This window comes from Xiphias gladius, chromosome 1, assembly GCF_016859285.1.
Source record: "Xiphias gladius isolate SHS-SW01 ecotype Sanya breed wild chromosome 1, ASM1685928v1, whole genome shotgun sequence".
In the NCBI taxonomy this organism is placed as follows: domain Eukaryota; kingdom Metazoa; phylum Chordata; class Actinopteri; order Istiophoriformes; family Xiphiidae; genus Xiphias; species Xiphias gladius.
The window spans coordinates 21,714,285-21,848,000 of record NC_053400.1 but is presented as its reverse complement, the minus strand read 5'-3'; the positions used below and the strand labels follow the sequence as shown (position 1 = coordinate 21,848,000).

The following is a 133,716-nucleotide window of genomic DNA, read 5'->3' as shown; positions in this document are numbered from 1 at the left end:
GCTGTGTCCCGCTCAAATTGGTCCCCTGGGTCAAGAGGACCTGAGGCCCATCAGATGGGGACACAGTTATTAGAGACTTACAAGTGTTTTATCATTCTGTCAGATTAAAGCAGATTTCATTTTTAGGTGGAATGAGCTGTGTTCGTGTAATTGAATATTTTTAGTGTGTGCTGCTGTTAGCCAGATATGTGCATGTATCCGTCTTCTGTTCAGGTTTCAAATGCTTTCTAGTTGCCTCATAGAAAAATGTCTCTCAGTGCACATGTTGACTTTCATACAGTACATTAATATTTCTTCATGCGGACTTTGCATTCAGTTCAGATGTGTATACTTTAGTGCAAAACTGCCCCCCCCCCCATATGTGAACATCATACATTTTCACCTGATGATTCTTGTTTTATATTTAGATTTGAAGGGGAATTCCACCAATTTTTTGCACATGAAAGGCGGGCTTATTTGCCACAGAGAGCGCTACTCAGCCTGCGAAAACAGATTTATATTGTCTTCTGGCTCTGGGGGAAATGTCATCAGGGTTATTTACAGTAAGCACAGGCTGGGAGACGACAATTTGACAGTGAATGAATGGCCTGTGTCACAAACAAGAGGCATGGAGTTTAAAACACGAGGGTATTTACCAGGCAGGGAGCGTGTAATGAAAAAATACTACCAATTGCTTTATGGGAAATGTAGGATCGAGTGTATTTGGAGCTTGACCCATAGTAGTGACCAATATTCATGATATCTTTTCTTTTTGCTAGTTTCTCTTCTGAGTCCCCCAACTTAATGGAAATGCTAAAATACTAAACTTTAGACAATAGCCATTTTTACCTTATTGTGATAATCAGACTGGATTGCCATTTTGTTAGACTTCATTTATTCTGTTTACTTGAACATCGCTTCTATGTAAAGAGCTGAACATATCCGAGATGTACATGGCAATTTAATGTTATTGAACCAGACTATTTTCTACTTGGCACTTAAAAATTTGTATGTTACTAAAAATCTCTGGAAAACACAATGACTTTCAAATCACTTTTTTTTTTAATACAAAACATTAAAATTGTTGTTTTTATTAACTTGTAAATGCCACCAGCATCAGTCTTTCAAGACTCTCTGTCTAACATAAAGTGCTTTTTCTGAGTTCCTTGAAATCTCTATGTAGTGTGTATCTCAGGAAATGTGCTGTCGTCGTCGTATTATGCATTGTGAGGAAAATACTCCACTCTGCCCCTTTTCCATCTCAGAGGAGTTTACTGAGATTAAGCTAAATCATGTCGTTGCATCCTCTTAATTTCTGCTGATTATCTCTACAAATATTAAAACTGTCACACTGTCACAGCCTGTCGATGGGTGTGTGGCTGTGAGGCATTCATATAAATGACTAATAAATAATATGTCAGCCAATCCCGCACATGACAAATGAATGCAGGTTACTTCGGCGCAGGCTGGCAGGCCAGGGGGTCAGTAGCCGTGGGGCAGACCTTTACTTTAATTAAACTACCTGTCACACTGAGCGTCTAAGTGTGGAGCCAGCCTGGAATCACTGCCAGGAAATTACTGTACTCTACCTTTGAGTCTACAACATGAGAGGGAAAATAAAGACACCGGAAAACAGATTTATTCATGCTAATGTTAAGCATGTTTTTGCACTTCTCTACACTGTATAAAACAATCCAAGATGCAATATCCTGATACAGCAAAATGGCTTTCTATGGAGTGTCAACGGATGGCCACCAGGGGGCGGCATATCTACTTAATCACAAGCCACTGATGGTAGACTGAAAGGGAAAAAGGGGAGCCAGCTTTAGTTTTAATGCAGTGGGATGCAGCCATCGCAGTGATTTCATGTAATTTTTTTTAAGAAAAAGAAGAAGAAGAAGAAGAAGAAGAAGAAGAAGAAGAAAAAAAAAAAAAGAAGAAAACCAGTCCAACATTGTGCAGGTTCTTCAATTCCTCCTAAAACTGCAAACAGCAAATGGACAGATCCTTGATGGAAATCAAAGGGGAATACCTGCATTTAAAAGTGCATTTCACTACTTGTATGCCTATGCAGCTCCATGGTTACCTGACAAAAGCTTTATGCTCTTCAAAACCTTCAGCCAGATGCTCCACGGGCGGCTGCCTCACTGTCATTCGTCTCTCTGTCGCTGTGATTCCAATCACTGGGATTTTAACAAGATTATCAGGAGCGAGTGGAAGCAATGGAGTACCAGTGTAATGTAATTATCAAGTGATGGAGTGCTTGAAACGGGTGTATTATCACTGGCAAGTCGCTTAACCCTGTCAACACGTGAAGGATCACAGCCTCACTCCCTGTGTGAAGATGAACAAAGGCTTATCAGCATATAGGAGCAAAATCGTGGGTTATTGTTTTCATTTGACATTTTTGTAAACACAAACAGCACATGGGCGGATGCCTGTCTCTATGTCTGTTTATTTTTCTATATTGTTTTGTGTGATATAATTAGCTGAAGTACAATTACAGCAGTAGCTTTAGTTGGAAAAAAAAATGAAATATAGATGTACTTCAGCGTGTAGAAAAACCAAAGACCTGAACCTTGAGTCCCCGCACACACACACATATGCACACATACTCTGCAGGCTCGTTCTTTCAGCCTCAACCTCATGGTCCTAGAGTCTCAATCCCAGTCTCCATAGCAACTCATCTCAGTTTTAGAAACATGGACAAAAGACACATGAAAAAAAGGACATACACAAATAACAAACGTAGACACACATTAATCAATAGAACATGCGCACAACTCCGCACACAGTATCACACACATACGTGTACCCAGAGGTGTGCATAAGCAGAAATGCAGAGCCACACAAGTATCACTACCTCAGCTACACACCTTTCACCGTTGAGAAATTAAAAAAAACAGCAACTGTGTTTTGGATTTGGATAAGATGATTTAAAGCTGCTCAAAAATCCTGCATTTTCTGTGTGATACTGAAAAAATAATGTTTCACTACATATTGTCATGTTATCAGTTCTAATTTCTAAGTCACAGAGGGATGTGATATCAACATCAACGAGACATTTGTTTGTCACAATGACTTCACTCCTGCCTGAAAACACTGTGTCATATCAACCGTTCAACATCTCTCTTTGTTAATGCCTGTAAATGCATCCAAGATGAGTCCCTGATGAAATTTATATCGACTTCTAGCGAATCATTTCTTTGTCTGGCTTTCAACTTAACTCTTTCAGATGGTTTGTGATCAAACGTCGCGAATGTGAACAAACTATGAACCTTTAAGATCTCTTTCACCTTCCATCTTTAAAAAAACAAAACAAAAGCGGTGTAGCAGAACCAGAGGTATCGTCTTTTTTACTCCACTTACACTTGTCAAAACCTGATGCATAAGTTACCCATAATGCAACTCAACAGTTTGGTTGGGAACTCGGGCGTTTGATGGTAGTAGCTGTCCGTGTAGCCTTGAGCTGCTAGCCTCATGTAGGGATGAGGAGCAGGCTACAGAGGTCTGGTAAACTCACTTCTTTCTACTTTCTCACCTTTCAGATTTATTTAATTTTCAAACTCATTGTTTTCACACCCAACCGACGCTGACTCAGGTGACGTCACTTGAGGCTATTTATTAGATTTTGCGCAGCTCCCTTTGAAGCCACAAAATATTGTGTTACTCAAGTAAAAGTACAGGAGTAGTGGCAAAAAAATTGCACTTAAAGTTTCCAAATTGAAAGTACTGCTTATGTGGAATGCTCTCTGGCATGTTGTGTGTTCAGTACCTATGTACAGTATTTGAGTAAATATACGTAGTTACTTCCATTGCAAGGAGTAATGTAAGTCAAGACTTTGCATGTGTATATATTTGTGGGTGTGTTTGCATGTGTGTGTTTGTGTGTGTGTGTGTGTGTGTGTGTGTGTGTGTGTGTGTGTGTGTGTGTGTGTGTGTGTGTGTGTGTGTGTGTGTGTGTGTGTGTGTGTGTGTGTGTGTGTTCGCATTAAGGCAGAGTGTAGGGTGGGTAAGTGGTTTAAAACCTTCAGCACCAAGTCAAGGAGTTGACTCTCTGTTTGAGGGGAGAAATACTGACAGATGGACATAGAGAGCGAGGGAATGAACAAAAATCTTGCCCCTCTGTGGAGCATTGGATTGACAGACTTTCTGTGTGTGTACACATTTCTTGTGTGGCAGCGGTCAGGGTGGTGTGAAGGGAACACCATTAAAATTGGCTTGTTTGTTTAGTCAGGGGCGTAGGTGCAGAGTAGAGCCTGAAAGTACGTGTTTGATACATCGATCATGGCAGCTCACAGTCTGTAGAGCCAAGGCCAAATCTGCCAGAGTCTGAGTGGATATAAACATGAACAGTCTTTCGGAGGTTACGGCCTGCCAATGTGTGCTTGTGCGGTGTTTGTGAACTTGTACGAGCAGAAAAAAAAAAAAAAAAAACTTTTCAGAGATGGACAGTGTCCGATCTGTGTGTGACTCACCCGATATGTCATTCAGATGTGGCATCTCTGCAGTGTCTGAGTCACCATGCAGTGGTGACAGAGTGGGGGAGAGCACAGGGGAGCGAGAGAGAGAGAGCAAAAGGGAGAGAGCAGATAACAAAGGAGGCTGATAGGATGAAAGAAAGATCATGACATTATCTTATCTTTTTCATCTGACTCTTTCCTGCATCCTTCACTTAGCTTACTTTAGTCTGTCAGAGGCGTAAGCTAGTTGTATGATTGACAGTGTGTCAGTCTAGAGCTCATAGGTGGTTCAGCCTTTATGATGTTTTAAAATTTAATAGAGTGTCTGTCTTAAATGATAGTGTCTACATTTGCCCAATAGTCAATAATATCTGATGCTGAAAGCAGGTGTTTCTTTAGCATTTCTCTGAAATATTTACAGAATATTTCTGATTATGTGGAGAAAATGAGACAAATGAAGAGTGTAGGACACAGTTAAATATTTCTGTGGGGAGTGTAATACCAAAAATGCAAAGAAAAACAAATATTAAATATGCAACTACAGGTTTTTTTTTTTTTTCATTTGTTTGTTTTTCTTTGGCTGAGGAGTATTTTACAAGTTTTTATGATTTACATGAGTTAATTTTCTGGGAATCCCTGCTCATAACTCTATAATTCAATCACTCAAAAAAAAAAATGCAATCCAAATTAACAATAAAAAATAACCAGTCTTGTAATTTGGTGTAATCTGGTGTAATTTCACCAGTTATGATATAAAACCAATGGGACTTGTAGCTTTAGCTCTCCGTTTTCATATGAAATATCAAGCTGCCCATTTTCCCTTCATCGTTCCAAAGCAAATGTCAGAGGCAGTGCCTCCTGTGTGTTTTGTCCTATTTGTTTATTGTCTGTCCCTTTTCTCCCACACACTCGTCCCAAGGTGTCTGCTCTCACAGGCTCAGCTCTTAAAGGCACCATGCATCAATATTCTATCGCCGCAATGACACAAAACAAAATCCATTAGATGAATGCAAATGTGTGCTGTTAAGTTCTCATTGAGGATGGCTGCATGAAGTCAATAACGAGGAGTGAAATGAAGGACTGTTTGAAAAATCTTTTTTTCAATTTAGGAACAAGTGGCATGGTTACTGCCGTGGAAAAAAAGTAATTGCCTGCCATTGCAAAGCATTTTCTAACTCTAATGGGTAAATTGCAGGATTTAAAAGGGGGCTTGGTGTTGTGCCTTTCATACCAGCAATTACAGCAAATGGGTTAACATGAGGCAATGAAAGACCCCGTTTTTAAGATTAAAGGTGTTTGATAATAATGATATTGCACGATAATGCATGTTTTTGTCAGGGTTGTCAATATTTAACACAGTTGTAGAGAATGGATTCATCACAGTCAGCTCTTGCAGTCATGACTGTGTACTGAGTCATCTCTCTAAACGCGGAACAATAGCGTCGCAGTATCACTCCGCTTGGAGACCTCTCGATCAGACGAGTCACGTCACTGTAACTAATGAAATCAGATGGATAAGTATTGGTTACCGCTTGAAATCAGTAAAGCATCTAAGGAAGTGTGTGTCTGTAAGCATTTGGAATTTACCTCGATAGTATGAGTCTATGTTGAGATGTTTAGTTTTCCTTCATTTATTAATATAAATGCCATTTTGTAACTGTAACTGTTGTCAAGGCAACAATTAAAATCAATTAAAAAATGTGAATGAAGTCATATTATAAGACAACATTGCTTTCACCAAGTTATTATATGTTTCATGCTTTCCCATTAGACGATGAAAGCCCTCCCCCCATCTCTCACTCTTTAATGAGATTTGGAGTGTGTGTGTCACCCCACTGTGAAGCCATCGGTGACAGGCAAGAGGACAAAAGGAGGCCTGATGCTTGGGTTTTGGGAAATACCCCCCTCCTAACCAGGCACACACACACACACACACACACACACACACACTTTCATAAACACACACATCTATTGCTAGCTCCCATCTGGTTATAGGGCATTAAGAGAGAAGCCTGAATAAAGACTACTGACGAACACGCATGAATGTCCACACACACACACACACACACACACACACACACACACACACACACACACACACACACACACACACACACACACACTTCAATTCAGGTGCTTTAGCTGCATTAATTGAGAAAAAAAAGGCCTCTCTCCCCTTCCTCTTCATGTTCCCAATGTTTTCATTCTGTATTCAGCATCATCTTGCACTGCAAACAGGGCTCTGCCTTTATCAGCACAAAAGAGAAAGTAAAGCAACAAGTAATTTTGTGTATGTGTGTGTCTGTACCTGTGTGTGTTTGTGTGTCTGTGTGTGTGTGTGTGTGTGTGTGTGTGTGTGTGTGTGTGTGTGTGTGTGTGTGTGTTTGTGTGTGTGTGTCTGTGTGTGTGAGATCTTGAAGGAGGCCTGATGAAGGAGAGTCTCTGACTTCCTAATATCAGAGTGCCTCGCCCCAGAGGCTCCCCCCTTCACAAGCCTATGACGCACTTCCTGACAAGGTGGTAGCTACGTATGAAGAGAGTAGAAGGTGGTGGTGGTGGTGGGGGGGGGGGGGGCTGGCAGCTAAATATATACCAGCTGTGCTGATCATGCTGAAGGCTGGCATGTGCAACCAATCATTGTCTCTGACTTGTCCAGGAGGAGGTTCCTGCTGCTGTTTTCCAAGCCAATCGGCACCAGTCCAGAGCCTGTTGTGTGTTTGTGTGTTTGTGTGTGTGTGTGTGTGTGTGTGTGTATGGGGGTGTGGGGGTGGGGGGTGGGGTGTGTGTGTGTGGGGGGGGGGGTTATTACCCGGCATTCATATAGGAGTGCAACATATAGAACATAGAGCATCATTTAAGGTCTTGAATATCATGATCCTTGGCTGTGTTTTATCTGCATTTTACACATCTATGTACAGCTCAGCGAACACACTGTGCTCAGTGTTACGCAGTGATCCTTCACTGAGCACGATGGACAGCTCACGTGTGGATGTGCGTGACCACAGAAGAGACTGCACAAAGTTAAAGCTATTTATCAACCCCGAAACAAAGCGATTTCTCTGTTTGCAGTTGCAATTAAAGAGTGATTCTGAAAGTTTTTAATTATTCATGAGGTTTGGAAAAAGGCTGGTTAGTTCTTTGTTTGTGATGCTTTGGGGATAATTATTCCTATCATTGAATCATTCATACCTAAACTGATCTTCATGCGTCCATCTCAGTCCTAAATCGACATCCTTTCTAAAGACGTACTTTCTCATCATCCTGTGACCAACTCAGAGGTGCTGGAGGCACATTGTGCAAATCAGGAGCTTATTTATGAGCCACATAGGATCTCAGGGGTCCAAGCACAACATGAGCACAGCCCCCTAGTCATTAAAGAGTGATTTTGGCATCTACTTCCACCCTCCCATCCCCTTCAGCTCCCTCGAGGCTGTAGCAGCACCTGCCCCCCACCCACATTTGAACAGCCATTTAAGATGCTGAACATATGCGCACGCATTCTCTCAATTTAGCAGCCATGCTGTCAGACGAGCACGCCCACACGCTGTTTATATACGTGATGCAAATGAAAACAGTAAAACTCAAGAGAACATTGAAAGAGCTGCTTGATGAAATTTTTCTGTACAAAGACTTGCATCAGTCCGACGGTAGAAAGGATCTTTTTTTTTTTTTTTTTTTACCTTTTTGGTGGGGAAAAGCAGTGGCAAGTTTTGCATAATTGGTGGATTGATGGCCATAAAGGGTTATGGGTCACCTCCCTCACTTGCACCGAGACAGGCTGACGGTTCTGGCTGGTTGACTCTGAGAAAATACCATTCAGGGGTGGCGGGTGACACGTTTATTGAGCCTGTCAAATTAACAAAAGCAATGAGCTGAGCCAAGACAAGAATCACAATAAAACACACACACACACGGACAGAGGATGAGGCACACAGAGCATGTTTTTTAATATCACCTGATGCAGAAGTTGTGCATCAATCAAACACTGATCTCGGTGTCACCTTGGGCTTTTCAGAGCTCCCGCAGAGTTGTCTGACGTCAGTGATGTTAGGAAAGAGAACGTGGTCAGAATTTTAGTTCACACTGCTCTACACAGTGCAGGAATCCATACAGAATGACTTTAAAAAGAGATATCAAGGTTCAAATACACAGGTAAGAGATCAGTTGTCTACTGTGTGTTAGACTACTTGATACTTATCTTATGCACTTGTTCTTCCTAAATTAATATTGATGAGTTATATATATCTATAGCTGTTATTCTCAGACATGTTTTAATACATATAAAAATACTCTGCTTGAAATAGCAATTTGTGTCTCGTTCGATTTTTCTGCAAAAATTCTAAATTACTAATAGAAACAAGATGTCTCCTTTATGACTGACAAGGCCATTCCCAGTGTGTGCGCACTGGAGGTTTCAGGTTTCCACATCACGCTTGTGTAAGTTGCAGCTTAGACCACAATCGGCGGTTTCTAAACTGGTTGTGACCTCAAAAGATCCTGCTGGAACGTACACATATTAAACTCAGTTTTTAGTGGAGCACAGAGAAACTTTCCCCCCTCAGAAGATGAAAGTGAAATCAGCCTTTCGAGTGTCAAACTCTGCACAGACATCAGTCTGCACAGTGAGGGTCAAACATCCAAGTGAGGTAACAATTAGCCAAACACATAAAATCTTTCTTTTTATTTTACATATTGCACTTTAAAAACTCTATCACGTCAGTGGAGAAATATTCATGCAGATTGTTGAAAGTCTACTTTTACCATAACTGGACATCGCTACCATTTGTAAGATGCTCATAATTTTTTTTTTAAACTGCGTGGTCAGCTAAAAATGATTGTTGTTATTGCCTAAAGGAACTACGAAATGCCAAAAAAAAATGTTTTTTCTTGTCATTTTCATTTACCTGAGAGAAAAAAAAAAAATCATTTAGCTCTACCAAGGCTCAGGTGCACTGTTTTGTGTGGCTGTACCTCCTGATCATCTGCGACAACTGTGCGCCGAAGCTTTGTTGGTGGAGGTAGGGGTCGGCTCCTAAATCGAAGTAACACCTACAAATAGCTCAGTAAGTGCTCCTCCTCCCTCTCATCTCCATTAAGAGGTTAGAACAGTCAATAGGTCCAGTCGAACACTGGGGACTGACCCTATTGATTTCACCGACAGGGAAGGAGGGCAGCCATTAACTGTGCACTTCCTGTGGCCTTGGTGGAACAGCTAAAACTCACTCTGCGGAAAACCCCGCTGTAATGATATTACACACTGATCCCATGTTTTTTTTTTTTAAAGTAAACTAAATCGATATTGTATGTTTTGAATTTTGCCAACATGCTCTGTCACAGTATATAATAGAGAAAAAAACAATCACATAGAGCAACAAAGCTCTAACACAATGAGTGCTTTGGCAATCAGGTCTCATAAATGAAAATTGCTACATCCTGCTACAAAGTGCAAGGTAATATTGTTTTGTCCGAACTTTATCCTCTAATAAAGAAACCTATAATACACTTATGAGAACATGAATGTTGCAGTGGAGTAAGTTGTTAAATTAAACCACCTAAGGATTCGCAAAACCAAATCAATTACAATGTTCTTTTATTCCGTTCTGATTGTCAGAATTTAGCACAGGTGGGGAAAAGTGCACAGATGTTTAACTGTATCGTCTTCAGCGTGCATTAGTTCTTCAGTTTCACCGTTGAGTCCTTTTAACTTTTCACAAACAAGGAGTGTCAGTCAGGTTATTACCAAGCGGCTAGCCCTGGTTAGAGGCGTCTTCAGACCTGCCTCACTGTAAAAATCACAGGACCCTTTCCCGTCATTAATTCCCATAAGTCAATCACAATAAAACAAATCTATACATACAGCCACAAAATTATAAATAGATGATCTCCCTCCCGTCCGGGAAAGTGAGTGGACAAACGTTAGTTGACTGTAGACAATGCATTTTTGGCCTAGTGTCTCAGTATCTTCTGTAGATGGTTTTTGGCACCAACAATATTATCAACAACCATAAATGTTTGATCTGTATGAGCATTTGATAAACTGTCTTTTTTAGGTGCCACATCAACTGTTTTTATTTTGTTTGAAAATTAAAAAAAAGTGGCAAAATGCCACAGTGTTACCACCTCCACTGTAAATACACTCTCATTTTCTTTATAGTAAATAGTTTTTATTTTCAAACTACTTTTCTTGTCACACTTAGAGTGCAAGACATAATTAAATCAAATTTCTCAAGCTTCTGTTTTCCTAAAACAATTCAATTTTCCTAACATTTGCCCATAATGTCATCTCATTCTATGGCTGTAGGTTTTTACTGAGTCACTGATAATGATTGTGTAGTATTCTATAACTCCACTTTGATTTGTGGTCAATTTGTTTTTACTAATCACATCTGTAAAGGACAGACTGTAGAGGTTGTCTGCTGGCCTGCTAATGAGTATTATTACACTGCAACACAACACCTTCAGTACTAAGGAAAGTAAATGACACAATACACATTAGCTACACAGAGCAGCAAGGATGTCCTGAAGGTGACAACGGTGGCATGGTCCAAAAAATTTTTCAGATTTTTCTAATAACAATGCATCCAATGACAATGTGAAAACAATGTGCTACTGTGAAAGGAGTCGCTCTTAGTGATGAACCTACATAGAATTATCACCTGGATCTGCAGGTCCTCTCAACTGTACAGAACTTTATAGTGAGTTTCGCTTCTTTCGGTCGCTCTCAAGCTGCTACGTTACTGTTTTGGTTCACTCCCGCAGCTCCCACAACGTGGTTTTAGGACACAGCAGGCGGCTGTTTTCAGCAAACAAGCTCTAAAAACCCTCTAAGTGCACAGCACCCACAACAGACAGACACAGTTGGAGAACAACAGGTGAACATAGTGGAGCATTTAGCAGCTTAAGAGCCAGATATTTCCCTGAGGATTTGGTAGAGACCAAAAACTGCTAAAAGAGAGTGAATATTGGACTTGGCCAGATGGCCAGAAACACGACTCCAAATAGATGATAATGTTGATAATGTAACTGCTGGATGTGTAAACAACTATTTGCTTCACCATATCAACTTAAAAGGTGATGATACATCAGTGTCGTGTTCGCAACTGGATTCCACTGCGCTGAAGTGACCATGAAATCAGTTATTTATGTAGTTTTAACATAAACTGGTGTTAGTAGCAACATTGAGTGAAAAGTCTAACAATGGTCAAGTACTAGTTCCTAAGAAATTGCAAAGTTGACAAAACACTGTATGTTATGTTCTTCAGTATTGTCTGACTCGCTCCATTATTTGTTGCCAATACAAATACTCAGGACACGCACAGATTTGTTTGCTTTTTTTTTTATAAAAGGATCTAGAGTATTTCATTTTGACATCAACAAACCTCTCGATTTACACAGCAACAGAATCCATAGAATCACACTGTAACTTCAGAGGCACAAAAACAGGAAACTTTTAACTACTTCAGGTTGCACATTTGTCATTTTCGAAAATGTAGATTCGCTTGGTTACGTTTCATCCTCAATGTCAATGAATATCGTGACAATGAAATTAGGGTTGTACAGGGGAAGGAGGAGGTACATGTGGTTAAGTCGGGCAATGGGGGGGGTCCAGCCACTGAATGATAAACATTAATCAAACTAAAACCTGAGGAAAGAGAGAGAGAGAGAGAGAAAGAGAGAGAGAGGGGGAGGAAACAACAGCACAAAGTCAATATGGACTACACCAAAACAAAAACAGAAACATGAAGAAGACGAGCGTCTGCCTCTCAGACGGAGCTCGTTTTATCATTCTAATCTGGTGAGCAGCCCCGTCACAAACTCCTTGCACTTTCTTGTTGTCAAAGATGTTTGTGTTGGACTCTAGTACTATATTTTCATACATACATAATATTTCTACGTTTTTTCTTCGCTTATTTGTTTATTTTCTACATTTGTTATCACAAAAAACAAGACTTTTAAACAAATGCATAAAAAACAGTTACATAATGATTGTTCATGATGCTTGACCAGAACTGTTACTATGGATTTATTGCTTTGTACACTGAGTAATGTTTGGTGCCACCTGCACACTGGGGGTCCATAGGCTGAAACCTCGCTGCTGATGGTCTGTACTCCCTTAAAAAACATTGACTTCCAGCTAAAACCCAGCTCTGCTCTTCACCTTTGGTTTATTGTGCAAAGAAATTGAAGCATCAGTAACAGTTTCTGAGACAAAGACAAATAAGTTTGATAGAAAAGGAAAAAAAAACAAAAGGACACACTTCAAATTTCACTTTGTTCCATGCATAAATACACATCCACACACATCTATATTGTGAAGCGCTGACTTAAGGTCTCCACAGACGAGTGACAAATGAAACTAAATTGGCCCATTCAGACATTGTCAGTCAGTGTAAGTGCAGACTGAGGACAAAACAGATCCCAGAGAAGTGGTGTGCTCGCTTGTTCGTCCTATTCAGGAGCTTAAAACAAGTTTCATTACCAGACTCCCATAGGTAAAGGTCATTACATTGTACATTAATTCCTAAAAAGTCTCATATCACTTCCATTCTGCAATGGAAATGGACAAATGGCAGTTTTTCCAAATTGCACACACATTTATGATTGCCTCTCCTACTGTATCTTCTCTATAACTGTAAATAGAAATCTCCTGTTTTGGTGAACTTCATGCAAAGTACAGATTATATGTAAACATTCAAATACTTGTTTGGGAATGTTCACTTTAATTTCTATTACTCATCTCTTCTTCGGCTTTAAAGGCCCTGAAAACATATTTTCTCAGTCGGGTTCTCACTATAACTGGCGGGATCCCACATGAACCGTTTTGGGTATTTCATTTTTTCATTAAGTCGTCGTTTGTTCTTGTCACTGCTTTGTAGTGGGCGGGGCTCGGTTGAAAAAGGTGATTATGTGTGTCTGCGCAGAGTTTAGCAACACTTGAATCAGAATCTGATGATGGTTGACGTGTTGTTTTGTTGCTGTCAGTCAAATTTGATCAAACAGAACCCACACAATCCTGATGAAGCAGACTGAGCAGAGAGTTTTTGTGTGCCCCTTTTTTAGACTTAAATATTTGATGTTATAGAGAAATACATGTCTTCAGGGGCTTTAACATGTGCGTTAAAAATTACTCACCTATCCCTTTGATCATGTAAAATCTATTTCACACAGTTTTAAATATTCACCCTTTCATTAAACATTATTAGGTTTGTTGCTCTAACGTAGTACGACTCTCAAACTGACTTTGGCTGGTTTGTACTTTCCCAGAGTCTTTGCATTGCACCAACTCTTCATAAGGTCTTGTATGACCATGAATCTCTAACAATGTCTGAATTTAATCTATTAACTCTTATACATCTTTACTCTGTGCACTTCTAGTTATCTCTGTCATATATGTTTTATTTAAGACAAATCTTTCCACAATGCATCGGTACAACTATACTTTTTTGTGGCTTGACAGCAATGTAGAGCATAATAATGAGAATGGCTTTACTCCTGCACTACACTGCTGAGATGTGACGGGTCACAATGCTAAACTCAAACCCTCAACTTCAGAGGTACCGATTTATAAAATGGATCACATGTAGCAAACATTTAAAAGACTTTTTCAGCTTTTATGCAAGTGTAACCGAACTTGTCATCACAAGTCATTGCGCCACTCGTCAAGTCTCTACAGCAGGTCACTTACACGATAAGGACTTAGATATACACACACAGAAGCCATGGATAAGAAAACAAAAATCATAATATTGTGCATTAAAAGGACACACTACTCTGAGTGCATTCAGGAGAGAAACAGCACAATCTATTTCAACAGAGTGTCGAGTTTCTGTTTACGATGCTGTGCAGTGACGTATTTATACACTGTAATGGCTGGCTTGTAGGACGTTGTACTGTAACAGTTAATTTGATAAATAAGGGCTCGGTTCTGATGGGCAGCTTCCATGTAACCCTACAGGCTTCAGTGTGGTCAGGAAGCCTCGGCTGATGGGATGAAAATGTTCACGTTTACACACAATTGCACTCCAGATGAATATATCTATTATCAATATGCATAATAATACATTTACAGACTGCCAATTTGATATGTGTTACACCTCTATTAATCAAATATCTTTAAATTTTGTATATATTTTACTAATTTTACATTAAGTTGATAAATTTTGAGATTTTTTTTTTTTAGAATTTGTGCAAACAATACAACAATGGATTGTAGTTTTTCTTGTTTCTCATTTCTTGATATTTTTTATGACTAAACTGATGCACATTCAGGAAAGTAAGTCTACTCATGTGTCAGTGAATGCATGTTTGGTCTAGGAGTATCCTTCATCCTGCCTGTATCCAGAGCCTCCTTCCTGTGCTTCTTCTTGGACGTACTCCTCCGTCTTCTCCCAGCCGGCAGCCCAGCCTCCATTCACCTGTGTGGTCGCACCGTACGTCTTAGCTGGACCTCCAAAAGCACCGTAACTCTGAGAAATGTCGCCTGTCTCTTCTGCCAGCTCGTCCTCGTCGATGAAGCCACACTTCTCCTCACTGGTCAGCTCTGGGTCGGCCCACGGCTGTTTTTCTCCCGAGGCAAAAAGCCCATAGAAGACTACGCCCCCATAATGCACCATGGAGGCAATCAGGAACACATATTGCCACTCTTCTCGAGTCTGAAGAGGAAAGGAAGACAAAATGTCTTTTTAAATCCCTGATTTTTCTTAATGTCAACAAAACCCATGAAAAGAACTAAAACCAATAATGAACGGATCCTTCTAACAAGTATTATCTGTGCGCTATAGACAGTGTTATTCAAAAACCATCTAAGCTACATCAGTGAGCCATGCCATTGCAATGGGTGACATGTTCCTTCATTACCATGAGCATATACTGTCCTGGTGCCGCAAATACTCACTAGTGCACCAAATGTGTATTAATAGTGTGTAATTAACAGCCGAAAATAGTCCCCAACAAATGCACATTTTACTCCTGTTTGAGTCACATTTGCTCGAAACTACAGTTCCCAGCTGTTTTAGGAAATTATTTAGCCATTTTCTTTGTTTGTTTGTTTTGTTTTGTTTAGTTTTTTTGTTTATTTGATAAATTAAATTACATATTTGTGACCCCATAGAACCTTATAGCTGAATTTGGGGGAAATGTGTATTATGTGACTCTATAATATTTCCATTTAATGGAGTGGTGCAGCCAAAACATGAATTTTTGGGTTTGAGTATTTGACACAATGTAAATATAATATAGCTTCAATGAAGAGTTGGAACAAGCTGATACAGAATATATGCGATACCATCACGCTTCATAAGAGTAAACAAAAGTGGAAACCATATGTTTAGGGATTGAATTCATCTATAATTCATTGGCTAAAGAAACATTGCATGTAAATATTTTCATATTTTTACTGTCAAAGTGCACTAATGTAAGCTTATAAACCTCTAAGTCAAGTTTAACACATGTAGTACTAAAGAAATGCCTATATAACCTATTCAACCTGTTCAACACTGAATGAGTATCCATTAATCAGACAGATGAAAGTGTTGCTGAAAACAAAAAATGCATTTATTCATGAGCCTTTTTGGTAACACTTTAAAGCAAGACTAAGTAACTTTTGCTGAGCAGCAGCAACAGCGGCGTCTGCAGCCACAAGTTGTAATTACAGGAGGCTGGCTGTGCATTAAATTCTCTTGGGCTCCGAGTCTGAGCGGTTAAGGGTACTGGAAGCAGCGTACCCCTAGAATCTAACAGAGCTTAGAAGCTAAAACCCTATCAGTCGCTCAGTCAACAAACACAAAATCATCATCTCAGTAGAAACCAGCAGTCACGCTGTCCACTCATGTCAAGTCAGCATTCGGCTAATCTGACTGACCACAAACATCGGAACCCACAGCAGTTGTGATCTAAAATGTAGACGCTAGGAGCTAGTCTCTCTTCGCCTCTGCCATTACTGAGAATATCGAGCTAGCTTCTTCTTATAGCTAGCTGAAGACCTACAGTTCGTGGTGTGTGACATAGTGTGGTCTTCGTTACGCACTTCTCGCGGGAGTTATACAGTACAAGAGCAGGGCGTTCGGGGCGCGGAGGGTTGCCTACTTATTTAGATCTCCGTTAAGACTTACTGCCCACATATGAAATGAGAGAATCTTTACTACTGTAATGTTTGGTGCCTGAGGGGGAAAAGCCCTTACCTTGTTCTTTGTCATAGCACCAACAATCAGTGGGCACACCATCCCAGACAGGGTACCCACACCATTAGAGATGCCCATTAGGATACTGGCGTAACGTGGAGCAATATCCAGGTGATTGACGTTAAAACCTGACGGAGTAAAAAACATGTAAAATGAAAATGTTATTGATAAATTATAAACTTGTGAATTATGAAAACTCCAGGCAACCAGATTTAAACGTCAAATGGAGGAAAACACTGCCACCATATGTCTCAAGTATCGGAAGCAACAGATTCACAACACAGTTGTAGACAAAAGCAGCACAAACGGTGACCGTGTTGCAGAAATAGGCAGCAACTCGCCACACATCCTCCTCCTCCCCCACTCTGACTGGCTGAATGAGTAAGTGTCCTCGCACGCTGCTGGCTGCCTGGCTAATCCCTCGAGACAGCTAGCACTGAATTATTAAACACTCCAGGAGAAAGCTCAAGAACAACAGGCAAGAAACTGATTTTGCACTCAGCCACAGACCTCTGCATTCTAGGCATAAAACATGAAAGGAACTGTTGAATGAATGGCTGAGGAAAGCTGGAAGGCTCATTTTGCCAGCAAGTGAAAATAATGTCTGAAACCTAACATCCTAAAGATGTCTGTAGCTACACGGCTAATTTTGATTAAGCTCATTGTCTGTATTGTTTGAACTTTGTAAATACTTTTTCGAAAAAGACTGCTCAATACTAGATGCATCTGCAACATCACATTATCAAGTAACAGCAAACAAACCGCTGCTTGGGACGTTAACAAAATTGTACCTAATTTCAAATACATTTCAGCAATGCTTGTTGTAATATTTTATAATCCCCACACTCATAGCTGCCTTTCAAAGAGAATGATCAGACAATACAAGCCAACTATCCAATCTCATCATCAAAAGAAGTTTAGGTCTAGTGTTAACCACTTCTGCATACTCCCAGTTTGTATGGAAACACAAACAACACAACACAATTCTGGTTCTCATCCAAATTTATAAACGAAGAACAACTACAATGACAGAGCTTCTCCTTTTATAGACTGATACTGGTAATAGAAAACTTCATTAGCTCTTTAGCAAAATTATATAAAAAGTTAAAAAAAAAAAATCTCCCAGTTTCTGTTAAACTGGCACAGATTTACTGCAAGTTTACACTGGAATTATAGGCTGCTATCAACTACTAAATTAAAGGAATAGTTTGACATTTTGAGAAACATGTTTGTAACTTGGCTTAGCATAAAAACAGGGAGCTGCTAGCGACGACAAAAGTCGTCTTCGAAGTCACTGCAAGAAATATTCCAGCACGTAAAACCCCATAATTCCACAACATTGGTGTTTTGTATGGATTAAACCAACAAGATATAATGTATCAATTACATTGAAGCTATGCTAACCGAGAGAGCTGTTGTTTTGAAAGGTATTCTGCATATTCACATATATATCCCATTCAAATGTGGCTCATTAGCCTTCTCTTTCAGACTCCACAAATCCACTGGCCTTTCTGTTTTTGAAAACTATACAAAGGCACACTACATTAGATCCAGTAAAACTACTCCCCAACAGTGATCACATATTTTCAGCCACAGTACATTATATCCTAAATTGTACTTAAACTACTGTGTATTCTGAATGAGCCCAAAGACTGTTTCTTGTACTAACCTGATATAGCAAATCCACTGAAGCCGACTGCCAGCACCAGGAAGGAGATGGCCACCCCTTTGCTGTGGGAATATCCTACCACCAGCAGCAATGTGGCCTCCATGCCAAATCCTAACAGAGAGAGACAGCGGGTCACACACACAGAAAACACATGAAGCCCACGGGCTGGTGGTCACCGCGGTGCCAATTGAATTAAGCATGATACATGGTCTGCACTCAATTACGTAAGTGACAGATGTGAAGTCAATGCACAGTCACAATCAGCAACTCAACTTGTGTACAAGAATTGAACGGATGGATTTTTACAAAAATGTAAACACAACCGCCTTTTAAACTCATCTGGCAATGAGGAGCAACTGAAAAAAGAACAGTATGGATCAAACACCATGAATATAACACCCTGTGGCAGTGCAGAGAGAAGGTGTGGAAACTGATATTTCATTCTCAGTTCAGACTTCTCACCTCCACAGTTCATGATTTTCCTGACAGTGGTAGTTGTCAGGATGTTCTTGCTGCGCAGATAGTCGGCCAGCTGGCCGCCAATGGGCACAATGATGGTCATCACCAAATGGGGGAGGGCAGACAGTATGCCGACCTGCAGCCACATACAGAGAGTCAACCAAATAAGATGCAGCACAATAGATTTATTTATAGAAAACACAGCACAAAATGTTTTTTTTGCTGTGTTTGAGTTATTTAAATGGAGAGATTGCTGTATTTGTATTTTTCTCTATGCTCTTCTCACTGGTTTGAATTGGTCAGGAATCAGAAGGAGTGTTAAAGAGTGTTTAGAGTGTTTAAGTCTTCATTAACACTAACTAATGATGATTTTCTCGAACTTTAACTTTGATTGTTGCTTATGTGGTCATGGTCGTTTACTGTATGTTATAAATTCTTAAGATATGAAACCAAGTTTTAAGAGGCTTTGAGGGATTGTGTACAATATTAAACAGAATTGTTGCCATTTGATGTGTTGTAATATAGTTGGCATAGAGTTCATTTAAACCCGGTGTTATTTGATTCACTTGCTCTGTCATTACTGATCTACCTAACCTGTTATAGGAAACACGGGACATTGTTGCTGGAAAAAACAAATCAATTCCTTTGTGAACTGATTTTGCCTTGTTATGTAATGTATCAGCTGATGAGGAAGAACCTCAGGCCACCAGTTGCAATGACATTGATTTTGAAGTGTCACGTACTCAGCTCTTAAACACAACACTGCTTTTTTTCCCCCATGCCATTTGAATCTATTTTTTATTGGTCACACAACTCACGCTCCATGTTTGTCACTTGTTCACAGACCTGTATCGTACGCTCACCTTGCTTATCTCAAAGCCAAACACTTCCTCAAAATATGCAGGTTGGCTGATCAGCAGCAGGTAAAAGGTCCAGCTCCTGCAGAAGTTGGCCACGATGATTGCATAGACAGGCATAGAGGTGAAGAACTTCTTCCATGGGGTCTTGAATTTCTGGAATAGATCATCACAGAGGATTGGATTTTACATATAAATCTACATTACCTGTTGTCTCTCTCTGATAAAAGACAGAAGGTGACGGAAATGGCTGATGGAAGTGTAACTTGGTATTGTGTTGGTACTTCTGGCAACCTTTACAACACAAAGGATAGACAAATACATATATTTATTGTCTTTCTTAAGTCTAGCTTGTTATCTTGTTATCTTGTTATCCCCCACCTCGGCAGGGCCCATTAGCTTGGCACTCTCTCCAATGCTCTCCTCAATGTAGCAGCGCTCCTCGTCAGTGATGGACGGATGTTCAGCAGGGCTCTCATAAGACACAAGGATCCAGAACATATACCAGAAGATGCCGAAGCATCCTGCATGTCACAGACAGATTACATGTCAGAACTTTTGACCTCATCAGTAACTGCACACACACACACACACACACACACACACACACACACACACACACACACACACACACACACACACACACACACACACACACACACACACACACACACACACACACACACACACACACACACAGAGTGTTTGGTAGCTTGAAGTTTCCAAAAAGCCTGCAAGAATAAATCCCAGACAGGAAAGCTAACTGTTTGCAGTCCAGATAGAAAGATTGGGGGTTATTTATTGACACACCAAAACATTGGAGGGAGGAAATCAATGCACAGGCTGCCTAGATAAATCCATTTGACTTTCACTGGACTCTGTCACTGTCAAACTCTTGAGGTATCAACCAAGATTAAAAACACTTCAGCTAAACATTTTTTGACATATGTACATATATACTATATATACGTTTTTTGTTATCATTTCACCACAGAATTATACCTCGTTTCCCATTCCTCTGTGCAATAATACACATGTGTATCACATTCAAGCCCTCATTGATTAGTCTTACCGTAGACATAGAACACTGAGGACCAGCCCGAATACTGAACCAGGATCCCAGCCAGAGGCATCGCTATTACAGCACCAGCATAAGAGCCTGACAGACAGAAAGATGAGGGAGTCAGAGCTTGGAAGCTCAAACTTCTCGACCAATATATTAACATGCAACACATCAATTCTGAACGCGATTTATAAATGCCAACAGGAGAAACTGAGATATAAGTATTTACCACAGAATGATATGGTGGCCAGACGACTCCTCTCCAGCGGAGGAGCCCATTTACTCCAGATGCCATGACATGCCGGGTAGGTGACTCCCTGAACACACCACAAGAGTCCGCATTAATTCATGGTAAAGAAACACGCACAAACAGTTAGCAAGAGACTGGAACACCACATTCTTTAGCCTATTATTTTGAGCACTCAGTCTTTCTGATATGAACAGTTTGTTTTCGGAAACATGTGAATTCCGACACAGTATTGTCCCAGTAAATATTGGCCTCAAAATACATATAAAAACTGAACAAAAATTAACATTTTCACCCTTGTAATTAACATGAACAACTTGCACAGCACCATGAGCAAAGAGGACCTCACAAGCTGTTCATGGAGCAAAGCAGCCCTGCAGCTATTAAATGTTCATCAGTCGCTAATTCGAACAAACTGTGCTGGTGTAAAACACAATCTGCATGGACCCTCTTAGTAGAGTAGTATCGTGCCACCAGTCTTTGAGAGATGAAATATTAGATCAGAATATTGGATTTTTTTTTTTTTATTCTCCACAAGACATATGAAAACTATCATTTCGCCTCCAATTAAAACATGCTGCAACTTTACGATTCATGACTGAGTGTTTGATACCAGCCAGACGTTCCCTTGTCCTAAAAAATGATCTTCTAAATAATGCCAACCAACAACTTCATCTTTACATTTCAATATTTGTGTTGTATTTGCCTATCTAAGAACTGTAGTATCTACTTTCTGTATTTTTGGCTATAATAGACTCATTTTATCAACATGCCAAGATGTATTAGACAGCATTTGGATATCTGGGTGTCATGTTCCACTACAAAGCCGGAGAATTTATGTGCTTTTGCATATCAGCTTTTTCCTTGTCATCTACCTGTATACAAGCACTTCGCTGTTGTGTGTCCAGGATACAAAGTGTGACAGAAAAAAAAATTAACTGTTCAATCCCACACACTCTCAGCCATAGTGGACTGGATCAATACAGCCGATCTCATATTTCCTCTGGCTGAATATCCAATGCACATTACACTCTCCCCTTTGCTTTCTCATGGAGTAAAATGCAGGAAGCCCCTTTGTTTAGTGTATCATTGCAAAACCCCCAGCTATTCATAGCCATAATACCAGAAACTCACATCAGACACAAGTAACCTTTGTGTTCTGTTAATGTTATGTTATGTTCTGTTAAAAGTGAGAAAATGTTCAGCGCTGATTTTCATTTAATTCTCACGCTACGATTTTTTTTAAAGGGAAGAAAGATTCAAAAATACTACACCTTTGGATTTTGACATTCCCTTACCTCCACCAGCCCTTGTAATATCCTGACAAAAATGACACAGCCATAATGGACTCGGGCAGCCGAGGGAATGAACATGTTGAGAGTCGACGTTAGGACAATGGCTGCACCAAATACCCTGAAAATGACAAAATGCATTTTAAATATAGTTTTTTATGTTTGTCCACATATTGTAGTTTTGTGCTTTGGTGGCAAGGATCAGTGCACTGAAATATCTAATCAACAAATGAATTATGGTGGATTATTACAGATTGAGCAGTATATAAAGTAGTTAAAATTAGCCCTAGCTTTATCATTTGCATCATTTAAGTGATCTTTACGCAGTGAGGCATCAATAATTGTAATCAAATAATAATAGACATTATTCTGAAATGGGCCAATCTGCATAATCAGTACATTTCCTTTTGGTACTTTGGGTAAATTTTGATGCTACTTTACTTTGAATGCACGACTTTTATTTGTAACGGCGTATTTAATTTTACTTGATCTGAGTACTACTTCTTTAACCGCTGAAAATATCAATGAAACATAATCGATTCATATTTTCGCGTGAAAGGCCATTCCAAAATGTCTTCTCTCTAAAACCTCCGTGGTGTACCATCATCGCGGCACCCAAGAAGAGCACGTAGCCTAGCGACGTAAATCGTGTATCGTGTCCCCGGATCTGATTGGCTCTGCACCTTTGTGCGCCCCTCTGGCGTCACGGAAACGAACATTTTAGGCGGCAACGCCCCACTAACGCTCACGTCGATTCGTACGTGTCACTTAGCAACCGTTTCCACGTCGGCTACCGTTCAAGAAATATTTTTTTTTTCGTGGAGAACGAATTAAATTGAAGTTGAATAAGAGGCAAGTAGAAGATTTACTGATCCCTGTTTTTACAACGAATATTTATAGGACGTTGTTAATTATCTGGGGGAAAAAAAAATGGTTTTTAAAAAGCTCAGGCTTTGAGCTCGTTCTTACAGCTGAAACGGAGAACAGGATAAAAGAAGATAGTTAGCTATCGATCTATCTATCTATCTATCTATCGATACATAATTTATTTATTTATTTTTGTTTGTTTTGTTTTGTTTTTGTTTTGTTTTTTTTGTTTGTTTAACCGTGAGGGAGCCGCCGAGGAAGCGAAATCGGGCGCAGGGAGGACCAGGACTGCCCACAAACGAGCTATTTCTCATTTCTGTCACGTCTCTCCCGCCCCTCTCTCGTCTGCACGCGGGGGGCAAACCCTAATCCGGTCGAGACTGCTGTTGGGCACGAGACCCATTGATTCGATTGCATCCTCGTGTCAATCAACAGGACGCGTGGCAAACGACAGGGATTAGGACAATAAAAAAAAAAAGAAAGGGAAACGGGCCCACGTTAAAATCCGGCTTTAGCAGGTAGATTCATAACTGGCTGTTCTGGCTTCACTGTTTAATAATTATCTTTGGGCAATATTGGGCTGTTGTTTGTCCTTTAATTTATAAACCTTTATTTTTTAATAGCGTGCTCAAGATTTAGGCCTCTCGTGTCGAGCTATAACCAGAGCCATTTTTTTTTGCCTTCATAGATGCTGGTGTTACCAATAACGATTAAATGAGCAATTTGTCGCCGTGTGAGTCTACATATCAACGTCCAATCCCTGAAATGTGCGCCGTCGTATTAATATTATAGCCCACCATCCGCCATAGAACGCAATTATAATGACTTTATGCATTGGCAGTGCTCATGTGAATAAAAGCCTTTGGCGACAAGACGGGGTCTGGTCTCCAAGCCCTGAGAGAGGGGACCGATTAGACCCGGCTCCCCCCAGGGAGCTCATTAACAGGTGGCAGGAGGCCCTGACACCGGGAGCTGCGGGCCTGCCAGCCCGGTGCCCTGCCTGCAGCCCTGCATCGCTTCGGGGCAGCTGACCGTCTGCTGGCTTCACTAGACGTCGTGATACCAAGCCTAAAACGGTGACTTGCTCCTCCAGTTCACAATTCAGACTTAAGCTTTTTTTTTTCTTTTCTTTTCTTTATTATGTCTTGTCTTGGCTGCGTTTGATTTAATTTTTTTTTAATGTTGACTGAATTTTATTCCAGTCCCCATGTGTGCATTTTCGTTCCCCATCTATTTTTAAAAAATAACAAAGAGGGAAAACATACAACGAGAAGGGGAGAGGAGGGGGGAGTCGCGCCAACTGTTCAGAAATATGGTTTAATAGGCCAAAAACCATTAAATATCCCAATGCTTCATCTGCCAAATGAATGGGGCTGTGTTGTATCTATGGTAATTCGCGCGGAGTGCCGCCTACCTGTTTGCTGCCAGCCTGGAGGATATGTATCCTCCCGGGATTTGTGTCACGATGTAGCCCCAGAAAAAAGATCCGTGAATCATTCCCACCGTCTCCGGATCCCAGTTGAACTTGGCTTTCTGGTCGATAATAAGGAAAACAATACCAGTAATCGTAATAATAAAGAACATGTACCTGACACTGGCGTTGAATAAATGACCATAAGTTTCTTTTGGCTGTCATTCGAGAAATAAACGAAAAAAACAAAAAAAACAAAGAAAAAAACATAACACTATTCTCTCAAAGGATTGATTTAAAAGCCTGTTTATCAAAGGCCTGCGACGGTCTATTTCGATCAGATCACACCGATCTGATCACCTGAACGATTGATCTGTCCCGTCTTGCAAAGAAAGAAACCACTGAGAAGCTGTGTGAAAAGTAAGTTTTGGCTGTGGACGATTATTTGGTTCACACCCAAAAACATAAATATATGCGTTGATTTGACCGAAATACACGTACTCTGTTATAGATGCACAAACTGAGACATCGTTTTAAAGATGTGTGTGCCTTTCACACAGGTGACCTCTATGCAAGTACGTGCTTTCAAGGAATTGTATGTAGAGCACTGTCAACTGTTACTCGTGTTTTTACATGAATAATTAAAATATAACTTATTTAACAAAAAAAAACAAAAAAAAATCCTACATGTCTCCATTTAAATTTGGAGGAAGCTCATCAGTGGTGATTATTGGGGAGTCATCTAAGATTTGCGGGATCATTTTCTGGCCTAATATGGCGGCAGGCCTTTACATATTCTACGTGCCATGCGTGGAGACGTTCGCTTTGCCCTTTCCTGTGCCCTTTCTTTCCCTCGCTAAAACGAGAACGGGGTGTCTCGGTCCTGAGGCACGCGGTCTGCCCTGCTTTCACGCCAGGGCCGATCGCTCGCCGGTGCCACACCTCTTTGACGATGATCTTGCCGTTCTGGTGGACGGTGCTGTTGTTGACCATGCCCACTATGGCCACGCCCAGGTTACACCGGATGCCGAAGGAGATGCAGAAGCCCAGGCCGCTCATGATGGCGATGATGTAGCGCCGGGGCAGACCGAAGCACTTGCAGTCGCACAGCGGGGGTTTCTTCTCCGCGGCCTCCCGGGGCCGCCCGTCCTCCGTCAGCTCGATCACCTCCCCGGTTTTCTGTCTCCTCTCTGTCACCCTGCAAACAGCCAGGCGAGGACACTGTCTACTGAGTCCCCCCAAATAAAGTAACATCACAGAGGAGAAGACGAGGCTCAGAAAGGAAAAAGGCACGATTCCTCCTATAACGGGGAATATTTCTGAGGAGGCCCATTGGTTTTATTCCCACGTTGCATGGGTGTTTTATTATGGACTGGATATCTGGAACTGGGCTGGTTTGTCGTGTTTCATTTGTCACCCCGGTCGAGAAAGTGGGGGAAGCGATTAAAACTTGCAGAATCAACATAGTCATAGCCCACGTAGCTGCGTGGGTTGCGAGGCCTCTGTGTTTTCTTACTGACGGTTTCCGTCCGCCCACGCTGAGGAGCGTCACATCTACGAGGATCAGCTCAGACGACTCAAAGGGACACGGGCGACGAATTAAAGCCCATTCATTTCTTTTGCGATTAAGAAAACAACGTGTCCAGAAAAGCAAACAGACGTCGCCCGTGGAGTAGAAAACAGGCGAGCGTGTCCCCGACTGTACCGCATTGCAGCAGCCCGCTCACTTTCCACAGTAATTAGCATTCACGGTACCGAGCAGCAGCTCCAGCCTCCAGACACACGCCTGTGGGCATTCCTCAAAGCCCCCCCCCCCCATTTTTTTTCTTTTCTTTATCCCCCCTCCTCAGAAAAGTGCCGTTCATTCAACACACGCTGTTTGTCCAAAATGCAGCATGCAACATAACAAAAATTGACTCATTTAAATTCCTGCCCCCGCAAACGGATGAGAAACGTCGAGGCTGATTGAAAAGGGCAGAGAAACAATCGAACAAAATGCAAATAGATGCAGGACTTGCAGTGAAATCAAAGGCCTGATTTTTTTTTTTTCCTCAAAAAACACAGACCAACTGCATTTGTCTGGAAACCTCATGGAAGCCAAATGTCGCCTGATCCCAAATATACCTTAACCAGTCTCACTGTATTTCTGCTGCAGAGTTTGAGGAGTTAAACACAGGAAATGCCCCTTAAATGTTTGAAAGATATGACAGAGGAAATCACGGGGGGGTCATCTAAATAAAGCTGGAAGTCTTGAATTGTATTCACTCAACTCCAGACGCAGAAACTGCCAAGACGTCTACATTAACGAAAAGTCAATGAAAATCCTGTCGGCTGAAATGACGAGAGTGATGGTTTTAAATTATTATGGGGCACAGGCTGTATGGGTCTATTCGCATGCTCGCGTGACTGGCCTTTAAAGATAAAATGAAATTGCATTCAAAATTACGAAGGAATCCCGCCCCCCCCAAAAAAAAAAAAAAAAAAATTTTGGCGCGCGGCCTGCACCTCCAGAGTAACCTGTCTGTTAATGAGATTCACGTGCAGGCCACGTTTTCATCCAGTGGCATCTAGGCTCATCTAAACCCCTGCCATCGCCAAGCGCCCCTACACACACACTAACACACACACACACACACACACACCACAGACACACAACTACTTGATTGCATAATTTTCGTCTCACTTCTAGAGGCGTGACTAGAGATCACCGTAAGTTGCTTAACGGTTTTAGGTGGCCCGCAGACCCACGCATCACCGTGGCCCGTGTATGGTTCAAATCCGCCATGCAAATCATCACATTTTAAGATCAGGTGATTCACACGCGCCAACCAAGGTGAAAAAAAAAAAAAAAGTCTGTCCTTACCTGTACATATGACCCAGGGTCTTCCCCGCAAATTCCTTCACCCCCGCCGTAGCTCTCGTCTTCACTGACTCCATGTCCAGTTTCTGTGTTTAGGCCTATTTTCTCAATATAATTCTAGTGCTTAATCGTCATGTTACGACGCAGGCTGGCCGGCTACAGCGGCTGGAAGGAAAACAACGAACGAAGTTGCGATAAATCTGAGCCCAGGGTGGCGGCGATCCAAAAGACCGGGCTAATTTTCACAATGAAAGTGCCGAGGCAAGAACACCTTCGTGTACAGCGGGGGAATCAAACGAGCTGTGCGCCTGCATCCACCGCCAACTCGTCCCCTGCCTGGCGTACAGTGGCCGCGCCGAGTGCCATCACGACGAAAACGAAAAGGAGTGAGACCGATAGCCAGCGTCGTCGAGCGATTCGGATCAGTGCAAAAAAAAAAAAAGAAAAAAAGAAAAGAGAGAGAGAGAGAGAATTGATGGGAAGATGAGAAAAATGCTCAAGGATTAGAAAGCAGAAGTTGGTGGTTGAAGTCGCTTCAATAAATCAAAGAGGGAGTGAGGCTGTATCGTGTCTCCCGTCGCGAGCGCAGGCTCATCTGACGTCGTGTTCAGCACCGAGGTCAGCGACAGCAGCTCCGCGCTCAACATCTGGCCAGCAGCAGCTCGGCACGAATGAGGCCCAGAGTCAAAAGATAACATGCCAGTGCATACACACGGGTCCGGTTCTGTTTCATAAAAAACATTGCGGAGGACGGGGGGTGTTTGTAGTTCTTATTCAAAAACTAAATAATAATAGAATTCTACTTCGACTAGGCCATTTCGTTTTATTTTGCGTCTTTATGCTTAAAAAGTTATTTTTTAAAAGAAATAATAATGATGATAAAAACAAGGACAGTAACCCTCTATATGAAAGCTGCACCTCCACCGAGGGCGGTGCTATGGAAACCAAATGAGCAGGAGTGGATTCGCCCCCCCAACAGGCTCCTCTCCTCAACGGAGAGATCCATCAATAATTTAAGCGTCTCCCAGATCTTCTTCCCCCCGTCAACCACATCTTCCCACGGAGGCATGAACAAAATTCTGTAAACATGTTTTTAATATTTGATGAGATTTCAAGGTTGTATCATCTGGTAACTGTCCCTCTGCAGAGCAAATTTAGCCCAATAATAAAACTATTAATGCATGTAATAATAATAATGATAATAATATTAATAACAACGACAACAACAATAATAATAACAACAATTATAATAATGATAATAAAATACTTTTAAAATAGAGTTTAGATGTGAGATTAAAGGATTAACGATGGGATGAAAGCCATCCGTGCCGTTATTTGTGGGTATTGGGCGCCACTTGGTGGTCACGAACGACAGTGCACCTTGCTCTAACGTAAATCTAACCCTCAAAGAATTTTTTTGTATTTTTTTCGTCTTTTTTTGTAAGATTATCTTGAAACGATTGGTGCCGAATTCTTCTGTTGTCGTTTGTTTTCTTTCTATTTCTATGTATTTTCCTAGATCATGTTTTATATATATTATGATTTTTTCCCCCTTAAGGTCCCCCTCAACTCAAAAGTGTGTTTTGCTTATTCTAACTTCCCTGTGATGTTTGACCTGTGTATGCAGAGTTGGACACTAGAAAGCCGTCTGGTGTTATTACTTTCATCTTCTGGAGCAGCAAAGATTCTCTGTGCTCACCTGAAATCTGAGCTTGAGACGACACGTACAAGTAGGACTTTACAACACCACAACTGGCGCGGAAGCCAGTCGTGTGCCAGCATGCAACTTACACGAGTGTGGTTTGGGAAATAATGAGAATGGGCTTTTCAGTGAAGTAGGAGACATTTTGTCTCCACCAGTTAAACTTTTGAAACAAAAGTTTATTGATCTTTTGTGTGGAAAAAGGTAATAGACAGTCAGATAGTATTATTATATGTCTTGAAACATGTCAGGAGGCGACCTTTAAGTTAGGGGAAGGTCCATGTAAAGTATAAGCCCTTTTCTTTGCCGTATCCGTCACATCTGTTTGACTTGTGTTATCTGGTCTTGTGCTGTTGTATGGGCTATGTGCAAATAAAACTCAAACCAAACTAGTTATTTCTTCATTTATTGTGAATATTACCAGCTTTACTGCATTTTTTTTTTTTTTTTTTTTTTTACAATAGGCTACAATGAGCTTAGAATGTAACTGATAGAATATTTATGTAACAGCAATTCATGCACATCACACCCGACAAAACAACTACTTTGAAAAGACTAGCAGCAGCAACAAATGATATGAAAAAGGTTTTGACTCATACAAGACAAGTAAACAAAGATGTTTAAGGCATTTGTTTGTTGGGTAATACAGTACATCATGCATCTTGCAGGATCATGCTCTAACCCCTTGCACACACCTGACATCCGCATACTGTGTCAACAAGAGATGTTAAACAAACATTAGAAGTTCTTTAATCCTGAGATTGGAGTAAATCAGGCTTTCTTTTTGACTGTCAAATATAATTTGCTGTTAGCTGGAATCGAAACTGCATCATTTACAGTATATATCACAAAGAAGTGTCAATACAAACACAGAAAATTCCAAATGCATGTTAAGCTTAAGCAGTTTTTTTTACAAAAAAACACCCAATGTATATGAAAAATCACTAATGTAATGTGAAGAAATATAATCAGGTCTCCCACAGAATGTGTTGGAGATTTTTACTTGTCTGGTCCCTTGACAAAGTAGTGATTTATAGCATAAAATGTACTTGAAGAACTGACCGAACTACGCAATACTGCTTGATGGTCATTTGAATGAGGTGATGAATAGTATAAAATAAGAAATTAGACGTTGCAAGTAATGTGATTAAAAAAAGATCTTAAAAAGAGGATTGTGAAGCAACTATAAACACAAATGCTCCAGGCTACAGAGCAGAAACAGATCAATACATAAATAATCTACAGCCAATTTAAAAAGATAACATATTCTTTATATCCATAGCAACACTTAGTACCCGGCTATAGAGTATGAACAGGGTACTAAAAGTCATTAAGTATTTCTTTTTCACTGAAATCCTCACTCACATGCATTCTAACCAGAGCTTCCCCTCTTTTATATATATCTCTGAAATCAAGGTTACAATTGTTTGTGCCTACAGCATATGGAGACACCGATAATGTGAAATCTGAAAACAGAAATATAGGCCATTTTTTTTATCACAAGGAGCATTAAAGCCGACACATGATCAACCCGAACTCATCCACACGCACTGATTGTACTAAAACAGAAGATCAGTCAAGAGATCTTTCAACATTTTCTTCATGTAATCTGTTCTTTTGGTACAAGTCTTATAATTGGTCCCGGAGCAAGTTGGAAATACAGTTGGATGATGAGACACGATGAGCCTGCAGCTTCTGTCTCACCACCATATTGCTGCAGCCCCTGACTGAGGGTGGAATCACTGCAGTATAATGGAGGTACTTGGTTTTCAAATGCACAGTTTTTAAGAGCTTTTACCTAAATGTGACACACTCAAATAGCAAAACTGACAATCTTATAGCCCAGCTACAGATCAGTAGAATTAAACATTACGTGGCTACCATATTTAAAAATGATTTAGAAAGAAACATATTGAAACTGTCTTAGGAATAAGCACCACCTATATTATTTGTTATACTATACACAGATGTGTTTCATATCTGATACTTAAACATTATAAGTTTGAGTGTTTTCTACATTCATAGTTATATGATATGAACTTCCAACCACAACTGACACATAACGTATAGTCCTGTCTAAACAGTTCAGTCCTTCATCTTGTATTCTCAGAAGCATCACATGCAGAAAATATAACCAGCTCTTTAAAGGGTAACTACACCACAAACTTGGACTCTATCGGCACTTACAGAATCGTTCAGTCCTAACAAATGGAGAGTGTGAATGCATTACATGGTGAATGATACAACCTGCAGTTACACTCCTTCGCTCTTTGATGTTATTTTCCATCCCAACACCTTCCAACAATTTTTTTTTGGCACAGGAGAGTTTCGTCCACTCAGGACACTGATTTAAAGTACGTAAGCAAGGTGAAATGTCGCATTGGATTTTTTTTTTTTTTAATGCCTCTATACAGACAGGAGTATATCTTAATAGATGTTAATGTCCGTTTAAAAATAAAAGATAATAGCAATTTTTATCTCCAAGACAAAAGCCCTTGTATATGGATGTTATTAAGCTCCCAGACGTGTCCATATTTGGCTTGGATCAGATGGAGGAGTGAAGCAGGGGCTACAGGCACTCGGACAACACTTCATGCCTGTCCCTGTTCGAGGACATTTCTGACTGTGGCTCTGTGAGGAAGCTGGCACTCAGCTGGAGTTTGAGCCTCTCCACCTCGTAGTTATGCAGGTACTCTTGAATCAGGTAGCGTTCTCGTTTAATCCGTGCCTTCACATCCGACGGGACATCTGGGATCATCCACGCCACGAAGAACTTCACCACAAAGACCACATGCTGCAGAGGGGGGAATTATCACATGATATAAAGTTTCATCGATTTCCTCCATTGATTCTGAGCATTTATTCTTAGCGTGTAAGGTAGGAAGAAACTGCGTTGTCTTACTTCCATGATTATAATGAAGGCCATTTTGGCTGCCAGGATGTGCCAGTACTGCATGGTGTGAGTGTACTCGTTCTGGTGGCCTGGAGGGTAGCGGTAGTCACGGTATCTGTACAAAACAACACGAAGAGGGGCATCATACAACGAATAATATATTCATATAAAAATACTACAGTCTAGAACTTCAAAACTTACCTTACAGCTCCAGCAACAAGGTGTAAACACTTGCAATTCAAATACTTAGATATTCATTCAGATAGTTTCACCCTTCTGGCTTGATAAAACTACTGGCATTCAAAACACTAGGATGGAAACGTTTAGTCAATTAATCAATTAGTCAGTTGACAGAGAATTAATCGCCAACAATTTTCATGATCAAATATCAAACAAAATTTTAATTGTTCTCTGCTTTCAGCTTATCCAATGTGAGGTTTTACTAGTCTTCTCTGTTTTATATCACTGTACATTAAAGTCACTGGGATCGCTTCTGAACAGTGTTGAGCATCGCTAAAGCCCGATGCATAACAAGCTCTTTCCCTGATACCTGCAGGTGGCGGTTGAGTTATCAAACCAGTTGGGTTCCTCCAGCATGCTGTGCCTAGCTTTTTGGGAGATGTTGTAGATTGACAGGCTGTTGTTGATGTAGCCCTTCATGCTGGCCCCTTTACTGTAGGCATACAGGTAGACCATCCGGGGGATCATGTCTGAAGTGAACGCCATGATAAAAGCCTGGAACGCAAGCAAGGACCAAAAGGCTGTAAAATAGACTGTTTGACGGCGAAGTAAAAATTCTGCAAAAAGAGTTAATTTGACACTGAATTTGACATTTTATTTAGATCATCGTCAAAAAAATAGCATTGTAACTCAGTAGCCAAACACTTATGAAAATGTAGAAGTGAGTATATTCTGAAAAAAAAACAAAAAACGACTCCATGTCTACATTGTTCCACATTTACTGACAAACAAAACTCACATTGGTAACAACGGACAAAATGGCCACCGCATTGAGGATCTCCTGCCAGGCTCCGATGTTACGAGCCTTGGATGCCACCGGCCGTCTGAACTGGGTGGTGAACTTCCAGGCGTCCACCCTGATCTCTAGGATGTTGTTGAACAGAGCCAGGAGCGGAGCCAAGGGGAAGGAGGCCACAAACAGAGTGATGAAGCCAAACTGGATCACTGAAACGACAGACAAGGAAGAACAATTGGAGGGAGTGAGTGATGAAAGTGCAAAACAGGGAAGTGAGACGGCTGGCTGTGATCAGGGGATGTTACCTAATAAGTCTGTAAAAATATGTGATCCTGTAATTCATAATTTCATATATCATGCAGCCAGACCAGTGAAAAATCTTACCCATCTCCAGGTACTCATAGAACAGGCCCAGTTGGCTGAAGTTCTGTAGGACGTAGTCCTGCTCCCAGCGGCTGTAATGGTTTTCAGGATGGTGCCGCGCCCTTCGGCTACTCCACCAGTTACGCATCAACCTATTAAGGAGCCCATGAAGAAGAACCACATGTCAATCTGGGAATAATTAAATAAAGGTAAGATCAGACTTTGGACTGGTAAACAAGAAATTTCCAGAGAGCGATGATGTTGAAATGATAATGAAATGAAAGGACAGTACCTACAAAAAGTTACAGTTCTCTGTTGTCATTGGCTGAATCGGGCAATTCAAAATAAAAATGCAATCATATTCTGGTAACAAGTTCCATATGTTCTGTGCACAAGGTCTTTATTTAAATAGAAAAAAGTTATCTGAAAGAGTGCAATAAAGTTTGGGGCGGCTTCTCAGCACTTCCAATTCCTCCATTACGTAGTTTCCAGTAACTTTCAGGTCACTGCCTGGAAGTTGACTCCGACACCGTCAATACACTAATTAACACACATACCAAGATGTACCAAGATTTTAACTTCAACTAAGATTTTTACAAATTCTGTCTCCAGTGAAATCAGTGAACCGAGCAAAAATTAAGCATTTTCTTGGTGACTTCATCTGAAGCTATGAATCTTCTGGAGACCACAGAACTGATCATGGATGCAGTTAAGGACATAGTCTAAACCCGTGTGGACCCTCTGTTGGCTAAACCAGTTCTTAAAAATGTGTGGCTATGTGTTCTTCTAAGGACATTCCCATGTATTTGTGACAGAGCGACAAAACTTAAAATTCTACGGTCTTTTGTGGCGAAAATAAAAGTTTTTGACATTTTGATGTGGATGTGTGAATGTCGGCAACTCAAAAGGTGGGAAATGATATTTATACGTGGTAAATCTATTTGTAACCCCATGATGACAACTTGTGCACACAACTTATTGATCTTGTCCGCGCTGGTTAACAACTTATATGCGCTCTGTTATATTTTGTTTGTGTAAGAAAAATAAATAAATAAATTCAATTTTTTTGGGGCTTCAGGGACACTATACATAAGATCGGTGCTTTAAAAATGCTGTCTTGTTGTGGCTTACGGCTAATTTTACACTGAGTGGATGAATACGTTGAATAATGAAGAGGTGACAGGCCGCACGGAGGAGAAAGATTGGATAGGACTCACGGCAGCAGAGCTTCCTGAATGTTCCCCCATAATTGTTTCCCAGCCATGACGATCACCAGCTGTGTGGTCAGCTCAATCAGACAACCTCCGGGGTCACACTGGGACAGCAAGAGGTTTTTAGTCGTATATAACACACTTTTATTTTGTTGGACTTCTTGTTGATAGCCCTCAGATTGTGAAGCTGCTGTAAGAAATGTGTCATTTAGGTCCAATGCAGGGCCTGAAAAAAAAAACAAAAAAAAAAAACAACTCACCTCCTCATTCCTCAGTTTGCTCCATTTGCCAAAAATGTATGAGTATCCACCAGGAAAACCCACAAATTTGCCTTTGAAGAAGGCCACATAGAAGCAGGAGGAGTAGTAGTTGACAAACTGGAACAGAAACATCTTCATGGTCAACCGGTTCTCATACTCCAGGTGGGTCTTTGGGATTTCTGCAGGAGGCCGGCAATTTGCAGATGATCTCATGTTACAATCGACATCGGATAGTAGAGTATGAAAACACAAAATGGTGAAACTGACTGTGTTGTACACGCCTGTCATTTGTGTTTAGGCTCTCAGTTTTCTTTGATTCACTGAGTGTCAGAGGAAACCTCCTTACCCATATCAGTGATCCAAATGGCCACCCTCTCATAAAAGAAGTTGAGGATCATTATGATGACAAAGTTGATGCAGGAAGCAGTGACAGAGGTCGCTAACTGTGGAGTGATGAACCTGCCCACCACCTGGATCTTCCTCATAGGGTCTTTAATGATACTTGCAAAGGCAGCATACACGGCCAGCCTGTACACTATGACTCCAATAATACAGGCCACTATCAGAGAAATCTGCGGAGAGCACGCACGCGCACACACACACACACACACACACACACACACACACACACACACACACACACACACACAGAGACACACACACACACACATAAAGCTGTTGACGGTATGTGACTAAGCATGGAATTACCCGCTATATATATATATATATATGTGTGAAGTGTAAATAGCACACACACAACTGAGTTGAATATTCAGTTACCCAGAATAAAACAGTGGCTCCAGAGAGGCAGAAGCGAGCACACTTGCTGGGGAAGGGGAGGTAGGGCTCCATTTCCTGAAAGATTAATTACTATTATTATTGTTTTCAAATCATTGTTTTCAAATTGCTTATTTTTCATGTTTTTTGTCATATTTGTAGAAGGTTCTAAAGCACCTGAGTGATCTTGTTGAGTCTCCTGTTAGTGCATCTGATCTCGAACTCTGGCCGGATTTGAAGCTGCTGCTGCTCCTCTTCAAAATCCACCAAGTCCCACTCGTACTCCAACCGGGCCTGACGCCGCTTCCAGAACTCCAGAAACAGAGTCACTGTCAAGTTGATTACAAGGAGTGAAACAAAAAGCTGTAAAACCTTAGTTTGGGAGTCACCTAACATAAATTTTGTTGTACGATAAGAACTTGGTCTTTGTGTGACTGTGTTTGTATGTCCATCCATTGTTTGGACAGATTTTTTATGACCTTATTCAAGTTTTGGCTTTTTGCATCAACTAATAACAGAGAGTGACTGTGTTTTTGTAAGTGTTACGTGTTTCAAGCAGTGCCCCGACTCTCTGTGCGTAACACCAGTTTTCAGGCACTCTTGGCCTGAACTGTGCTGGTCAGGCTGGCCAACTGCTTGTACATTACAACATAATTGCGCTGGCAAGTTGTTCTGGGCTGAAGCAGTATGGATAACGGTTGATGCTTCAGTGTGAAAAGGCTTTAACTGTGAAAATCTGTTTCATAGGGGGAGGGGGCACATTGGTAAGGGCAGCACAGACTGACACTTACCCCAGATCCCCATAAATATGGCAAAGAATACCGTTCCCTCATTATCAAACAGATGGGATTGCTGGGAGAGAGAATATGGAAAAGGATAAGTTATTTAGAGAAGCAGAGGAAGTGACATGCTGGGCATAAAAAGGGTGACATACTGCTTACTCAGCAGGATACAATTTATTTACTGTATGGTTTATTATTTCTGGATGATTAAATGTAGTTGACCAAAATATTTCAATCATGATAGGAGATAAAAAATGATGCGTTAGTTTAAAGACAACTATTTTTCAACACTTTCTCATTGTTACATTTTTCTTTTGAATCTGTCTGCAGATATTTGAATAAACTGACTTACATAGCATCACACATATGTAAACTTCCACTATGTAGTATAAACATAAATTTTATCGGTGGTTTTAAAAAAAACAACATATCAAGTGAAATGTTTTACCCAGGATGAGAGACAGGTAGAGTTGAGCTTCCAGAAAGAGCATTTTTTATCACAAAGAGGACACATCACAATGCTGCCCCCGATATTGGCGTCACATATTTCCTTGCTGGAAAGAGAAAGAAAATCAATGAACATAAATAAATACAATCAAAGAGATATATAGCAGTATGTATTCAAAATGTGCTGTTAAAATGTGACGTTGTCCATCTAGAATTACGTTCTGAACAGGCCATCGTCTTTGTCTTGCAATGTCTAAATCAGTCTATCAGTCTTTGAGGCCTAATGGAAATGTGTCCTTCAATTTGATTTGTGCTGGGTAAAAAGGAAGACTAATTCCTACCAAATACACTATATAGACAAAAATACGTGGACAGTGTACTTTTGGTCTGGCGCTGTTCGTCATGGTTTCCGTTTCCTTGTTCCAATTCAGGGAACCCTTAATGCCACAACATACAGTGAGCTTTTAGTTAATACTGTACTTCTAACTTCGAGGCTGCAGTTTGACCCTTTCCTGTTTCAACATGACAATGCCCCCGTGCACAAAGCCAGGTCCATAAAGAAAGTTGACTGGCCTACACAGAGCCCAGGCTTCGGCCTCATCAGAGACCTTTGTTAGGGAACAGGAACGCAGACTGTGAGCCAGGCGTTATCACCCAACATCAGTGCCCGGCTTCACTAATGCTCTTGTGGCTGGGTGGGAGCAAATGTCTGCAGCCAGGTTCCATAATCTTGTGGAAAGCCCTCTCAGAAGAGTGGAGGCTGTTATAGCAGCATATGAATGTGCACGGTTTTGGAACAAAATTAGTCAACAATCACATATGAGTGTAATGTTTGCATGTCTACATACTTTTGGCCATATAGTGATAAGCTCCCTGATGCCCTCCGGTGGTACTAACCTTGATATGTTGTCATCATAACTGAGCACTCCATAGGTAAAACATATAAGGCCCATGATGGCTGCAAACAACAGCATCTCTGTGTAGAAGCCCAGCCAGGCAAAGTAGATCCCAATCTTCTCCCCATAGTACTTCCTGTAGCCAAAGAATCACTTTAAAGTCAACTTTGAAGTCAACTTTCAGATTTCAACATCGGAATCAGTGATTAATGTAAAAAACTTGTGTGAGGACAAAATCGGACTTCTTTCGGGTGTTGCTCGCTTACCTGATGAGGTTCAGAGGCTGCCCTTTGTAAAAGCAAAGAAACCTTGCCCAGTGCCTGTACAAGATGTAGCGCTCACTCTCACATTCAGCATTTCTTGCCCTTTTCCAGTATCGACACTGAAAGGAAAACAAACAGTGGAATGTGGGCAGTCGAGCAAAAGATCTTTTTGAAATTAAAGAAGAGGTTCTCGGAAAGAAAAGAAAATATGTATATATATAAACTACTGATATAATGAAAAATAAGTCAGTAACAGTAAAATGTACTCGTTCTACAGAACTGCTCCTGTCAATGTGTTTAATCATCATGGGTTAAAATGTATGCAGCATTTTAATGTTGCGTTTGATTGAGGGATCATTCTAAGTCCTTAATATGGAATTGAGTTACTTATACTCTATGCATCATATCATAAATCTTGCACATCGAATCTTAATCTGCAAGGAATTTCAGATAAAAGTAGACCCAGTGATCTCCCAGTGTTATGAAGTAAAGGTAAAAAGTCTCACAAAATGGTGCTAAAGTGGCAGTATCAAAAGGTTGCTGTTCACTTGAGTAAATGTTCTTTGATTGTTTGACCTTTGCATATTTATGTTCTTTCTTCTATGTGGTCTTACATCGTGAAGTGGAAAGGCCGCTGTGTAGGTCCCATTGCTGAGTAATCGCTTGATTCCCGTCTTGCCTCTGTCTTTCCAGCCCTCTTTGTAGTACGGACAACGAGCCAGGATGTAGAACACCTAACAGCAAGGAAGGGATTTAACAAGAGATTAAGGGATTTGGATCCATTTGAACTTTTTAGCTGAATGCATTTAGCTTCATTGTTGCACAAGCCTTTTTTAACACTGTGGAGCAAAGCCGAAAGAGTCATGCCGTCCAGAAGAATTCTGGGAGTTAAACTGGGTTAACCTGTGAAAGCATTTTCATTCATAAATACTAAAATCTAAGACTCAAAAGAAAAACTGGCAAGGTAACAAGTGAATTCCGATTCGAGAGAGGAAGTACTCACAATTCTGTTTCTTGTGGATGGTGGGAAAAATGTATCCTTGTCATTGATGAGGAAGAAGTCAGTCTTGCTCTTGTCGAAGGGATAGGTGAAATAGTCAGGTTGTGGGTGCATTATGTGGTCTGGCAGACGGAAAGGATGCAAGAGCCACTCCAGTGGGACGTCCTGACCATGGGGGATATCACTCTCCTTGAAGCGAACTTTGATCTTTAAAACATCAGCATAGGTGACCAGTACATCCCATGGAGCATGGATCTTCAGGAAATATGTCTTCTGGTCTTTGGAGTCCTGATGCAAGCATAAATAGAACAGAGGAAACATACTGTAAGTCTCATTGTTACTAATTGTGAAGAATTTTTACACAATTGCCTTAAAACACTTAAGGATGGCAGTGTAATGTGTCTAATACTGAGCCATCCCTGTTAGACGTTTGCTGTAGAATATGATGTGCCTCAGCAAAGTAGCCACTAGGTGGTGCAGTTACTCTGTGGTTGAATTGCTTACTGCTTTATCCTCTGTCTCGAGCTCCAGTCCTGCTTTCTCAAGGTTGGCCTCAAACTCTCTCCTCCTTTCCTGTGGATGAACACACAAATCACGAGCATGAGTGCCACGCAGACTTGCACGGTCTTAGCATGTTTTCTACTTTACCTATCAACGTGATTGAAATGCAATAAAGCCCCTGACCCAGGTTCCTCTGCAAAAACTTGTCTCTTGTTAGTTGAGGCATTTTTCAATTCATTCTACCTGACCGTTTGTTTGACATCTGAAACTCTCAGAAATGGATTTGCCCAAAGAGAGGACATGGCAACTGGTCAAACAGGGGGCATGACCTTGTTCTTATTAATAGCTTATCACTGATCTATAAGTGGTACGGTAAAAATGAAAGTCTTAAGCTGTTTCTCAAAGCAGTTTTCAGAGGTTGCATGTTTGATTTGATATTCATGGGAAAGCTATTCCACATTTTTGGTCTGTAATAACAAACGTCTGTCCTTCCAGAAAGACCAATGAATTGTTTCAGCCTGTGAGCACGGAGTAATTTTTAACACTCTGGTTCGATTGTGCAGCTGTGTGAGTGTGAAAAGGGCCTTAATGAAAAATACAATATTACCCTTAGTGAAGTCTCCCGAGATTAATAAAGGTCAAAAATGTCTCACTTAGATTGAGGAGGACCAGGACAGAAACTCTGCCAATATCAGTGGTTCAAGACTTTTCCTTTCAACAATGATATTCCATAAACAAATGTTAGCTAGACAAAAGATATTGTAAGAAAATGAATCAGAGACACAGTAACAAGGAAACAGGATTCACAAAACTATAGAGCTGTTGAATAAGGAAGAAACAAAACATCACCAGTGAAAGTGGTACCAATATCTGATAAGGCACCGTGTACAAAGGGTTTATAAGATGTAATTAATGGATTTATTAACAGTGAATACACCATTTACTAATGCTTTATAGATCAGTTATAAACCAATAATAAGAACAACTACTGGGTTGCCAGATTGTAGAAAATCCTCCTCCAACAGAACACTTTGCTTGTCTTTTTAGCTCCTTAATTCATCAGGGAGACTTCGCCAATAGACTGTTTGACCACTTTTCTGATGGGAAAGTGCTGCAGGACATCTGAACTAAAATCCATTTATAAACTGCTTATTAACATTTACGACTGCCGACTTGATCAATTGTACCTGTGATTTATTAGCGTTTAGAACTGCAGGTGACTGACTTTTGCTAATGGCTCATTAGAGGTTGAGAAAACCCAGACCCTTTATTAATGTCATACCATCATTTATAACTGCAAATGATGACTGATGAATTATTGATGGTTTACCAACATTTATATCTGGGTTATAGCTGAATAGAAACGTATTGAAAACAATTTATTTAAACAGGGCAAGCTGCAAGACAGTCTTTCTTCAAACATAGGAATAGGAACTTCTTAACTTAAACAACAGCGCTTACCATTAACATTTAAGATTTTCTGTATTGTTCTCTCTACATTTTAACTATTGTAGGTTTTGCCTGTAGATCAACAGCTAGTTGAACTCTATGCTCATACAATGTGAACCATATTGTAAATATAGATAAGCTCTTTATAAATGGATTTTGGGCCAGATGTCTTGCAGCCCTTTCCCAGAGGGTAGTCAGTCAGTCAGTCAATCCATTGGAGAGGTCTCCCTAATGAATTACAGAGCTACCTTGAATGATAAGCAGTGTCAGGAGGAGGATTTTCCACAACCTGGCAACCGAGACCTGGCAACCCTCAAAACTATTGAGTCTTTGTTATACAGGGAGCAGTGAACGAGTGAATGAGGGAGTGATTTCGGACACAGCCTTTGTCTGTCTGCCCTTTGGTGCTGAGCAGGTAGTGTACAGTGGGTTTTTCGAGCTTTTTTGTCAACAACAGCTGCCTGCTGTGACCAAAAATGACGCTATGAGGGCGGTGAGAGTGAACCAAATCAGTAAAGCTGCAGTGCGGACAGCTAAACAATGAGCTTAGACTCCCTTTAAAGCTCCATAAAGCCGAAGGGAGCTGGAGATTCAGGTGATAATTCTGTGAGGCTTCATCACCGTGGGAGTTTGTTGTTTGGTATTGTATTGCCTGTCATGTGACATAAACTGCATGTATTCATACATCTTCTTCATGTATCTACACTTCTCTGTCAGTATACAGCTTTACGAACTTTTGCAGTTCCTGCAGTTTTGCAGTTCATTTATACATTTCAAAATCAGTTCATTATAATAATTGCTTCAGATCACAAACGTCCGTGAAAAATATATTACACTTCCTCTTTCTTGTACCACGTATTCCTGTTCTGGGTGTAAATAGTGTAATAATGGCAGCAGCACCACATGCCACACCGTAAAATGCTGAGTAGTCAAGCAACATGTCACTTTTCTGTTACATTTACCTGTTTCTTCTCTCCATCCTTGTCATCTACATAAGACAACACAAAGTCTATTCTTCGCACTCCGTCCCTGAAGAACACGGTGTCCTTGTTTGGTTGTAGCTTGTCTGTCTGAAGGACAAACAACAGGGTTAAAATGACACATTCTCACAGAGTGGGAAGCGAAAGCAAACAGAGACGTGCAATACTTGTACAACAGATACTGAGAAATGTAACTGGCAGAATCTTGAAGACGAGACATAACGCACTCAGACTTTAACACTGATGGAGGTACAGTATTTGATATACAGAGAGGCACACTGTGTGCCAGAATTATACATTTAAGTCAGGTTACTGTAAACTACTGACTTCAGAGAATAGATTTTCACTTGTCAACAAACTGGATCGTACTGCGAAGGATTTCAAGAGGATGTTGTTTCCTTAGGAGAAAGGTTTAGAGGGAGGCCATGATGACTGTAGAAAAACCACACAAAACTAAAAGAAATTCTGGGCACTGTACAATCACAGCCTGTCATTATACAAAAATAGTTGATGGTGGAGGAGAAATGTGCTCCACATGTACTATATCACGTTTTGTATTTCAGTCATTGTCTCAACGCTGACACTTCAAATTTTTTACGCAATTTTTTTTTCCATTAATGTGGAAATGTTATGGTTTTCATTTATTGACACAACTGACATCTATGGTCATTCTATATAAGAAACCACCACTTTTTGCTGTTCACAGCATTAATCTCCTTGTCTAAGACATTAACTATTGTCTCTACCTTTGGAAACAGCAAACTCTTGCCGGAAATGATCAAATTATGAAAATGGATTCAAGATCAAGTGGTCTACAGTATGTGATACACTGTAATCAGAGTCTACAATATTCAGTATGTGCCTTTATCTGCAGTGCTGTTACAATAATGTAGATCACTATATCAATATGTATCTCATAACCTTTAACCATCCCCGAATTCAAAATACTACTGTAAACCTTCAGTCTACGCTTGTCATTTTGTCAAAAATGCATTTACTTTGCCCCACAGTTAAATGGCCTGATTCTAACTATTTCTAATTGTTGTAGTCCTTTACATTGCCATACATTTTATTTTTCTCATGGAACTAGGTAAAAGAAAACACTGTTAGCCAGAGTTTGCTTTTAATTTAAACTCGATCAGAATTATTTTGATGATAGAAATGTATTGCAATAAAATGCATTCTTCGGGGTGTACAGTTAAATTTGATTAGTCTTATCAACCAATGAAACCAACCAACCAATAAAAGCAAAACTTGTCATTTCTAGACTTTGGTTTTTGTACAGGTCAAACAAACAAGATACATATAGTGTGTTAATTGATGAGCTTTTTTTTTTTTTCCCTTCAGCCAGAGCTAGGCTAGCTAGCCTCCAGTCTATAGCTAAGTCAATCAACTGCTGGCTGTAACTTCATATACATATATATATATATACACACACATACACACACATACACACACATACATACATATATATATATATAGATATATATACACATATATACGTATGTACACATATATACGTATATACACATATATACACACACACACACACACACATACATATATATATATATATATATATATATATATATCTCTCTCTCTCCATGTGTGTGTGTATTGAAACACCCACAGATATATATGGAAACTTACTTCTGTGTGTCCAGGCAGTGTCCCTCTTTCAGATAATGAACTGACACCATCTCCACTATTTTCATCTGCAAAAGAAATACATCAGTCATATGTACAGAAGCAGGTACAGTAAGTATTCAAAGCTGAAATTTGTGTAGAAAGGTAACTACATTTCATACAACTGAGTACAATACCAATACTGCCCCAGCTTCAAAATTTAGTCTTCAGTACGTAATTGTTGTGTCAAAAAAAACAATAGTGGAAGTATTGTTGATATATCAGTTGTGTTTTGAGTGAGTCATTAAACAAAATGTGTGAACAGCAACAGGTTGTAATGTAACTTTGGTTATTAATAAAGATCAGGGGGCACAATTTAAAATGGTCTAACAACTTAAAGATGTTAATTTTGAATTACAAGTGTCTGTGTCCATTGTCATGTTATATATCTTCCCTCAGATACTTGTCATGCCTGTGTCTTAATTAGCTCCACCAGGGAGGTTATGTGATCACCTGTGTCTGTCTGTGTGTTTGTGGTAAATTTGTCAGCAGGATTATGCAAAAAGTACTGAACCGATTTGCACCGAACTTGGTGGAGGGATGGGACATGGGCCTAGAAAGAACCTATTAAATTTTGGTGCACATCCGGATTATTTACTATGAATTTGAATTTTTTCCTCTGAAGTTTGGTGTTCGTTGTTTGACATTGGCCTTGGTGGAGGTCTGCGCTCTATTGAACACATTTTCTAGTTTTACAAGGGATTGTTCAGGTTTTCTGGGTCATTTTACATTTGAGTGGTATAAACAAATTAATCCCTAATGTTGAATAAGTCCGATTTGTTGATGGTTCATGTTAATGTAGACTAGATAATACATTAGCCCAGGCACTGGATCAAACCCTTTAGAAATGGAGTAGCTATTCTTCTCTACCTACCCCACCAACATTCAGTAATTAGGCTAAGATAGGTTAAGCTCTGTTTATATCCACACAGGATATGTGGAGGATAATAATGATAAGGTTCACTCCAAATCACACTATCCCTTTAAGAGCAATCCGCCAGCCAACTATAGTTATGGCCGCACATGCATCTCAGGCAATCTAATTAAACAGGCGCCCAATAAAAATCCTGGTCTCTTGGCAACATCGGCAGCTACAGACTCTTAACATATTGGTAAGCATTTATGTGAGCTGAGAGAGAGAGCTGAGAAACAAGAAGGCAGCGGCACACATTCACATACACTTCTCTTCATTTCTAACACAATGGCACACAGCATTCCAGCAGTCCCTCTCTCTCTCTCTCCCTGCGTGGCAGTCTCTGGCAGAGGGAACGTGCTCATGTCGCATTGCTCTGCTCGCTGCCTGCTCCACCTATTAGTCCTGAATGGTGGGAAGCCTACACTTCCTGTGTGGGGGAAGTAGGGACGTGCATGAGGACATCAGAGAGGGGGAAGGAGCGGGGGATCGGGGGGCTGCTGTACCAGAAGTCCAACCTCCCCCCAGATGAAACACACTCAGCGCACAAAGGAGACAAAGATCTCTAGCCTCCTTCAGCTTCAGCCCAGGCCCGCAGATGGCTGCCTCTGATTAGACGTAATGATCTGACAGGCAGCAGTGTGAGCCAATGAGAGAGGGACTGCGGTGTATCCATGTGGACTCACAAGGAAGGAATGTAAATATGGCGTATCAGTTAGACCACGGGATTCCCTGAGGTGTATAAAGGCCAGATGACGGTTTGATTTTTCCATTGGGCTCGTGGGAAGCCTCTTTAACTGTGCGGCTGAGTTTTTTCTCTATTCTTAGCTTTCTTTCTCTTTCCTTTTTTTGTCTGACTTGTTTGGTCTCACTCCAACTGAGCACAGCCATTTATCAGATACTGGCTTGAGCAAACAGAGGCAAGGGCCCAGCAGTGTGTTGTGTGTACTTCCGGAGAGAGACGAATAAATGAAGACAGGTTCATAAAGCCAGAGCGTATAACTGAGCAGCAACAGTAGACTACAGCACAAAGACAGCGACTGGCACAATTGGGCGTACATTTTAATTCATAACTACTGTCTATTGAAATCATACACATATGCATTAATGCAAAATTATCCTTGCAACTGTGGCTCATGAGGATGCAAACAAACCAAATTGCAACTCAGTTGAAAGAAAAGCTCGTGTACTGTGTTTTCTAACACACTTTCCAGCCAGGCAACCCAATTACTCTTCAGTTACTGTCTATCTACAGTAGCTGTGAAAATTCTCCCGTGAACACATCCACCAGCAGATTGCCAGTTTATTGAAAAAACTATGCCAGTAATCTCGACCTAAGAGGGAACTAGAATCCTAAATGGTCAGCTCCGGCTGAGCATTGCTCCCTGATATGGCAGCAACAGAAATCCACAAGCTAATGTAGAAGCCCCGACAGTATGAATGGCATAAGTGAGGTATACTTCTTTCTCTGCCCAGTAGTCTGGTAACACTTGGTGGAGTGTACACGCCACCCTGCAAGACACCAAAACTGGAGCAGACCTGTGCAATACCATTAATTAGGCGGGAAGGACCTTCACAGCTGTGAGGCTTAATCAAAGACACAATCAACCCGTCTCTTTTCCTAAATGCCCTAATTATGTCCAGAGACACATGCAAAAAACGTGCATATCTAACCACTGCTGTTCTGTAGAAAAGGGTACTGGGAGTTGGAAGACTACAAGATTCCCCCTGTTCAACATGTTCACCCTAATAGAGGACTTCCGTGTTTTGTTTTTGTTTGTTTGTTTGCTATGTTTTGGAGCAGTGGAAAAGCATTTCTTGCGTCTGACCCCACGTCTCCTCAGATCTTTTCTTAAAGCCAGCAACCTGTTGGAAGATAACCCACGATATTCCCACAGTCCTCAATTTAAAACCATCACAGGTCGGGCCCATAGAGAAATATGTGCCCGCGTTTGTAAGACAAGAGGTCTACTTTTGCTTTCTCACCTTTACACAGCATAGAAGGCCAGTGAGGAGTGATCAGAAGTAGGGCCAGACAATTCTCCCTCACTTCGGAATAATTGAAGAAATCAGAGGAGGAACTCTACAGCATAGGTGTTCAGTATATCACAATAGTAGGCCACTCAAGACAAATGTATCAATACCCAGAGGCATGTGCAGATCATGCAGATGAAAAAAAAAAAAAAAAGCAGAGGCTGTGCATTCTCCCTCAACGCAAATAAATCCACTACTGCCCAGCTGCATCGTGCCAAAATGCCCTATGATGTTGATTGCCTCTGGGCAGAAAATCCGCCTCTAATTTCTGCACCCCTGGAGCGTAGCACCCGAATGAGATGCATATTTAGTGATCCACAGTTTCATTTTGCGTGCCAGCATGAGTAGGTGGCAGGAGAGCGGGCCTCTTCACTGTATCCCACAGTGAGTCATCAAAACAAAAGGGAACCTGCATTTCTCAATCTGAACCAACATCCAGGGTCTAGTATTTGTCTGAGGAGAGGATGTGAAAGGATATGTCAGCCACCCACACACCCACTTACCCACTAACACAAGCACAATACGTAATGCATATTTTTCAACATCAAGAAGTCATCATAAATTTGCCATGCATTTCTGACACTTGAAAGGCTAAAAGCACATGTGCACCAGCAGTGGTGGAATGTAATATACTCAAGTTCTGTACTTAGGTACAATTTTGAGGTACTTGTATTTTACTTGCGTATTTATATGAAAATTTACATGAAATTTTTTTTTTAATTTCAGAAGGAAATATTTTACTTTTCCTAAACCATATCTATTTGACAGAAATAGTTACTAGTTACTTTAAAAAAAATTGTACATATACAAATATGACCAGCTTACAAATTGCTTGCTACCACTTTTACTTAAATAAAAGATATCAAGACTTCTTCCACCGCTGTTCACCAGTTGTGCACATGTACCACTGATACTAGGAGTGGGCGATATGGATAACATTCTCTGTAATGGTGTATTTAACCTTCCCACCTTCTGGGAAGTTGACTGAGTAACTGTTTATTGATAAAATAAGAAGTCGGGACTGTGTGTTTTTCTTGCAAATCCAGAAAACTGAATACCTTATAGGTCAAGTTACATCATCACACTGACGCAAAAATCTTCTAAAAACCCAGCGATATTAACGAGATGACTATCAGAGTCTCTGATGGTTGACAAATTTACATCTCTTCACAGGTTACATTGTCAAATCGCCCAGCCCTAATTCAAACGTTACCGTGGGCACATGCCTCCCTAGAGTATATGAGCGCATGCATCAGTGCTGATTTGACACGCCAGCCATGAACACAGGACACAACACACTTAACTAACAGGGGCCTGGCTCTGCAGATACAGATAGAAGCTGAGATAAAATCTGAGAGAGCGGATAGAAACACAGGCATCTGGGTCTGATTAGTGGACCAACCAGAAAGCAGCGAAGAATTAACGGTCATAACAGAAACAAAAATGTGGTCCGCTACCGAGCAGAGTTCAGCATGATGAGCGAGAAAATGGATGAAACGGCAGAGGATAAGAATGAGAGGATGGACAGACAGGCGTCACATAAAGCCCCCTGATCTGCCCGTACCTGAGTGCAGGTTTATCCTGAATGCGGTCAGCACTGCAGGACCATCTTGAAAGGACAGACAGACATGGGTTAGGAGGCAGTGTCAAACTGTGGGTCGGGAGAGGTAAACATGCACGGTTATTCAGTGGGGACTTAATCCACCAAAGCGTCTCACTTGTAAAACAGTGCCCTGGGCCTGCTTGCACTAACCAATCCAGAGAAAAGAAAACAACCGAAAAAAGCCCATCTGAACATTGTATCACTTTTGGCAATCAACCAGGGCTTCCATTTGTAGCAAGGCATCTAAACAAGCACTTCTGCTAGTGTAATGCGTAGCGTATATTTGATTCAATGAAAAACCAAATAGCTTTTTATCATGAGTCAAGCAGGTTGTGGGGGTTACTCCTGTACCAATACTAGCCCTTGTGTAGCTCTTCCAGGAGGCTGGCGCTCAGTTAAACCACCCTGCTTATTCCTCTCAATCAGATATGCCTCTTTTTTATTTGATTAAAACCTCTTCAAATCACTGATTTGCCTTGCACATCAGCAAATGCAGACTACAGTATTAACCAAAGCCCTGTCTCCCTCCAGGCAGGTTTTATTAATGCAAAATGAACAAGAAACAAAAGGCCTGGCTGCATCGTGTGTGGATGTTCATGAAATATTAATGTGATTAAGGTTTTGTAGTCTGGTCGAAATGTAATGAATCACAATGCAAGTCATCCACTATGCGGTACCAGAAAGTCTCCATTATTAGGGTGCATTAGGCAAAACTGGCAGGCACTCACATATGAAATGATGATCTATTGTCTAGCAGGCGTAGTGCACATCATGCTACAACGAAAACACAGGTCCTAGAGGCCTAGGTCACAACATCCTCGCTATCTCTCCCAGCACATTTCCTGTCAAGTCAGTCAACTATACACGAAGGGAAAAATTCATAAACTGCTCTGGTCAAATATGAATTTGAAGCAGTTGAGTGAAAACATGGGGCACAGAACACACCCTGAAAATTGTGGAATCGTATTTGCTAAGAGTTGAAAACAAAAACTCTGACGAGTTTCAAAGTTCATTCTTGATCTTGGAAACCGCGGCTGACGAAACAATCTCACCTCAAGGTCTATTTAGCAGGCGTCCCGGGCCTTTCAGACGTATCACGAGTATCTTAATTGGCAAATGGTATTTGCGCAGTTGTCATGGAATTGTGGATGAGTGCTCTAAGGACATCGTGCCTGTGCTGTCTTGAAAGAAACTTCAATTTTAATTTGACTTTCAAGTCTGCCGATGACGATCGTGTGATATAATGGTCAGCTTCAGAACAGCTGCCAAATGAACGTTGAGGTGATATTAATTTGTCAAAAATTGTATTGTAACTTAATACCAATTAATACCAACTAGTTGCAGATTAGAAACCCTGTGAGTGAAGATTAGCAAGGACTGAAAACAAAAACAAAGAAAAAACTCCCCTTTTCTTCTTACAACGTTGTGTGTTTCCAGTGTGAGTTTTTGTGTTTGCCTTGGGGTCGGGGTTGTATTGTTATTGTCATGACGAGTACAAATTTCCTTTCTTATCATCAGGATTTCCGGACAATCCCCGGAAACCTCGAAGAGTGTAAAAAGAGCAAAAACTCATACACAAGACGGCCATGTGCAGGGTAGAGAGAATATTGTACTATCTTCATAAGACACAACATAATCCACTTAAAATACCATTTTTCAATTCCTCGGGTCTGTAGCTCTCCTCTAGTTCGCTGAGAGGAAATCTTGGTTGCTTTCCACGTCTCTTTCAATATCACGCTTCTATCAAAGGGGGTAATGAAATTACGAGGCCTGTTTCCATAGCAACTCTTTGGCTCTGTGTCACCTCTGACTGGAAGATGACTTAAACAACTAGGTTTGCAGATAGCAGAGTGAAATCACCTTAAATGGAAGCAAATCCCTTAAAATATGACTGATTTAGGGGAAGTCATTTGATAAGAGTTAATGCCTGACTGTACCTGATTGATGCCCAAAGAAAAAAAAAAAAGGAAAAAAGACTGGCAACCCGCTTCTGAAAAACTTTGAGTCCAAACTTACTGAGTGACAATGAAGTGTTTTAGGTTTAGAGAACCATCCACCAAATTATATATAATGTCATAGTACATCTGGTGTTCATCCAGTAGTAGGAACATCAGTCATGACTTTCTATAAATCCTTGTTTGGCCAGCTGTGAACACGGGAATACACTCCAAACACACAGAGCAAGGTGAAGACAGACACCCTTCCTCTTCTCTCTGTTTCCCCCTTCACATGTGGCTAAAGGTCTGCCCTGATAACGGTCTATTAACCCACAGTTCGTCCTAGATAAACAGGCATGTGTGGTTATTAACAACTCGCTGATCAACACAATAAAGAGGTTGGAGTTGCAAATGGAAAATGTCTGAGACTTCATTATGTTCACTGAACACACTCCGATACCACATGAATGCTGGGGATTAAATCATGTTCGTTTTTCATCTCCCTTGGTGATGCAGTATTTTCAGCACTTGCTCGGCCATTCCATCCCGCTGTTAGGCAGACAAGTAGGGCTACAAGACAAGTGAGCTATTGGTTGTTTGCTATTATAACATACTGACCTACAGATTTTAATTACAGTTAAACTGACAAATTTTTAAAAATATCGTTAAAATATCGAAAGACTTAACTTGGAATAACTCATATACTCGGTTGCATTTCTAGAAAGGTAAAGAAAAAGAAGCCAAACACACCTGCTCCTTTCTTTTGCCTCCTTTTCCTGAGGTGATTTCAGACATACATACAGCTAGTTTGCTAGAGGTGTCAAGCATATATCATACATGCATACATCCACCAATATTTTATTGGTGGATGTATGCAAATCAAAATGAACTTATCAAGAGGGCTAGAGTCATTTTTGCTACTTTTCATACAGTATTCAGAGCCGCTATAATAAAAACCTGAAATGAGTTTGACATTACATAAATTACTTCCCTGTAGCAGAGATGACAGAATCCGTATGTTCCGATCACATTCAGAGCAGTGCTCTAACTAAATCTTAATGTATAGATTGTTTACTAACATGCATTTAAAATATTACATCACATTGATCCTTAAAATGGCCATGTGGACTTCCATATTGGATCTACAATTAAGGCCAGTGATTCTAAAAAAAAAAAAAGAAGTTTGATTTCAGGACTAAATGCAAACTTCAGCCTCTCTTTCTCTGAGCCATCTTCATTAAAATACAGTGCTGCCTTTATAACAAGAACACCAGAGTTTTTCCAATGCATTTGAGTCTGACGAGCAAGGGTCAAACGATAGGATCAGTCAATACACGCAGTACACTTCATGTGTGCTTTGCTTTTCGTGTTATGGATTCCTGACCTGCAGATTTCTGCTGGAACCAAATTGCCTCCTGAACTGTATGACATGAACAACATGACAAGTTTACTGCTGCACATTTTGAGTATGGAGTTTAAAATGTCAATAAGAGGATGCGACTGGTTCAAATTAGGAATTTTAATCCCCGAAATAAGTGAAACATGGGTTAAGTAGACGGGTATACGACTGTTAGGACATCAAATCAGCTGGACAAATCATTACTGTACTGTCCTTTTTCCACACTCGATTTACTTTTCATTTAACCGTAGATGTATGACATTTAAATATTAGGGAGAACACAACCACACATGTCCCTGTTCTGGCAAAAGACAAAGTAAACTGTTCACTAACACAGACTACGGACTACTACTACACTACGGAACTTTCTTATAGTATATAACTCAAATGTAAGAAGAAGGATCTGTGCAAAATCGGAAATTTCCTCTGTTTAGCAGCTACCGTATGTTGCGAGAATGCAACTACATCAATGTCATCTTCACATTGCGTTATGCTATGGGAGCCATGGGAGGCATAATGCAGGACGGACCACGGCCCTCCACTGTAAGGAGTTGAGGCGCTCTATGGAAGTGGAAACTTTCAACTCATTACAAATAATGTCAAACCAATTTAATTACATCACACTAATCTCTGAAAGTATATCCACGACCAGGCCAACTGGCCAGCGTGTTAAACCTCCAGATGTATGCTAATGATAGCACTGTCTGAAAGCACAGACTGAAAGGGGTTTGCTGTTTAGTAAAGAGTCAGCGAAAACCTGACTGTGACGAGAAAATCCTATTAGATATGGATGCAAAAACTGAGCTTGACAAATCACAGAGAGGACGAAAACATGGACGTCTCTACTCTGATGGTTCACTTACAATCATTTTGTCCTTTTGTCAATTTAACTTAATCTACACTGCAAAACATATGGAGATGCTACGGGGTTTTTACGGTGACAGTGACTGATAGGTGTGACTTTAATTAACCCAGATCCTACAAATCTGCCTCAGCTTGGCCGGTTTGACCTCGCTGACCCCACAATCTTAAGTTTTAAAGAGACATTCCTGCAGTGCAAAGGGAAAGAGTAAACACCCCCACAAACACGCACACAGTCTGCACGCACGAATACCCAGACGGTCAGTTTGCGCTAGTCATGGGATCTCTGCTAACTTGCTGTAAGATGACTCACACATACATACACACACACACACACACACACACACACACACACACACAGACACACACACACACACACACACACACACCGGCCGGAATAAACTCTACTGTGTGCAGAAAAGCCCTTTATCAATGGTGGGTTCATCCTGCTGCTGCAGTGCCCACTAAAGTTCAGACCTCTGACTGAGGTGACCCCAGGTAACCCAGGTCCATCCCAAGACCTCCAGCTCTACGCGCACGCGTGACGTCATCGCGCGCGGTCCCGGTGGGGAAGACAGATGCCAAACTGGCACAAAGCACACAACTCCAAAAAAAAACAGACAAAAAGTAAGCAGCATACCATGAAACGTTTAAATAGTCTGTGGAGAAAAAAAGGCCCGCACAGGCAAAGTAGCCAGATTATATGTAATAGAGTGAGACTCTACGGGCCCTAAAATGTCTGTAAAAAATCACATTTCGATACAAGGAGTCTACGGTTTGTCTGCTGAGATGGGAGCTTACTATGTTTGTTTAATTTTTTTTTATGGTTGTCTACGAGAGTGATCGAGGGGCCCCAATTCTGACATGAGGGTATTTTCTTCAGAAGTTGAATTTAATCGGGGGATCAGTTCTTGGGGGGGATAGGGATTAGTCCTACGCCATGTAAGTATGCTACTTCGCCAGTAAAGCTCCCTCCAGCAGTATCACAGCACTTACGGCAAATAATACGGGCTAAGATTGGGACACCTCCTCGTGACTCCCAGACGCCGTGGAAGGTTAACGAGAGCATTTTTTTTTTTTTTGTTTGAGTTACCTCCAGTCTGTGAATCCGAGGCGCTCTGCAGCTCGATCAAAGTTTCATCCTTCGCCTTTCCCGTTATTTGCCTCATAGCGGCTGGCGCTGTTACTCCGGGGGGCTCTTCGCCCTCTCAGGAGAGCCGGGGGGAGACAGTGCGGGTGCCGCCGCGATCCCGTACGGAGCGATGAGCACCGGCCGACCTCACACGGAAATCGGTGAGCCTGGTCCGGATCAGATGGGCAGATGGGTCATATCGACATGACAGGCGATCCCCACTCAGGCTGTGCCCTGCTGGGCTCCGCGGCGCTACCCGAGAATACCAGGCACACATAAAGGGGAGTGGCATTTTTTTTTTTTTTTTTTTTATCGGCAAAATGGTGTGTACGTTTGAGAGAGGGGGAGGGAGAGAAGGAGAGATGGTGGTCTATGAAAAGGGTTTAAAAGCTCTTAGACATGTTGCCTTTTATAGCCTACTGAGCAGGTTACCTGTATGACCTTTCAGAATAAAAGAAAAACACAAACAGGAGGAGCTGACAGTGCGACCAAAGTCTTCTATACGACGAGGACCTCATGTGGCCATTTCCGATATTGCACACATGTACCAAATTTTAAAAATTTGTTGTTTTATGTTTCATAGCTTACTCCGTGACAGGAAAGCAAACTGTTATGTCATCATTTTCATAAAGAGAAAGTGGTACCATTTTCCAATAAGCCACCCTTTATAAACAACTTGTAACCAACTGTTTTATTAATGGTTGATAAATGATTAATAGTAACAGTACTTGGGTTTCCAGGTTGTGAAATATCTCTCGGGCTGGTGCTTATCCTCCTCCAGCTGTACACTTTAGTTCACTTCAGTCTCTTATTGTCCTGAATGGGAAATTCCACTCGGGGCATGGCAAAAAAAAAAAAAAAAAAAGAAAAAATCAGCCACACCAAAGCAGATTCATCTGTCAGTAAAACAGATTTTACTGACAGATTAAAAGAAATCTCATTCAGAAATCACTACAGTCAAAACCAGCGAATAAGAAAAGGTTAAAAAATAGTAAAGCATAGCACAGTAAGATTGGGGCTGTCTTTTTGGTAACTATGATGCAAATGAGTTGCCGGAGTGTAAATTAAGTTGTTGCACATGCATTAGTTCATAGACCCTCAAATGGACCATTTGAGCACCAACCTTCTGGTCAGGACAACAACCCATTTATTGACTATTTACTGTAGGCTTGATAGATTATTGTCAAAACAATTCATTGATGCCTTTTTAACATTTATACCATAATTACATGCAAATGACGTATTAATTTTTGCTGATGGCTTGTTACATGATGAGAGACGAATTGTCCTTTAGTAATTACTTTATTAGCACCTATAACTGCAGAATGAATAGTTAATTAATTACTTTTAAACAATTGTATCTGCAGACATGATGACTCATTGGAAAGTGAGAAACTGATGAGCATTTATTAATGACTTGACTATAATGAATCATCAGCAGGAGACGCGGTTACCTGGTTTTTCACAACCTGGTAACCCAAAAGTTGCTCTTATTAATGGCTTATAACTGATCAATAAAGCCTTAGAGTGAAAGATTTATTAACCATTAATACAGACATCAGTTAAGGCCGGTGTAAATGGTGGTGGGTGCATGGGCCTCAGATTATTTGGCAGTCCAATACAACTACACCCCAAATTGCATCCTTAAACGTGGATCAATGAACATTATGAGCTTCAAAATCATGGCTGGGTCATTTTGTCAGATTCCATACAGTATATAGTTGTTCATTTTATTATATCTATTCCATGTCCATTACACTGCAACTCTTAAAACATTTAAAATTAAATTTTTCTCACAACATCACGAAAGATTCTTTTAAAAATCACCATTATCATCATCAGCATAATCTCTCTCAGAGCAGCTTTGGGATCCCACAGGCCAGCTCAACAACTCTCAAACCACACTATACCAATTACCAGAGGTTAATGGGATGGCTGGCCTTTCTGGTTTGAAAATGTCTCACTCAGCAGACTAAACATATACAAATGATGGCCTTAATTGGTGTACACTGCCCTCAGCCAAAATAACGCATGCTGTTTTCAGCTGATACTGAAGCTCTCTTAATGATTTAATGGAGGCCCTGGCCACAAATCCCAAACTCCCGGAATAATAATCCAGTAGAGAAAACTATTGCAAACATGTAAAATCCCACTATTATTTTCTAGCCTCACTGTCATGGGTGTACTCAGATCCTTTACTTAAGTAAAACACAACATTACAAGTCCTACTTAAGTAAAAGTATTGATGCACATCTAAAGGACTCTTTATGCAAAAAAATGGCTCCTGTGAGTGGTGTATTAACCATATAGGCTAAGACTTTATTAGATTGTTTAAGCTATTGCATCAGTGTGTAACCATTGAGCAGTAGCTGGTCAAGATGGAGCTAGTTTTAACTACTTTATATACAGTTAGGTAGTTCAGTAGGCCCCCAACTGAAGTAGGCTCCCAAATCTGAGGGGTCATTAGGTGCTTAATGGGACAGGAAATAAGAAAAAACATAGATATGCTGCACAAATTTGCATAAATCTTTTGGACCTTCTTCAAATGTTTTTCCCCTTGTGAAATATTGGCTAATTTTCCCTCTTCATGTCTCGAACAGTTATTCAAATGAGATCATTTGATAAGTCCTGAAGGTAAATCTCTCTTTGATGAAACTGCTCACTGCTGACAGACATCTGAAACATGACATGGGGCCCCAACTAGAGCTGCAGGAATTAGTTGACTTGTCAATTAGTCAATCGACAGGAAATTAATCGCCAACTATTTTGATGATCAAACACTGTTGTAGTCATTTGTTAAGCAAAAATCCCACCGTTTTCTTCTAAAATGTGAGAATTTATTGTTTGTTGTGCATAACAGTAAACTGAATTTCTATGGGTTTTGACTGTTGTTCAGACAAAACAAGAAATCGAAAGACATCACCTTGGGCTTTCGGAAAATTTAAAGAGGCATTTTTCACAATTTCTTTTTACATTTTATTGACAAAGCAGTTAATCGAATAATCGAGAAAGTAATCGTCAGATTAAATCAATAATTAAAATAATGTCAACTGCAGCCCTAGACCCAACTACAGCAGCTGGTTTAACATGAAACAGTGGATTTTAAGCTTATCCGGAGTTTATATGTACAATCTTAACCTAAAAAATAACTAGTAAATCGCCTATAGGCTCAAATAAATGTAGCAGAGTAAAAAAATACACTTTACCGCTGGAATGCATAGTGGAGTAGAAGTCAACAGTGGCGCCGAATGGAAACACCCTAGTAAAGTTTAAGTGCCTCAAAACTGTATAATTAAGACGTGGTTTGCACCGTTGTACTGATCTTTAGAAATGATTTAGTGTCCTTTAGGGTCCGTCGTTCAGGTTCAACACTTTGATGCAGAGTGAGACATCCCAAGTTTAACTGGGTTGCTGTTTCCCTGTGAAACGTTGGCACAGAAATTGATGAAGCTCAGAGGAGATCTGAGGCTGACTTTGATGATCCCCTGACGTTTCATCAAGCGCCACTTACAGGTCAAAAACCTCCCTTCTCCAACAATCATCCATGGCAGGTTGTACCGTCAAAACATTACGAACGCCCGGCTAGCTCTACTAGCGCTAGCATGCTAGCAAGCTAGCAAGCTAACTGTTAAAGTGGTTAGCATGTTGACAAAACACTGCTAGCTGTTTTGCAAAAACACAATAGTTGTATTTTATATATGTGTGTATATTGAAGCCATCAAAGTAAATGTGGTCATTTTGGCCATACAGACAAAAGTGAATTAATTGTAATTTAAAGCTGTACATGTTGAACGCCAACTAACAGTCTTGGTATGTTAGCTGTACAGGGAAAAGGGAACTTCATACTGCGTATTTTTCAGAGTTTTGAGAGTCTAGCGGATAAAATTAGTGGGTTTTCTCCGGAAAAAATTTAAAAAAAAAGGTAAATAACCTGTGGTGTAATGATCTCTGTAGAATGGTACTAGGATCGATCGATTGATAGAATAATAAAGTGACTGCACACTCAAAAGTTACAAAAAGGTGAGTTGCCAGTAGGCACTTTTCCATTTGTAGTAATGATTTCACACAGCCCTTCCATCATTCAAATGGGCCCTCAGATCGGCGCTAGTTTATGTAGTTCATGTAATTTACCTCACTGGATACCGTATAATAAGTGGTATGGGCGATGGGAGACTGAAGCACATGTTTGAGTACAGCTTAACAAGCACAGCTTTGTTGTAATCGAGTGTTAAAGGTTTTCCTCGTCAACGTATCGTAACACGTTGGATAACACTCGTGGATGGATTATGAGACAATGGGCCCCTGGGCACAGACATGGCGACATAGGAGCAAAACCCACAGATTTAAACACACTCTTCGTGCTCATTTTGCGTCTCTTTGTACGTGTGTCTCTTTGAAGTCATTTGGTAACAAGAGATGCAAAGCAGACATGTTATGCCTCTCCTGTTACTCATGTTGTGTCTCTTTGTTGTTGCTTGATTGACTTGACCAACAAGTCACTTCATAGAGAGGTTCTGGGGGCCTGGTAGGCCGGTTCACGGACAGCGACACCAGTGGCTTTAAATTACAGCACCACTACATAATGTATCATTCCATATTGTTGTCGGTATTGTTCTCAGATTTAAAACAGCCATGAAAACACCTGCCTTGACTCCAGAAAATTAACTAATATTTATTTACATTATATTTAAGGAGTTACTCCATAAAAAGGACAGAGGCGTATTTGCAGTTTCAGGCTTTCAGTTTTTACTCTCAAACCATCATCCAAAACAGGTATAGCTGTCAAAGAAAAGTAGCAGATGTGTCAGCTGATTGCTCAGTTGCATCAATGAGTCTGACTTTGTCACAGGCATTAATTGTTTGTAGACTTTGTTTCTATGCTTTTTTTGGGGTACTCCTAAAAGAGATCATTTTATGGTTGCTTTGCAATTTGCCCAAAAGGTGAAGCTACCATTTACTCCTTGTACTCCCCCGTGTTGAGGTATGTCATGGGTAATGGTTGTGATAATGGGTTAATTATTGTAGCTATGTTATCAGACAGAAATAGAGGAAAAAATGATAATACTTATTTGCCACCAGCTTCTGAAATTTGAAGATTTGCTGATTTTTTTCTCTGTTTTAAAATTAATAACTTTGGGGTTTGGGACTGTTGAAGGTGTCACTGTGGCTTCAGGAAACTGGGATAGGCATTTTGTCAGTATTTTCTGATATTTTATAGACTTAAAAGATGAATCATTTAATCAACAGAATAACGGGCATATTAATTGATCATGAATATAACCGTTGGTATCAGCATCGATTGTAATAGCCGAATAGTTTTGTTAATTTAGCCTGATTACAGGGGGAAAAAAGCATTTTTAGTGAGTGGAAGTGTCAAGGTGTGTTGTGAGTCAATCCATTAGGGTGTTAGATTAGTTTATGATACATTTCCTCGTTTATGGGCCTGGACAATGGCCACTGGAAAAAAAAAGGTTGAGATCCGAAATACCTTTGTGTTCCACTAGGGGGAGCTCCAGTATCGCTAGATCGCCGCTGCTTTGTCTTAATTGAGCGTTAGAGGTCTTCCTTGTTTATTCAGGTATCAGATCAGGTTCACTTGTGCTGAACCATCAGCTTTAAATAAAACACATCCACTATACAGAATTTCAGAACGCTGTTTTTTTTTTTTTTTTTGGAAACTGAGATTTATTTTTATTTATTTTTTTTAAATATACTAACAGCTGCCATGTGTTGGACAAAATGGTTTATGGTTGCTGTTTTGGTTGTCATTTGGTGCATCGTATATTTTGTCTACACATGTGCTACCAATGACAGAAGAAGGATTAGTTTGAGTTTCCCACACGCTGTGTTGTTAATTTATCTGAATTACTCTTAGAAACATTACCTGCAGCATGATTATTACATACTAGTTCCGTTATTATGGTCCTTGATATCACTGTTATTTATTTTATGATTAAAACTATTACTATCATTAGTAGTATTGTCAGTACGAGTCTATATCTGTAGAAGTATTTGTAGTATTAGCTGTTGTATTGACAAGCAAAAATCATGCAGTTTTTGCAGGTTTCTCATGCGTTGGGAGCGAAGCAGTCAGCCGTCGGCTCTCTTTTGTTCCCAAAGCAGATTCAGCGTGCGTGTGTGTGTGTGTGTGTGTGTGTGTTTGAGAGAGAGAGAGAGAGAGAGAGAGAGAGAAATAAAGAGAGGGAGGCTGTCTTTGGGATAGAGCAGAGTGAGTGAGGAGGAGAGGGAGAGCTGGATGCTGACAGATTCCTGATAGATGGTTAAAATGGCGAAAGCTTGTTCGACCCCAGCGAGCCAGCAAAGTGCATCACTGTAGTCGGAACATGTAGTAGCTGAAGCTGGATATCTCTATCTCTCTCTCTCTCTCTGTGTGTGTGTGTGTGTGTGTGTGTGTGTGTGTGTGTGTGTGGGTTTTTTTTTTTTTTTTTACCCCCATCTATTCACCTCACGTTGTTTCCTGCGAGTGCTGGAATATTATCAAGAAGTGTTTAAATGGCATCCACAAGGCGCCGCCGCCTTGTCCCTTGCTTTTGGGGAATACTCCTAAATGCTTTAATCGGTAAGTGGCATTATCTTATTGTCGGAGTAGAGAGCATTGTTGCGGGCTGTGATGGCCACGTAAAGAACAACCGCTGTCAGTCTGCTGCTCCCAGGAACCTGGTGCGCTGCTGACCAGTAACCCTGAACTTGGCCCCTCTCCGGTGTCCGTTAGTATTTGGGCAGTAAATGTCAGCGTGAAGACTAGTGCTGGAGCCTTGTGTACTGCGGAATTCATACCTGAAGGCTACTGGGGTACATACGGATACCTGTCCATAGTAGTATGTTTAAAGTTATATTGTGCGCACTCTGCAGAACTTGAAATATAATAGCAGGCTATCGGTGTTGTGTCGCCAAGGCTAAATACGCGTAATGCGTTCATATCTGAAGGGCTCTGGAGCCTCTTGGATGTCCAGGCAGCACCGGAATAATACACGATAGCCACGTGCAATGTAGTAAGCAGGGTTTCTGGATTGTTTTCATATTTATTTATTAGTTTTATCTGAACACGATTAGAGGAATGCAAAGAATGTTCTACTGAAAGATGTCCAATTGATGCTTTGAGGAAGTCACATTTTGGAATTATAGTCATTTTAATTTGTGCAGAAACCAGTTAACAGTGGCAGTGTCTGTTATCAGATGTGGTTTCCTAGTTCTCCTCATGACTGCCTCCTGATCAGGTGTCTCAGTTAGGATGCAGAATTAGAGCAACTTATCACATGTTGTTGGTCATCACATGGTCTTAATGTCTCCAATTCAGCACTAAAATGAGAATTAAGACCAAGTGTTTTTTATACTCACTAAACTTTATTAAACCACATATTAAGATGTAGTAGTTGTTGTAGGTTTACATGCTGCTGAATTGAAGTCCAACGTTGCCTTTATATCTTAAAGGCAATCAACATTTCCAGTTGTGTGACCTAATTCTTCAAGCTTACTTAAAAGAGTGACATGCTTTCATAAGTAGATGTAATTTCATTTCATATCAGGGGAGTTTCAATGGTGATGGAGCTCTTGAATGGTCAGTCCTTAGAGCACACCACCCTGTGGCTGGGTGAAATGACAGTGGTTATTGCTCTGAGGACAGATTAAAAGACTGTAGTTATTGCCTGCTGGGGAGAATATTTGTACAGATTAAACGTCAAGATTGTCCCTCTCGTCCTTTTCAAATTTTCCTTTTCGACCCATTGTTCACTATGATAGACAGTTTCTCTCGCTATGTGAGGCCCCTTAATTCAAAAGCAAGAGAAAGTATTGAGTATTTGCAAAGCACACCACACGGGGACCCACAAAGGCCCCCACTGGAATCATAAAGGCTACACAGTAGTTTATAACATGTTCAGTCAGAGGACCGGGAACAAAAACTTCAGAAACACGGCTCTGTGATGGATGTAATACCAATCTACCCATCGCATTAAAGAAATTAAGCTCTTTCAAGTGCTTGTCTGCCTTGGAGATTAGATTCAGTTTAGATAAAGGCACTTTTTATTACATCTTAAACGGAGTTAATACGAGTCACAGAAGCATTTAGATGAATATCTGCATTAGATCTCTTATGGACTGAAAAGCTCAAAATCTGTAGTAAAATGCAATAGATCTTTAAGAAGATCTCATCATGAGAAAATCTTGGTTTTAGCAAAGGCTTTGAATGGATTGACTGAGTTAGCTAGTATCTGTCAAGCTCCAGGAAAGAAAAGGATGATCAGTGTTAAGTCAAAGCATGTAAGAGAAAAATACTGAGACTTAACTTCATTACTGTTTATGTTCCTGCTTAATAATAGTTCTATAAGATCATTTATTTTAATCTAAAGCTACTATGTGGTTTATCATGAGTAGGATTAGGATAAGAACTGTTATAGAAAGATACTGCAGATGAATACTGTGAGGGAAGAGTGTGCAGTACACGTACAGTGGAGAAAATGGCCATTAGAGGTGAATTGTGCAACAGCTGCCCTACATCTACTATCATGCCAACATATGGGCGCTTTCTCAGCATTCTTGTGTTGCATTCTACTACTGAAGCCTATATTACTGTCATTTCTGTGTAATGAGTTCGTCGCTGCTGTTATTATAACAGGTGAATATCAGAATACTTGAAACTACAGGCTCATGAGTATTAAAAGTAGCTTGAAAAAAGTGTATTGATTATTAATTTATCAAGCAGAATCCTATAGGAGGAAATGCAAGTATCAGTCCTGCATACATATTCCCCCTGGAAATATAATAAATATTGCTTTTTAGTCAGACATTACAGCCTCTACAGAAAAGAAATTGAGCTGTCACGTGGAAGTTCATTTTAATAGCTCATTTATACTGGGGGGACTTTTTAAAGGAGATGGAGTGTTTCATCCATCATTCGATCTAAATGTAGAATTTTTGCTGTGAATGCTAGAAGACACTTTTAAATGAATACTCAGTACATTTTTAAGTCTATGCATATTTAATACCAAAGTCCTTATAACAGGTCTCGCCCCCGTCAGCCATTTTGGCAGTGCCCCTGGGCATTTATTTTGTGCCGACAAGATATGGCCCCTGTCTAAATGAGCCTCACCTCAAAACAAGTTTTAAAATGCTTTTTTCCCCGCAGGTTATATTTCTAGTTAGCATGCGAAAGGTATGACTCCTTTCACAATTCAATCCAGGGTGCTGTGACGAGACGCCGTCATCTCATCCCACCAGAGCACCTGATGCGAGAGTTTGTGTCTGATGTTCGAATGAATAAAGTTGATAAAGTGCAGACAAGTGTTTGTTTTGATAATCGTTTTCTCTAGACAATTAGCACTCCCTTATAATGTCTGTGGTTGGAACTGTCGTGAACCTCAACTCTGCACTTGCAGCAATGCAACAACACGATTGGCTTGATATGTTCCGCAGGTCGGCTGTTATAAAGCAGACAATTGGCTTTTTGGGGGGAGGGGCGGGACATTTGTCATACAACTGCTATTTTTGGCAGTACGGACCTATATATATATATATACAGGATTCTTTAAGTGGTTTGTCTCACCACACAAGTTGAATACTGGTGGCATGCATCCATTACTTCAAAGTGGAAATGCTGCTTCAGCTTTCAGTCTACGGCTCAGTGCAGTTAATGGAGGATAAATCCACAATCTTTGTCCAGTGTACAAAACATTATTCTACATTTCAAACAAACCTAACATGATCCCGCAGCAGTCTTTCATAGCAAGTTTAGGATCTAAAAATATGTTATATTTATTGTTATGGTGAATAAGAATGTATGGCCAAAAAGCTGCAACAGATGGATGCTGAGAGAGAAGAGAGAAAGCAAGTAATTAACCAATAAAAGTAGGCTTAATCTATAACTCTGTACCACTCCTTTAACAATATGATATTTAAATGCATTATGTAGTGTTTTCTAAGACAATACTAAAGCTGCAATTGATGAATCGTTTAAGCCATTCCTTTTCAAGCAAAAAAAAATAATATATATCGTATGTTTCCAAGATTTCAAATGTGAGAAATTGCGACTTTTCTTGTTCTTATCCATGGCTGATTATAGAAAATGTAATTTTTTTGAATCGGTCAGACAAACCAAGATATTTGACGACAGTACCTGTGCTCTAGGATACTGTGATGGACAATGTTCACTGTTTTCTGATATTTTACTGACCAAACAATTAATCAAGAAAACATTCATTATTAAAAATAATCGTTTGTTGCATCCCTAGGCTATACTAAATCTAAGCAATAACACAGCATTGTTTTCATAGGGCTATCATTTCATATGATGAGCAGCAGTAAACCATTGTATCCTCACATGGCTGCCTGTAAGAAGCTTGCGGTGTGTCCTGAGCTCGCTTAGCTCTGTCAGGGATGCTTGTGTCTGCTAACTAGATCTGTCTGTCAGTGGCTGGTGTGTGATCCTCTCTTTACTGTTGTAGCAGTAAACGTTTGTGCCAGCCAGCCACACTTGACCGTGAACAGAAAGCCAGAGCATGGGCCACACTTAGCCAACACTCGTCTCTGGTCTCACTCGGTAACCCTACATACTAGTGTCTCTTTACTGTGGATGGAAAGAGCATTAGGATGTGTGTGTCTGTCTGTCTCCTTATCTAACCATGAAAATCCATGCCTGTATAGATTCATGTTTTTGAACATCTGTTTCTGTGGGGTGGCGTATTCCTGCCACCAGTTTCTACAGCTGCGCTGTCCTCTTCCTCTGCATACCCCCTGGATGCTCTTCATTTACAGATGACCTTAACCTAAACCACGCAAAGTGCAAAATCCAGATATACCCTGTTTTTTTTTTTTTTTTTTTTTTTTGTGCTCTGATCTGCTTTGTCCTATGATTCATCTTTCTTATGATACAGTGTTGTGATCAAAATGGTGTTTTCCTGACCTTTCTGACACTGTTTGTAATTTTCTACCCACCCAGAGCTCAGAATTGCATTAGCCAGCAGCTCTGGCAATATACCACAGCCCAAGAACTTTCACACTGTTCTAACTAAGGGAAGAAACTGTGTAATTGAAGTCACAAGGAAGTATATAAAAAATCAGTAAAGCTGTTTAATCAACTCCAAATCAACACTGAACTGTCACTATCCTGTGTGCTGCAAGGCTTGATAACATTGTCTAATGTCATTTGACAGCTGAAAATAAAAAGCCTCATATATTTCAATCAATCTACATATAGGAAGGTTGAAGGTAACACTTTCATGTGCTATAAATCCTCATACTTGTCCAGAAGCATTTTACGCATTGTATAATATAAAGGACCTTATAGTAAGTATATAAAGAATCACTCTGAGAATTATCCATGTGTTGATCAAAACATGAAGTGTGACTGACTGGATGTGTGGCTGCGGGCTCTTGTTAAGCTATTTTTTCTGGCAGCTGGCAGCTTCCTGTGTGAAAACTTGATCTTTGTCGGACCAAAGGAACTGGAGCTCTGTGGCCAGCATCATTTTGGGGAGCAGCAGCCCAGGCAGCAGGATCACCGCCTGCCAGCTAAGGGTTAAATATTTCTCCACCACCACCCCCTTGTTTTTCACAAGTGGTAGCACTGATGTCTCTCTGGTCCCATGGCCATTTTACTTACCGTGCTTGTTGAGTGAAAAAAAGGGGAGGGGGGTGCCACATAAAGAAAGGATACAGAGCAAGAACAGAGGAGGAGGAAATGTTTCTTTGCATTACACTCCATATGTGATCTTCATGAAGGAGTGTGTCGGTGAATTCCTTGTCTGCACCTAGGGGGAAGTATTGCTTGGGTGGAATTTGAGGGACGAAGCCGGAGGTTCTCTGTTTTGACCCTTGTGCCCCCCCCCACACTGCCCTCCCCTAGCCCCCCTCCCACCAGATTCCAGGGCCTGAGGCATAGACTGGTAGTGCTTAGTCCATCAGCGGCTGAAACATGATACCAAGAGAGCCCGCTAAGCTCCTCTTTTATAGTACCAAGTCAGGTCAGGCTGTTTACATCCTTTATTTATTGTTCTCCCACTCCCCCCTCTTTACCCTTAGAAACCGCAAATACAGAAAATCGTATCGTCTCACAACAATATCAAGTGAAAAGCATCACTCCAAACAGATATAACCGAGCTGGAGCTTTTAGTCACGGAGTATCGTTTTGTGTCGATGGGTGAAAAAAAAGAAAAAGAGAACAGATCACGGTGACAGAGTTGCTGCTACTGGTTCAAAGGTACAGCACATACAAGGCCATGCATTTGTGTGTTTCTATAGTACGAGAGAACACATACTCCAGATGAATTCAATCTATAGCTTATGAAATCCCCTTTGACTGTAGCCTGCAGGTACACTCAAGGCTTTTGATTTATAAGCTGTAAGGCCTGGCGAGCTGCTTTCAGTGACATGAAATTCGGAGCATTCTTCCTGTTTGTGTAGGTATCAGGGTTGATATGAAAAGTATTATTGTTAGATTCTCTTATGACCCTGGATAGTAATAAGAAGGTATAGAAAAGGAAATAAGTACAGCTTCAATAACTTATCAGAAAAAGTGTCAGCTTAAATTAAATGAACATTATGTTTTACACATGAGAGATCATGTGACCGCTGTTTTACCCTTTTTGCTTTGGCTTTTAGTTGATTTGCATATCTTTTTGAGCTCTTGTGCCCATATGTACCTGCACTCAGCTTCAGTTCCTGCAAGAAAATTCTGCCAGCAATCTTGCAGTCAAAGTTTCAAACTAAAGGTGACTGTGTATTTACTGAAAGGGTCCCCAAACTCTAGAACAGTCTGCCTATTGAAATTTAAAGGAAAGTAAGAACACTGAATTGCCATGAATTGACCATTGACACAAAAAAGAGAGTGACAAGTGGTTAATGTAAACTTAAATAATGTTTGAATGGACTGGAATCATGGTTGTCTCTCTTTTTTTTAAAGACAAAGTGTGATATAGTGACAGTGTCTGTTTGCAATCCTTTCCTCATAAACTTATTAATTGAAAAAGGACCATGATTTGGTATTCAAGCAAAATGCAATTCCCAACTGTGAGATGTCTCAGGAGCGCACGGCAGCCTATACTGTAGTATGAAAGCGTAGTTGGAGACAGATTTATATCGTCATTTTTACATAGCTATTTTTGGGGGGACTTTTTGTGCTTTATTGCATAGTGACAGTGGAGAGAGATGACAGGAAATGAGGGAGACATGGGCAACAGAGGTCTGCAGCCGGACTCGAACCGAGGATGTTGTGTTTCATGGTCAGCATCTTAGCCTCTAAGACACAGGGCCACTCCTATGTAGCTATATTTCACAAAGAAGTCTTAACTTAGTGTCCACTTATTTGCTTTATCTGGAACTTTAATGGAATTTGACCACATCAACTGAGCAAACTCCATCTGCTGAGAAAAAGTATGGTGTGAAAAAGCAAGTAAGTGGACTTTGAATTAGTTTTTTGTTAAAAAGCAGTGGTCCACCGGTTGGTCAGTCTTTACATACTTATGCCGTGCTTGTTCAAACCCACAAAACAAAAATGAAAAAATAAAGTTTTTAAATTTAGTAGTGCGGATCCCAGTTTCTAAACATACCATATATGTCAGCTGAATGTTGAAATTATATGAAATTTATATAAAATGATGAGCAAGACATATAGAATACTTTCATTCGATGGCAAGTCTTGGTTTAAAACCAAAAGTGTGTGCATTCCTGACATAGAAAGTGGGTGCTCAAGTGAAGAATTATAAAACAGTTGTCAAAGGAGAAAAAGATGGCACTCCATAAAAGCTTGTGTTTGAGTATTTCTCTTAGCATAACCATAGATTTAATGAACAGTTGGAACAAACTGTTGCTTGAGCCAGTGAGGAGTAAGATGACTTTTTACAACCTTAAAGGTACCTCGGGGGAAATGAAAATGAAAAATTGGATTTTAAGGGTTTAAAACGACTGTTTTGCTGAACAAGGTCAAGAATGGACATTCATGCTAAACAATATAGTTATCATTTGTGTGTGTGTGTGTGTGTGTGTGCGTGTGTGTGCCTCTTCAGGTGTGATGTGCGAAGCGGAGCTCTCCTTCACCCTTGAGCCCAGCGACATCATCGCCGTACAGGAGCAGCCCCTCATACTCCACTGCCAGGTGGACGGCATCCCCCCAATTACAACACAGTGGAGGCATAATGGCCTACTTTTAACTCAGGACCAGCATCATACCACCTTCATCAATGGCTCACTCCTGATCGGTCACTTCCAGAAGACTAAATCCGATGGCTCATCTGACGAGGGTGACTACGAGTGTGTGGCCCAGAATTCTTTTGGGCTGGTGGTGAGCAGGAAGGCCCGCATTCAGGCAGCTAGTAAGTCTCTTCTTTGATCTTTGGCTTTTATATTTTGAGGGCTGTAATTGCTCTTCATGGAGGCATAAAAAACATTTACATGTGCTCACTGTGAACTTAATTGGGTTTAAATCTATGCATTGCACAGGTTTTGCTTGTTAGTCACCTGATGCCGTACGTAAGGCAACTAACACGGTTGGCCATGTTTATGATTTTGTCTTGTTATTAGATGTTATTTGATTGTGTTCTCAGTATGTTAAGAAATCATGATTGGACAAGCAGAAACTGCAACCACAGCCACCTACTTAAGTTTGATTAAGTTGTGATCTGTGTTCTCTACAAATGTAAACACTGTAATTGAAATATTGCCTCAAGAAATCACATTTCAGTCTAGTCCCAATCATTGGGGTATTGCTGAGCATGTAAATGTACTTAATATCCCTGGCTGTGGAGTCATTTGAATATTTTACTATCATTCTTTGAGTGTAATGAACTTTCTGATGCTCATCTACAGTGCTGCTTAGAAATTCAAGCCTTTGAGTTGAGCATTAACAAGTGTTCATGCTGGGAGTCTCCAAGCTGCTTTGTAAGAGTGCAATAAGCTCGAAGCAACCCAGCAGCCCACTCCCTGTTAGAGGCATCAAGATAAATCTTCTCTGGCTTGAGCACCAAATCTCTTATTTGAAGCCATTCTTGATCACCATTAAGTTCCCAGCATTGTTGCCATGGTTCATTTACAACATTTTTATCATATCATAGTGAGACACTCTGACTCTCCGGCCTCCTTGCTTCTCTTTTTCTCTCACACACATACAGTGCATGTCTCAACTTACTTTACATCAAAAGCATCAAGGATGTGCACATTCCCCTGTGGACATGCTGAGCTGCAGAAGTGAGTTTAGTGATACTGTACTGTTACACACTGTGCTGCGTTAAGACTTTTTAAGGGCTCTGTTATGTATATTCTGTAACACAGAGATGGACAAAGGCTCACAGAAGCCTGTTGATTCCTGGGCTGTGTGTAGACAGCACACTGCTGTGCTGTTGTGGCCAATACAGCTTTTCCACTCAGTGGGATAGGGAGGTTAGCATGGACGTCTCACTGGCTGAAGGGAAAAGTCACTACATCTCAGTGGCTGCCGCTGTCAAATAACTGCTACCTTTTAAGGCCTCACTAAAGGGTTTTTCTTTTTAAAGGTCAGAGTGTGGCTGCAATTTTAGAACATTTTTTTTAATTCTGCACCAGGGAAAAGTCATCAATATGGTCCCCCTATTTTTTATTTCACACAATTCCTTTGACATAGTGGTAAGAAGGCATGAGGAAAATGAAAATCTATTGATTTATGACCACAAAGTTTATCGCCCAAACAGGGTGCAGAGAAAACAATATTATTATCCAGATGATTTATACAGCAGCAATGTACAATATATTATTTAAAGCTTCAATATCTGGTAGCATTCACATATTGTTTACTTAAAGTTCAGGCTTTGTTGTTTTCTTGAAACCTGTAATGAAAAATTCTGAATCAGAATGAGAATCAGTTTGATTACTAGCTGAGTGAACAGTAATTGAAATTTGTTGTAATGGTTGCAAATTATTCAGTAATCACATATAATTTTAAAGTTACAAGGTAATATGAAATTGTGCCACACAAATTAGTCTCTCAATGTAATATTCAGCAAATGTATCTTTTTAAATTCAAGAGTTTAATACCATATGAGCATTGAAAAGAGAGAATTGTGTAAGTATACAGCAATGCTTCATCACTTATCTGTTTCTGAAAAATTGAATGTGGATTTAACCTCAGTGAATGAACCTGACCTTTACCGACCCTTGGGCCTGACTGCTCAGGTTCAAAATCATTCATAGTGGAATTACTCTGTTTTGGCTGGGCTTTGCTCTCCTGCAGACCTTTCCAGCTTTTCCTTTTGACCTGTATTGATTAGGAAGGATTACTGAAAGGCACATTCTGACCCCTGACCTCTGACCTTTTGGGGTGTGTTAGGCAGTCTTTTGGCGAGGTGTTGAATGAGTAAAGGCTCTGCAGTAACTCCTTAAGGGAGTCTCACTCGTATCAAGGCAGCAAGAAGCCATCACCGTGAAAATAATCCTCCATAGACCCTGTCAAAGGGACTCGCAAGATAAAAATATCTTACTGTAAAATGTCCCCATGTTACCCTACATTGCCCACAAATACCTTCTTTATTTTGGAAGATTTGCCACAAAACAGCAATGTTGGTATGTCACTGTGCGTTTGACCATGTTTTGAGTTTTCATTGATTTGCATTGTGTGAAAAAATGCCCCAATTATTTTAAAAGTCAAAATAATGGGGCTGTCATTGCGCCATTAGTTGTGGTAGTTGAATTCCTGTCTGACCTCTGGATCTTGTACTTTCCCTGTTGTGTTTAGTGATGCATATGCCCACTGTTCACAAGCAGGCGTAGCGGCTTTCCTCTCAGCTTTTTTTCTGGTAGGCTGTCTTGAGAAGGATTTATAGATGATTTTTGAATTACAGTTCATTCAGGAAAATCGTTATCATTCTTCAGTGCCCAGCTATTTGCACTCCTAAGCCTCCAGGTTCCTGCGGGCGCCTGTTCCGTGTTCCCCTGTTGATCAAGCCTCAATATATTTTATTTTTAATTTTTATTTTTATAACTTTTATGTATTCAGTCTTTAATTTAAGATCTTATGGGAGCTTAATCCTTGAAGTGAACTATATTCAAAAGGGGTTTGGACACTCACTGGTCCATTTCATCCTCTACTGGCCCACCAGAGTTCTGCGCTGGGCATAAATTATTTGGGATAAAGGGTTTTTTTTGCTTTTGAACAGAAATGGCCCAAAACAAGTTAATGCTCTCCTTAAAAAGGTCCGCGACTAGTGTTTGTTTCTTTTTCTGTTCCAAGTGTTTGTTAATGTTGATGCTCTCTTTGTGCTTTTTGGGGTAATTTGCTGTGTTATAGTCACTCTTTCAACAGAGCTCTGACTTGTACCACTGTGATGCAATGGCTGGTGTGATTACTGAAACCTCTTTATAGCCCTCCCAGTGGATAAAGCCTCCATCTTACCCTCCACACTACCTCCCTCCATAAATTTCACTTTTTATTTGCTTGACAACCATTTGTGTGAGCTCACTGTCGGGGGCTGGTGTAGGACGGACTCCCCGTTGCCCCTCTAAATCGACAGTCGGACCAGGAAACACTTTTTTCCTCCAAATGTTATCTCTTTGATGGTTCGTTTCTCTCTCTCTCCGTCCCTCTCTCTTTCCTCAGTTTCTGTAGGACGTCCTCATTAGCTTAGGTTCAGGAAGCTTTTCATCATTTGGATGAATGACAAGCCTAGTACAGTGGACCAGGCCAGGGCTCCTGCCCCTCCCCCACAGCACACCAGCGTCACCAGGCAACACACCACAAAAGCCCCCCGTTACAAAATAGCTTTTAGGATCAATTGAAATGACTTGCTTTTGTCTGTTTGTCTGAAGTTAATTGGAAAGAGTTGAAGCTTTTTTAGGAAATAATTTATTTTTTTCCCCCAGTCCCATTCATATGGGGAGACTGTAATTGACCTCAGGGACTATTCAAAAAGATTTGCAAACACAGTATGAATTGTGCTGAGAAAAGGCAAACGCAGTGCAAACATGAAAACACAAATAGTAAAAATGCAATAAATGAGAGTATAATAACTGTGCATTATATTTGTCAGTCTATTGTTTATCTGTAGACTGCTTCAGTGTTGATATAGAGCCCTTAGTTGCTGGATTATAATTTCCACCTTGTTTCATTCTGAAATTATCACGGTAAATTGTACTGCTGTTATAATGGTAGGCTTCTGAATGAGACTTTAATGAAAAAGAAGAAGCCAGGGAGCTGTGGAGGAGAAAATTGGAGAAGGCAGCGGATGCCTGTAAGTTTATACCAAACCCTCTCACGTCTGTCCAGTCAAATGTGTAGCTGTGGAGAAGTTGAGAAGTTGCAACATGCTACTTTTAAAAGCTATGTGGCTTGCCACTCAGCCCCAAACAGCGGTTAGTGAGAGATATTTATGGGGAGCTCAGGTTAGTTTACACAACAGTGTTTGTATGTGTGCATGCGCGTGTATTTTGAGGGTCGACGATGGCTCTCAATCACCCTCCGACCTTCCTGTCCCCACCCCTTTCATGGCCTCTTGCCTGGATGAATGCTGAAGCTCCATCCCTGCATCTTCTTGTAGCTCTCTTTGTCTGTGAGCCAAACCCCGCCCTCGATGCGTCCCCCTCCTACCCTTGCTCCTCTCTGCTCACTTGACACGAAGCAGGTCATCTCTGTGTCATATAGCTTAGCCAACTAAATGCCATATAAGTTTGTCCTGACATTTAAAATGAAGCCTCTCAAAGTTTTCTTTTAATCCTTGCAAAATCTAAATTAATTCATGCAAAAAATCTACTGCATGTTTTGACATTACAGCATTACTAACTTGAGGAAAAGTCATATGCTATTGCCATCGCATGCCACAAAGCAAATATAGGATAGCCACTGCTGTATTCCTCTCACCGATATCATTGCTCTCATTGATATTCCTGTCTTGAAAACATCACATTGTACTAGTGCATATGGACATGGCCTCAGACTGCCCTGCTCCTTCCTTTGGGCAGGTATTTGAGCTGATGTTAAACCAAAGTGTTCCCCCCTGCTGTGTGGTCAGGGCCCCTCCATCTGTCTGCCAGTGTGTCAGAAGGATTGAGGAAGAAAGGGCTTTTTCTTCTTTCCCCTGTACTGATGAGGCGGGCTGAAGGGATGAGAGCTCTGTCCTCTGCTGTGTAATTACACTAGAAACAGGTTTATTACTGTACACCTGCAGACTAAATACTCAGATCTCTTTTCCTGATTATGCATGCTCTATTTGATTCGATTTAGAGTTGGCAACAATGAAGATGTTTTATTAATTGTTTTAGAATAGTAATTTGCTTTTCAGATTGTGTTCAACGTAGGTCCTTCTCCTATACTCTGGTTATATACGAGCAAAGGCAAGGGTAAACTGCCAATTTTATTGTCTCTCCCTCTCTCTCTCTTTTTCTCTCTGTCTCTCCCTCTGTTCTCTGTTCTCTGTCTCTCCCCCCATGCCTATAAAGATACTGTACATCCTCCGTGTTTTTTGTCAGCAAGCTGAATAAACCCCAGTACCGAATGTCCCTAATGACAACTCTGGATATTTGCATTGACAAATGCTTAAGCTTGTCCAGCTCTCCTGGGGGGGAAGGGGCAGGGTGAATCTCTATTATTTTTGAAGATGACACATCATTGACCTTGAGGCAGTGGAAGAATCACCAAGGGATCCCATGCTGTCCAATACTGTCTTGTTTTACTGTATGTCCTTACATGGTGGTGGGTAACAATGGGGTGTCTGTGAGATGCAGTGTAAAATTTGGGTTCAGTTAGATTTCCAAACCAATTTAAATCACTTGTTAATTGATAACTAATCAATTATTATTAAATACATTCATTTTTGTTTGTATTGTATACAGTATTGATAACGCTGCATGGTTGGAAATAGTAAGGGCATGCACCCTAACTTGCTTTCCAGAATTACATCAATTGCATTCCCTCTATCCCCATATGTCAAGACTGAATGGCTAATACAACAAAATCAAGAACACAGTGGTTGCTAGTGTGCTTATATCCTGAGCCATACTGACAGCCATGCACAGCGGAGAGCTATAACAATCTACTGTTAGAGGGGAGCTGCTTCATTATATGAGGGATGAGCTACTGCGCGGAGCAGAATGGGCACCCTTATGCTCTAAAAATATCTGCCTGTGTAAACAACATCACTTGGGAAATCAAACCACTAAAAAGGGGAAGGGATACTAGAGTGGTGAAACAGGGTGACGGAAATATTGAACTTTGCTTATTCCTCCAGGCGCACCGTCTCCATGTTTGACATGCTTTTAATCTTATTTATGTTTTTCTGAGAGTGATATAGTAACAGTTATGTAATTATAAAGTTACATATAATCGTTTGGGAGGTTAAGGACTGGATCTGTTAACCCCTCACATTACCAGAGAGTCTGGGCCAAAGTCCCATACCAGATTTCTCTTCTCTTGTCGGGGGGTATGAATCGGGGATAAATCAGCCCAAAACTCCTGTAGTCTGAGCCCGGTTTAAGGGACCCAGAATTTAACCCCGAGGAGCCCCACATGGAATAATAGCAGGGATTGATATCAAAGTATCTAGAGACTGAAATGAGTGGATCCAATTAAAGTCCATGCATGAAGTACCATACCAATCCATTAAATGTTCAAGGAGAATCAACCATTTTGAACATTGTGCTGAGGTCAGACTTAAACTACTCAAAACTGTTTGGTTTAACATGAAAATGTTTAAAAATGAAAGACAAAATGTATATGTTTATCTTTTACACCACTTGATTTTCCTTCAGTTTCTACTTATTTCTGTTTATAGAGAAGTTGGCAAGGTGCCAAGAATTTCTACAGCCATCTTTGGAAGATCTGTGTCTTCCCTCTACTCCTGACTTGCCCTTTCCTTCTTTAAAAGTGTAATGCAGTAAAAGTTATTATAGTTATACAACATTCGTCCTTTATAATTATATTCTGCATATTTCTTTTACAGCAATACAACCAATTTGGTGCAGCTCATAACTGACATGTGAATATGTGGCTGGAAACATCATTTGTACCGGAGTCACATACAAATCCCACACTTTCCACAGGTCAAAAGAGGGAAGCGTTAAATCCAGATTGATAAAAAGGTGGGAATGTGAAAAAAAGACAAACATGACATTAGAGTACAGAGTAACCAGTGGTCCTATAATCATCAACGTACTGGCTTGCTCTCATTTTTCATTGGTTTAATTAATTTAAACATCTTGTTCTTCCTTTTAATGGGGCTCTTTATATATTTAACAGATATATTTAGCTCTTATCCAGAACAACTTAAAATGCATGAGCAAACTTTGACCTTGTCATCACAAGATGCTGCCTCCTCCCACTGTGCCAACTTTTCTAGCAGCTGCTCATGAGTTGTTTACACTGCAGCTGATCCTCCAGATAATGCCTTTTCAGATAATGTCTTTTTATTTCACTGTCATACAAGGGAGTGTTAACTTTGCAAAACGCTATACTTGGATGGACTGGAGTTATATTTTAGTTAAAGTGAATGCTTTACAGAAATAGCTCCTCAGTGGGTAGCTCCTAACGCACCCTTGTTTGATGTTTGTGTAGAATGTGTGTGTTTGTCTATCAGTGGATGTGTCTGTGATTCTGCGTGTACATCTGACTGCATCTGAGCTTGTGTGCTGGACAAAGTGGGACTCTGTTAATGACGTCTGTGTTGTTCTCCATATGTTTCTTGGTCACCCTAGCTATTCTGAAACAAACAAATGAAAAGGGGGGCCTAAAATTCCTTCTGCCTGCTTTTAAGGCCCACAGGAGGAATTCCAAAGTAATAGAGGTGAAAGGTGAAAGGAGAGAGCAGCAAAAGGTTGGATGATGCGGACCAGTCTCCAAATGCTGGAGTCTGGCTTTGCAGTCTATACACGGCAATCTAGCATTGACCTGTTTTGATCTAGACAAATCCACCGTGATCTCCTCTCCAAGGGTTTTTCCTGTACCAAGCACGTGTAAGTGATGAATCCTGTGTTTCCACGCTGGCCTGTTTGCCTTTTTGTCATCTGTAGTTCACCTGGCCCTTGGAAGAGGGTGTTGAATTTTAGTTCTCCAGAGTGAAGACAAAAGTAGTATTTTGTGTGGTCCAAACTTCGGGTTTTGGGTGTGTGACCATCATCGATATCAGAATGAGGATGTGGTTTAGATTGAGGTAAGGCAACAGGGAATCAAGTTCGTAAGTGGAGGGTTCTCCTAAGGATGTAGGCACAACGATATGTGGGATTGTACTGACCCTGCATGTTGGTGTTCCTATGATTCCAGGCTTCACTAGAGGCTTTGCTAGCTCTCGCTACTGCCCCGTCACCGCGCTTCACTACACTTAACAGAGCCTTTATGGCCAGATTGTGCAGTGAAAAGCCTTTACAAGGTCTGCACCATCCACCAATAAAAACACCAAAACTCCCTCTTCCTGTCTTCTCCTTTGGCAGACCTTTTGATTTGCACGTGTGAAATTGTGTAATAAGGATAAAGACAGACAGGGGGTGGAGCCAGTCGTGGATATTAGTTAGTGTTATTAGTGGTAGAGATAATAGTGAACATAATAGTGTTATCTAATTACATTATTGCCCCTTAAGTTGTTCACAGACACACACACAAACACACAGGGCCCCTTATTCCAGTTTTCTACTTTGTTTAAGCAGGGATCAGGAAATCTTTCTGTGCTGGCCAATAAGCAGAGGAGTGGCAGACAAAGACCAGTCAGTGATGGGCAGGCAGCAGCTCTCCTTTGGGCCTCAGCCACCTCTCCCCTCTCTAGCCTGTGTATGTGTTTGTGTGCGTTGGGGTACCTCTTGGAGCAGAGCAGCAACTATTGTCAGTTGTGAAATGCAGGCCAGTGGAGTGGCTGGGAACAGGCAGAGGCTGTGGAGATGTGCAGCCTCTGGTGGCTCTGCTTTGTGACGGTGGCCTGAGCGTTTGTTCTCCTGACCGAATCGGCAAGCTGCGGCTGAGGCCCCCTTTTGTCACTGCTGACTCTGGGTGGGTGTGTTTCCCCTTGCACCCTCCCTCCCCCTTCTTCTGCCTCTGTTTCAGCACTGACTTAGAAATAGAGGGGTCAGAGGTCATGAGGGGCTGGACGATGGAGAGGGGGGTTTATCTGGGAAACGGTGACCTTTTTGTGTGCACTAGGGCAGAATACCCCTCCCCTTCTTTTTTATTCTCCTCCCATTGCATTTCCCCTCCTCCAACGCTCAGCCTCCTGCTCATTCCCCAGTGGGGACCCATCCCCCTGTCTGATGGCCCTGGGGCAGTGGCAGTGACCTTGGCTTTGGCAATGAAATAAGGTGGCCCAAAACCTGCCACAGAATCACAGCTCTAACCTTGCCCTTTCCCAAACACAAGACATTTATTTGTCTCTGTCATTTGTTTTCTGTTTTCCCACAAAGGCTTAACAGTTAGTCTCTGAGAATAAAAGTCAGTTCTATACGACAATATAGTTCTTTACCTCTATTATTGCTGTTATTACTAGACGTGTTTCAGCCTGAGAAAGTAGAAAAACATTTGACTTTCTTCATACAATTATAATGATTAGGTTCTGCATTAAAGCTATTATTTGACCACAAAACTGACAGGGCTCAATGACTGCTCACAACATGGTTTAATTCCTGTCCTCAAAGTCAAGTTTCCAGCTTTGCACATTGAGACTTATTTTTCACTTTTAATGGAGGCTAACTGGTATTTGTGTTCAGCGAATGATGGGTGGGTGTGTGTGTGTGTGTGTGTGTGTGTGTGTGTGTGTGTGTGTGTGTGTGTGTGTGTGTGTGTGTGTGTGTGTGCATTGCAATTGTCTTTTCTGTTACATTCTGAAATAAGAAATTTACTGTAAAGACATGAACTCGTGGGGATCAACACTGAAAATAAAAAAACAATGTTTACACTCTTTTCTCCATAGTTGTCACATAGGGACAGAGCTCCAAAAGTGTTTGGGGTTAAAAGACTGTCAGGCTCCAGTGTGTGGAGTCTGTCGCCAGGGATAAAATGAATTCCACAGGAACCAATTAGAAGAGGTTGTTGCTGGCATAAGATGAAAGATTTCTGGGGTGGCCAATTTCCTCCTGACAACCTGTTTGCAATGTCTGTATTTTTGTTAGCATGTATCACTTTTTGGAATCAAATTTGCAACATGTACAGTTCATGGGGCTTATATGATCACTTTTTGTTACAAATTATAATAACATTCAGTGTTGTAAATTTACAGTAATTGAGATTTAAGAATGAAAAAGGTGAAATTCGCTTATTTAGAGTGGTTGCTCATCAGCATATAACAGACAAAAAGCACGTGTTTTACAATATTAAAAGAACAACCAGATGTTGTTCAGCAACTACATTTTATGAAGTAAACCTGCAGTGAATCAACTGTGTTGATAATAAATGCATACAACATTTCTAAACAATAATCTTTACACATAACAATAATGAAAATAATTGCAGCCTGAAATTCCACGAGCATTGATTTGAAAGCCTTGTACTGTATGATACAACATGATTTAACATAGTTATGCTTCTAATCACTTAATTTGCAGCATATGTCAAAAGTTTTCTTTGACAGCAGAATTAATTTGATTTTGATATAGAAGTGTAGGTGGCTTAGAAGCATTCATTTGAGTTATTATAGTGGCAGAGCAGGTAGGCCACAGCAAAACAAGCTGCTATCATCAAAACAGTCAGGGGTAGATGAAAGTGGAGAGAGGTAGGGAGTAAAATAGAAGGACCATGTGTCGGTGGTCTCAAATGATCTCTGGGCCCCTCTGGCTCTGGAGGCCGGACCTTGAACCAGGAAGGAACATTCCATTCCGATGCTGTGCTGTGACCTCCTGACCCCAGCAGCTTTGTTTCAGGGCGGCTTTCGATAGGCAGCAGGATGCGAAGCAGCAGTGGTGGGCTGGCTTAGCTTGAAGAAGCACGCCTCTGCCGTTAGAACATGCCGGAAAACTGCTCCCCTGATCCCAGAATCGTAATTCATCACTGTAAATTGCACATTACCTACGCTTAACATCAAATAAATGCACTGACATGGACATGTGCACACTCTGGCACAGGCTCATGGGCAGTGACTGTACATACCTGGACCTGCTGTTAGTAAAAAAAACAGCTAATGCGCAGTTTGCCTTCCTTCTTCACATAGACATGTTACTGAGGGTTTTTTTCCTCTCTGAAAGCAGGACTGAAACATCTAATTCCCACCTCAAGTGATGCGTTAGCAATTTTAGGATCTATTAAAAGAGATGTTTCAACTGGCCTTCTTTCAGTCAGTAGCTGCTGAGCAGATGAGATGTGTTTATTTTGTAATCATATATATAATTTGTATCATGCGTTCAACTGGAGACTTCAATCATATTTATAAATGTATCTCAGCTTTTTTTTTTCTTTGTAAAAGTGGTTTCATGTCATGTTTTAGTAAGTCATAAGGCGGATCATTTCATTGCGTCAGCATGAAAAGGTGAAACATGATGCTAGTGGCCCTCTCCATTTGCCAACATAGGCATTATTTGTGAGTAGGAAGACAGTTTTAGAGTGTTAGCTGGCTGATGGCAGGCTGGAAGAGCCTGTGATATGTGCTTATGTCTGACATCTTATGGTAGTGCTCCTCCCATCCATTGCAGGGACCAGATGAGACGAGAGCACACCATTCAAGAGAACCAGCACTACAGGCAGCTTGTGTATTCTTTGTCAACCTGTTTGTTTTTAGGACATTATTTTACATGATTTCTAATGGCAGAGTACAGACACATTGATAGGTAACTGAGGGGCTGTTCAGAAACATCCCAGATGTTGACTTTCTGTCAGGGATGCACTTGTGCAACATATCACGATATTTTAAGGTAAAAAGTCATTTAGTGGGACAAAACACTGATGTTTTACGCTTGGCTCCTTCAAATGTTAAAAACAGGAATAGACTAGGTGGCTTAGAGCTGAAACGATTAGATAAGTAATCAATAGTTGTGGAAAGTACAGAAAAGTTCACAGAAAATTAAAGGGAAACTATTTTGATAATTTATTAGTGTTTTTTTTTTTTCAAGCAAAAATGCCAAACATTTCCTGGTTCCAGTGTGAGGATGTGCTAATTTTCTTTCCCTTTATATGACAGGAAACTGAAAATCTTTGGGTTTGGGACTGAAAGTCAGACAAATCAAGCAAGTTAAACATATCCCTTTTTGGACATTTTATAAACAAAGAGATTAACTGAGAAAATAATCAAGAGATTAATTGATAATAAAAGTAATGGTTAGTTGCAGCCCTAAGACGATCTATGCAAACTATCTCACCTATGAGGAAACTATCTAAAGAAGTAACCAGAAATGAATGCTTGCAGCTGCTTGAAACCACAATTTAGCATTATATGATAATCCTGATTAATTGACAGGAATTTGATTTACAGTAAGGAATCCCTATTACGACAAATCATATATTTTATACCATTGTTCGTAAGCCCTAGCCTTCAGGGTTTTTTTCCATATTAATAAATGTTTCTCTCAATTTATTTAAATCCAGAGCTGCTCGTTGTTTACTCAAATCCTGAAAAATGATATTTCATTATCTGATAGAACAGATATACTATCCTAACAAATCCAGTGTCTGCACAATCTTTGTTTGCACACACGCTATAGGTAGAGGCAGAGACAAAGGGCTTTCATTTCTCAACCCATGTCTTGTAACACTAAGTGGTTATGACAGGGACTGTACTTGCCTCTCCTCCCTCTCTTGTTCTGCTCCTCTTCCTCTGTTGTTATTTTTCTTCGTCAATCGGTGTGAACTAGTCTCATGCGGTGGGCGTGGCAGAGGAGTCACACATGTGCGTACAAAAGGAGCTGGGGGTTACTGACTGCATATTAGCATGCATTCATCAGGATCAGCCAGTTTGGAGAGGGGGGGGGGGGGGCGTAAAACCCCAGTAGCAGTAATAAGCAGCAGTATCAAACCCTGGTGACCACAGTCAGCTTGCACCCTGAAAGGAGCGAGGGAAACAAGGTAGTGAAAAGAAAAGAATAGGAGTCAGACTTTGAGTTTCCAGCTGTCTCAACAGGAGGATGTGGTGGTTACAATAACTGGATGTCACAAAACGAGGCAATGGCAGTTTTCCATACAATAACAGCTGCTTCTCTCTTTGTCATTAACTTAAATGCTCCATGCATTTAAAGGGCTGTCACTGTAGCTGCCCAGGAATTATTCTGCATTTATTCCATCGCCTATCTCTTTTTTCCATGATACAGAATGTATTAAGTTTAAGTCTTCAGCACATCTGCTTACATATACATGAATGTGTTTCTGTGTTGCTTCCACAAGTTCCTAAAGGCGTGCAGTAGTTGGGGGAAGTATCTCCCACCTATATTGTTGGTAATGATTGATGTTACAACATCTCTCCTCCCAGTAACTGAGCTTTTGCTTACAGAATAGAGCATCTGGGGTTCTGCTACTTCCTTTCTTTATCCTCCATTCAGACCAGTATGAAGCCAAGGCCCAGACTTGCCCTCAATAAAAAAGCAGATGAATGACCAAATCAAACATTTTGTTTATGAAGCACTATTAGATTTTTACGGTCTTTCTCAATCGTTGCTCATCAGTCCCTTCCCTGTTCCTTTGACATAATCGCTTGCTCCTCCTTTGCTATGTTGTAGACCAATTGCCCCCCCCCCCAATGTATCTCTGTTTGGCACACACGTGATGGCACTGTGTTGCCTGGGATTGTGATTAATGGCCGCAATTCAGCCTGAAAAATTCCCTTGAGTGGGTGCCAGTTGGCTTACACAGAGAAGAAACTCATTACTGCTGTCAGTTGAGCTGACGGAGCAGGGGAGGGTGAGAGGGAGCGTCTCTGTGTGTGCGTGCATGCATGCGAGGGAGAGAGAGAAACTCATTTTTGTGCATGTCAGTAAGTGCATGCGTGTCTGTCCACCTTTGCTGTACATAAGCCATCATGCGTGAATAAGTGTGTCCACGTGTTTTAAGCTGAGTGTAAAAGTGACAGTGTCCCGGGGCTGGTATCCAAGTAACATGGATAAATTCTCAGAAATGAAGGAGCCTGATTCCATCAACACCCTGCACACACAAACACTCCAACTCGAGCTTTTTAATGGATAAACTGTCCGCTCCATGCTGCTTTATGACCTCAGTCGTTCTCCTCTACTCTGTGTTACATATGTTCGGAACATATGGATTCCTGTTTGTCTATTACTACACATTCCCATCTTCCATTCACAGATAAACTCTTATCTGTGGTTAGGTAAATATGGCAGATAGTGGGGATATTACTCCCACTTCCACTCCCCATAGTCCTATGTTACAGCCAATTCTTGATAAATTAATGGAAAGGTATTCGTTTTAAACACCATAATTACATGTCCATTCTTATTAAGATTATGTGGCAGTGAGAAAGTAAAGCAAGAAGGAGAAAAAAGTGAAAGAGAAAGGCAGAAGAGAGAGCTGTCTAAAATGAGGGTAGGCCTGCATAGTATGGATAAGCAGAGAAGTGTGCCATTCAGTGAGAGATTGCTATCTACATTCACTGACGATACAAATGCTGCCAAAGTGAAGATTTGAGGACATGCACATATACATGGCACATTTGGAAATTAGCACCATATGTGGCTTAGACTTTTGCTTTGGTGCTTAGTTTGAAGAAACTGAACCAGGACAGGGAGAGAAATCTAATTATTTTGGTTAATCCAGCTTTTTTGTAAAAATCTGTGTAATATTTGAATTGCAGATGCAAGATTTATATTACTACATATGATATTAACGAATTTATTTTCTTGCTCTCTTGTCACGCAAACAATGTGTCTAGCTATTTTAGATCACATTATTGTGAGGCATGCAGGAATTGGGCAGTGTAGCGGACACCACAAAGACTTTGTTGTTCTTGTCAAAATATTATTACACATATGTATAACATTTGAAGGGTGGAGGGACCTTCAGACTCTGAAATAGTTCAATACTGATTCAGAGTTGTTATTATATTTGTTGGACAAGTGAACAACCAAAAATATACAGTAGATAAATCTAGCCATATTAGTTAGATAGCTAATGGTTGTTGGTGATACAACACAGCCAGCTTGTTTGTCAGTTAATACAGGAATTCAATAAATATATAATCCAACTTCTGCCTCTTCTTCTAGCTTGAATTATGTGGTAGCACTTTACCTGAGCCAGTTTGTCCTCAGTGGACACAAATAGTTGTCATTTTAAAATTTTGCACTATTGGGTGGTTATAGCAAACATAGTTGTGATATTATGACATCCAGTATCAGTTACATAATGGGTGGAAATAAATTTGTGGGTCAAATCTCAAAAAAGAACATAGAAAAATAATGGGGTTAGTTGAAGACGGCTTATGATCTCTGGCATTGCTGTACATTTCAACAGCTGCCGCAAATCTTATTAAAAATCCATATTTTATTGAAAACTGAAAGGAAATTAGTTCATGTTGTAAACCATCTATGATTTTGAAAAATGGGCCATATAGTCCAAGCCCTAGTTTTGAGATTTGTATAAAATGGGCAGCTTAAGATTTCAGACATTCAGTTGTCACTCTGCTCTGTTGATGGATTTGTTTATGCGAATTTTTAACAGGATTGCGTTTTTGGAGGCTGTGATGTGAGGATTTAGAAATCAGCAGAGACACTAAAACATAGTTGAATTCCCAATGGGAACCACGCAGCTGAGGCACAGTGGACCTCCCTCTTACAGCTACCAGGGGCTTCTCTTGTGAGTGAGTGTGTGTGTGTGTGTGTGTGTGTGTGTGTGTGTGTGTGTGTGTGTGTGTGTGTGTGTGTGTGTGTGTGTGTGTGTGTGTGTGTGTGTGTGTGTGTGTGTGAGAGAGAGAGAGATAGAGTGATGAAGAAGGGGTGAGATTTACACAGCCGTTTCAGCCATTTGGGGAGCCCAGTTTTCAGGGTGCTGTGAGATGCAGTGGAGCGCATGGGCCGGTCCCGCCCTGCGTCTTTCAGATGTCCCGTGGGAGTGCCAGATGTGGGGTCATCCATCTACCCCTGGTTCAATCCAGCCCCCCTCAAAGTCACTGTCAGATGCATACTTAACACTGCTACACTCTCAGAAAGAAACACACACACATATACACACACACAAATTTCAAGGTATATTAATCGCGGAAATTTCTCTAGACTTTCCACCAGCAATGTATGATCCAGAAACGGCTTCGCAAAGGACAGATTTTTCAGGAGAGATTCATCCTGGCCTCCTCAAAGTGGCCTCCCAACCCAACAGTTGTCCTCTAATGAGGGGGAAGTAATGAGTGCTAGACCGAGGAGAATTGTGATGCCAAATGTCCATCCAGGTTGTTATTCAGAACCACTGCTGTCTGCGCTCCCCGCTTATTTCTGGCTTCACAAAACAAGAGGCGGAGACAAGCCAAAGAAGAATTGAATGGCATTTCCATTGAATATAAATGTTATTTTACCCCAGATGTCTTTGAACGTTTTAAAGTATTTCATACTCTTCAACACCAAGAAACGACAAGACAAGACAAGACAGGGACAAAGCAGGTGTAGGTTTTCACTTTTTGTGCAGAGAGCATACAGTGAATGAGCTGAATGAGAGATTGCACATAATTCATATGGATATGAGCTCATATATACTGTTAGGATGATGAGAGAGGCATCTCATTTTAATTCTAAAGCAGGCAGTTGCATGGTGAGGTATTGCTGATATTAATTAGATATGTGGCCTCTAGGCAAGTAGAGTATGGCATTGTGAAGGCGTAGCCTCTTTCCTGCAGTAATCAGGTGTGAAAAAGAATAGTGTACACATATCTTTTAAGGGGCATTACTGTCTGCAACAAATGCTTGGAGAATGATGGTTTTGAAAAAAAGAAACATGATCTGAAAATTGAAAAAAAAATATCACAAAGAGGAGATGTAAATTACTTCTCTAGTCCTGTCTTGCCTTGGTGACGCTGTTGTCCTAAGCATGTGTGAGCGTGTAAAGAGTGAGTAAATTAGGTGAATTTATTCCATCCATCCATCCATCCATCCATCCATTAGCTATACTGCTTCTCCTTTGAGGGTCACGGGGGGCTGGAGCCAATCCCAGCTGACATTGGGTGAGAGGCAGGATACACCCTGGACAGGTCACCAGTGTATCACAGGGCTGACATGTAAAGACTAACAACCAGTCACACTCACATTCGCACCTATGGGTAATTTTAAAGTCACCAGGTGACCTAATCTGCATGTCTTTATTCCTCTACAACTACATGAATTTGAACACAGACCCTTAAGGAAAGCTTTTTGCTCCCTGAAATGCTCAAGAGAAAAAAAAATTTCATTAACTTAAAAGATTTACTCTCAGTTACCTAACAAGTTCAAGAGAAAAGGTAGGAAATCAGGAGTCTGAAGAGAAGCTAAATCCTTACCCCCTTAAAGTTAGCTTCTGTTCTACTATCTTTCAGTTGTCAATGTATTTTACCATAAGAGTTTTCTTTAATCGCTTTTTCTGAAAAGCTGAATATGTTTTCTGTCCAAATTCTGAGATAAATTATATCTGTTACTGCACCGGACAGAAAAACTTTAGCGGAGATAAAACAGTTATTTTGTAAGTGTTCAAAAACTACAGTTGTTTTCAGAGGGCTTAGGTGCTGCCTGGATTCCAGAGCGGGGGGGGGTTTGAAATTATTTGAAGTTAGAGTTATTTTAATTTTTTTTCATGTTATTTTCGACCATTATCCTTACCATATTTGTGAAAGAAAGCTGGCAACACTTATACTTAAAGTCAAAAGTCTATTCATTTCCCCAAACAACATGTTTGAGATCTAATGAAATATATGTGGTTTACCGCAACTTGTACAGCTGACCAATCACAAAGGGAGCAGCGAGACCTGTCATGACCCATGGCAACATCAAAGCTGGATAAGGTAGGGGTGGAGAAACATGTTGGAATCAGAGCACAGTGACATGTCAGTTAAACTGTGTCACCAATATTGATTTGTTGAGTAAAACTGGACGTTTCTGAGTTTGTTTGTTTTTTTGTTTGTTTGTTTTTTGGTGCCAACAAAAGCTAGCCTGTTATCTAATTTTAACTCCAGGTTAGTATAAGTTATGGTAACAAAGGACGATCTCAACTGCATTTTGGAACACCTTTTTTTTTCTTACACGAAAAAAATGCTTTGACCAGCAGTTGTCATCAGAAGAGGATGTCCCGTGTGAAAACAGCCTAACTTTGTTTAGCTACCGGCTAGCTTTGCTGGCTAACGTAACTTAATTCAATACATGAACATATATGTAAGTTAGCTGGTTAGCAATTTCTTTAGTTGTAAAATAATTTATATGTGTCTGTTATCACTGTTGTTAACATCCACAAGAATTACTCCCTAACAAAACAAGTATACTTATACTTCATTTATTCTTTGTTGGAGGTTACCATATAGATGGCTTGGAACTTGTTTATCGGAGTCGATGGTTGTAACTACTATCCTAAGTTGACGGTACAGAGAAAATATCCAATCAGCTGTTTGATTAGCATGGCAATGAGCATCTGTCACACACCAATCACACAAATGTTCGTCCAAATACTGATTATTCACTGGCAGGTCATTCCTTTGGCAGCTTACCTTTCCGTTTATTTTATTTTATTTTGTTTTTTGGCAGCGCATAGAACTTTCCCTTTGGTTTTTACCTTCATTTTGATATGTCGCCCAAATCATTCGGCTTAATGCGCGCCACAAAAACACTTCTACGGTAGGGAAAACCCTGCCATGAGTATTAGACAAGGACAAGGTCTTCAAATTCTGTCCAATACAGAAGTTAACTTTCAGCTTTATAGAAAGAAACCCTCTATAAGAAAAAACATTTTCGGGCAGAGGCTAGTGGAAAAGTGGCTAGCTCGACAAGGGGATCTCTCTGGGGCCATCCCACATGCAGTGTCCTTAATAAGGTGGTAATTTGGCAGAGCGACAAACTAGAGAGGGGGACAAGTAAAGCGGAGATTGTATTCTTTTGAGTAGAGAATTCCAGGCTCCAGTTATGGGAAAGTACCTCTTTGTCTCTCTGTTCTTTTTTTCTTTTTTTTTTTTTTTAACCAGTGCAGGAGCAGAATTGTATCCCCATTGTACAACCAGGAAACAGAAATAGAAAACTGTAGGCTGCATATTGATTTAAGAGAAGTATTTTTTTCTTAAACCTGATAATTTACATTCAGGCGATAGCTAAACAGCAAATTTTAAAAAAAAGAAAACAAACAAAAAAAACTCGACTCTCTGAACAGCTCACACCTGTGCTTTGTCCTCCGCTTTCACCAGCCAGTCGGGTCACTCTTCTGCATCAAAGTTTTAGGTGCTCAAGATGGAAAACATCATCAACAAGACCTAGGCTCTATGTGTTTGTCAGTGTAGAGGTGCCTGTGGGTGTGTCTGAGAGGATGCACAGTATGAGCCCCCATGAGATGCTATGGTGCTGAGAATTGACGTGAGAGCATAAAAAAGCGTGGGCCCACCTGCATGCTGAAGAGAAAGACATCTGTCTTCTAGTGTAAACTAGATTATGTGATGGGCAGCGTGAAAAACATACTATCAGAGTAAGTCTCCGCGAGGTCTTTGAGCCCGTTCAAGCCGTCTCCCTTATTAACATGAGAGATTGTTTGAAGCTGTTTAATGAGTATGCAGTTTTACACCCAGTTAGTCCTTAAATGATACAAAAGGCCCGCTCCTTTTGTTCTCACACATCAAATCTCTTCTTTGTTGCTTGTGAGACTCTGCATTCACAAACATTTACTAAACAAGTATTAATTTTTTTTTAAATTAAAAAAAAAGGAAACTATCCGAAAGTTTAACACACTAGCAGTAAATTTCAAATCAGATGCTACTTTTCGTGGCACTGATTTGTTATTTCAACCTTCCTTTCTCTTTTGTCCTCCCCAGCTCTCTTACTCTCTCTTTTCTCTCTCGCTTGTCTCTAATCTTACCCAAACCGTGACTGGGAATCATTTAAATAATCCTTTAATTTTCAGCATCTGTTGTGCTTTAATCGGTCTCTCTTTAATTAGGGTCTGCATGTTGAAGTGAGTGTAGGAGGCTTAGTGCGAAGATTTGGGGCTACTCAAGCAGGCTGGGCGTGCAGGGGCTGGGGGTGCTGGAGTGGGCAAAGCAGAGGCCGGACGATGGGGTAAGGTGGTGGAGGGGGCTATAGGTGGTGCAGTAGTAAGGGGTGTGATGGAGGCACATAGCAAGACACCAGGGGAGGCCCAGACTTTGTCCCTGGGGTGGAGAGGTTAGGAGGGGCAGGAAAAAAAAAACAACTAGACGGTAAGCAATGTGCCTTTCCCATCATACTGTCTTTGTGCAACAAAAAGCTTTTATTTTCTTACCTCAATTACTTTGCTGCTAATAGCTGATGCAGAGCAAGTAATAGCTAACTTTGTATTTACACTGATACAATTTACACTGTCTAATTATGCTATTTGTATTTAGCATTGGCCACTCTTACTGTCAGTATAATAATGTTTGCCACCAAAGGGTTTACAGTAGCATTTAAAAAATATAATAAATAATGTAAAGAGATTTTTTTTTACGTGATGAACCAAGAAATAAAAAACAAAATTGCTTTACCATTTTTACTGTTTGGAGTAGCAAAATATTCAAAAACCCTTACGATAATGTACAATCCAGAATAGTGCTGCAACTAATGATTATTTTCATAATCAGTTAATCTGTACATTCTTTCTCTCCTTAAAATGTTAGAAAACAGTTTAAAAAAAAGAAAAGAAAAGAAAGTAATTTCCCAAGGCCAAGTTGCTCATTCTGTCCGACCATGTGTTCAAAACCTGAAGAGATTTAGATTAATATTATAGAAGCATAAGATAACCAGCATTTTAAAGGTGGAACCAGTTAATTTTTGACATTTTCACTTAGAGAATTACTTTAGCGATTAATTGATTATCAAAATAGTGGATGATTAATTTTACATTGATCGATTAGTCCATTAATTCAGTAATCATTTTGGGTCTAATCCAGTACCACATAATGGTGAACTGAAGCCCCAAAAATTAGTACAAGGTTTAAATTTTTACAAATGTAGTTGGCAAAAAAAATTTCAACTCAAGGGCCACGTACTAGCTTGCTCTGGAGCTTTCAACTGCATCGTACTGTCATCAGCAAATTGACTTTGCTCCCTTGATTATGTACAGGAACTGTAGATGCTCAAAAAGTCACGAATTTGAGCACTTCGAGGACTTACCATCTTTACAAAGTTAGTGATGATTACAGAACTGTTATGTCAGATTGCATTACAACGTCCAGGGGGTTCTATTTGAAATGTCAAACATTTTTGTGAGTGATAACTATTGTAGCATTGCTGCTTCCTCCACCTCCAACAGGGAGCCTTAATGGCAGCCATCAATCTTACTATATTTAACTTAGTGCACACAAGTGCCACAGTATTGATCAACACAACACACTAAGGACAGTCACACAAGTGGAAAGTCCAATACAAACAAGCTTGCAGCACGAGCAGAAAAGGCAGTTCAATTCCAATTGAAACAATTTTGTAATGTGAGAGAGTAAATTTGCTCAAGTAAGAAAATCTGTCATGTCATGTCAGCTGTGAACATGTGAAATCAAATAGGGGAGAATCACTGAAGACAACTAAATAAAAAGCCATAAAAGCATTTTAAAAAAACCTAGGTCGGAGATTGAAGGGACAGATTGCATTTTTCTTTGGTTGACATTTAGCTGATCCATGTGTGTTCTGATATACCATTTATTACAACAAATAAAAACTCATGACTTGGTGCTTGATTGTGTTGTATGAATGTGCTCATACTATGCTGTCAGACTCTTCTCAACCTCCTCTCTCTACGTTTAGTGCAAGGTCGTACTACACAATATTGATATTTTTAAAAACAATATAGTAGAAGTGATCATTTAGCCGTGCTACCGGCATGGCCTTAGAGGTGGCAATGTTGGTTGGTGGGTCGGTTGGTCCACAGCTTTGGTCCAGACTGAATTATCCATCAACATAAATAAGTCTCGGAGGTTGAATCATGGTGACTTTGGTGATCCCCTGACTTTTTCTCTGGCTCCACCATGAGGTTTACATCTTTGGTTTGTATTCAGATATTTCAACAGCTACTGGTTGGATTGCTGCAAAATTTGTGACACACATTCATGCCCCCCTCAGGGTGCTGTAATAACTTTGATGATCACCTGACATATCAAGATCCACTATGTGATCAAAATTTAAAACTGTCCTATTCCTTGGTTTATGACTAAATACCTGCAAAACGAATCCTAAGCCTGAGCTAGAGTTTGTGTCTCACAGAGGCCACTAGCCTGGTTGAGGACTCTTAGCTGTTGTATAATGTACTTATTGTTCACTTTTATTGAAGCTTGCAAAAACCAAAGGCTGAAGAGTAATTTGTTCCTTAGTTGCATTCAAATAGACAATCCATGCCCACAACATCTAAAGGCAAAGTTTGCACTGGACCACCACCTGTGCCTGATCTAAGCCAGATACAATAAAAAAGTATAAGGTATGAAAGGATGAGCATTTTTTATCATAAAGTAAAAGAAAGAGTAAAATTGAAAGCTTAACTGCTAGAAACCTACATTCTGAGCTCGTACTGTATAAATCATATTACAGGTTGGAGAGCCTTTAGTATAAATGATCAATAGGCCCGGTTCCTGAGTCCTGCTGTCCGCATGTCCCTCTGCCACCTGAAACGGAGTTGCAGATGTATCTCAACCGATGCTTTTGCTCATGCAGGTACTCACACAGGAGGGTGTTGATGTGCTAAAGCATTAAAGGAGGAGAATGAGTGTGTGTCAGAGGAAGACAGAGTATAGCTCACGCACGGGCAGCCGTTCCTTTCTCAGGTGAGAAGCATCACGCACCATGAACCAGCAGATTGATCACAGGAGTGCCCAGGCTTTGGTGCAGGGTGGTGGAGGAGGGAGGCCTACTGGGGCAGGGAGCCAATAAAATATCACATCTGCATTAAAATGCCATCTCTAGGGTCCCAGCACAGGTCCTGCTATTTCAGGGATGCCTATTTAAAGGCTGTTGAAGTGTGGGCTCTCCACGCTGAAAGAGCACTGTACACCATCTCCATTATTTATGTGCCACATCTGTATCTGCAGTCATCTGCAGTCATCACCCGTGCTCGAACAACATGTGCTTAATGATGTCACAGGCTTGAAAGGACACATGGGGGTGGGGTTGGGGGTATATGTGAGGGAGGGTGACATTACAACATGGGGGTTCACTGAAGCTTTGCACCATAGCTGCAGATTTGATTGGTGCTGTAGGATGTCTGTCCCTCTGCTGGCATCATTACCTCTGTCATATCAATGAATCATCCCCAGCACAGCATTTAAAAAAAAAAAACATCCACATGACCACAGGTCTGTAAAAAAAAAAAACCATGGAAATGTTTCAGCAGATTGGCTGATTTGGTCACTGCAGTAGGAGTTGTCACAGACAAAAGCACAGTTTGGGCTTTTAATCACCTTGTTAATTATTCTCTGCTAAGTTTGTGTGTGTGTGTGTGTGTGTGTGTGTGTGTGTGTGTGTGTGTGTGTGTGTGTGTGTGTGTGTGTGTGTGTGTGTGTGTGTGTGTGTGTGTGTGTTTTAACTGAGCAGTAAAGATATGGATCATTACTTTGGGGCCATTAGGCAAAAAAAAATAATTCAGCCAGTGCTCTTTTAAATAATCACCATTTAATCTACATTTTTTCATTAGGTACTGAGGTGCTCACATGAAAAAGGCAGAAAATCCACTTGCTTAGATTTGTGGGATTGAAGGATGGGGAAATTCGTCAACATTGACTGCCCTTTTAGCTTGTCACTGGCTCTCAAATCTAATAAGTATTAGTATATCTGCACTTGAATTAATATTTCATCCTTTGTGTGTCTTTGTGAGATTCCAGGAAGGTTAAGGATGCTAAATTACAACCTTTAAAATGACCTTTTTTGATGTTTCTGCTTGGTTCTAACTCCTTACGTAACAATTTGGTTGTAAATTGTGAAGCACACAGCAGGGCAGTGCCACTCTCTTGTTGGCTATTATTAGATGACCACAGTTTTGACAAGACCTGATTTACAGCTTAGCTACCCGTCTAAATCACCACTCTTCACATTTCCTGTCTGTGACCTTCATTCATATTACTCCCTCACTCATTCTTCTTTTGTGGTTGTCACAGAGGAACCGTCAAACATATGTTCAAGGAGCAATCTCCTCCCTGTGCACTTGTGTATGGATTTCTTTTTAGTATGCACCCCAACCATTCTCTCCCTTATTGCAGTAATTAGACCTGCTCCATTTAAGCCAGCAGCGTCACGCTGGTAGTGGACAGTCTTTAATCATGTGTGAGTGTCTGTCAACACTTAGCAAAGGAAGACTGAAAAACAATAGTGTAACAGGTCTGTCGCTGCTGGGTGTTGGCATGAGTGAGAGCGCCTCAATGCCTCGTGTGGGTCTGTCTTTTCCTACAGCGTTGATGGAAATCGATATGGTCATGTGTTTCTGTGTTGCAGCTCGTTGCATTTGTTTGCACGTGTATATACTGTAGCTGAGCTATATCACTTTATACTGACTCTGCAACCTCTCCAACAATAAAAGGCACGTGCATAGTGCAGATTATGAACGGCTGTTCTTTTACATCCAGCACAAATGGTTAACAAGTTTCTCTACTTCTGTATGTGTTTGCATATGTACATGTGACCCTGTTGGGATTTTTCCAACTGTGTCTGATTCCGCGAGAGTGACGGTACTCGCAGGGGTGTGGGCCTCTTAGAGAACCCATGTTTTATGCATGAGGGCCAAGGGTGGGGCCCGTTAGGGGGGTTGTGTCGGTGGACACACACAACAGCCAGATCAGTGGACACCATGACTACTTGGCAGAGATGAACAAGAAAGCTCCTATAGCCACTGGTCCTCCTTTGTTCTTCAGTGCAGTACAGATAGTAGTGTGCGTGCATGTGTGTATCTTAATTTGAGATTGTATTCCAAGACAGTGAGCTTCTTTGGTCACATTAGTCACACTGAGCTCCTTGTTGTCTGTGTATTGTGTTTTGAAGGATTTGTAGCTTTTTCACTACACCTGACCTTTTCTGAATAAGCAGTGGCAGTGCCTTCAGGGCTTTAATTCCATGCTACACCCTGCCAGTTTCTGCCCTGAGCCTCGTATTACAGAAGGCCGAGACAGAAAATATTGCTGATTGCTTTTGTCAACACCCTGTCTATGAAAAGAATATAAGAACCCATAAAAGTATTGTTTTGGGCCAATATTCTGTCATTGGATGTATACAATAATTTGATACTTCTGACAAGTTTGCAGTGACTTTCAGTGTTTTACAACTTTAATAAATTGAAATGAAAATGAATATTCTAGAACTTGCAGTTCACTATGGTAAAAGGAAACAGATATTATCTCAAGAACATGTAAAGAGCTGTATACTGTATGCACTATAATAGTGGTATTGTGATAAAATATTACTGATATCTCTCTGTGACATCAAAGTTAAATCCCTATGCTCCACTTTGAAGTTGGCCGAGAACATTTTATGGCAGGAAGGTTGTGGTTGCAGTTGGGCCCTTGAGATAGGCAATTAGGCTGAATTACCCCAGTAAGAAGTACAGTACAGCTGTCTGGCCCTGTAGTAGTCAGGGAAAATAAAAAAATAAAAAAAATAAAAAAATAAAAAAAATATATGAGCCTGAGAAGTCTGTCAGGCTAATAAACAATCAGATTTTCTAGGCAATTTTCTTAATCTTTAGAACAAAACAGTTGAAACAGTGAATGTCCCATTTACTCTGACAGATAACTCATAGCTCAGGGAGAGTGAAGTCACTACTGGATGAATACTAAATTAGCATGTTTAATTTTTCATCAGAGCTCTATACATCCTTTCGGAGATCTAAGGTCAACTCGTGTTAGAGAATGCCACACTTTTCATTAAGCTGTGAAATGGAATAATCATAGCATTAGACCACTGATTCAGCCACAGTGGGCTAAAGTACTGCCAATTTATAGTATATGAATTATAGCTGTCACTCTCACTCTGTTTCTCTCTCTCAATCTCTTGTCCATTGTTTGTGGTTTTGTTTTATTTAAATACAGACACTTTAAACTGCACTGTCTCTAATGTATATCAAACCTTTGCAACAGTATAAAATAAACATGAATTGACATGTCAGTATAGATGACTCAAAGGAGAAATGTGAGAAAAATTCATAAACAAGTAAAACTCGCTATCAACAGTGCAAAATAAAGAGAAACATGTTGCTTGGGACCAGTAATATGCACAAATACACACTGAACATAAGCAGGGGGAAAAAAGCCATCAGTGGAAGAACAAACAGACAATAACCAGGCATGTTTTAGGCATAAATAAGCCCTCTGAGTAGTGCTGCTTAATATTTGCTCATCCTGTAAGTAATGAATTAATGCAAGATACAGGTTGGGTAGAACAGAAGGTTATGAAATAATAAGGGGTCCATCCCTCTTGTTATGCTGACAGTGTTCAAATACGTCCCCCTTCGTCCAAGTTAATTATTGTTGACATTTAAATGAGTACACTTGTGTTGAAGAAGGTGGGAGAACTGTGGAAGCAGAGGGCCTCTCTTTTATTGAGTTTGTCGCTAGCTCCTCCTTCGATGCTGCCTTTGTTCTGCAAGGAGCAGATATGTGAGGTGCAGCTGAATGAGGCTTGCTGTAGGGATATTGATACTGGTTTTGCTATATGTATGTATATGTGTTGTCTTTGTCGTTGTTATTATGAATTTTTGAAAACGTGCCTGACCTACATACTAAATGTACTTTGCATATGTATGTATAGATCAACTTCAGCAACTGATGACTGTGGCTCATGTACAACTACTATACATGTGTTGTGTCTCCTCTTGAGCAGAAAGCTTCCTTTGAACTGTTTGTGTGGTACAACAGAAATAGCAGATATGCTCCATGGTGACGTTTGTAGGGATGTTATTTGAGGAACTAAGTTTTCTAAGGCTTTAAAAAATAAATGTGGGACAGGAAACAACACTGCATTAATCAGATATTCCTACTGAAAGATAGGCTATATAGCATGAATACATATACTCCCCGAGTCTCCCGAGAAAGGTGGAGAATAAAAGACTCATTGGGAGAGATATAACAGATAAAACCAGGAAAGTGACACGGATACAGAGAAAGCTCAAGATAAAAAAGGGGCTGAAGATGCACCGGGCAAGGAACAAATGTGGAAAGCCGAGGCAAAATTCGGGATGCTTATGACCTCAAAGGAGGAGGTAGAGGGGTTTATAAAGGTGGCACTCATTGGCCCTAACAGGATGAGCCCATTAGAGGAGAATCATTAACCTGGTCGAGCAGAAAAAAACAACGATATAGCTCAGCACAAAAGAACCCTCCTGGAAAGAGATACAAGATGTAGTGAAACATACAAGAGCAGTCTCCGCTCCTGGTCCCAACGGTATACCCTACAAGGTGTACAAAAAGTGTCCCAAACTCCTCCCGACCCTGTGTAAACTCATCCGGCGGATTTGGTTAAAAGGCACCATTCCAGCAGCCTGGAGAAGGGCGTAAGGCTGTTTTGTCCCCAAATAAGCAGCCTCTTATCACATGAGCCAGTTCAGGACTACCTCCCTCCTGAGTGTAGTACGAAAGATCATCTTTTCAATGTTGGCCAAGAGGTTGACACAGTACATGACAGAGAATGGATATATCAACACCTCTATCCAAAAGGGTGGGATTCCAGGATTCTCAGGATTCCTAGAACACACTGGAGTCTTTAGCCAACTAATCCACAAAGCTAAGAAAAACAAAGGCAACCTCACAGTAGTCTGGCTTGAATTAGCCAACACTTATGGCTCCACAAAACCACATCTAGGTGGAAATGAACCACTTCCACACACCAACCCATGGCAAGAGCATGATCACTAGTTACTTAAGTGACATCAGGTTGCAATTCCAAACTGCAAACTTCACAACTGAGTGGCAGTCAGTGGAGAAAGGAATTGTAACAGGGTGCACTGTCTCTCCTATCATGGTCCTTATGGAGCCTAATAACCTAATAATTAGAGCAGCTGGAAATGAAACTAAAGGGCCAAGAACCAGCTCAGGAACCCATCAGCCATCCATCAAGGGCGGTATGGATGACTTGACCATCACCACTCCAACACATGTCCAAGCAAGATGGGTCCAGGTACAACTGGACAGAATGGCCATATGGGCCAGGATGACTTTCTAGGCCAGCAAATCTAGGAGCCTAGTGATCAGACAAGGGAAATGACTAACAGGTTCAAGCTGCAGGTTCAAGGGGAAACAATCTCATCAATTGGCGAACATCAAATCAAGTGCCTGGGGAAATGGTTTGATAAAACACTCTCAGACAAAAACAACATCCTCAGCACTGAAAACAAATAGGGGACTGGCTGAAGAAAACCAACAAACATGGTTTGCCTGGAGACTTCAAAGCATTGCTTTACCAGCACAGCCTCCTGCCAAGGTTAATGTGGCAGCTGACAGTGTGTTAGGTGCCATTTACAGCAGTGGAGGAGATGGAGAGGAATATGAATAAACACCTTTGTAAGTGTCTTGGAATCCCCCCCAGCTTCACATCAATTGGCCTGTACATAAGTTCTGACCAGCTATAACTTCCCCTGTCCTCTTTGGTGGAGGACTTCAAAATAGCTAAGTGCAGACTCATCATGACCTACCGAGACGAACATGTCAAGGTAGTCGGCGTTACAACTAGGTCTGGGCGGAAATGGGCAGCCATCATACAACAAGTAGTGGTCACTGACCTTTCAATGGGAGACAAGGCCACGGGACATCCCACTTCCAACAGTGGGCAAAGGCAAACCCCCAAGGAGAGAAGAACCATGATTCAGACAGAAATGAGGAACATGGATGATGAAGAAAGGAGAGCAAGGGCTGTGGAGCTGGGGACACAAGGACCCTGGACAAGGTTGGACATCCCAAAAAGAACGATCTCTTGGACAGATCTGTGGAAGCTTGAGCCATTCCATTTATCCTCCAGCTGAGAGCAGTCTATGATATTCTCCCTAGGTGGGGTATGGAGAAGGCAAGAGTACCCGTTGTGCAAATTGTGTGGTGGAAGAGGAACCGTGGTGCACACCTTGTCAGGTTGTAACACATCATTGACCCAAAGCAGGTGCAGATGGTGCCATGATAAAGTGTCATTGACACTCACAGATATCTTGGAGCAGGAACAGAGGAAGAAACATCAGGCCAAAGGCAACTCATTCTGTGGGATTACCTTTGTTAAGGAAGGAGGAAAATCTCTGGCCAAAAACTCAACTAAGGCCTCCCTACTTCAGTCAGAAAATGTATGGGAGATGAGATGTGTGGGATCTCCTAACCAGGATGGGAGCAGGAGTCCAGGAGAGGAGAAAAGCAGTACAAAAGTTAGGAGAAGCAGCTGAAAGACCCTCTATGGGTTGGCTATGGCACAAAATGCAGGAGATGAGCTGGAAGCCAGGAGGATAGGGGCAGTGAGCTGGCCACCAGTGCCGACCCACCAACTAGAGGGTGATGTAGTTAATGGTCGAAGAACTCGAAGTTTGGGCACCACCTGAAGACCTCTTCTTCTGGCCAAAGCTACAACTAGACTAGCAGTGACTAGACTTGTTTGGCGTTGTCATCCTAGAAATGTATATAAATATACAAAATAGTTTTCTTCGTAAGAAATATGCTCTTCATGTCTCTCCCAGTTGCCTTCTGTGACCAAATAAACAAGATCTTAAAATGTTATGACCTTCATATCTCTGGTAGTTAAGTCCCACTATCAGTAGTGTCCAGGGTAGATTACTGCACTTGGCACTAAAGCATATCACTGTAGTGAAAGAGAACATTGTGCCATATTGTACAAAAACCCAAGCATCTCCAAGAACAATTGTGTAGACTTTTGTGCGAGTGAAAAAAAAAATCTCATTTTCACAACAATTTATGCTGAGGAAAAGCATAGCCATGACACAATAGTTAATACTGTCACAATTCTGTGATGGCAACAAATTAAATGACCTTGTATAGGTTGAGTGCAGGTTATTGAAGGCATTACTTCAGTGGTCACGATTTTATTGGTTTCATTCTGTCATTAACAACCTAACACACCTGTCCAAATATTCACAAAACAAAAAAAAAAGAACCAATACAAAATACACAGATTCAGTCCATCACGGGACCAAGACAAGCAAAGACAAAAACATGAAAATAAAATTAAAAAAACAACATATAAATAGTGTGATCTCTATCATCTGTAGATATTTTGATTGAAGAAAGTCTCCACGTAATTTTCTTCAGTCCTGGAGACACACTAGCTAAATATCACTCTGAAGCACAAGGTTAAGTTATTTAGAAAATATTTTATCCAGAAAAATAGATGATTTTTTTTTTTCTTGAAAACAATAACTTTATAGCTGGTAGTATTATTCCCTCCCATTTTCATCACCCTGTATAAACTCAGTGATGTGGTGAGTAAAGAGAGCAGTGTGCTCTTTATGTTGAGCACTGTTATCAAAACCCTGCTTGTGTCCCTAAATTCAAGAATTCTACATAGCACTTAGCCTTTTTCAGCCTGTCACGATTCACACCCTGTGAATCATCCTCCCTTGTCTGAGTTTTCTCTGTAATATGTGTTAATGAATACACGCACATGACATTGGCACGTCACACAGTGTTCCTGTAAAGCTAATTACCTTACCCTTTCAGACATAATGCCTAGATAATGCCTTACCAGATAATGTAAACTTGTTAGGAGAATTGTCCATACTTTGCATGGTCTATAAATATGTTGTTGATTGTGTAAAATATGTTGTTGATTATGTAAAATGATGATGATCTCATTTTACATAATTAACAACATATTTATAGACCATGCAAAGTATGTTCCACATATATATGTATATATATATGTGTGTGTGTATATATATGTATATGTATATATATATTTATATATGTATGCATATATACATACATACATATGTTGCTCTGTAGCTGTGTTGTGATATTATGGCCTTATATCCCCCTCTCCCTCCCTCTACAGCAATGGCAGACTTCCATGTCCAACCAGAGTCAGTGCATTCTGAGGAGTCTGGTGTGGCTAGATTCCAGTGCCAGATCCATGGTCTGCCAGAGCCTGTCATCAGCTGGGAAAAAGACAACCATCCAGTGGACACCAAGGACGAGAGGTTTGACCAAACCAAAGCACAATCTGACACTTATTACAAATGGCAGCACTTTACAGGTCATTTACCAGGTCTACTCGTGTTTGTCTCCTTTTGTCTTATATCTTTTTTCCTCTCACATAGGTACACTCTGCTGCCTACAGGTGTTCTGCAGATTACTGGAGTGCGTGAGGAGGACAGTGGAAAGTTCTGCTGTGTGGCCCATAACAGTGCAGGAGTGAAACACAGCACTGAGGCACTCCTCACTGTTTCAGGTTGTTATATTTAATGAATTTCACATCTACATAGCAGTGGTGCAGGTGCAGACTTTGTTTTTGTAAGCAAGCATACACACCCTCACTGTAGATTAACTTTTAAATCTGTGTTGACTGACAGTCTTTTGTTCTCTCCGTCACTGCTTGAATACAGCCACTGCATTCTCCACTGTTTATCTACCCAGCATATTTCCAAACCAATTGTTCCTCTGCCTGATCTAAGAGATACAGCATATCGAGCTAATGCACTCCAGAGAAATCCAATTAAAGGATGCCATCCATCAAGCTCATTCCCATTTTATACTCCCCTCTCCCCTTTTCTTCCAGGCTCCCAGTCATCTGTTTACAAAGAGCCCATGATCCTGGTCGGTCCAGAAAACCTCACCCTCACTGTTCACCAGACCGCCATCTTGGAGTGTGTTGCTACCGGATACCCACGGCCCATCGTGTCTTGGAGCAGACTAGGTGAGAAAATTTCCTGATCAGTTCAAAGACAAGGCCCCAGAAGATGCATATATGTAGTTTGGATTTTTCATTTTGTGCAGGTGGTTGAAGAATAATGTGTCACAGAGACCAAGTACAATCACAGTGTGCATTTGTGCATGCAAAATCTGAGTTTTTTGTGCGGGTCATATGTGCTATGTGTCGTCATGTGTTTGTATGTTCCTTGCAGCACAGCTTTGATCAGGGCTCCATTGTGTAATGTACATGTGCGCAATGAGTACACTGGATACAGTAGAGCATCTATCGTGTATACATGAGGCAATGGGATCCAACAGTAGGCCTTAGGGCTAAACATTATGCTTGACTTTGTTTTTATATTTGTATGCTTCATGTCCTCATGAAGTTAAACCTCCTTTCGAAGCGCTGGAGAGCCTCTGAGAAATTGCTATGAGGTGCTGAGACAGATACGATTAGTTTCCCCCTCCCATCATGTACTTTTGTTCTTGACCATCATTCAAAGTCTGTCGTGACCAATTTTTCAATCTGGTTTCTTTTTTCTTTACCTATTATCCAGTCTGATTTGCTGTTCCAAATGTAAATTGCTGCCCCTCCCAAGCAGTTGGGCATAATCAGATTGAGGGTATTGCCTTACACAATATCGCTAGAATTAAATGCTAACACGATGGGATATGTATGTATTAGATTACGGCAGGGAGGCTGGGATAAACTGCATAATGAATCTGATAGTTTCACATCAGTCAATCCTTAATGCTACAGTTTGTTTGCTGCTATTCATTGCACAGCTCCACAGCTTGCAAGCTTGTTCTCTTTCATTTTTTGCCACTAAGTTAATTAGTGCCTGACAGAGAGAAATGGATGGAGGGTGCAAGAGAGAGTGAATGAAATATAGTAGAAAAAGGCTAAGAAAAGAACAAGGCTGCTTTTGTTGAGACAAAAGCTCGCTGAACTGTTACTTATCGGTCGAGTGAGTCTGTTAGTGATAATGGAAAAATGCAGAAAGAGCAATAAAACACATCATAATGACAGACACAGACCAAAACCACTTGGTAAGCAACTTGGAGTGATTTATTTTTCAATAATTTGTCATGATTAATTATTGTCCTCTCCATCACCAAAAGATTACATCTTGTCTAAATGAAGCTATAAGATTTCTAACAAAGACTGTAGAGCTCATATAATGGTTAGGCTTCAATGCACTGGCTGCAAGTTAAAGTATGAATCTCGAAGATTTCAGTCCTGGTTGATTTGGTGACACCTGTCGTTACTTGTGGCAACGGCAAATGTGGTTTAATACTACAGGTCACAGAATTCTGGGGGCAGCAAAAAACCTATTGTGGTTTAATAAAGAAGTCGGGTAATAATCGGCCTTTTTCCGTCATTCTGTGAGCCGTGATCTGATTTTATGCTGCACACGTAAGGAGTTGGTTACCTGGATGAGAAGTTGGAGGTGTGCAGTCTGTCGCCTGCAGCTCTTCATCTAACAGCTCACGGTGGCTGCTCCTTCTTGCTCCATTAGTCCCTGCAATATTTCAAACTGATCCGCTGTCCAAAAAAGCTTCAACTGACCATTGTCTTGTTTCGTAGATGCATTTTTTATGAACAATATTGGTAAGTGCTAAGCTCCCTGACAAACACATTACATTTCCTGTGACTACTTCATAATAAAAGTCAACTCGTATTTGCCAGATAAATGCTTTTAATGTGAACCTGCAGCAGTAGGAAATGTTCGGTTTGCATTAGCAGTAACTTTCTTCAGCATTTTTTCCAGGAATTTTGCCACAGACACCCAGTTCATATTACTGCAAATATATAAATATTGCAATACTTTCATCAGTGGACCATATGCTTAACCACCATTGTTTTACCTCATTAGGCAATAGAATATTACTTAACAGAGATTAATTTAAATGAAAATCTTAAAGATTGACACTCTTAAGTTTTTAACTGACTATGAGATTCATCTGATTAATTATAATGGATCTAATGGCTGGTTTTATATCTTATTGACTTCTCTAAGAAAGCTGTGAGAGCGGTTATGTCTTAAAAAATCATCTGTTTTGAAAAATCTAGGTGGGACTGTGTGCGTTTTGTGATTTTCTTGCAGTGTAGGACCAGTAAACGTACGTGATTAAAGGGCATCAAAAAATGAATCAGCATTACACTGATTTTATTGCACGATCATATTCTCTTTTTTGTTTATTTGTCAGGTTTAATTGTCTGTCTCAATGTTAATTCCTTTATTTCTATATATTTTTTTCTTTTATGTTGCTGTGTTATTTAAACACATGCAGTAGTAAACATTGTTATTCAGAGAAATATTTCTTTACAAACGGTGATTTAAATTTTGCCTCAACTTATTTGCATCAAAGATATGAAAGTACACCTAAAAATACACTGCTGACTAGTGACCATATGATTTGTATCTCTGGGTGGAGATCCTGGCTCTGCATGTGGCCAGCATGTTGCCCATCTCCCTGCCTCTTTACCTGGCTTTTTAACACATCAAATCTGGTCCATAAAGGCTTGCAGGCTGCAGATGGAAGTCATAGATGGGATTAAATGCCCCTTGGCCCCAAAGCTAATATCAGAGGCAGGCTGAAGTCATTGTTGAGGTTCAGACTGCAGATAGGGAGCACAGGAAAAGGTGAGCTTATCATGTAAGTACAGCTAGAGCAAAGAGGAGGCAGCTATGGATTGTGTAAATAGATAGGAAATTATAAGTCACAGTTAGAGTTTCTGGTCCCCCAGCGGCAGCTGGAGCATCTCCTGTGTAACTGTTTAAAAGCCAATGTACTGTACTCTAAGGCTTTGTTGGACAAAGGCATGAAAAAAAATGGTTTAAAAAAGTGAAGGGGGGAGCTTTAATTAACTTACCATCCATTAGAGAAGCTTAAACAAAAACATCAATTCTTTGTAAAAGATTAGAAAACATGATGATTCTTTTTAAATACCATGGAAACAAACAAATGGACAGACGGACAACAAATTGATCACTTTAAGCTAATGATTATAACTGTTTTTTTTTTTTTTTTTTTTTTCTCATGCACATTACCATCTAATTGACATTTTCTCCACTATTTACTGTTTTAAAGATTAAAATAACATAAACTGCACCGTGGCCCTCTCCTGCTTCAAGTCTAGTCTGAATGGTCAGGGTGAAAGCATTACTCTCCAGTGAGGTAACACACATGATGCTGTGAGAGAACAGGGATGATAATTACACACGATAAAAGTCCCAAAACACAAGCAGGGCAGGAATGGGAGGGCAAAATAACTCACTGACCCACGGCAATATAGACGAAAAATTAGAGCATGTACATCACTCACAGAGCAAACACAAACCCAGTGACCTTCCTCACCTTCTTACTTTTGTGTCTGTATTTCTGGCAGGTTCATCACAAGACATTAGAATTCTGAGAATCACACATTTCACTGTGAAAGCTGCATCCTTGACCTCTGGGGGGCCACAAATAGCACTGCCTCTGTCAGCTTGTGGCTGTAATGTGCAATATTTTCGATTAGTCTTTCTTGCTGGCAATTTAAGCCTACTCTGATCTTTGCTTTAGTGCTCACAGCCCTGTTCACCCCCACCTAACATGAGCAGATTCAGTACATGTGCACAGCTGGTCCTTTTTTGCCGTCTTAAATTCTTTCCCTTCATTTTCTTCAACAGCTTTCTCTCTCTCTCTCTCTCTTTCCCCTGACTAGACGGCCGTCCCATCGGTGTGGAGGGAATCCAGGTGCTCGGCACAGGGAATCTGATGATCTCAGATGTTGGTGTGCAGCACTCAGGGGTCTATGTGTGTGCTGCTAACAAACCAGGGACCCGTGTTCGTAGGACTGCTCAGGGACGTCTAGTGGTCCAAGGTGAGCTCTGGATAAAAGTAATGTGCCATTTTTAAAAGATTACAAGGGAGTTGTGACGGGAAACTCAAAGCACATAAATACAGCCGTGGTCAGGTGATATGGTAAAGCTTGTTAGTTCTGCGGGATGGCCTCTTTGCAGGCAACCTGACTACCATGATAATTTCACCAACTTCTAGCAGCCAGCACTTTGAATTGCATTTATTGGAATGCACAACCCAGCTGGAGGCAAATCTGCCTATATTGTCTCTGCCACTGAATCATTTGTGTGCTTCATGTGGGTTGACTTTGATTTAAATCCCTAATTCAGATGGTGGACTTCTGTAAAATGTAAAGGTTTGCATTATTTCAATCCAAATGTGAACCAAAGTATGCCATACCAGTTTAGATTAATTTTCTACCTGCAAAGCAGCTGTTAAAAAGGTTTTTTTTGGTGCACCAGGTTGATACTAGAAAGCACTCGTCTATCCCTCCCCCAAGACCACAAAAATATCTCTGCTTGTTATTTTAATAATAAAGGTCCACAGTTGCACTTCTGTTGTAATACACTGCATGCTGAGCTTTCAACCTCAGGCCATGAACAGAACATCTTGAACCTTAGAACAATAGTGCAACATAAAGAAGAGTCAGTCATCCCCACACAGGTGAGGACAAACAGCTAATGAGTCCAGCTAACCAATTACAGAATCATGATTCAAATCCTCAACAATGACAGCCAGTTGGAGATGAAAATATAAATGATCAAATTATTTATTAACAGCATCCATCAAGCTTTTAGTATTGGCTAAAAACAGCATGGAACTAAAAAAATCTACCACATCAAATTAAAAAGAGGCAAAGCCTGTAAAATCAGCTTTTGTGGTCACTAGACTGTTTTAAGAGCTCACGAGTTTTTATCAGTGTTGGCCAGTCCACACAGACAAGACAATACATGGAAGGCAAATTTCTTTTTAGAGACAGGATGAACAAAGATAGTTTATTTTAGAGGCACTGAGCATAGTGACCACAGGGATACTTGTGATGAGAAATGGGGCTCAAAAGAGTCAGTTGAGAGAACGTTTGGAGATCAAGTTGTAATCAACTACAGAAATGTGAATCGTGAATATTCTTTCCTGTTTTAAACTCAATTCTAGGCAATTCTATAAAGGTGTCCTTCAGAGATGAATCAGAGGATAAGATATGCCAGTGGGTTGCAGATTTTCCTCAGATCTGTGAAACTAGTATTGTTAGAAGAAATACAATGGACAGAACTGTAAGTTACTGTCTTTGTGTATGCGCTGCAAAGCCAACAATATCTTCACCTCAAAAACTTATCATACTTAACTTATGTATTTTTTTATCTGCTTACTACTCTAATGACACACACATCCAATAAAAAACAAGAAAACTGCTTACTGGCATCAAAATAACGATAAATTGCAGGTTTTGATCTATATAACATGTTTGAGTTCAGTCTTACAGGCCAAGACTATACAAACAATATCATCAATAAAATGTAACAAGCAGACAGTCTTATTAAAATGCATTTGCATAGGCTTTAAAGTACTCTTTATTTGTAAAAATCTATTTTTACAAAGCCCAATAAATGAGAAAAAACCTGACACACTCAATATAAGATGTTAATGGCTTTGTGGAAGGGTTACGATCAGAGATAAAATGTCTTTAACCATTTTTTCTCTGATTATAACCCTGCAACAAGGCCACCTTTGTAAGGTGCAATTGTATAGAGACATTCAGTGTCAAAACAAAGTGTCATTCAACAGCAACTCAGGTACACACTATATGGCTTTATTAAAGTCCAGTAAATCTTTAATATAAGAGTGTAGGATAGTTTAATATTGGAACATTAGTTTGGCAAAAACAAAAAGGAATACAGTCATTAAATGCAGTAATGTTCAGTGCTTTATATAAATCATAGTTAATGGCTATAACATCCAAAACTCTCTAGGTTAGAGAGATGGTTTTGACCAATGGAATAATGCCAGGTGTGGGTGGCCCTGTGTATTAATTGTCACCAAGCTGGAAACATCCAGCATCTGCCTCACTCACATATTGATCAGATGGACCACACTTTGCTTCAGCCCATAGCAATATTGATCCTGATCAATATTTCATTTTATCTGCCTGTCAACTCAGAGACAAGACCTACCCTAGCAGGTTCAAAGAAGAAAAGCCATAGATGTTAATTATGTGTCAATGTCTTTGTTTTTAGTATCGATTTGTGGAAACAAAAGGTGTACTGTTAATTCAAAATAAATGTAGGTTACGCCTATTTCATTATAAAAAAAAAAAAAAAAAAGTTAATTTTACTACATGTCCTCAAAGAACTGGTCTATTTGTCTAGTGTAAATGAGCCAGTTGACACCTCTGTGAATATGAGAGGGTTACAATGGCTCTCAAATCAGAAAAGTCCAGCAGTCAGGAACTCCAAATCCAAATTATTGCAGAAAACACTATTTAATGAAACCATCATGTATCACACAAATGCACTGAGTAAATCAATTAGGTTCATTTTGGCTGCTTTGGGGTGCAAAAAAAAAAAAGCGAAACAGTCTGAAGAAGGACTCAAAGTGTGTGAGCCAAATGGGCAAAACAAGAGCAAGATGGATGGATGGTGCTGATGATCTAACCCACACCTTTACAGGTGCAAATCAATATCTTCCTGAGCTCCCTCTGACCTTCACCTTTGAGACAGCCTTCAACGAACACACTGAGAGAAAGAGGGAATAATACTGGGAAGGAGGGAGAGATAAATGAAAGGACCATCACAAGCTGTCAGTAGCCTCCTTTCAAGTGGCATGTTCCTTCATTACGATGAACATGAACACTGTTTATTTTGAGTCAGTCCCACATACACTGCAGCTGTAAGTACTGATTAATGCACCAAATGAGTAATAATCCACAGCTGAAAGTAGTCCCCAACAAATGCACTATTTAGTCCTGTTCAGTAACTTTTGCTAAAAACAACAGTGTCCTGCCGTTTGCTAAGTGCTCAGCGAAGCAGAGTGCTTCAAGCTTCCTTACAGGGTAGGAAAGTCAGAAAGCATTGAAAGATGGACTAAAGGCCCCTTTACACTGTGACACCATCAAAAGTCTTGAGAGTAATAGGGGGAAATCTTTGGTTGTCAATCAACATTTGTGATAGATCGCTGCATTAAATTTCTGGCAGTGTTAGAAATTTAAGACCCAAATCCTTCAATGTGACTGTTGCTAAAACTCAATCAGAGTACAACATCAATTGACGGAGAATACACTGGCAGGCTAGCCTAATGCTACTGCTAAAACATATTTACTTCAAAGTCACTTTGCAGAATCGATTTGACCCTCATTTCCCTGACAAATGATTGCCTTCAAAATCTCATTGTATATCCTAACGTTGTGTAGTGTTTTGCTGCATTTTCAAACAAACTCAAATTGATGACAGTGGGGCCAGCAAATCTCCATGACTGACTGACTGACTGAGTGATACATTTAAACCATTGGTCAGAAGCATGCCACGTGAGTGCTGACATTACACCATTGGTTGTTGCTCTTTCAAAATGAATTGCTGCAAACAGTTTCTGTTGCATCATCAGGGGGGTGTTTACAGGCTGTGGTGTCAACTTTGTGCCTTTGTCAATAGATTTACCGACTTTTCACACCCTTTTAGAGGGTTTTCTTCACGAAAGTACCTAGTGACACATCTAATCTAACTATCTGGACAAACCTTAGCTACTTTACGTAGAAGAGAGTCGCCAGTATTGCCCAGTGAGTGTGAGGTCGGGCTTTACCTACACAGGCACACCTCTTTATGCATTTCATTCCATTGACTGCACAGCAGCTGACACAGACGGGAGTGAGCTTTTAACTTTCTCACTGAGTGATAATTTAACAAGTAAATATAGCCAAAATCAAAAGCACAGCCATTGTTTCAACTTATCTTTATAAGAATTTTGTCAGAAGAGGTTGCAGTTATAAAATCAGGATTTTAGCAGTGCAGAGCTCCAGCTTGGAAATGGCTTGGAAGTGACTACTGGTTAACATGGAGTCTTAATCGGCCGCATTTCAGTCATTATTTCATACTTGTTCCGTTGTCTGACAACAGAAACAAGTAAATGACAACAGCTTTATTGGGAATTCAGCTGTATTTAAAATACTGTATATGTGAGCACAGAGAGTGGGAGAGAAGCAAATAGATAAAAGGCAGCCCAGTCATATACTAAGTTGTGACCTACTCATCTTATGTGTTGAATCATAACCTTACATCATATGTCAAGCCTGAAAATTGATAACGTACAGTCTGACACAGATTGCAACCAAAACTTTCTTAGACCCGTCTTGCAGCCTTGAATCCCAGAAACAGAGAGTGGAAAAAGGAAGATGCCAAAAAAGAAACTCCCGGGCATTATTTAAGCTATTTATGAACAAGAGTCACCGTTTAAGAATTAGGGCTGCACGATTAATCGTTATTGAATCGCGATCTTGATTCACACCTCTCTTCAATCTAATTTTTACATGACAACACTTCTGCCATGTTTACTTTAGCAGCGAGATGCGCTTCATCAAACAGAGTGCTCCCTTTTCTCCCTGAGCCGTTGAAAAAAAATGACAGAACTGTGTTTCACCATGTGATGATCTGTACACAGGAAGATAGGGAAGATTGTAGAACAAATCTAGCGTGTGTGTCATGGTGAATTAAAAAGCAAAATGAGTCAGATAGATTATGATATGCCACTGCTGTGTGCTATTTATGAACAGTGTGTCACTCAAGTGTCAGCATATTGTTGGTTGCACCAAAGTATGCGTAGTCTGGGGGAGGAATAAATAAAAATGCCTCTGTTCTTGTTTGAAGCATCAAAAGGTTGATTTATCATACAGTTGGTAGCCGAAAAAGGATTATGATTGAGGTTTACACTGTCCTTGGTCTGCAGTGTCATGTTAGATCATACAGCATAGTATATAATGTTTTGTTTACATTTGTTGTTTACATTGTGCGAAGCGGGTACCCGGGCTTTGCAAGGCTGATGGGAGTCTCACATTTCAGTAATGATCATATTGTTTTTCCATCTTTCTAAAGAAAATATGTAACGCAATTATAATAATAAAGAGAGAATATGTTGCTCAAGAATCGTGAAAGAACTGTAATCTCAATTGTGATTTAAAAAAAAATCTATATTCACATTTTACCAATAATTGTACAACCCTACTAAGAATGAATCACCACACTGAATCTGGTTTCTCTACTCAACAGGAGAATTGAATGTGTTTTTTTTTTTTCCAACCAGCATCTGTGTTCAAAGCTATAATTTTACAATTTGACCTCCAGTTGCTCAGTCCCACCAGGTAAGCATGAGTAAAACGATTGGGAACAGAAGGAAGGTAAGGCACTGGAGCGTTTTTACAGCAGGCAATATAATATGCCTAGTGTTCTAGCATCATACCCTCTAGTGATGACTCTGTGATATTATAATTACCATAACATTTTTTCTGTTTTAATATGGGCATAAATAATTTATCAAATCACTGATAACTGCCAGGACAATAATGAGTGCAGAAGAGATGATACAATACCTCTTGGTCCATCAGCTCAAATAAAAGCACCACCCCAGGAATCCAACTCCAGCAGATGTAACTGTAATTACTCTTTAATTTAAAGTACCTGCTCCAGCTCTCACTAAGACAACCATTTCAAACGAATAAGTTATTATCAATAATTAACCGTAGCTTGAAACCTCTAGTATTGGATGAGACAGGATATGATAACCTATAAACTGCATCATTTTATTTTCATGTATATGTGTCGTTGTTTCAGTCTCAAGTAGTGCTGTTGCTGAGAATTGTCTAGCTCTACTCTTCCTATGTTTATGCTCTCCTCTCTCTAACTTCCCAGAATTGGCATTGATATGGTGTCTCTTATAATCCTGCTAATTGACCCCATAATTATAGACTAGGAATGTATTTATACCATTCACCTCTAATACTGTACCCTGTTTCTGTATAATAAATGACAAAATGACCTGGATATACCCTATGGGCTCAGATATATTTCCTTTCTCATTCTCCCTCTCCCTTGACTTTTCTTTCTGTCTTTTTATCAACGTCAATGTGTCCCTTTATTCATCCTCTGTTTCCCTCTTCTTCTCTTGCTTTCTGACACTTGTTTGCACCAGTTTGCACCTCTGGATCCTTATTTCTCTGGCACTGTCTTTTTAGTAAGGGGAACAGGGCCAATTTGTATGACTCTTTGTTTCCCATCTCTTTCAGCTCCAGCAGAGTTTGTTCAACCTCCGCAGTCCATCGCTCGTCCTGTTGGCACCACAGCCATCTTCACCTGCCAAGCACAGGGCGAGCCTGAGCCCCACCTCACCTGGCTGAAGAACGGACAGATTCTGGAGCCCGGGGGGCATGTCAAACTCAGGAACAACAACAGGTAAAAAAAACAAAAAACAAAAAAAAAACCTTTGCCATCTATTCTTGCTTAAATGTATTCATATATACAAGAATACCCACTAATTCTTAAGGGTGAGGAAAAAAATAACAAAGCAAAACAATATCCCTGCAGAAAATATAACTTTGGTGAAGTGAAACTTATCATTTTTGTTTTCTGTTGACACCGTCATATGTGTATTGATCAGTATTGTTTGTACAAAATGGCCCTTTTTTTGACACACTGATTCGTAGTGTTGTCAAGCAAGGGAGAGGTCTGCTTGTGACCACTTGTTTTCTTTGCTGAGCATTTTCTTTGCCATCATGTATTTTTGAGACTTGCAGTGTTTATGTCTCATGCAACAATTGATTCTTCATATATATTCACCTTGTATATAGGATGGAGATTTACTAATAGGACTGATTTTGATTCCACTTTGGTACCAAATCATCCTTTATAAGGGCTTTGGAAGTCCTAATTAATGTCTTTATTAATGGTTAATATATCATTAACTGATACTTTATAAATATTTAATAAGCAAGTTGATAAGGTTACTTTTTGGGCTGTCAAGAGTCTGGATCAAAATCCATTTCTTAAAAGATTAACGTGTAACTATTCACTTGATTGCTTACTAGAAAGGGTCAAAGCCACAAATATTTATTCAGGGATTACCAACATTTATAACTGCATTATTACCAAATAAAAAGGATAAACACAATACGGTTATTCCAAAGTTGTTCTTGGTTTATAACTGAACTACAGAGAATTGTTAAACCATCAATGAATCCATCACTTACAATTTATAACACTTTATAAAGGGTGACTTACTAGAAAGTGGTACAGTGATTTTATTATTTAAATTAAATCTGAATTATGTAGACCATTACGTAATTCAAACTGTCATTGACACAGGCCTGCTTTCTTTACCAACCATCACTGCACTCACTGTATCCTCACAAGGTTGGACCCAGCACGCAGAAGTAATATAGATGTCAGTATTAATCACTACCTCCTTGATCATGTCATTGGCATCATCAAATGTTCAATTTCTTTTGCTTCTAACACTGCAGCTGCTGGTATTCATGCCTGCCAAGACATGAGCCTCAATCTATTTGTGCCTTTGTATGTGAGCAGTGTATTGACTGGATGTTGGATGCTTTCCCATGGCAGTCCCCAGGAATGTCATGAGGAGACGGACCGAGCAGCCAGCTCTGTTAGTTACCATTCTCCGCACCAGACACTATAGAGGCATGTTGCAGGGAATGCTTAATTGTGTTACAGTACTGTATGTGGCATTGCAAAAACATCTTAGCAATAACACAGAGGAGGTTAGACACACATTAGACCAGCTTTTCCTCTCTGGTTTTTTCTGTCCCTGAGAAACATGACCTTTTTATTGTGTTTTACTTGGGTTCACTGAAAGGTTGATGAATACAAGCGTATAATATCTCAAAGATACTGCATTATTTACAGAATAATGGCTGATAACGTCATGGCCAAGTCCAAGTGTTATGCTGTTTTTCTGCACACAATTTCAAGGCATTACTTGAAAAGGATAAAGCATAAGTAGTCAGCCTGTTGCTTATACTGCTGAGTGAGTGACTGTACACTGCTATATTCTGTTCATCCAGGAAATGTGTTCTTGAGTAAATTCTGTCACACATAACTGCACACGGAAAGCTCAATTTTTCCAGTTGACTCTGGCAGTCAACCATCCGTTTATGTTGTTATGATTCATAAAAGAGAAATATGAAGTGAATATGTTAAATATGTACCAAAAAAAATCAATACTTGAACTCTGTTGCAGTGAGTGAAGGGAGCAGATACCTCCATCGCTCACATACACTTCTCCACTCCCACTTTCCCCTTCCAGTTTATATTAGTCAGTTAGATGGAACGAGGGACTAACAAAGGAGGAAAGAGGAGAGGGAGGAAACAAATGAGGGGCCAGACTTAGATGTAGAAAAAAAAAGAAAAATGACCAGGTGGTCAAAAGAGAAATGATGAGTCGGCAGGAAGAACAAATGAGGAGAGACAGTGAAAGATAGAGCAGGTAGTCAGGACATCACAGCGTTTTCCACTTGCCACCATTAGTGTATGACCTGCTATAATATGGATCTCATGCATCACAAACCCCACTCTGTGATTGGTTAAAGAGGCAGGCTTCAGTTTGAGATCTACCATTAGCTAATTAGCTCATAAACTCAGCTAGTTGACCAGGAAATGCAGTCAGCCATTTAGAGAACAGAATGGCTTGATGTGCATCTTAAGAATTTGCCCTGTGTAGCTGAACTGTGCAGTGAGTAGATAGAAGACATTACAAACTGATTCATTATCACAGTCTCTAGTATAATATTACAGATTACTGAATGTGAGCAGCTGTCCTACCCAGTGTTAACCCTGTCTCCTGCAAAATATGTTTATATACAACTAATTTACTTTCCTTCTTACTTACTTCGAAGGAAATGTTTTTGCTGCCTGGATTGCATTCACTCGCAACTAGGGATGCAACCCTAGTTGCAACCCTAGTAGCGAGGACGGGTTTTGTCTGACCAACAGTCCAGAACCAAAATATATTTAGTTTGCTATCATCAAAGGAAGGTAAAAAACAAGTAATCAGTATTAAATCTACAGTTTTAAATACTGATAACATATTTCAACTAAATTGAAAGATGCACCAAGACGTGTATCTTTATGTGGAGAGGTGCTGTCAAAGGTTTCTGTGACCCAGACTGACTGAACAACCTGGCAGCAGAGCAGAGATATTCGCTTCTAAAGTTTTTTGAGCCTATGAACCTTGCCCTTCTTACCATTCAGAGAAGGCCAAAGTCAGGAATGGGAGCTCATAGCTGCCAATCAATATGTAAACGCTCTTCTGGTCTCCTACTCCCCTCGAACTGAGGCTTCAAGCTAGTAGTAGCTGCAGGAAGATGTCGCTATAGCTGACTCGTAGGCTAGCAAGGTTCCCGACTCCTGGTTAGCTGAGACAGCGAACACGACAACAATGTAGGTGAAGGGCTGGGCACATTATAATAGAGCCGGGAGAAGGCATTGTGTAGGAGTGGAGTTGTTTACTTTTGAGTCTCATGCTAGCACTAGCTTGATTTCGCAGATCATTCAAGCTGGACCAAGTGTTTTTAGTGGCCTAATCATAACCTTGAAAACATTAATTGTGTTGCCAGGATCAGGTTTTGTAGGGAAAACAACACTGAATATTTTGCTGATTCCTTTGGTATGAACATTTTGCATTCCCGGTGAAAGGTTTTCAGATTCCTTCCACATTAAACTTTTCCTCATTCTGGGATTAAAAACATAATATAGTAGAATTTCATTTCCTACAAATTTCATATTTCTTACTGTTAATTAGTAACACTGGATTATATAGACAAAATTGCCACTTTTGTCCAACTGTCCAGTACATCACTTTACAGTGGAGAATTTTATAGAAGACCAGGTTGGAAAAGTCATATTAAGGTGATTTTTTTTACCTGAATCCCAAAAAGCAATGTGGTGTGGTTTCTAGTGTAGGTAAAGTACTGAAAGGAAGGAAAATGATATGGCATCGGGCACAATTTACCTCCTCAACCAAACCAAAACAAAAGTAATGGTATGCAAATTATATTCAACAGCTCCAAGCAGCACAATGATTCTGTTCCCTCTTTCTCTCTTTCTCTCTATACACACACACACACACACACACACACACACACACACACACACACACACACACACACACACACACACACACTCACACAAATATATACCCAGCAGAGAGATTTTAATTAATGTTTGTGGTGGGTATGACTGTGTGTGTGTGTGTGTGTGTGTGTGTGTGTGTGTGTGTGTGTGTGTGTGTGTGTGTGTGTGTGTGTGTGTGTGTGTGTGTGTGTGTGTGTGTGTTTGTGTGTAAAAAAACACAAGTAGAGGTTTCTCCCCTCAGCCATCTCTCATGACGCCGACCTTCAAGAACAAATCGGACAAGGGAAGGAAGGGGAATCGATTGCACATTTCATTCACACACACGCGTGCACACACATTAATCAAAAAGCAAGTGAGCCCATATGTGCACAAATAGCCCTGTGGTGCATGCCATCATTCATTTTGTGCACAAGCATAATCAAACATGAAAATTTACAAACGTGTTGCCCTTAACTCCTCATCCACATGTACACTTTACACACAACACAGACACTTAGAAGACAAAGCTATGTGAAATGCTGTATATAATATGATGATGTCAGAGAAGGGCTGATTGGCTGCTTAAGTAAACAGACATTTGTTCTCTCTGTCACATCGCAACGGATCTTGATGCACACACCTGCACACATGCTGAGACACAAACACGCACACACATTGCGAGCATTTTTGTTACCTCATTCATTATTGGCCTTTGCTGACCAGGCTGCTGTAAAACATGCTATCATGGCTATTTGACGCCTCTGTGAGAGCTGTTGCAAATTATGGAAAAGGGCTTAAGTCTCTAAAGCTGGGGCATGTAATTATCCAAGACATACAAGCTGTGATCGCACATCAGACGGTGTAATGAGCATGAGGTTGAAAGCCGGCCTGTTTTTTTTTTTTTTTAAGTAGTATTGTAGCTACTTTTAAAAAAAAAAAGTATGAGTGAAGTCTACTGTCTTTCTTTGAATAATTTAGAAAACTCTAGGAACTGTTTACTTTTTTCTCTAAAGAGTTTAATTTATATAGTGAAAAAGAACATGGTTCAAGTGAGTGTGAGGACTGTGGTGTGTTTTATAGTTAACATCTGTAGGAACAGGCTACGACACAAACCTGGGCATTTTGTTGCCAAATGCTTTCAAAGAGTTTTTTTTCTTTCTTTTCTTCTTTTTTCATTTTTTGCCACTGTGCCCCACATCCCCCTTCCTGCTCCCATTAAAGAGAGCTGGGGCCTGGGCATTGGCCTTGAACTCTGACCCTACCTGTAATCAGTCATATCCCTGGGCCCTTCCCTCCTCTCAGGCCACAGACAGCTCATCCCCCCTGCCCTCCCCCTTCCCCACCTCTTCCTCCTGTTCTTTTTGTCCCCATATTTTTTTCCCCCTTTCCCTCTTGCTCGATCCAGAATGTCCATGCTGGCTTTTGATGGGATGCTGCTCAGAGACAACAGAGAGTAAACACAGCCTCAGCGGCTGAACAACAGGCCCAATGTCTCACTGTCAGCCACTCCCCTTGCCCATGGCCTTATCCATCAATCTGTGAAATGACCTTGAACTGATGAGTAAATGATGGTGTCAACCTGTCAGCACAGGACAGCTCAGCTTTGGAGCTCATGTAAGTCAAGCAAACAGCCCAAATCCAGGCCATATACTTCCCAAATCTCTTCCTCTCCCTCACTCAGACTTTATAGCCTTTTTCCTCAGACACTGTATGAGTCTCTGCTCTGCTGTTGCCTGTTAATATAGATTGATCTATTTTAAACCTCTAGACCGAGCTATCTACTCGAAAAAGTCTTTAAAAAAGACTAAAAGAGAGGTTCCTTGAAAGGCATGTCATTTTGTAATCTTCTTGATTGAGAATTGTGCACATTAATCTTTGACCCCTTTTGACCCCTAGAAAAAAATAATTTTATAAATACAGTATTCTACTTTGCAAAGTACTTTTTTGTTATTAAATAGAATTATTATAGCTTGACAATTCAAAGGATGTTCCTGTATAAATGTATGTTTTGTTCCTCTCGGTCTCTCAATTAACTCAACACAATTGTGATTCACCATCCGGCATCCGTCAGGTCTTTCCTGAGGAATATCCTGGTACAGGAAGGAATGTGGTTTACATTTCCAGCTGCAGAAACAGAGTAGCAAATAGTAATGCCTGCTTCAAACAGAGACAGTTTGCTCTCCATTTTCCCAATGATTTGCCAAAGTATCTTTTAAAGATGATGCCAAAGTGAAATTACAACACAGTATCTCATGGATTACAGCTTTAATAAGTGCTATTCATATCAAAATTTAGGAAAAAACACTTAAATGCTGCAATTATTGATAATCTGTGACCATTTGCCAAAAAGATACAAAGCAAATACGCATGAATATGCTTTAAAGCACATTTAGGACATTAAGCACATTTATACTCTAAAATGTTGAAGGTTTCATCCTGAAAGTTGGAAAGGAAGTTTTGAAAGCAGGTGTGGAATTTCATAAGCTACACTTCAGCAGCATCAGTCGGTGTGCATGTGGCCAGGCATGTATAGCCTATGTGTATGCGTTCCTGCATGTGTATGCGAATGTGCCTACATACGGTTGGACGCTACTGTACCTTCTGAAAACAAGCAGCATCTTGTGAAATTTGACTGCCTTTCCCTCAAGGCCCATCCAGGCCAGGTGGCATCAGGTAGTGCGTTCCCAGGGGCCTCTTTGCTGTCTTTGTGGCGTCTGGTCAGGCTGCCCGTCTGCAAACACTCCATCTATTGCTGATATGAAAGGCTGTCAGAAATGTGATGGTTGAGTAGCAAGCTGAGGTCTGGCGACTGCTGCCACCTCATGGGTCAGAGGTGAGATTGACTTAGTGAGGGTGAAATACAGAGGTCCTCTTTGACCTGATAATTATCCATATTGAATCCAACTGGTAGACTGGACAGAATAATGACTCTTCCACCTCACAGCCTATTCTGACCCAGTTTACAGACGTTCAGTAATTGTATCCCGGCACATCAATTTTGAAAAGGAAATGGAATGATTCACTCCTCCAACCTGCCCACTGACCCAGAATAGCACTCCCCTGTCCTTACAGATCCAACCTTACAAACTTTGCTGAGGCTGGTATGAGGTCAGCCCTGTCTGTCAAGAGCTGAAATGCCACTCTCCTCATGTCCCATTTCACAGGTCCAGAAGGTGTCTAATGACAGACAACATACACCGCACAAGGCTGACATGTTGTTCTTTCAATAAATTACATGCTTTTCCTCACGGGATTGCCCTGGCATTTCTTAATATAGTCTGATGTATTACACTGAGGATCCAACCTGTCTGTCAAAGAAAGATGACAATCTGCTCGACGGGTTCTTACAAACTACTAATGACAGGTTAGCGGCATCCTGCAGGATATGTTGAACTCCTGAGGCATTCAATTCTTCTGTTGCAACTTTAAGCACAGCATCAGAACCAGAAGCCAGAACGTCTTCTTCCATTTATGTGGAAAACACTTCTAATTACTAAAATGCCTTGACAATGGCCCACACCATGTTGACGTAGAGAAAAATGACCAAAGCTACTACACAAGCCCTTCCATATTCCCATAGTCTTCATTATTTGTGTTTTCTCAGTTTTCCTCGGCACACATTACACCTTAAATACAGCTGAAATGACCTTGGCATGAAAATGGCATGAAGAAATGTTTTGTGCCACAGGGCCTCATTTCCATAGTATGTTAAATGTTTTATTTTTCCTTTTGCCTTAGGACAAACACAATGAGAGGGGCGGATTATGTATTCTTATCTAATAACACCTACTCAACATGCACACGCATACACACACAAGGCATACACACACGATGCTCCCCTTATATTTCTTCTATAACAGAAGATAGGCCAGGTGGGAGGGAAGAAGAAGCAGCAGAGATAGGAAGATGGGGACAAAGAGCAGAGTGGTGGAGGTACGATATGAGTGATGGTTGGAACAAAGAGAATATAGAGTGAAGGCACTGAGAACAATGATTTACTGTGTGTGGGAGGTTGTGCATAGGTATATGAATACATATGTGTGCATGGACAGATGAAAGGCAAATTACATTTTTTGACACGCTGAAATAGATTTATCTACTCCAATGGGAGTTCCAGTAAAAGAGGAATCAGTTTGAAAGTATGTGCTTGGCATGAGTGAGGATCTTCTATAGCTGCTGCTGTCTGTAGTATGTGGTGTGTTTCTTAAACTCAGTCAAACACATACACCACCTCCTTATCACCTTGCGATCCTCACATACTGTCACATTCATCTTCTTTTCTGTATGTGGTCCCTACCTGAGGTATGGGGTAGCTACAGTAAGTGCATTTATTCAAGTACAGGTACATTACTTCTGGGAGACTTCATGCTTTCATAAACAAAAAAAAACATTGTACTTTTTGCTTCAAGATATCTGAAGGCTGCAGTCACAAACTGCTTCGCAAATGATAAAAAAAAAAACAACTAAATTTTGAACAACTTTTTTTTGCCTTGTGGGTGTCAAAAAAACTGAAATTCCCCATTTCCTTTTTTCTTTCTCGTTTCGTTCCCTCCTGTTCCACCTCCTCTCTCCTCCTGCTCTCGCAGCACACTGACGATCTATGGCATTAGCCAGGATGATGAAGCTATCTACCAGTGTATCGCTGAGAACAGTGCTGGTTCCACACAAGCGAGCGCCCGCCTAACAGTGCTCTGGGCTGATGGACTGCCTGGAGTGCCAACCCACGTGCAGGCTGAGGCCCTCTCACCCTCTACCATCCAGGTGTCCTGGAGGGAGCCCGATCAAAACACTCAGGACATCATCGGTTATGTGCTCCACATTCGCAGGACTTCAGGTGAGGCTGCACTGAAGATCCGAACAGTAACATGCAACGGATTACAAAAAAATAAGTTACAATAAAAGAAAGTTCGAAAATAAATAATAAATAAAGCATTGTCACATGAAATCAATGGCCATGTTGGGTTAGATGAGGAAAGGCTAAATAAAGGCAAATAAAACCTTGGTGATCACTATAGAATGAATGATCGCAAGCTAAAAGACCTTTTCAGAAAAGATTTTGAAAAAACATCAAGTTATGGCTGTAGCTAAATATTCATGTGCTGCAGGTTAAATCTGTAAATCTGAAATTTATTCACATAACTACAAACTGGCATGTTTGTGAATATAATTGTGAATAAGTGAATGTGAAGTGATGAAGATAGATGGCACTGACATTGTCAGCGAGCCTGTTTCACAAAAGTGATTTGCGAGTGCTGCTTACATGTAGATCACAAATGGTATCAGTGTCCCGTTTCAGAAATGATTGTAACTGGCAACCTGCAGATACATTTGTAAGTCCTGCATTCTTCTCACATGCTCAGTGTGGTGTTTTTTTTTTTATTTAATTAATCAAATGTATCAAAAATAACGCACAAGGTAATGATTTCATGTTGCAAGTCGCAGCTTGAATTTTGCAAATTTTGCTGGAACAGGCCCCAGACAGATACAACCCAACAACCCTATCAACCATCGCAGGTGCAGAGAATTATGATAAATGCACTGTTTTTAGGGTTTCCCATTACATTTACACTAAATTCGTTTGGCAGAAACTTGTCCAAAGCTACTTACAGTAAGTGCATTTTAACTCCATAGGAACAATAAGTAGATGGCAAAACTGAAAATCTATCACTCCCAACAAACAACTAACTGTGTATTCAGTGCCAGTACAAGTCCAGACACTCCACTCCACTCCCATAGATAAATTTAATAAGGTTGACTTTTTTTTGTTTTTTTTGCTTTGGGATCCATATGTGTGGACTATTGGCATGATTCTCCCTGTGTGTGTTCATACATGAACGTGTGCATGTTTGTTTACGCGTATGCAGTGCGTGGGCTTTGGGTGACTCTGTGTGTGTGTGTGTGTGTGTGTGTGTGTGTGTGTGTGTGTGTGTGTGTGTGTGTGTGTGTGTGTGTGTGTGTGTGTGTGTGTGTGTGTGTGTGTGTGTGTGTGATGAGAGTCTTATAGCACCAGCTGCTGTTCTCCTCAGTAGTTCTACTGGATGGATAATTAAGGGTCTCGGGGGCCCACCAATAGGATCTGCTGTAATTACCCTTCCAAGATGGCATGGCCCAATTGGTTGAGGGCTGGTGGTAGATAGTGGTTATGGCTGGATGTCTCTGGATTAAGAGCAATAAAATGCTTTAACACATCCTCTGTAACTCCCACTTTCACCTCTTCTAGCTCCTTACTCCACCCCAGCAATTTACTCAACCATCATCATTTAGGCTCCCAGGGCAAAATTAGATTAGCTATTACCTAACAGAGCTGCTCTGATAACACCAGTGAAATTGGCAATAACCATAAATTGATGACACAAACAGATTGTATTTATTGTTTCCTTTCTTGATCTTATTTTCCATTACTTAATACCTGCTCCTCCTCCATCCCTTTTTTCTTTTCCCATTGTTGCCTTTCATGCCTTTCCTCTTTCTGTCTCTCACTCTTTTCAACCCTCACCTCCTCTGTTACTCAATCTTCTCCTCTTACTCCTCCATCACCCTGCCTCAGACCCAGTGGAGATGGAGTATGAGGAGGCCGTCAGTAAGGTCACACTGCAGCAGATCATCAGGGACCTGGAGCCCTCCACCAGTTACACCTTCTTCGTCAAGGCCTACACATCCCACGGGGCCAGCAAACCATCGGACAGTGTCACCGAGAGCACTCTGGGGGAGGGTGAGTTTGAAGCAAAACACTCACCAAAAAAAGCATATCTTTTACCAATAACAAACGTGCATGGAGATTTGCAAAAGAGCTGCATATTTGTAGTGCTTGCTGAGAGTTAAAACACAAAAGATTTTGAGCTAATAAATTTCAGAACGTCCATAAAAGGTGGATAGCCTTAGATCAGTTACCCTTACTTTATTACTTCAATGGAACTACAGTAAAATTGTTTTGGAGCATGATATAATTTGATTAGGCTGAACCTCCCTTTGGTCTCCATTTGTTGTTTACCTTAGTATAGGCTAGTTTTGAAATTGATTACAAATATTTCAAAATAAAGCAGATATTGTAGTCCAACTGATCATATTCTTAATAACCATCACAGTTAGATTCCTTTTGATTCCTTACTGCACGAGGTGTCATAATTCACACTCGTTAAACAGTTAGGAGCCGCTACTATCATGTTGTTGTACCACTTTGGTTGACAATCTGTATTGTGTTGCAGTGCCCGCGTCTCCTTCCCTCTACACAAAAGTGGTGAACAGTAGCGTTGTCCAAGCAACATGGGAGCCGTCCTCCAAGATGGGCCAACATCAAGGCTTCAGACTGTATTACAGAAGAGCCCACACACCATTGTTCACTGGTCCCATCACCTTCCCTCGCAACGTAACCCAGTACAACATCACTCAGCTGGGTGAGACAGTTTTTTGGGACTACAGCTGATTGTGCCACTGCAAACATTTGTTGTTGTTTTTTTAATTTGCTGATCTGATTCTATAATCTTAATTGTCATTGTAATCTTTATTTAAGAAGCTATATTTGATACTGGGATCTGGGCCCATAAACAAGCATCTCAGAATCCCTCCTTGGAATTGTGCTGAATATTAATCTAGGATTAAAACACTTCTTCCTCAGAGAAGGACAAGAGTTTTTTTGTGGAGCTTCTCACACTTAATTTCACAGTAAATATTCGCAGAAATAGGAGTACTTTCCTAGGTTAAGAAAGGTGACAAAACGTCTTTTCTTCTTGGGCTAAAAGTTAGACCAGATATGCCTCAGTCTGACAAATTTTGTCCAGTGAGGATTGATATTCCCCTCTGACATGTTTAAATAAATACTGGCCTGTGTTTTGTTTAAAGGCCTGTGCTTCATTCATTATTTGAAAATCTCTTTCTGTCTATTGTTTTGCCCAGATCCTGCACTGCTCTATGAGATAAAGCTACTTGCGTACAACCAGCACGGAGATGGCAATGCAACCATACGATTTGTTTCACTTCGGGAGGCGGTGGAGAAATCTGGTGATGAGCTAACACAGCCACACACAGCTACACACTGTCCCACATCACCCCAGAGCATCAAATTAAATGTCTCTCACAGAGTCACTTGTGTCATCTTTTATTTTAGCAAAGTCAAGTTGACTGTGCATGCCTCAGACAGACAGTCCACTATACAATCCGCTATACAATCCATGCACACCTCATGACATGCCCTGGTTTATACAAAGTTTGGCGGTGGATTGACTGTGATGTGTACTGTATCTCCTAGTATTGGACGCCCCCTGTGACTGTGTCAAAGATGAACAGAGTAGAACATCCACTACAGGCATTATAATCGGCATTCACATCGGAGTCACCTGTATCATCTTCTGTGTGCTCTTCCTCGTCTTCAGCTACCGCGGCAGGTCTGTACAAACATGATGTGTAAATCACTATAAGCAACAAGTAGAACCAATGGAAATAACTCGCCATTAATTGTTGTCGAGGGTCAATATCAGTCTATCATGTATGCAGCTATGCACAAGTTTTTCATTTGTGTGTGTGTCGTAATCCCCAGGTTGATGATGTGTAAGTCAGTTCAGGCCACCCCTCAGGCAGGGCACAGCGCAGTGCTCGAATCCTCGTCCTCTTCCCAGGGGGCCTCTGGGCTGAATGGGGCTGCCAGGAGAGAGATGGAGGTCAATGGCAGCGCAGCAGGGAATAAAGTGTTTGACAGCAACGAGCTCGAGAGACTTTTCACTCAACCCTACACACAAGACACATGCATGGTGAGTCCTGACCGTGAGAGCACTGGTTCAGGATAAATGAGAGCCTTTTTAATCCAGTCACTGTTAAATTTGACATATTTTATACACAAACAAAATATGTTTGAAGATATTTTAAAGAAAAAATACAGTTTACTACAACTTAGGTTATATTTTCGATGTTCCGGCCATCAATTTTGTCTGTGGAGGGAGCTGTTGGTTAAAAAAATCAGTCATGGTTTACAGCCCAATTTCCTGGTTTATGTTTGACCTACTTTACTTGCTGTAGTACACTCACGATTTTCCTGTTGAGAAATTACTAGACATAATTGATTGGCTCCCTTTTACCTTTATGTCCAAATAAAGTAGCAGCTAATCTGTTTCAAGTTATTTAAAATGTATGATGACTCTCTGTCACTCGTGTTTCTTGCCCCATTGGACCAACTGTATTTTTAGAACTGTTGCTATGTTCTTATATCTCACAAGTTAGGTTGGTGAGTGCAGTATTATCAACTTATAGAGCCGATGCCTGGAGCTGTTATTAAAGCCAAAGCTGTAATAAAGTTAGTAGTGTGGTTTACCTTTAAATCAGTTTTACTTTAAATCCCACTCAGGCTCAATCACTCCAATTTATTTCCAATAAGCATTGAAAACAACTCCAGAGACGTTTTATTCCATCAGAAAAAGCAATTCAGCATTGCAAGCAGCAGAGTGCAAATATCAGGCTTTAGATTTTTGAATTTTTAAAGAAATTATAGTCAAAGAGACGGCAGTAGTAGTTTATTGGTGTTTCTTGCCTTTCTTTTCCTTTCCTAAAACAAAAGTATGACCTAAAGCTTTGTGTCTCTTTGGATAAGAATGACTGCAGCTCACAACTTGCTACAGTCACAACTTGCTAACAGCAGAGGACAAATCAAAGCAAGATTGAAAATACTTTAGTGATTATTAATTTATTTTATTTATTTTATTTATTATTACTCGAACACTGTACATATATTATAGTGTGATAAAAGGAATAAAAAACTACACTGAGATGAATCAGTAAGGGAATTCAAACAAAAGCTCCAACTGTGCTGAAATTGTTCTTTTCATAAAAAAAGAAGTGGGGAATCCGGGTGGTCTGGTGGTTCAGAATCCTGTCATGTAGCTGCAGATTTCTGGCCTTTGTGGTACTGTATCTCATCCCTATTCATCAAATGTTTCCTGACTGTCTCTACTATCTGGCAGTACAGGTTCAAATGTCCAGTGAATCAATTAAATGCCCTCTCTATCTAAATCTCTATAATTACTTTTATTTGCATGTTTTTTTCAGTCCGACTCCTACGTGCTGAACGACACCCAGTTGTCCACAATACCACTGGACGAGTTCACGGTGGAGCGGGACACGGAGACACAGTTCCAGGAGCCTCCTGAAGCAGGAGCGGGTCAGCAGGACCAAGGCTAATAATGTATGAAGGCTAATTCACACGACACTGTTCACAGTGTCCACTTAGACTCTTCTCTCACTCAGGTTGACTAGTGTTTCTTTTCAAAGTAGTTTTTCCTTTTGTGCAAAGATTTTTTTTACTGGTAAGTTAAAAAGTTCTAGAGGATCTAAGACTGTAAATCAGTGTATTTTTGGCCTGGGTATGGAGAGCTCTCTTCTGATGGACGGCTGTTTCTAGCTAGGCAGATCAGTTAAATGTTCTTTATTTTTACAATTTGGTTGTTTGTGGGGCTGTCACTTTTTCAAAAAGTCAAGTTTGAGCAAATTCGAACTAACACATGATTTATTCAAACTAATTCAAATGTATCCCATATATCAAAGTTCAACCCCACTGACTGTAAATTTTGATTTTGAGTATTAAATATTTTCCCAAGTTAAATATAACGTTCGAATTTCAAACAAAAAGTGACAGCCTTAGTCGTTTGTTCATTTTCTGGTGTTGGGCAGCACAGAATGGAGGCCCCAGAATGTCTTTGTTATACAGTGGTGATTATTATTTTTAAGTTTTTATATATATATATATATATATATATATATATATATATATATATATATATATATGTATGTATATGTGTATATATATACATATATATATATATATATATATATATATATATATATATATATATATATAAACTTAAAAATAATATATATCATCTATATGTCAAAGTGGTTATATATTATTGGTCTTATCTCTAATTTTCTGTGGACGTCAAAAACTCCTGCTGCCTGCTCTCACCAACCATTGATTCCACCTTCTTGCTCACAGAAGACCTCAGCCTTCATCCAGGGATTCCATATATGTCTCAGGACTTTGTTTCAGTGATATCAACATTTTTTATGAGTTCTCGGCCTTCATACAGGCACTAGACTTAGCTGTGTGAACCTTACGACTCAACAAAAACCTACCTCAGCCGAAATGAATGTGTTGCGGGAAGTTTTTAGGGACTTTACCTTCCCCTGTGCTCACAATTACTTTACATGCGGAGGAACTGACTGGTTTGAAAATTACAAGATCAGGTGCTGCACTACCTCAGATGTCAAGAATCTTCTCTCCTCTCCTGCTTGTCAAAGCAAAACAAAAAAATGAGTATCCAACATAAAGCACTTCCAAATGCTGAAGTTAATGTTCTACCTCATGATAACAATGTTAATGTTGTCGCTGTTGTTGTTGTTGATTGTCTGTTTATTGCATAATGAACCCCCCCCACGTGAAATCTTGGCCTCCCTCTGTTGATGAACATGGTGTTTGTAGATACAATGTCAGTACCTCATGCAATTTGACAGACTGATAACACTGTTGTATGAATTACAGTATGTTAGGAATATGTTTTAATTATGCTTTTCCATCGTAGCCATTTTTTTTTTTTTAGATTTTATTTCATTTAAAAGATCATAATACTTTTTTTTCCAAATTTAGTTGCTTCAGTTGAATGAAAAGACCATAGAGATACACTGCATTGCTAACGATATTTTCAGGACTATTTACTGCTTACTGAGATGTGACAAATAATGTCCAGTTGGACAAGAGGCAAAATAACTGACGATATATGACATCCTATATATGTATATATATGTGTGTGTGTGTGCGTATATATATATATACATATATATATATACACACACACATCATATATGTTTAAAATTAGTTGTGTGCATGTGCAATTGTGTTTTCTTTTTTTTTGTGCGTAGATATTTTATTGACTGAATGAATGTTTTCATACATATAATGATGTATGTAAAAAAAAAAGAAAAAAGGAAATCAAGCACAAATCTTACCAAAATGTCCCAAAACATTATTCTTCTATTGTTTGTGTGATGACTTCAAGGAATAGTTAGATATTCTGTGAAACACGCATATTGGCTTTCCTGTTGACCAGCCACCACTCTTGTGTCTCTCTGTTAATTATGAAGCTATAGCTGGTAGGCAATTAGCCTAGCTTAGCATGTACAGTACAGTACATAACTTAACTAATATAACCCATAAAATTACTAATTGTTGCATTTACATAACTGTTGGTATATAGATTAAATAAACAAGATGTAACAGTAATTATTGAGCTTTAGAGGTGCTTGTAGGCAGATCTTAACTTTGGACTGAGCCAGACAAGATGTCTCCTCCTGCTTCAGGTCTTTATGCTAAGCTAAACTGATTGCCGCCCAGCTCTAGGGTCATACTTGGAAATGCGTTCCTTTTCTTTCAGATGGAAAGGTAGTTGAGAAAATCAATACCACTCTCATGACTATATGGTAAATATGAAGCTAGAGCCAGCAGGCGGTTAGCTGGAAACAGGGGTAATTGTAACAAAATCCAACTGCTAGCACTCTGAAGCTCACTGACTAACACATCATATATCTTGTTTGTGTAGTCCTTACAAAAACTGAAGTATAAAATTTTTACAGGGGTTATGTGCCAGACTGTTTCTTGACTGGAAGCAGTGACTTCCTGCGGTCTCTGCTGTTTGCTTAGACAACTACTCAGAGATATTTAACTAGTGGACATGAGAGTGGTATAAGTCTTCTTATCTAACTTAATGTCAGAAAGCGAATAAATGTATGTCCCACAATGTTCAACCGTTCCTCCAACAACACATAAATGACAGTGGTATTGATTTCCCGAAAAGAAAATAAGCTATTTCCCAAACTTTTGAAGTATTTCTTTAATTTTAATTGACAGCAGTGTATCTCTAAGCTTTTTCTGACTATATGTTGATGCAGTGCTCTTAGTGATTGTGTTTTCATGTCACATTGTCTGCCTCCTTTTTAAACCAAGTTAGTAGCCTTTTACACTTCTGGTGCCCAGGAGACGTGACAGTTTCTGATCATGCTTGTCTATCGTTACTCTCTTCCCAAAACCACAATTGCTGCTCAGCCCTCTCCCTCCTGTCAACACTGACTACTGTTAACAAGTAAAGCGCTCCACACACGCTTCAGTCACACCATGTTTATTATAACACTGAATGCTGACGACCACAGACAGAGAGCTGGCTGAGAGAAATTATTGTTGGATGGCTAAACGATTGCAGGGCTTTTCTCTCCGGCTCTCTGCTCAGTGTTGTCACATACTGTACCGGACTTGCTCTGATGCATTATGATTAACCTACCTCAACCCTGTTTTTGGCCTTTCTCTCAGGTCTTAATGAAGGAAACACACAGAGTATGAACAATGGAGTAGAGAAATACACACACATATATATAAATGTGTATATATATATTGCAGTTGTCAAAACATGCTGGACAGACGGACAAAAAAAGTAGACAGAAAATGACACAAACATACAACTGGAGGGAGAACTTTTTAGGACCTGTATCGTGCACTAACTATTAAATCGGTTCATCTTCATGCTTAGTTTCTGTAAATGGTTATCATCAGATTTTTTAATTGTTTATTGTTTTCATATCAGAAGCTTTTAACTTTATTATTTCTCACTGGTGTTTGACTTTATATCCTTTGTGGAAAGTCTATCTGTGAATAAAGTAAAGTGAGAAAAGTAAAGTGGGTGGCACCTACAACTCGAACACAAACCCAGTCCCACATGATAGGTTTAGTGATTTGTCTTTCTTGCTCCTTAATTATACTGCATTCATGCGGTATGGTTGAGATTTTATTTATGAGCAGCCGAATGAGAAAAACCGTTGATGTCAGCTTCCTAGTTGTAATTTCCTAGTCAGTGATTAGGGGAATTTCTGACAGCTACGATATCTTCCACTTAGCAAAAAGAAGTAAACAAATGTCAACAAACCCGGGCTGTCCCTGTTTCAAAAAATCAAGTTCAAGTGAATTTGAAGTATTACGTAATATATTCAAAACAAGTCTCTGGATTGACCAGCTAATGTTACGTTGAGACAACTGCACTTTGCAAAGTCAGCAAACTGCTTTACCTTTATCTACGTTTTTTTACATCCAAGGTGTTGAATCCAAAATGCTTCATCACATAACCTCTCAGATAGTTTGGTGTAATCCATTCAGCACAGTAGCTACTTTCCAGCACGCCTGCTAGCAAAAGCAAAAATAACAACAATTGTCTAGTTTGATGACAGGCAACAGGACATGCAGCGCGTCAGATGGACCGAGCATCTTGATAGCACTTGATTCAGCTCACTTAAAAGGAGCCATACACTGCTTGTTTGTATCTGGTTTCACACAACAAAACTAGCTAATTCCAAGGCTAGCAGTGGGGCTAACATCTTTGGCTATCATGCACTTTCAACAAATCAGAATAACAGGAGGTTTTCTGGTTTTTCCCATTCCGCTGATATTGCATGAATGCAGCATAACTTTTAATATATATAGGAAATTCGAAAAATGCTTTCTAAATGTGTATTTCAATTATTTTGGCCCTATATACATTATCATATCTTCTGATTATCTACAACATTCCACATGAGAGTTGTACGTGTCCCCACAGCAGAGAATCACCTGCCATTTTAATGTGTTATGTAAACCAGCGTTATACACAGTTTCCATTTTAGTGATTATCTTAGGTACTGTAATATTATGCCTTTTAAAGTTATTTGTTTATGCTTATTTGTCTGCAGATTTTCTCCTTACATCCACTTCTTGTATTTAATTGTACACTTCGGTGTTAATACCATGTTAAAAGTGTTGGAAAAACAACAATAATAATACTTGTCAAAATAGCGGAACAAATGCTAGACCTAAATGTCTCCTGCTTGTATATTTATTAAGTACCGTTATGATATTTTCTCTCCAGGGCTGCTGCAGCCTTAATCAGTGTTTTTAATTCCGTTGAGAGTAATTTCACTGGGGAAACAAGTGGCATGCTTTTCTTCCTTTATTCCTTACTTCCTCTCTCCCTCGGTGTAATTTAGGGTTAATCTCCTGCAGGCAGTTGCCCACATCTCACCAGTGGATGTGACAGGTTTTAGTGCCATGCTGCTCAACCTGATTCACTGGGAATGTGGTGCAGTAACGATCATGTTTACGTGATTGGACGTTGATATGTCAGGTTGTCGTATTGCTGTTTAATATTAGAACTTGTGTGATTTAATGGAGTCCTAAAAGCTGTTTCTCACTCCATCAGCAGAAAGGTTGAGATGATTCCTTCGCTGACACAGTTAGTGACAAAACGGGCCTTTGTCATGTATTTTGCAGCCTTGGGAATTGCTATATCACCAAACTCTGCTCCAGTCAGTTAGCCAGCCTCCCTTTTTCCTCTTTCTTGGATCCTGACCTTTGGACAGGGAGAGTGTGTGCTCAGGGACTCTCTGATCCTTGTTTTATATGGACACCGATCAGCCACAACATTAAAACAGATAATTGGTTTTAATATTGTGGCTGATCGGTATGTATCAACAGGCCACACTTGGCCTTCTGGACTTTACATGATTTTCATCCTTAAAATCCGCTTTTTGCCCAGTTCAGACAGATTTACTGTGAGGGAAGCCCTCTTTGTTGGTCATTTAAGTACATAAGAAAAAGCGTCAAATAAGACAGCGTTGGGAGGATAATGAGTACTTTACATTTGTGCTTTGTTCAGCCACTTTGCTAGAAAAACGAAGGTAAAAATTCTCACAAAACAGTTCAACAGCCTCTTTAGTGTCCCCAAGGGTGATGAAAATAAGGATGTAGGGATTACAAATTAACATTAGGATACATTTTCTGTGAAAAAATAATGTGAAGCCTATAAATCCTTAACAAGTTTCCCTGGATTACTGTAGAAGTTATCGACTATGGCTCTCCCTTTTAAAATCTAAACTTTTGTTATCGGACCGGTATCCCTATTTGGAGTGTGATTTATTAATACTCATTCTAGAGCTGAAACAAATAGTCGATGGACAGAAAATGAATCAGAAACAATTTAGTATGAAGTAATTTTTCCGAGCAAAATTGCCAAAAGTGAAGAAGTTTGAGCTTCTAAATTGTGAGACTTTGCTGCTTTTCTTTATCATATGTGATAGTAAACTGAATGTTTTGTGGTTTGAATCGTGGTTTGAACAAAACAAGCATTTCACCGTTTTCTGATGTTTCAATTAGCAGATTAATCAATAATGAAGATAATCATTAGTTGCAGCTGTAATTCATTCATACTTCTTCCATTACCCTCAGGTTTTCACAAAGAAGGCATCCCAGACTGGGCATGTGCAGGATTTGTTTTACATTCATTATGGTAACAGTATATGGCTGTAACTGTTAAATCTACACATCTGTCTGTGCAGTTCTGCCTCTAAATTGTATAATCATTAAGTAAACACAGATAACCAGATCAAGTCAGAAGGATTAGATAGGCTTAGACTGACTAGATTGACATTGTATCACTGCATAATGTCTGCTCTAGATATAAATACAATGCTGTAACAACTGGGAGGACGTTTAGGAGACCTGAAATATTTTGACTCTGGTTTCCTTAAAAGTCCAAAGACTGATGACATTAGCCTCATCTTGAAATATCCTTTACATTATGTAGTATTGATCATTGTGGCACTAAATGACCATCCGATATGATTGTGAATCGATTACATTTCCGATGCATTTATCTCTATGGTGTTCTGCTCTGAGACCCTGATGACTGTACATGTCAAATAATGCTGAGTTTAAAGATTTTCCAAGTAATTTATACTCTTGTCAAATGGTGATTTCATGTAATTGTACTTTAATGTTTGAGATCAGTATTATATTTTATATACCTCTGTCAAGAAAGCAGATTGAATCCAATGTTTTTAAAGATAGTAGGCAGAGAAAAAACCTACAGTAGGTCTGCATGAGAAATAAAAAGCTAATGTGTTATTTTAGCTGAAATGGAAAGTGTTAGTTAATCATTATTGGATTTGTGATGGTAACACTGTGATATTTAGCCAAATAATGGCAAAAATAATGTTGTGATCTCAATATGGTGCTATTGATGGTCCTGTTTCCCTTTTGTCAGTCAATCTGTTTTGATGGTGTGTATTGATGAAAATAGGTTGAGTGACCTTTTCCGCTGGCAGATCTAAATCTGTCTTTCCCTTCGTTGATGCCTGATGATCACCTCATCCTCATCCTGTTCCCACCAGTCATGCCCACATGAGTGACTCGGGTGAGGTCCTGTCAGTCCTGTTACATTTAAAGTGACAAGTTGTCTTCATTTTCCTTCACAAACCATCTTTGCTTGAGGACAATGTTTGTTCTGTATTGATGTTGTCAACACGATCTAAAGCTGTTCAGTCATCCTTTATTTGGCCACTGAAATAAGAAAAGTAGAATCTACTCTGGAGGTGTGATTGACCCCCACACCTGTCCTGTAAAGTTAGGATCAAACATGAACGTCAGCGATAGCCTCTCCGTGGAAACATCACTGTTAGGCCTGCTTACAGAGACATACATCGTAAAATCATGCATTGTGTAATCTTGTATAAAGTACCACATAGCAGATTTGCTTTGCGTTTATGTTTGTGACTCACAGTCTAAACTTCAGTCCTGCAGTGCTGCAGGAAGCCCTAGTGTTTTTTTAATCTACAACTGCAAAATTAAAGACTCACCCACAAGTGAAGTTTAATCTCCATTTATGGGCTTTCAGCCCCTGAAAACATCAATGCCTGTAAAGTATTTCTTTCCAACATCTCTATAAGACTAAATGTTTAGGATTAAATAGGAAACAATCAAAGTCAAAGTCCAGGAAAAAAAAAAATCTTTGGTTATTTATTAATTGCTCAACAGTCAAAAACTGATATGCTTCATCAGGACAGATTTGATTGACAGCAACTCCAACAACTCCGCAACCATCATCAGGTCTGGATGCACCAAGTGGTGCATGGATAAACATGATGTCACCTTTTTCCAATTGAGCCACGCCTTCTTTAAACCAATGGGGAGAGGGAAAACAGAAACACAAATGGAGAAATCTCATGTGAAATCACCAAATCTATTTTAACTCTGGCAGAAAATGATGTGTTCATGTGGGATCCATGTCACTCACTGGAAGAGGGTGATTGAGAAAATATGTTTTCAGGGCCTTAAAACTGTTGATTCTGATGCCTGAAAATACAAACATGGTATAAAATGCATTGAAATCAATGTGCTGGCTCTGAATTTAAGAGATTTTACTGTCAACCAGGCCTCCAACAAGGAAAACCACGTTTTTTTATGTTTACCGTTCCTTTCCATACAGATTGATATATTAACGATGTGTAACTTAAAAATATAACAGAAACTAGCTGCAATTCCAGATAAAGCTGATAATATGAGCGGGAAAGTAGTTCTGTTATGCACACAGTACATAACCTCAAGCACAACAGTTGAGCCCTGATGTGTTTGTAGAAAATAAAAAAATCACCATCGAACTGTATATAAAGTGCTTTTTCCTGAATGATTTTTATTTACTCAATCTTTTGTTTTCCAGAGAAACGCTTGCTTTTATACTGAAAGGACTTCTGTTTCTCCTCCAATTGATGGCCTAGAGCTTTGTAGAATATCTGACCGCTACAAAGGGCAAGAGAAGGGAATAGTTTATTTTCACTACATTGTCAGTGGAATTGCTTTTACCACTACTACAGTTCAGTAAAAATGAGTAAAACCTGTATTTAATCTATGCAGTTTTATTTTTTTCTAAAAATTGCTGCAGGGTTCAAATGTGGTCAACCTGAAACCAAAAACCATATGCATGGCCAGTTGTGTAAACTAAGCCTCATTTGTAGTGTTACCTGCATTTGATTAATTGATTGGTCATTTTGAAGGAATAAAGGGAGCACAAATCTCTAAAGTCAGCCCATGATCACACATCTGTCTGTCTGTCTGTCTGTTTTTCTGCCTGTCTGTCTTGTTGTGTGTCTTCTGCCGCGGTCACTGCCTCTGTTTGCTTTTCCTGTTTCTCCCACAGTGAAATTCAGATCAATATGAGATGATTTAAATTCAGTAAACATTCTCAGAGCATTGTCAGGGATCACTACTGTATGTATCCACAAAATTATGTTTCTACACTCTCTCAAGACAAAGGTGTTGCAATTATAAATCTGTATACATATCCACATATACTGTATGTACTGTATATGTGTATGTATATGTGTAAAAAGGCAAAATAGACCATTTTGTCTGACCATGGTTTTTATTGTTTTAGGGTCCATTGTGCAACATTGACTGAAGAAAAAAAAAACAATAACAGTGATAATAAACTAGTTCTAGTAATAATTAATCCAGAAACTGTCTTTATTCTGTATGTGTGTGTGTGTGTGTGTGTGTGTGTGTGTGTGTGTGTGTGTGTGTGTGTGTGTGTGTGTGTGTGTGTGTGTGTGTGTGTGTGGTCCAGGTATTAATCATGTTGTGGGGACCTAAATTAGTTTATACAGTCACAATATGGAGACTTGTCTTCCTTATGGAGACAAAAAGCGAGTCCCCATAATAAAAATCCTTAAATTATAAGGTGAAGACATGTTTTAAGTTTAAAGATTCGGGTTCGAGTTAGGAGTTAGCAAGTAGTACCAGCAGCAGTAAAAAACAGTCTGGACTTTCATTGCCTGCAGTGGAAGTGTCTATGGTGAGCACAGACTGGGACATTAATACATTCAAAGACTTTCATGATGTCTTTCAAAAAAGGATCATTAAATAATAACAAAACAATAAATAAATTGCTTTCAACAATTAAACATCTTGCTTTGACAAATATTCTGAAAATAATCATGCAGTTTTGCACTATATTACCATTATACTGTAGATAAGACCCTGCGACCCTCAAAAAGGATAAGCCGTATAGCCAATGGATGGAAGGCTGTATAAAAGACTATATCACCCACCGCAGCCATATTGGTTTTGACACTCCAGGTACTGACAACAAATGCTGCACAAGTACCAAGGATCAAACATCCTAAACTTCTAAGTGCTCCTCTAACACCCTGAGCTAGTAAAAATGTACCCGACCAATATTTGTTAGAGCCTATGAGTGTTTACCTCAGGAGCTGGACCTTTAAATTTAGTGAGCATGACCATAATCATACCCCTTGACATCAAAATATCTCAACAGTCCCTTAGCCATTTGTTCAGGATAATTTGCACATTGTTTCTTAGACCTTTTGTGTCTGTCCTTTAGAAGTCGGACTTAAGAAAGCACTAAGTTAACTGAGGTTAGAACCAACAACCTCAAAATTCCAAGACAGCCCTCTTACAGCCATTTTGTCAGACACTTATGAACTGCATCTCTCAAAGCCTTTGAGTCTTCATTTTGGATATGGGACTTCAGAATTCACCGAGTCTCACACAATCAAACCTCAGAAGTTCCAAGCAACCCTCTAACACCTGAGCTATTTAATCAGAACTTTTTTGCTCTTTTTCTTAAAGCCTCTGAGTCTTTCCCTTGAGTGCTGTTCAAAGGAAAAGTTAGGAGCACC

At 40.2% G+C, this 133,716-nt stretch overlaps 3 protein-coding genes across 3 annotated transcripts; 1 reads left to right on the top strand and 2 right to left on the bottom strand.

Moving 5' to 3' along the window:
- Window positions 1-14,752: 14,752 nt before the first annotated feature.
- On the bottom strand, window positions 14,753-27,423 carry slc17a6b (solute carrier family 17 member 6b). The gene is made up of 12 exons (XM_040131564.1): window positions 27,350-27,423; window positions 25,429-25,684; window positions 24,490-24,608; window positions 22,215-22,329; window positions 20,899-20,986; window positions 20,679-20,765; window positions 19,988-20,130; window positions 19,613-19,762; window positions 18,753-18,885; window positions 18,291-18,401; window positions 16,622-16,749; window positions 14,753-15,094 (listed from the first exon to the last, which is right to left on the bottom strand). Exons 1-12 carry the CDS (start codon window positions 27,421-27,423, stop codon window positions 14,753-14,755), a joined length of 1,746 nt encoding a protein of 581 aa, XP_039987498.1.
- Window positions 27,424-29,482: 2,059 nt separating this feature from the next.
- Window positions 29,483-53,652, bottom strand: ano5b (anoctamin 5b). The gene is made up of 20 exons (XM_040128150.1): window positions 53,373-53,652; window positions 43,497-43,561; window positions 41,829-41,936; window positions 39,421-39,489; window positions 38,920-39,204; window positions 38,531-38,650; window positions 37,920-38,035; window positions 37,655-37,789; window positions 36,759-36,864; window positions 36,320-36,380; window positions 35,706-35,857; window positions 35,532-35,606; window positions 35,098-35,323; window positions 34,752-34,930; window positions 34,498-34,595; window positions 33,302-33,432; window positions 32,921-33,126; window positions 32,492-32,676; window positions 31,951-32,056; window positions 29,483-31,842 (listed from the first exon to the last, which is right to left on the bottom strand). Exons 1-20 carry the CDS (start codon window positions 53,446-53,448, stop codon window positions 31,618-31,620), a joined length of 2,724 nt encoding a protein of 907 aa, XP_039984084.1. The 5' UTR covers window positions 53,449-53,652; the 3' UTR covers window positions 29,483-31,617.
- Window positions 53,653-59,924: 6,272 nt separating this feature from the next.
- Window positions 59,925-123,357, top strand: igdcc3 (immunoglobulin superfamily, DCC subclass, member 3). The gene is made up of 14 exons (XM_040127252.1): window positions 59,925-59,991; window positions 67,430-67,735; window positions 98,385-98,529; window positions 98,650-98,780; window positions 99,108-99,245; window positions 102,954-103,112; window positions 109,353-109,518; window positions 117,780-118,027; window positions 119,741-119,905; window positions 120,399-120,587; window positions 121,087-121,191; window positions 121,439-121,574; window positions 121,727-121,937; window positions 123,226-123,357. The coding sequence occupies exons 1-14, from the start codon at window positions 59,925-59,927 to the stop codon at window positions 123,355-123,357; spliced, it is 2,298 nt and encodes a 765-aa protein (XP_039983186.1).
- The last annotated feature ends 10,359 nt before the right edge of the window (window positions 123,358-133,716 follow it).

Coding starts and splice junctions, on each gene's coding strand:
- slc17a6b (XM_040131564.1), bottom strand. CDS start 27,423: ATGGAGTCAGTGAAGACGAGAGCTACGGCGGGGGTGAAGGAATTTGCG. Junction 20,131..20,678: donor CTCAGTGTTCTATGTCTACG/GTAAGACTAATC, acceptor TGTGACATGCAG/GATGCTTCGGCATCTTCTGG. Junction 15,095..16,621: donor GTGCTATGACAAAGAACAAG/GTAAGGGCTTTT, acceptor TTTCCTCTTCAG/ACTCGAGAAGAGTGGCAATA.
- ano5b (XM_040128150.1), bottom strand. CDS start 53,448: ATGAGGCAAATAACGGGAAAGGCGAAGGATGAAACTTTGATCGAGCTG. Junction 41,937..43,496: donor CACTGCCTGGACACACAGAA/GTAAGTTTCCAT, acceptor TTTGTCCTTCAG/ACAGACAAGCTACAACCAAA. Junction 35,324..35,531: donor GAGCCACTGTTTTATTCTGG/GTAACTGAATAT, acceptor TGCTCTCCGCAG/ATTTCTCTGATAGTGGCCTG.
- igdcc3 (XM_040127252.1), top strand. CDS start 59,925: ATGGCATCCACAAGGCGCCGCCGCCTTGTCCCTTGCTTTTGGGGAATA. Junction 98,530..98,649: donor GTGGACACCAAGGACGAGAG/GTTTGACCAAAC, acceptor CCTCTCACATAG/GTACACTCTGCTGCCTACAG. Junction 118,028..119,740: donor CCACATTCGCAGGACTTCAG/GTGAGGCTGCAC, acceptor ACCCTGCCTCAG/ACCCAGTGGAGATGGAGTAT.